Raw genomic sequence first — 110,968 nt, forward strand, 5'->3', positions numbered from 1 at the left:
CATTAGCTCTACGGTTTGCTTTCTCCAAACAACTATCCCTAACCAACTCAGTCCAATTATTGATCAACTTTGCTGCATGATGATTGCAGATGCGCCCAGGCCAATGTGTACCATTGGGAGATTCCTTGAGTGAAAATAAATAGATAAATCAAAGTCACCACTACTATGGCCTATTAATGCTCTAAAAACTGGTATATTTGATATTTGAAAGTTGAAACGATATAGGTAAATATTTGGACAAAAAAATGACACAATATTGATTATACTAGTATTCACATAGCAAATATGTGGCTCAATTATTGTTCTTGTAAAAAACGTAGTTCTACTTCTGAAATTTATATACTCTGGCAATACCCAAAGATTGAAAACAACTTTATATCCTGGCAGAGTGTTCGAATTCTGGGATTGGTTTGTGTAGGGAGGTTATAGCTTGTTTACGTGTTGGGTGGGTATTTTATATGTATCCCTAAATTGTATTTGATGGGTACCCCTTGTATCCATATCCTCTTTCTTTAATGAATATTCTCTCTTTTTTGCTGAAAAAAAAAAGAGAGTATTCGGTTCCTATTATTCAGTTTTTCATTTCAAAAAATATAAGATCCCAAAAATGACAGCAAAAAAGGGTGACGTTTGAACAGTAATCCAACCAAATTTGTGTTTATATTTTAATGTATGTGAGGATATTAACTGCTTAACTACCTTCATAAATCACAACTATTGACTTATTGCCACTTCTTATTAAGGTGACGAGTTTTAACAGTAATCCAATCAAATTTACACACAAATTAAGGGTGCTTGAGTTAAAACCTTCTTCAAGTGGATCCGTTACAGAAACAGATTTCTTTTATCAGCTTATAGAAACAGATATTGAAGTTAACATAGTGGTCTTCCCATAATATTAGCTCAAAGATTTCGATTCACAGCTCTAAATTTAAAAATTTAGAAGCAGGGGCTTACAGCATTGATAATTTGGTATGAATGGATTTAAAGGAATAACTCCATTCATGACTAACGCCTAAGGGTAATTTAACCTAGTGGATCTATAAGCATCATCATTATTGGTGTCATATGCGGAAAAGAATACCGAACAATGCAGGAATCCCAAGCATTACATACGCGTAAAGCTTAGAGCATGTTTGTATAGGAGTTCAATTTAACGCAACCAACGTTCACGCAAAAGTTTCAGTATACCTGCGTTGCCGATTTTGCTTTGTAAAGCATGTTTGTCTCGTTGAACGTGGATACAACGAGTACCCAAACACAATCTTAATCAAGAAATGATGTAAAAGGGATGCACTTTTTTTTTTTAAATGATGTTTTATAGAAAACTAAACAACAGCCAAAGAGGCTAGAGCTAAAAGGTTACACAAACATTACATGAGACTAAAAATGTCATTTTAGAAGAATCAATTCTTCTTAAAGAGCTTAAACTAAACTTTTAGGTGAATGCTAATGAATGATTTCATTACATTTCTAACACTTTTCTTTCCCTGGTTTGTTACCAAATTTTCTACTCTCAAACACATTATCAATACAACAAAGGCACTCAAACTTGTGGGGATGCAATTGCCAATGAGTGGATGTTGTCAGATTACTCAAATTGCATAATTTGAGTTAGTTTGCTTGTGGGGTTCCTATATGGGGCTATAGTTGTGTCTTGTGACTCTTAAATCTTAATCATGTTACCCCTTCTTCTTGGTTACAAAACAACGGACAATTCAAGAGAAAGGAATGGTTAAGTCATCCATTCAATTTTCTTGTCTCTATGTTACGGCTCTTTTATCATTTCCTTTTCTACATTCAATCATTTCTTCAACAGTTTGGGCCACGGTGGTCCACAACTTCTCGACCACCTCCGTTTATGTGACATTGGGCCTCCAGAGTACCAACTACGTAAAAGGTTGTCTCCTAGCTAATATATATAAATCTCATTTGAAAGACTTCACTCAAAAACCAGTAATTTCTAAAAGAAGTAATATTTCTCTAAATCAAATAGCACACCACAATGGACAGACCAAAACTTTAAAAACTATCCGAAAAAATTTATTAAAAAAAAGGATAAATTACACTTATGCTCCTCCTATAATTCATGATTCATAATTTTGTTCTTTCTTTTTTTTTCTCTTGCAATTTTAGTTTCCACGTTTTTGAAACTTCATCATTTTAGTCCAATCTTCAATTTGACATATGTTAGGTTTAATTTAATGGGTCAGTATTTTGATGATTAATTCAAACAATTATTATTTGATATCACTGTCAATGATGTAATCATTTGATAATAATTACACCCGATAACGTTATTATTTATTAGTTATGTTAATGTTTTTGTAACGGAGTTAAACCATAAAGACTAAAAATAAATAAAAAAATCAAATTTATAAAGATAAAAAATAAAACAAAAAAAAAATAAAAAAAACTTATAAGAACTAATGAAAACATCATATTTAATTAGTAAAAAAAAATGTATCTAACCCTTTTGAATTCAAACAGAGTAAATGTTTTTTTTTACTCTATCTTCTAATCATGGGATGTGGTATATGGTAAGATGATTATTTTCAGTAATAATTAGTTTTTTTAGATAACTTTAAAATTAATTATATGATTTTTAATTGATTAATAGTATAACTTTTTACACTGATAATATAATATTTTAAAAATAAATTCAATTTTTATTTTGAGAAGGCATGAAAATTAAACTCATGAACGTATTACCTTCATATACAAAAAGAAATATATAACTGTTTCCTTGTTTGTTAAGGGTTTTTTTCTTAGCCGATATAGAAATGCATTTACATTATTAATTGTCGAATTGTGTGTTCATAAATTATTAAAAAGATAACATTGCAAACAATTAATACAATTAAAATCATTTTAATATCATAGTGTTTTTTGTCGAATTTCCGATCGTTAAATTAAAATCAAATCCTCATGTTCATGTAACGTCCATTATTTAACAGGCACTTGACGATGGAAACAATAAACATGTTCATTAAAAACTCTAAAACTTATCTGAAAAACTGATTCGGAGTGTTATACCGCGTGGGTCCGCGTTTAATGGAAACGACATTGAAACGTATTTCAATCGCTAAAGCTTATACCAACTATTAAGGGATATGTCACTGCACAATCCTCTATTGCCTAAACTAATTCAAAAAAAAAACTCTAAGCTTCTTTATTTATTCTATAAATAAAATCAACGGAAAAATACTTGCATAAATTCAGATAATTGTGAGTGTTGTAACCCTTGTTCAATTTCACAGATAAAAAAGATGGTTCACAACTTAAATTAATTAAAACTACATTAAAGTTAAAGTTACTTCAATAATTTATATTAATACACGTCGGAAGAATGTTCAAGAATAAAATTGTATGCATATTTTTATTTGAATTTAATTGACATATACTGTTTTGGTTTAATAAGTATATATTATTATTAGTGTCAAAATGTAATCTTAATTAGTATTTTAGTGTAAACAATGCACAGAATAAATATTCATTTATATAATTAAAAATTTGTAATAAATAAATATTTTAAATATATAAATTATATTTTAGATTATGATAAACAATTAATATTTTAAAAATAATATTCATGTTATAAAATATTATATTTAACTATATATATTTTTTATAAAGATATTAAGAAAATTCTTTAAAATACTCTTTATGAATAATAACCCTTAAAATACCTTAATTTGAAATAATTATTCTAATTTATATTGAGAAGATATTTTTTAAAGCTGCTATTATAAAATTTAACATGCTTATCATGTGACGGTTGTGATTGACTTTATTTATTCTTATCATTTTTAATAGTATTTAATAAAAAATATCTTTTAAGTTTGGCTTTATACTAGTACTTTTTTAAGTAAAAAAATAATACTGATAAAAAGGGACCTCACTCTGTTTAGCTGGCTATGGCTTTCTATAGTGCTATGAGAAATTAAATATAACAAAAATAAAATAGTAGCCGTTAGGAAAAGAAAGGAAACGTCAAAGACAGTATCTCCTTTCTTTCTATTCTCTCTCCGACCCCACCTCCTCGTGCCATGTGCTGCCAACCAAACACAATTCAATGTTTGGAAATTTACTAATATAAAATCCTAATTGTTTTATTTTAATTTTTTTATAGTTTTTACCATATACTAATGTCATATTACAAAAGGTAAAATCACAAAATTAATTACGAAATATTCACCGTATTACACAAAGTAATTGTAATTTGTAGCAATATTCATTCACCTTATTATTTTCATGAAATCTCCAAGTTTGCTTTTCTTTTCTGTTCAAAGCACTCCAATTTTCTTCTTGCAATTAATTTAATAATTATTTTTCGTTTTCTGTCACTTTCATTCTTTTTTCTCGCAGGATTTATATACAGTAAACGGTCGACATGGTGTGTATCAGTGTATGGCTAGGCACACAAATCTTACCTCACATGACTAAGACATGCATGCTGCTACAAATTTATAAATCCTCAACGGACCCTTTGAAAAGAAAGGCCATAAAGTTCGTAACTTTTGCTCATTGCTGACTTTCTGGCTTCTGGGTTTTCTCCCTTTGGTCGGTTGAACTAACAGTGGCATTATCATCATCACAATTAGGTTCAAAAACCACCACTCTGTGTGTTTTTTTCCTTGTGTTTCTCTCCCATGTGTCTCCTTCTTTGCTGAGAATTGTTGTGGCAGACAAGGTAATGTACCCCAATGGAGTGGATCTGTTGTATAATGATAGTCAAGGACTTTTTTTTTGCATTTTTTTTATTTGCTATGGTACCAAATGCTAAATTTTGTTTAATTGTCTGTGTTTTCTGTTGATGACTGGAAGATCAAAACATGTCATGAAGTCTGGGCTTAAATTTTTGGTTTTGCTGTGAGAATGGGATTTCAGATTCTGAATCGGTTTTGCCTTAGAGAAAAACATGTCCTTTTTTTATCTATGAAAATTGAAGACAGTGTCAGTGTCAGGGAGAAAAACATGTCCTTTGGATGCTGCATTTTAGAAGCGGATTATGGTTTGACCACTGAGAGATAATAGGAAAAGGGCTAATTAGTACTTCCTTCTTTACTTGATTATGACTTCACTTTGTGAGAAATTTTGGGAGGAAGATAAAAGAAAACTCAGTTTGACTATGACTTTTCAGCCTCTCCCCCTTCACAATTTTATTTTTAATTATTATTGTTACTGTTTTTGTTTATATGATCACAAGAAAAACAGTTTTTCATCAGTTCTCAATTTCAAATCAGACGTTAAACCTTCAATCCTTCATGTCATTATCTGCTTTGTCTTCTACCTCTATCACTGCTGCAAAATAAGGTTGTACTTTTAAATTCAAAGCTTATAAAGAAAGGGTATTGATTTTGACATTATGCTTATTTGTGTATTTTGCAGGGAGTAGCTTCTTCTTTCTAAGTTGACATATGCACATGGCTTCTCTTGGGGATATAGGACTTGCAGCAGCAATAAACATCCTTAGTGCATTTGCCTTCTTACTGGCTTTTGCCATACTTCGAATTCAACCTATAAACGATAGGGTGTATTTTCCAAAATGGTATTTGAAGGGTTTAAGGAGCAGTCCATTGCAAGCAGGGATATTTGTGAGCAAGTTTGTCAATTTGGACTTCAAGTCATATATAAGGTTCTTGAGCTGGATGCCTGCAGCATTGCAAATGCCAGAACCTGAACTAATTGACCATGCAGGCTTGGACTCTGCTGTGTACTTGAGGATCTACTTACTTGGGTATGCTCTGATCAATAATCCTTTGTGCAATATGTGGATGTCTATTTAATATTAAGTTTATTTTGTTTGAGTCATTTAAATTTAACCCCACAGTTAGATAAACATTAATTTGAAAAGTCATTGATGTCCATGAATAATGTCTTTTGCATCACAAGAGAATTACAGAGTTTACATTGAGAAATCACTGTTATTGGCTATGAAGCAGGATGGGACACCCTCCATCCCTACGGGTGAAAATCTTCCCTATACCCAATATATGATTTAATCTAGCCTGGTAACCAAAAATATTTGCCATGAGTGTTTTTTTCCTTCACTCTAAATTGTTCCAACATGAGTTTGTTTTTCAGAATTGTTCCATTGTTAGCTCCAAGGTTACTAATGTCTTCGATCTTTTACCAACTGGCATCCTGTTATTGAACTGCAGGCTGAAAATATTTGTCCCAATTGCAGTCCTAGCATTTTCTGTTATGGTTCCTGTCAATTGGACAAATAGCACCTTGGAGCGTTCAAATTTGACTTATAGTCAGATAGATAAGCTTTCTATTTCAAATATTCCAACCGGATCAAATAGGTATGCAAACTTTTCAACCGGTAGGATTGTTTTCGCTGTTTACATATTCTTCATTTAATATGAACTTTCTAATGTTATATGTTTTTCTTTATTTAAAAGAAATACATATTAGTATTAGTATGTTATATACATTCATCCTTTTGTACCTTTTGATGAGTGTGTGAATTAGCATTTACATCTCTAAGATATTCCATGCAAATCTTCTAAATCAATTTTGAACAAATTAATACCTCCTTAGTCACTGGCTTTACAGAACCTTACTCCCTTCCTGAAGTAACTGCCATTTTTTTTCATACACAAGGATGTTTATCTTCCAATACTTGTTGCATGCATTGCAGATTCTGGACTCATTTGGTAATGGCATATGCTTTTACCTTCTGGACATGCTATATCTTGAAAAGGGAGTATCAGATAGTTGCAACAATGAGATTGCATTTTCTTGCATCAGAACGACGCCGTCCTGACCAATTTACAGTAAGATCAAGTTTTATCACTGACAAATACTATATGTTCATAATCTTAGTACCACAGCTTCTGTAATAAGGATTTATATCCTAAGATTAGTAAAGCCCACATATCTCCTACAATCTAACATCAAAAGGTCTATCCTTCTTTCAAGTAACCATCCAATTGCACCTTCCTACCTTTAAAAATATAGAGGAAAAACTTTTGACAATAAACTTTATCTTGTGTTTCCCCATGCTTGCTCCTTCATGCAATTTACATTTGTGCAGGTACTTGTTAGAAATGTACCACCTGATCCTGATGAATCGGTCAGTGAGCTAGTGGAACATTTCTTTTTGGTCAATCATCCAGATCACTATCTCACTCAGCAGGTCTGATCCTTTCTGGTTACAAGTACACATGCCTAATTCTGTTTCTCTGTTTCAGAGCTTGTAATATGGTTTTGTAATTTGAGTGTATCAAAATATTAATATTTACCAGTTATAACTTCATATTCATTGTTACTGTGTTCAAATGGACAGTTATGACCTAATCTAAGGAGCAAACAAAAAGATATTTCTAAGATAGGTCTGGTACTACTATAAGTTTGGTTGCAGATGTGTTGTTTTCCAATAAGTTGGGGTAAATTTTAGTGTAAGATAGTTTTCGTAGTATATTTGACAAACTTCCTCTCCTCTACTATTGGGCAGAAAGTTTCAGGTGAAACTTATGTCTACTTTTTTCTTTGTAGCATGACCAAGTCAAATAGTCAATGGCCAAGATTTGTGTTGAAATGGATTTAGCTAGGACAGACCTTGAACTCAATAGGATGATCTCATTATCAAACAGAACACCATGCCAATTAGCTTCATTTGATTTTGTTGATATTTAATGGTACTAGGATATCAAGATCAACCCGTTTTAACCCTTCAATCACATATCATAAATTCTAGTAGGCTGTTTATTGTGTTTTATCCTACCACGTACTTTTGTTTTTTTCCTTACTTTTAAAGGTATTTCTGCAGGTTGTTTACAATGCAAAGAAACTTTCTAGTCTTGTTTCAAAGAAGAAGAAAAGGCAGAATTGGCTTGACTACTATGAACTTAAATATTCTAGAAATCAATCCACAAGGCCATCTAAAAAGGTATACTATTTTCAATAATCTGGTTCCTATGAATTCTGACTTCTGAATTATCTTCCATTTTTTTTAATCTTCAGCATAAGCTCTTGCCATTTTTCCAAAGGTATTCCATTTCTTCTTTTTTTTTCCTTCACTAAGTATTCCATTATCTTCCATGGGGTTTGCAGACTGGTTTTCTTGGCCTTTGTGGTAATAGAGTCGATGCAATTGATTTTTATACTGATGAAATCAAGAGACTATCAGAAGAAGTAAGCAACACTTTTCTATGCTTGTTTTACACATTTTTTAAATATTGGAATGGTTTAAATATATTCTCAAGTTGTAAATGTAATCTTGAGAAATAAAAAGTAATTTATTAAAAAAATTGAAAGAGATGTGAGCTAATTATCGTGCTTTAACATTGCATGCATACTTAAGCTAAAATGTTTTTCTTCTTACACCTGAAACAGAATAAGAGATCTTTCTTATCGGTAGTGTTTACATACTTACTTAAAATGGTTTTCTTGCATCTGTAACTCTTAAAATGTGGGTTTGGGCTTAACTCAGTCTCAAAAGTTAGCTCATAAGGTGAGGGTTGTCCACCACTTATATATTTTATCTTGACACTATGTCTAGCCGATGTGGGACTTGAGTTTTTTTCCAAGATACCCCTCATGCCCAACACTTTTGTATAGCATACTAGTGAATAGTGATAAGGCCAAAATAGTATATATAAGTTGGGGACAATCATAACCTTACAAGCCAGTTTTATGAGATTAAATTAGACTCATAGCTCACATTATGAGAATAACAATATAAGAGGTGTTTTCAATCAATATGACAGAATTTATGTCCTCGTTTTTGAAATTTGAATCTTTTCATTATACACATCCAAATTAATTTTCTGATACATATGTTTCTTACATCATTTTACTAGAAGAGATTATCGAATTGTTCATTAAATTTGTTTTTATAAGAAAATGATTGAATTTGATGTTTCTCTACACTTTCAGATAGAATTGGAGAAACATAAGGTGATGAAGAATTCTAAATATACAATGCCAGCTGCTTTTGTTTCCTTCCGAACTCGTTGGGGTGCAGCTGTTTGTGCACAGACTCAACAATCTAGAAATCCAACCGTATGGTTGACTGAATGGGCTCCAGAACCTCGTGATGTGTATTGGGATAACATGGCAATACCATATGTTTCACTAACAATAAGGAAGCTTATAATTGCTGTAGCTTTCTTCTTTTTGACATTCTTTTTCATGATTCCCATAGCATTCGTACAGTCACTGGCTAACATTGAAGGCATTGAAAAAGCAGCACCTTTCCTAAAATCTTTTATTGAAATGTAAGTGTTATTTATTTATTTATTTATTTTTCAATGTCATCTTTTTCTTTTTTGCATTAATACATATTTCTGTCCATTGGTTGACTTTGTATATAAAATTATTGAATAATATGGAAACCATTAACTACTTTTATGGTAGCAACCTAGTATTGATTACAACCCAGAATATGTTGTTGAGTTCCTATGTCTTGCACCACTGACAAGAGTGATGAAATGCAAAATGTTACAGATAACCCTGTGTAGCTTTGATACCGTAAAGGTGTATGTGGTAGAAACTAATCTTATGCTTCTCTTTTATTCCAGGCAATTCATAAAATCCTTTATACAAGGTTTCCTTCCTGGGATTGCTTTGAAGATATTTCTCATATTTCTGCCAGCAATATTGATGATAATGTCCAAGTTCGAAGGGTTTATAAGCACGTCTGCTCTAGAAAGGAGAGCAGCCACAAGATATTACATCTTCCAGTTCATTAATGTATTTCTTGGGAGCATAATTACTGGGACTGCATTCCAACAGCTAGATAAATTTATCCATCAGTCAGCAAATGAGTAAGAAAGTCCTCCTAGTCTAGTATATGCACTACTATCTATTACAATTATTAAGCATCTGTAAGTATAGAAGACATTACAAATTTTAAGAAATGCATTTTGCATTTAATTTTCATGTATGTTAGCAATTAATTTTGATTAATTTATATCTTGAATTAATTAATTAATGTTCACTCATTCTGGTCAATACAGTTAGTTAGGTAATTGTAAAACAATCATAGAACATATCTTTTCCATTTTTATCTCATGAAAAATGAGTTAAAAATAAGATTATATGAAATGGAACATGTGCAAGGTTATGTTTGTCTAAAATGTCTGAGGATAGAACAACATTAACTCAACTGGTTGAATTTCTGGTGGTCTCTTCATTTGTAAGTAGTGTTATCTTGTGGCAACTTGCCTCTTCTGACGATAAAGTTTTATAGTCTTGAGGGTTATAGATGTCACAAATAGCTTTCAATAACCTAAAGTAAACATATGCCATGTATGCAGAATTCCAAAAACAATTGGTGTCTCAATTCCAATGAAGGCAACTTTCTTCATAACTTACATAATGGTGGATGGGTGGGCTGGATGTGCTGGTGAGATTTTAAGGTTGAAGCCATTGATATTTTATCACTTGAAAAACTTCTTCTTAGTGAAGACTGAAAAGGACCGTGAAGAAGCAATGGATCCAGGGACATTTGGTTTCAATACAGGCGAACCTCAAATACAACTGTATTTCTTACTTGGCCTTGTGTATGCTGTAGTCACACCATTTCTACTTCCATACATCATAGTGTTCTTTGGCTTGGCATATGTCGTCTACCGTCATCAGGTAAAAGTTAGCTCATGAAAGGTCTTCTGTTTCAATGCAATTTAATCTTTGTTTTTACAAACTGACCATAGACACGAGAAATTTTAAGGATGAATATTTACTATGTATTATTCAATCTTCAACAATTGAATATTTTGTTATGTAGCATAATGCCTGAAATCTAAATGGCAGATTATTAATGTCTACAACCAAGAGTATGAGAGTGCTGCAGCATTCTGGCCTGATGTCCATGGACGTATTATATTTGCGTTAGTGATCTCACAGCTGCTGTTAATGGGGTTATTGAGTACAAAAGAAGCTGCTAACTCAACTCCATTGCTCATTACTCTCCCAATTCTGACAATATCATTCCATCTGTATTGCAAGGGACGATATGAACCTGCTTTCGTTAAGCATCCATTACAGGTTAGTCTTGATGTTGCAACTGGCGTACAGTTTTTGTACTTTTTCAGCGATTGCCAAAGCAAATCAAATACACAAAAAAGCAATGCTTTTAGGGACACCCTTTGTTTTGAACTTGCATTTTTTATCCTTTTCTTGGTCATGGTATCTAAGTTCCGTCATTCCTTTACCAAATTTGAGCTAATTCTCTTCCCTCTTCTCCTTGTGCTGGAAACTTCAGGAAGCAATGATGAAGGACACATTGGAGCGTGCAAGAGAGCCAAACTTCAATTTGAAAGAGTTCCTTCAGAATGCATATATCCATCCGGTGTTTAAGGGTGATGATGACAGTGACAGTGATGTAATGAGCGAAAACTGGGAGGAGCAAGAACCTGTACTTGTACAAACAAAGCGCCAGTCCCGGAAAAACACACCATTGCCTAGCAAACATAGCGGTTCATTATCATCTTGAATGCCACTTCTTATGAGCATAAAACTAGAGCAATAGATAGTTTGAAGTTCACTATTGGTGGCACTGCTGCATGATATACCCAAACTCTACTCTCTTTTTTTTCTGTATATAAATCAGAATCTAGATAATCTTTCAATGAAGTATATAACAGAAGTATGCAGGTCAAATTTTGACAGTCTGATCCGTGAAACAAGTTTTCTAGCATAGTGCAGTTTGAGATCTGATGGTTGATAATGTTTTAACTAAATATTACTTTTAAAAAATTAATGTAAAATTTAATAGTAAACGTCCATTTTCCTTGACATTATAGGAATCGGACACGTTAATCTCTGATTTTATAATATTTTCATTTTAATTAACTTTTTACATCCTTCAGGTCGGAAAAAGTTATTGGCTTTACAAAATACTTACTTTAATTCTCGACTTTATAATATTTTCATTTTAATTTCCGGTCACTTGGTTGAACCAACCTTCGTTAAGTCCAGAAGTGGATGGATTAAAAACCAGTGGACCACATGCTTTTCATCCTTCTTTCTTTCTTTCTTTCACTTCTAAAATCAGAGCAAACGCTGAAAATAATCTATTTCAAGGACAGGTAAAAAAGGATCCTCATCCCATTATTTGTATTTTGTTGTATCATTTTATTTGTCTCATGGTAAGATACACTTTTTGAAGCACGTTCGTGCGAACACTAAAAAATCTTCAAACAAAATTTGGTGGTTGTAGGGTAGATATTATGCAAATCATCCCGCACTTCAAATTAGACGTGCGAATAACCAAATTCAATGAATGGTTTTTAGTACATGTCATTGCCAAATAATTAAAACAACCAAATTCAATAAATGTTCAATACATATCATTGTCTTGTCAAGTGTGTTTCTGTAAATCATTTCAGTAACTTATAACTAGCTTATAATTTAGTTTGTCTAAAAATAATAACTTATTTGTCGTACTATTTATTTAATTTTGAAAAGTTAGAGTAAATCAGATTTAGTTAAGTTAAATTAAAATTCTTTAAAATGAATAAAAAGAAATAAGAATGAATAAAAATAAATAAATTTCTTTAAAACCATCTGCGGTATTGATTTGTAAGAATTTGCTGTAAGATTGAAATTTAGTGTGAATATCTACTAATAGTCCAAACATGTCATTAATACTCTAACTCTTCTTTTTCAATTTGTAAATAAAGGAACTTATATAAACCACAATTCACTCATTTAAGAGCATTTCCCGCGTTCCTAATAGTCAAGGTTTCTTAAAGTCAAGGAAATGTGCTTAACTTGATTTATAGTTGGAACAAATCACCTAGTCTTGCTTATCCAAGCACGCTTCGTTGCTTAAAAACTTTTTTAATAATAAAAAAAATCAAATTTTCAAGCTTACAATCAACAGATAAAGGAGGGAAGTTAATAGAAAAACACCAAACCAATTCTAGAACAGAATCAAACACAATTAAACCAAGACCCAAAAATTTAAAAGAAAAAAATACAATCAAATTTAGAACTCACAACTATAAACTCTGAACAAATAAAGGTTTATGGTAGCAAGTTCTAAATTTAATTACATTTTTTAAATAATTTTGACTATTTTGTTCGAAGGAGTTGAGCAAATAAAATCAGTTTTGAAAACAGAAATCAAACACACTTGTTTTCTGCGCTTATGTGATATCGAACTCAAGTGCTTCTAGTTGAAAAGAGTAGTTCAAACCAAAAAACCATCATACTTGTAGTTATTAGTTAGCTCTTAAGTTATTTTTTTGCCAAACATAGCTAAAAATGGTAGTTAAAAAAATGAGTAATTGCAATTATAAGAAACATTTTAAAAAACGTATGAGTATTAAAAAAAAACAATACATGTACTAACAATGTAATTTTTTTTAACGTTGTCACCTAATCACAAGTAATCATCTATAATAAGTTTATAAACTTTTAAAAGTCATTCCGAAAATAACTTCTGATTGGTTGAGAATGTAAAAAAAAATTACACTAACAATAAATACAGATTAAACTCCCAAAAAAATTAGAAGACTAAAACCAAAATAACAACTTCTAAAATAAAATATTAGTTATTTAAGAGTTGTAGCGTAAAGGCTCCTTTAAAACTAAAAGTTTTTTCTTGATTCCATACTGACTAATTCAAGATATGGAGAAAGAATCTAAGGTGTACAACTTATTTTTTAAAACTATTCCAGGTAGTTTTTTTTTTTAAGTAGATACTTTTCCCTCTTTTTCTTTTATGAAAAATACATTGCTTAATTCTTTTAAGAGTGTTTTTTTTTTTTCTAAATGTGTTTGACTTAACTTCTCTTTTTAAGGAGAAGAAAAACATTTTAAAAAAAGATCAAACACTACCTCAATCAAATTAACATGACTAAAAACATATTTTATCCCTTTTCTTTCTTGATATGATTAGTACACATTTATATGATATCTCCGCAACGAAAATTTAACATAAGATCAAAATTTGACTGATTTTATGCAAAAGCAATTGGCCAATACCTCAAAGGGCCGCAGATTAACGTGATTAAAATGATTCACAGAAAAAAGACACTATGGACAATAAAATTGTTACAAGACCTTACATATTTCAGAACAGATGGTTTTTAGATATAACACGAATTTCACAGCTCATAGCCGACGGGAATAGCCAGAACCTCCACATTTCTTGCAGAATATCAATCCTATAAAGTGGAAACAGAAAGAACCATATAAAGGCCTTAAGTAAGCCATTCATTCATGAACGTGGGGGGAGAAAGAGTATTGATTTTCAGTCACACGCCAACAGTAAACAAATTCTTATAGGTGGTAAATAAAAGAAAGCATATCCAAAATGACTCAAGGAAAAGAATGCAAAATAAAGGCAATCATAATAATTTTTTATGCACATGATAACAGAAATTGATACCTGAACCCTTGCATACTTTACAGTTAATTAACCCCATTTCTTGCTTCATCTTGCCATCGTTGCAAAATACACATTTTGTGCCACCTGCTTGTCAGCAATGTTATTCAAAATAGTAACTTCTGTCAACAACTACTTCATATACAATGTAAAACACAGGTCAATTTAAGAAAGGCAGACTTGCAGAAATCCCATTGGTGAAGGAACAAAGAGGGTCACAAGAATAATAAAAGCATTGAGAGGGGAAATGGCAGTAAAAAGTAGAATTATCATTCATAGCCATCACCACAAATAGGTACTAGACTTTCTTTCTCGTCCAAATGACCTATTGCCATACAATTTATCTCCATTTACAGGGTGATATAATTATTGAAGGGAGAAAGCATAGGTGGAAAGGGGTAAAGAGAGCAATCTTAATCCAAAAACAATTGGTTGAAGCTTTATATTCTATATCATACATTGTAGTGGTAGAAACACAATAAAACCTGTCATCGAGCCAAAATTTGAACATCGCATGCTATCCACACACTTATACAGGTGGCCTTGACACTGCATCATCTCATGCAAGGTTTTCTTCTTTTAATTTCAGCAGAAAACAAACAGAATTCACAAAGCACTTGCTACAGATCACAACCCTTATGGGAATACAAATTCAGGCATGTTGTTGCTGGGAATATTGTTTGAAACTTGAACCAATTGCCCCTAATGTCTGCTTGGTTGAATAGGTGGAAAATAGGAGAAGATTTTAACATGAAAAACACGACACATTTGATTGATATGACAAAAACATGAAGAGGAGGGAAATTGTTTTTATTTTCCACCCTCTCACTATCCACGTGCTCAATCAAGCAGACCTCAAGCATCAAATCAAGCCAGTGTTTATACACATGAATAGTGATATCCTCGCTCCTAATATTTTAAAATGTTCATCGTATTCTTGGCATAAAGCCTTAATAATTTCCACAAATCAACATAAAAGCATAGTACATCAATTTTTAAGCTCAAATGAAGAAAGATAATTACCGTTGCCACCACAGCGCTCACAAGGCACCGGATCACCCTGCAAAACCCCATCACTCGTTACCAAACAGAAGAATCAACATTTGACCCAGAATATTATGTTAGAAAGTACCATACACTTCCGTAAGCAAAAGTGGATGCAATTATGCATGTGAATCCTATAGCACATTTCTGAATGAGGTAAACTGGTTGTTGCATTCACCATCAGTCCACCACCACCACCCCTCAAAAAAATTGTTTTTTTATTTTTATTGTATCAAACCAACAAAAAAAAATCAAAGGATAATTATAAACATTCACTTAAATTTTCTTATTCCAATCATTTTTCTTCCTATCTCTCTATACCTTTCCCTACAGTTTCCATTACATTATTTGTCACTTCTATCCCTTTGTGTCTCTACTTTTATTTATTCTTTTAATTCATTAAATGGGGTGATTGTTCACAATTTTCCAAAATCAAAACTGAAGCAGCTGAGAGTAAGCACTCAGCAGAAGTAACAATCTTTAAGACCAAGATACACTATTTAATTGAAGGAAATAATTAGAAAAACTGGACCCACAATATGACTAAAAAGAACACATTACCGAAAGCATTCATAACTAAATACATAAATGCACGTGGTTCTTATAGTAATACAGTAAGTGTTACATAAAATCTATCAAAGAAGAAGGAAATAAAAAACATATTTTTATGAAAAGTAAGAGAAGCCCAGAAGTGAAGGAACAGAAATGAAGAACCTTAAGGCCAAGGAAGAGAGAAAGAGCAATGGCGGCCAAAACACTGACAGTGACGATAAGTGTTTGCGTGTCGAAATAGAAAGTGGTGGCGACGCCGTTAAAGAGCAAAATGGGGTCGATGATCGTCAACAGCCTCGGCTTGATGGTGGCTTTGCGTCGTAGTTTGGAAGGGAATTGGGGAAGAGAGCGAGAACGTGTGGAAGAGCATGGACAAAGATGAACAGAGCCTTTAGAAGAAGGAGTGAGAGAAGAAGATAGAGGATGAAGGGTGTAGTAAGGAAAAGTGGCCATTGATAAAAAGCAAAGCAAACAATATTATTAATAATATTAGTATGTGGAGCTAAGCTATTCCCCGCGATTTTTTCACCAGTTACTCTTCAAACACGTCACATCATCGTCCCACCAAACACTTGCATCAATTAACATGGAATGGATTGTTCTAATTCCAGCTTAAAAACACATTTCTGATTCAAATCTTGAATACAATATATTAAATATTTAAAAGAAATTTTTTATCAAGTATATAATGATTTTATCGGACTCAAATATTATTTTATTATTAAGTATAATTATTTTTTTAAAAAAATACATGATTTAAAAGAAGGAAAAGAAAATATGTCACATCAGACATCACAAAAGCTTCAGCACTTGTTCCTTTTTCTTTTCCTTCGCTTAGTTCAGTTAATTTTATTTTTTTTAGTTGATTTTGATTTTGTAGAGATTTGTTTCTTCCTAAAGAATGCTGCTTACATATATGTTGAACAAGGATTCTCTCAATCTGTGCAGTTTCTAATGTTTTATTATGGATATGAAGCTAGGAGCTCACTCAAAACAAATATTCAAACTCGATTCCTTCTTATTTTGGCTTCTATTTTCCTTAAAATTTTCTGTCTGAAAAGAATTTATTGCACCAAATTACATGCGAAAACTAATTATCTTGATTTTCGCCACATTTCTCAATCTATTTGTTTTAGTTTACCTTAGTTATTCTGTTTCTTTTTAAGTGTCTTTTTTTTATGTTTGAAAGGGATAAAGGTAAGGAGAAGGGAAATAGAGAGGTAAGAAAAACATAACCATGTCTTTTCATTTGTTTCCTCGGAGAGAAAGTGAAAGGAAAATGAAAATGAAAAGAAAGTTGATTTCTATAAACAAAATTCAAAATTTTCATTCCTTCTTCTTTTTCTTCAATTTTAAATTTTAAACTTTTCTCTCATTCACTTTCTTGTCTTTCAAAAAAATATAGGGGTAAGGTTATTATACACAAATGAAAAAATACAATAAAGTTTCTTGTTTCTTTATAAAACATTTTAAAAGTTTTCTTTTATATCCTTTTTTATTTCAAAATAAATGCATTTTAGGTTGAAAATAAGTATGTAATTAAAAAAATAGTAATTAAAATTATTTTAAGCTTTGAAAACGAAAAATAAATAGAAATAAAAGTTTTCTATAAAAAAAAAACCAACACTTAAGAAGAAAACAAGAAAAAAGAACAATTTTTAGTTGTGTATTGCAAAGTCACACTCCCTACTTCCATTTATAACACAAAGGAAACAAGTTTTTTTCGTGTATTATAAAATATAAACAACGTAAACATGTTTCCTTCAAGGATATTTTTGCAAGATAAAAATAGGGTTTGAGAATAAAGAAAAGGTATGTGAGAATAATACTTACCTAAACTCTAATAGAACATTACCTTTTTATTCGTAGTCTTGGGCCAAAGGCCCAAACATACAATAAGGGATTTCTTATTTCCACTCCCACTCACTACTATCTCACTCCCCTTTGTAGTGTTGTTTCCCAAGATACTCTCAAAATTAATCTTGTGATTTTATACTCCCCTTTTTTTACCTCTTCAACCACCAACTTCACTCCTCCGCCTTCGCACTAACTTTGAGTCTTAGACCACCACCTCCGACCCCTGTTAGGATGCCATACAACGCAACAACATCACCTTGGGACTCGTTACTCGACAACTTTCCCTTTGTATAGCACAGAGGATTGGAATTCAAAAGTGTGCAAGAGAGAGATGCACGAGAGAAATCTGGGGTAGCTTTAATCTTGGCTATTGTGGTTTTAACCATATGTTGTATGCTTATTCTTGTGGGCTAAGCTCTTTTGGTCAGCTTTCTCACACCTTGTGATTAAGTGTGACTTTTCTAATAAAAATTTTATTGGCAGTTAAAGAAAAAGGTTTAGTATAGGATTAGAATTTAATTTTGTGGCTAGAGGCTGACACAACAGTGGAAGAGATCGCAAAAGAATTATATAAGGGAGTGCAAAAACACTTGTTGAAGAATCCAAAAGAAAGAATCATATATGAGGAGTGCAAAATCACCTATGAACATTAGTTTCCAGGGTACTATGGGAAAAAAATTATAAGAAAATTAAAAGGGAGAGTGTATTAGTAACGGGGGAGTGAAAAGAGAAACTCCATACAATAAAATATAATGGGCTTTTTTAAAAAACATAATTACCCAGCCTCCTCCTCCACCACTAAAACTGTTTCAAGATCAATAATGATAACTATAAGTTTGTGATTATTATATAAAATTTATTCAAGAAACATTAAAAAGTAGAAAAACTATCTTATGTTATAAAACAGTTTTATATTATCATCTAATTACAAATCATTATATATATATATATATATATATATATATATAACAATAAGTTTATTAATTTTTATAATATTTGTTAAAAGTGATCTCAAGGATAATGTATAATTTACTACCTATATAAAAAAAAAAAAAATAGACTTTAAAAAGGAATATGGTAATAGTTTTACTGGTAATGTAAATGTTACTATCAAAGGATGATGAGTTGTAATCCACACGTAGGTGTGGCTAATAGTGCTACGTGGGTGTATGTAAGGAGATGATTAATGAAGTAGGGGAATGGATAGGAAGGAAGGGCCGTTGCTGATTAAATGCGTCAAAGAAAAGCCAGGGCAGCATATAAATTGTACTGCTAAGAGCAATAAGTGTTTGTGCCATGCAATTCTCTAGGATGAGTCTGTCTAGTCTCTATAAGCATTTTCTGGCACCTCATCTGCTACTAGTAATAAATAATGCATTAATAAAGTGAAACTCTAATTCTAACAGGAGAAAAATGCCAAAAACACCTAATAAACGATATATATGTTTTCTCCAATTATAATTGCACACACACCATCTACCAAAATTTCAAAACACTGCATGGCAAAGACTGCTGCATTGAAGCCAGCACGAGTCCTCTTGTTGGCTTTTTAAGACACCCACCTGGCAATTGTGCTCAAATTCTCGGTGAAGACAAATAACCAATTTTTCCATTAAAGGGGAGCTCCTGACTAGTAAGAATTTGATCGTGAACATGCTTATAGTCTGGATGCATTCCTTGAAGAACCAGCATTACGTACACATTATCTAGTTTCTTCTTCATTTCTTTTAAAGTGTCAGCCTCTAGATATATTTTCATCTCCTCAACGACAGATTGGGCCTTAGAAACATAAGAAATCATGTCATGGTCAGATTGTTCAAGAGCGACCAGTTTTTGTGCCTTCTTCCAAAAGGAATGAAAGGTTTTGAAAGCCCTGAAACTTGCTAGGATGTCAGACTCAACAGATTGCCATAACAAAGCACAGAGTTGATAATCAAGCTTTTTCCACTGATCACTTTTTTTTTCTGAAACTCCATCCAATGGTTTCTCCAAATGATCATAGTAAATAATTTTTGCTATTTAGTTTCTCTGAAGTGATGGTTGGTATCTCATAAGTAGAGAAAGAAGAACCTTCTAATTTCTGACCATCTCCTAATGTCATTTTCTATAATGGAAAAAAAAAAAAAAAACGACTTGTAACGTTGAGCAAGCAACAAAGTCTCTACGGCATTCAGAACACAACCAAATCTAGGACGAAAAGTTATACTGTTAAGAGAGCCAGAATACACAAAAAACACACAACAAGCATATCAAATATCAGTTTTAAAAGAGATAAGAAGTTAAACTTGATGTTAGCTGAAAGTATAAGATGATATACAATTTTGAAAATAAAATATATACATTTGAAATTAGTTTTTTATATAAATCATTAACTTGATATATAAATTTAAAAAAGCATAAAAGAGTATAATGCTAGGAGAGTGAGGTTGATCACTTTATGAGAGTGAATGAAGAGTATTCAAATTTCAAATATAAGTAAGTAAATACGAGGGAGAGTAGGAACAATGAAAGCCTAGGAAAGCAAAAAGACGGGGGTACATTTGATTTGTATAAATTTAAGGGATAGGACAGCACAATATTTGTTTTACATTTGATTTTAGTAAGACTTACGGGACAACACAACAAAAATGTAAAATCTTACTCACTGGTACAACTTCAATCTTGTTACTAGTCTAGTACAACTTTTTTAGACAAATACAAGAGATATAAAAGAAAAAAATACTCATTATCTTTTTTCTTTCTCATTCTTATCTTATCTTGCATGGACGCTTATCATCTTTTTCGATTTAAGGATTTTTATATGGTTACTAATATAAAAAGTGCACAGCTTTTCTTTTATAAAAGAAAAATAAATTTTGGTTTTACGTTGTTAGCCTGTTACTAATGTAACAAGTACATATTATAAGATATTTATGATATATATATATATATATATATATATATATATATATATATATATATCATAATAATAATATAATAATATTAATTGTATTAAAATAATTAATGATAAAAAATATATAATAATAAATTTGACATTATTTTACTTATGTTATTCATTTTTAACCAAATAATACACGGCAGAAAAAGTTATTATGCAACTTAAATGATTATTCTATGTTATTCTTTTTGTATTGCACATTAATAGTTATCAAAGGCACCCTTAGACTCTTAGAAAATGAACACGTACAATAGAAGGAGATATAAGGGGGAATGAATAATTAAGGCCTTAAGGGAGAAGAAAAGATTTAAAAGGTCACAAATTCAATCTCCTTCACTGGAAACTAACATTTGCTGCTGATACAAAAAATATAAAATAGAAACTGATGCTCTTTAAAAGTATTTAATGTCAAAGTTGCGAAAGCATGAGAAAATGTTGTACAGACGGTGGGAGTACACAAAAATGCCCGCAGTCTCAAGAATGGCCACAGCCTCCGAATGATATCCTTACTGCTGCTCTAGGATATAATTTGATGCACGCAAGTTAGGCTTTTCTCGTTTTGTTTCTTTATATCCCTTGTTAGCATTTAACCCATGCTATACACGAACATAAGCTTAATTATAAATTCACAAATATTTGTATTTTATTTCAAATATTTATAAAATTATTTAAATTTTGCATTTCTAAGCCCAACAAAGATGTAAGTATGAAACGAAGGAATGGGCAGAACTGGCTAACCCAAACAAATACCAATGCCTTAATTTTATTTTCCTCTAAAATTAAGTGAGACGGCGTTGGTAACAGCCAACAAGGTGAGGCGAAGAAACAGAAAAAACTCAAAAAAAAAAAAAAAAAGCCAAATGAAATGGAGCAAATGGTGCGGCAGGAAACTATATTTTTATGCTAAAGGGTTATACCGAGGCTAGCGAGTCTCTTTTACAACATTACATTAACTCTGCTACACCATTTTGCAGCCCATCACTTAAATTAACACTACTGAGTGAACAAAATCTGGAAGCAATCAAGATGAACAAAAAAAAAAAAAAGTCAACCAACTATACCCTGTATACACTCACTAATCCAAAAATCTTATGTACTGGTACAGTACAGTGATGATGATCAATGACCCCAACTTGAACAACTTCCACACAAAGTTGGAAGTAGTAAAGCTCAACGGGCTGTGGTCGGCAGACAGTGTTGAGATCCGTTGACAGAAAGAATTACATACCACAATTCTAATATAAAACCTGCAGAAACCACCTGGATTGCTGATCTCACTAATTGTGGCCTATACGGAGTAGCCTTTCGCTATTTTCCCTGTTTTTACAAAAGCCCATAGATGTAGCAGAATATGGCAAATTCATCCCACGCAAGACGATAACTCATCAATACCAGTTTCCTTAATTATAAATCTTTACTGGCTTCTCGAAAGTATGGCGATTCTGAAACAAAACGCATGTAATTTGGAATGGTGTAATAAAACAAGTTCTCTCAACCTCAAAATTAAAACCCAGTATTACCAGAATAGTGGACAACCATAAAACAATTAAAAGACCAAAATGTACTTGATAAAAATCAGCTATTGCAGGCAAAGTTACAAACCTGGTTAACAGCATATGATCTTTTAGGAGCATTATCAGTATGCTCCAAACCAAGATATTGCTCCCAAGCACCATAAACATCTCTCCTCTATCACAAGATACAATGCAAGCATAAATTCAGACATATAAAAATGATGCTAAATATCAATTGAATTATCACAAAAAAAAAAGGAATCCAAGTATAAATGAATGTACCTGAAAACGACTGGACACAATGTCAGAATCCTGAAGGTATTCAGGACGCCCTAATGAAAAAAAGGCAAATTTCCACTGGCCAAACAAGAAAAATAATAAATAAAAAAATTAGATAAATTAACATCAAATTTACCAACTAACATTTATAAACAATGAAACTTCCATCATTCAAAGCAAAATTGCTCAGAAAAGAAGCATAATATACCCATAGAACACACGAATAGGAAATACCTTGACAAACTCATCATCAGGGACTTGAAGTTTCTTCTGTATTCTTACTTTAATTTCAGCCAAAGTCTCCCCTTCATGTATGACCAAGAAAAAGGGTTCCCCAAAGTTCTGAATTTGCTATCATATCAAATCAAATGGGAAAAAAAAAGTGACAAAAAGGTTGGCATACAATTAACGTCAGAATTAATTATCAAAGGCATCAAAATATTAACAACTCCAGTAAGCAAAATGAACCATTTAAAAATTATATACCATTTGGTTCTGAGCTGTGTCTTTAGTGAAATGATACACATGGATTAGACGATCATGAGGACCCAGATTTTTCTCTTCTTCTGGAATCTGCAATACCAACAGAAAAGTGACTCATTTATTTTGATACATAAACTGAATAAATGAATCTATATTGAGTATTTAGAAAAATCCACTCATCCAATCATTTCAATAAATAAAAACAGGAAGAATTCGGGAACTAAAAGCCATCTCCCTTCCCGGCCTACTCAAAAACAGATTTAGACTACTACCTCCTCTGCACGTAATGTCCAGTATTGATCATTTATACTTTCAATCTTTTCATTGGGAGGGAAGACCTGCACAAGCAGAGAGGCAGGACAAAATGAACATATTTGAATAAGAAAAATGGACTAATGTCCTAAAGTTAATTGCAATTTCAGTGGCACAAACAATTGGAGGATCACGAGTCAATGCTAAATTTAGTATATTGAATTCTGATTACTAAATAATTTTGGTCAGAAAAAATAATCAAGAGTATTAATAAATTAGGGAGCAGTTAAAATAGAGCTAACACAACACCTTGTATATCTTGTGATAGAAAACTTCAAGCAACCTAAGCTCGGCTTCAGGATCAGACAATTCCACCTGTAATAAATGAGAGCACAAGACATATTTCAAAAATTAAGGTGAAAAAGCATAAACTGAGGAAAAGACATGTTGACAACATTATATTAAAAATTTATTACTTCAATAACTAAATGAAGTACTGAACAAAACCGACAAACATGGCTTCATGTATCTTTTGTTTTAAATGCAAAGGAAGCCATGAGTTCACGTTGGTTGTAATTGTGATTTCAGTTAAGAGTAAGTGTACAATTTAGATGTTGATGAACTAAATAATACTCATGCACAATGACCTTTGTTTTCAGATCATTAAGGACATCCCCCACAGTGCTCTGCTTTGGGAGTCTGATGGTATGAATAACCACCTGAATAAACAAATAAAAAACTGTTATGGAAAATACTCTAGATAAAAAACCAAAACAAAATCAGATTACTATATACTCACTTCATCCTTGGTAGCATGGTGAAATGCAACTTTCAGAGTTTTCAATCCTTGTAGTTCTGGCAGAGGGATGTCAAGTACTTCATAGTACAATATATCCGAAGTCTGACATGCATGAAAGGAATAGGATGCTTTGTTTTTAAATAAGAAACAAGATTGAAAGATTGGACAATAAGTCAATAATTACCTGATTGTAGTGAACCAGCATATCAGACAAATGTTCCACACCACGATACTTAATAGGTTGGGGTTTTGGTTGTTGAGAGTAGCAATTGTGAGGGGTAAGCCTAATTATGGATGGATCATCCAAACCAAGTTGTTGAGCCACTTTCTCCACCACATCATCATATGTATAGAGCCTTGACCTAGAAATTCATATACGGAGTATAAGATGAGGATGCAAATCTAAGCATAATAATATATAAATACTTACATGTCCTCTCAAGAAAAATACTGCAATATATTAAATCTAACGATTTGCTCCAATAAATTACACAATGCTTACATCTCCAGGCAGAAGTCATCTTCCTTTGGTTTTTCTAGAGATCGAAAGTGAACAACCTAAAATACATAAATTAGACAGAAGAATTAGCAGATACCTTACAGTAAAAACATAATGAAACTTGCACAGTATATTGGTTACACACATACAGATATGTGCAGGCATGGACAAAAGGGAAAGAGGAGGAAGGGGCAGAATAACATGACTAAATAAACGGGTAGTCTCATTTAGGCATATCAATCCATACAAAATGCCTTCAATTGAACCCCACAAAGAAAAATACCTGGCGATTGTGCACATATTCAAGGTATGAAGGCACATCTGGATAGCGGACGTGTTCATTGTCTATAGCAGGAGCTTTCTGAAAGCATATAATATCTCCATCTTCTAACTGCAAATTTAGAAAAACAAATCAATAAACCAACAAAAGATGCAGTAACTTAAAGTGCATCAATGGTGTTTATAATTTACCTGGCTTGCTCGAAATGTTACTTTCTTATCAATAGGTTCACACATAACATTTGGCTCAAACTTAATTTCCTGCACAATAATAGTAGGCACAGTAAATTCACAAATGCCACACGATTCAAGTCATTCATTGAGATAAGAACCTAAAGATGAAAAAAATAAAAATAAAAAAAGGTCCTTCTTTAGAGGTAAGACTCATGCAGAATAGATCTTTTTTCTTGGAACATAATGCACTTTATTTGTCATCAATCATCAGTAAATTTAATTATTAAACAAATGAGACCAAGAATGCTAAATCCAAGCCAAATATCTCATTAAGCATATTGTGTTGAGATCATACAAGGATGAACTACAGTCTCAATTTTCAAGGCATTTTGCAACTCATTAAATATTAAACAAGAGAACACAAACCTCGTATAGTCCAATCTCTTCATCAGGATCATAACCAGCCATTTTATTTAACCTGGTTAAAATTTCTGATGGCTTACCAGTAGCCTTCACAAAGAGCCTTCCAACATAACTGCCACAATAGGGAAAATACATCTTATGTCAACAAAGGTTCACCTTTTACCACATCCACATGTTAAAATAAAAACATTACTCAGTACCGTAGCTCCTCTTTTTCAGTATCATATAACTTGAAGAAAAGTAATATATCATCCTTTGTCTTGTCAGGCGGTGCAATGGGACGTAAATCCTAAATAACAATGTAGTTTGTCAAAAGGACAGAATTTGGATATGAATGATTCATGCTATGAAAATGGTATACAACTTCCATAAATAAAAATGTTACCAGCCCAAGCTCCACTTCCAAAAACAATTTTAATTCTGCATTGTGAACTTTGTTGGATACCTCTCTCAATTGTCCAACCTGCAATGCAAATCAGATTGAGAAAAAACATATATATATATATATATATATATATATATAAAACTTCAGATCATATAGAAAGAGACATGCCACAAAATTAAATACCAAACGCAAGAAGATATAAATCACAGAAAAGTTAGCACAACCAGCAGCATAAAAACCAAACCACGGGGATCCCCAAAAATTAGTATGAAAAAAACTTTGTACTGGTTGCTTTCTTATTCATTTTAAGGAAATAAATAACAACTACCAAACAAATGGCAGACTTGAAATAATAAAAGCAAAGCCAACACGGGGAATAAACTGTTGTTCCAGCCCACGAAATCGAATATAAAATAAGCAACCGGCCAGGACAATTATGAAATTGGCAGGTTGATTAAGACATGAAGCATAGAACAGATTAAACATACAACATGTGTGGGGTAAACAAGCAATGAATATAAAGCTTGAAGGGGAGTATATGAGAAAAATAATATAGAAAAGCTTCAATCAAGCTAAAGAATTTACAGATTGTGCTTCTTCCATGTGTGTCAATGGTCGATTTGGACGATACGTATGGTTTTGCCGCTTTGCCCATAGCCAAAAGCGCTGGAATTGAACTGGTATTCCAAACTCTTTAGCCACCTCGTCCTATGTATCCCACAGATGAGCCAGCAATCAGATTTAAAAAATCAAACTTGTGAAAATAGAATGTCTTTTGAGCAATCATCTAAGAACAATGGATACTTCTAAATAGTAGTTGTATCATGTCATAGCTGTTAGATATCTTTCCATGCCAAACACTTCATAAATACTCGTACAATTTTAGATGCATTTATCTATTTTTACATTTATTTAAAAAAATATGCAAATTAAATTAAAATAGAATAACAATTAGATAGATTTTAACATTTTATTATGTCAACAATAACTAATCATTATTAAAACATGAATTCATTTTTTTGATTTAAGACATTTATTTCATGTTAAAATTAGATTGATTTGATACATTATATTATAACTGTGTTAAGTGCCATAATTTTTCAAATTTGTTGTGTCCCCGTGTCTGTGTCAATCATATTTGTGTCTCATGTCACTTTTGAGTCCTTTCTTTGAAAAAATTATACTAAAAATATCAATGCCAAGAAACTTGATGATTTCTATCCTGTTTTGAATTTTTTCCAGGCAGCAGCATTTATAATAGTCTTCCGTCAATGCATAATTTTACAATATCTGTCTCTTAAATGAGTCATTAACAAATAAGACATTTTGTCAGAAAATTAGTTTGTCCTGTATTCCAATATTTTCAACGAAAAAACAACAGCTTAACAAGAGAGATTTACTACAGAGACCAAATCAAATCAAATAAGAAACAAATAGTATATGCCAGGTCAAAACACATCTAGCAGGAGAGCTGAAAGTGTGATTAATGATGAATTGATGATACCTTAAAAAGGTTAAAAGATGTCTGTTTTTGGACACGGAAACTCCTCACTTTGTCATGGTCTACAAGATCAAAATATATATCCTTTCCAATCTGCTCTGCAAGGTCTTCATCTCGTGCCACCTAAGAAGTATCATATCACATGTTAACAGTTTAGGATTACACAACCCAAAGTATGTAAAGACAAACAGTAGCCAATTCCAGGATAGCAAGTTAAGAACTAGCCAACTAGGAACCTTTATAATAGTGTAAAGGTGAGCCTCTGCTTTTTCTTTCTTTTTGTGCTCTTTTTCTTCTTGTTCTTTCTTCAACCTCTCCTGCATTAATCCATTGTAGAAATTCAGTTCAAATTTCCCAAATAGTACAATGGAAATTTAAAAGACAACAGCTAAGTGAGCTTGGTTTGATTTTGGCTTGAGATAAAACTAAGGAACTTCTCGAGAGAAAAAACCAACCATGAGGTTTGAATGTAGAACCCAATGCAAACTATCCAAACCAACCAACCACATTAATGAGGCATCAAATAATTTTGGAAATATGATCTATTTGATAAGAACTTCAATTACAATGATGAGTTTTGGAAAAAACCGCTCACCAAAATGTTAATAAATAGTGTAAAAGTAGGTGTAACTTACACTGGGGTAAGTTGATCCCTTGGGTGTGTGTGTGTGTGTAAATAGATAGATAACAAAGATAAAAAAAAATTAGTTGAGAACAGTCATCAAGTATCTGAACAGAGCATGCTTATCTTAAAATAAATTAGCCATCTGCATTTATTTAGCAAATTAAATTTAAATGCAGAAGACAAACATGTACGTAAGAATAGTCACTTACCCTTAAATGTTCAGCAATGTCTTTTTCATCCACATTGCATATTACTTTGTCCTTGTCAGCTTCACGTATATACACCAGCATATAAGCATTTGAATATTTGGTGAATTTAAAAGGAGTGTTGTTAAATCCAGGATTTGTCTGCGGTAACTGTTAAAATACAAGTGGTTAAATAACCAACAAGCAAATGTTCAAATATAGGGATCAAATGCCACAGCCAATTGCAAAAAAACAATTACCTCTTCCTCGCCACCATATTGCTCCTCTAATGCCCGTTTAGTGTCTTCTTTAGTCACCCTCTCATCATCAAATTTATACCTAATAGTCATATGCATTCAATCAAAGCATGCAGTGAAGTGCTCAGTAAAGCAGCAAGAAATGCAATTCAAAATAACAAAAGAAGGTGAAGGGACTCTCAGAAAGTTGCATGTTATATTCAAGTTCATTGATAACCATTATTAGTAATGTAGATTACCAATCGAATAAAAAGTGTCAAACAAACAGATTCAGCATTTCAATTGTTTACCACTGCAACTGCCTCATTTAAATTATAAGATATGGCATACTCTCTTGCAACTAATAATGGTAACCATTATTAGTAATGTAGATTACCAATCAAATAAAAAGTGTCAAACAAACAGATTCAGCATTTCAATTGTTTACCCACTGCAACTGCCTCATTTAAATTATAAGATACGGCATACTCTCTTGCAACTAATAATGGTATCATTTGCAAACTACCAATTATGAATATGATTTTCCAGTTGAAGTTTAGTTCAATGTTATCATTTACAAAGTATTTTCCTTATCTATGTCATTTTTACCATGTATGTTTTATTATTTTATCTGTAATAAGACTCTGTTTTATCTCTGCAATAAAGAACTCTTTTTTTTACTTTCATTTATTGTGGTCCTGACTTTCATTTTTTTACTTTGATTTGTCAAGCTTTAGGGTGTGAGCTAGTTATAAAATACTAGCCACATTTATAAAATATAAGCTAACATTCCTAAATGTTTATAAATTAATATATAGTTATCAACAATCCCCAAAATTGTAGTTATCATATATCTTGTGCAGTATTTATTTTAACTCATAACAACAGAGTATCTATAGATCACCCTTAAAAGTCAGTATTTGTCACATTATCCTATATGTGTAACATATAGATTATATAGGTTAATGAGTAAATGGAAAATTACCCATATAAATTATGAATATGAATTTTCAGTTTTAAGTTTAGTTCAATGTTTCATTTACAAGATATTTTCCTAATCTATGCATATTTATCATGTGTATCTTTTGCGTATAATTCTGTGCCTTTTGGTCGAAAATCTTATGACCCATGTTTTGATCCTTCAGTTTACGATCTTATGTAAGATCTCAATTTTGACAACATTGGCTATAGCTATTTATTCAAGTTTTCTAAAAACTCCAAGCGCAACAAAGCATTCGATGAATGCAGCAAAATGAACATTTAATAGTAATGCGCCCCCTAGTAGTCATCATCACACATGCAAAAAAGCATGTAGCTCATATGGCACTGAAAAATTCAGGCCTGAAAGCTCTAGTATACATACCACTGCTCAGATAGAGTTGGCCTGATAAAAGCATAATAATGTCCACCATGCACACCACCACTGTGAACCAAAACGCTGTGGAAAAAAAATAATCGGTCAAATAATGCACATCACAGATAAAAATATGCATTCACATAAAAACAAATAATTGCACACTAATGGACATCATCAGCCCTGAGAAAGAAAAATTACAAAATTCGATGAAATTTATTGATTATTATTTTTAAAGGGTAACTTTTAAACTTTAACATTAACAATCCAAGTTTACTGTCCCAAGTTGATTCAAAGATGCAATCCTCCACTTGATTTGGAAAACTCATAAGGCCTATGAGATGGCTCTCCCAAAGATAAATTGTTTTCTTCTTTCGATTCTCTATCCTCACATCATTTTCTCCTTATTCTAATTTATCTTCTTTTTCTTTCTATAGGTTTTAGAAGTCATGTAACATGGATTGTACAAGACTAAGTAAATGGGTAAAAATATCACAACATATATACCTAAAGTGGCTTCTAAAAAAATCCAAACAAAATTAGGCATCATGCACCAAATCACAATCACCAAATAAAATATCATGAAACAAGAACTCCTAAAGAAGTCATGAAAAGAGAGATCAATAGAAGAGCAGCCCAAATAAAAAATCATACAGTCTGCAACAAATACAGATGCCACTACCACTACATTACCTATGAAGTGTGTAAAGATTGCGGACATTCCTATCAGCGTCAGGTGATAAATATTTTCCATTCTCACGATCAAGGTCAAGTTGCAAGGGAAACTCATAACGGTCATTAATCTACATGGAAGAAGAAGAAGAAAAAAAAAATTAAACTTCAATATATAGAAAAGAGAGTTTAACCATTCCATCAAAAGAGAAGAAGAACCCATGGACTGAAAAATAAAACTAAGTAATGCCTGTGATCCCTCTAGCAGAAAATATTCCTTCAAGTGATTGTTTCAAATGACATACATAAATTTTAAATACATGCACACACAAACAAACAAACCAAAAGATTTCCCACCCAGACCCACAGCAAAGATAAGCAAAATAAAAAATCATTTAAAAATAAATATTAAGAAAAATCCCTGCAGAAATCCTTCATGATTTTCAATATCACAAGGCACTATTGTACAACACAATTCGTGCCGAATCACTTTCTTACATGAAGTAACAGTACTGTAAACGAATACATACCACAAATAAAGAAGGATATCACTGTAGATTGTCAAAAATAAGTAATTAATTTAATCAATACAATCTTCAATGGCATTAATAGTGAGCTAGAGTAAACTGACTGAAACAAAACCATATTACTCTGACTGAAGTCTGAATAATAACTTCATCATATCCCAGCAAATAAAGTAACTAGAGAAGAAAATATAATATAGAGCAATGAGTCTATTTGACTACCAACCTTGACCATAGTATCCCGCATAAAGTCATATTCAAATCTTTTCAGTTGAAGCTGAAGAACAGGAGGGAAATCAATGAACAGGACACCCTTCTTAGCATCCTGAAAAAATGAAAAATCATCAGTTTATACGTGGAACTATATTAAAAAATGTATAGATATTGCATTCTGACAGTAACTATAAGAAGCTTAAAAGATTCAGAACTTGACAACTGCAAACAAAATGATTTTTGTACACCCAATATAAGAACTAAAAGATTCAGAACTTTTACAAATTACTTATTACAAGTAGATTCCAAAATAAACAATTGCAACCAACCTGCAAACCATATTGTTCCGCATGATATTTGTTATCCCCTTCAAGACGTTCAACTTCAACATACTTGTCAAAGGAAGCATAAACATCAGGACAGCCTTTCACATCAAGCTGAAGGTCTGCAAGCATATGCAAAACTAAATTAGAATCAAGTGGCAAGGTACAATTAAGCATATAGGTTCAGTGTGTACATGAAAGTACCATAAAATGACTCCTTTCTAGTTGATTTATAGTCCACATTGATGCATTCGATATAGTTCATATGATGCCCTTCAAATAACTTCTGTATAGTTCCCTCAACAACAGTTCCCTAAAGACAAAATTAACATAATCATCATGAATTTGAGACAGTATTCCACAAAAATGTTTGTGTACAAAACATCCAAAGATCATCCTTTACCTTCATCTTATCTTCAAGTTTTTCACAGAGGACTCTGTTCAGTTCTTGAACATCATGCTGCATGAAAGAATCATATGTATCCCATCCGAAAGATTTAGTGAGCTCCTTTGTTGCAACACTGGTGTCACTATACTGGAGCTTGTAGAATAAACTTTGCAAAGCCAAAGGGATGCTTCCCGACGGCATGTCATTCTCTGTTGTTGGCATATGGTATACAGCCTGAAATATGACATCCAGGACCCAAATCCAAACTTCCTCATCACTATCCAGTAAAAAAATAAAACTTCAGAAGGAAAACAACAATAAGAGAAACAATGCCTGACCTTTCGAAAATAAGGAATATGGTACAAAGTTTGAAGTAGAGAATTCATATAACATGTAGCTCCCTGGTTCTTAAGTCCAACATAGCCAGTCTCCTTTTTTGAATCATAGGTCCAGTAATCAACAATTCTACGAACAAGAACCTCAGCTTCAACTACAAGAGTATCATTCACAAGATACCCTCTACTAGGATCATACAATTCACCAAGTGGCATGAAAGACGTGAAACCCCAATCACTTTCCCGCGCATTGAATTGGTGCTGTGTGTCTACATAGTGTAAAATGAAGTTATGACAAAGCACATGGCTATGCCCAAAAATTATGAGCATTTTCATTTTATTCCCCTGTTACTTCTGTTTCATGGTAAATGCTAATGAGTGCCCTTAGCTTAGGGCACTTGTTAGGAATTCAAAAATTACAATGTATTAAATAAAAGGTAAAACACTTTAACCTCTCAATACATGACATGCATTAAATTAATAATAGTTTCTATTTTTTTATTACTTAACAAGAGCCCTTAGGGCATTCATTAGTGAGATCATTGTTTTATTTAACATGTTAATTCGTACAGTTCATTTAAGATAAGTAATATAACTATATCCAGCTTTAGATCCAATGTTACAAGGAAAATAATATTCAAGAATTAAATGTTCTTAAATTAATTGCAGCAAAAATCTCACAACTTTCTTTACTCTTACTTCAAGCAATGATCTTTTCTACGTACATACATCATTTTGCAACAATTGTAAGGAACAAACTTAATAGACTACCTTTTCTCACAGAGTATTTATTATGGATTTGATTAACGACTGCCAAGCTAAACTGTGCATATCTACTCCAGCCATAGGGCAAACTAGCTGAATCTGCAACATCCAAATACATGGACAAATAGTCCACGTTGTTCCCTTTTGGGAAAATGAGTACTCGCCTGCCCAATAAAAAAACAAGGTTCAGAAGAGATCATTAAAAATAAGCACATCATTAATCAACTCAGACAGAGTAAAAGCATGATACCATTTATAACCACCAACAACAAATATTTCTGAATAGAGCTTCTTTGTATTCATCCTAGAAAAGTTTTCAATTTTCCATGTGAACCTTGATGTCGAAGGATCCTCGACAGGCTGACTCTCCACAGTGTTGGCAGCATCAGGTTGAGCCACAACTAACGAATCATCAAAATAAATGAAAAAGAACAACTAAGTACCATGCCTTAAATCAGCTGAAAACCAGGGGAGAAAACAATAAATGAACTAGACCCCCTACTCACTTGCAAGGAAAGAGAGAGAAAAACAACGATAGGATCAATAAATTAAAGACGTTGAAAATACACAACCTCCCCAAAAAAATGCAAACTAACAAGAAACCACTTTTTGTCAGGAAAACCCAGAACTCCAATACCAATTTGTCACTCGGTTATTCCCTCTCTGCCTCTCTGGCAATCAAACAATGCATGAAGTGGCTCCCTGAACTATTAAGAACTATTTAAATCGATCATATAAAAGCCAATAAACAGAGTAACAGAAAAAAGCGGGGTTGCTCCACAGATCAAAAGAGTGAGAAAGCAACAAGTACCTTCCATAGGTTGGTGATTATTCTCAGCCAAATCCGTGTGCGGGACAAGCATCTCCTCGTCCTCCTGCTGCTGCTGCAAAAAAACCAAAACAAAAAAGTCATCACTATCACCCTACTTCGGATCCACCGAAGAACCCACCCCAATCAAATCCCCCGAAATCCGAGCACGAAATGCATCGTAATTAAAGCAAATTCCACTCTCGCAGATCAAAACCACAACCCCTAACACGAAACCCCCATCCACTCCGAGGCAACCCAACCATCCCCACCCAAAACGACAATCAAATTAACACCATTCGCCGAAACAGCAAAAAGGAACGAAAATCATGCAAGCAAGTAAAAGAAAGCGAAAAACGACGAGCGAAATTGAAAACGCGGGAGTGATTGGAAGCGCGGGGGGAGTTGCAGAGTGAGGAGGGTAAAGGAACGTACGTCAATGGGAGCAGGAGTCATCACAGTCATGGCGATTGCGAAAATTGACCTCGCGCGGCGTTGCTTGTGGAGGAGCAATGGAAGAGAGAGATAAAGAGGAGAGAGAAAGGGGGAAGAGAGCACTGTAAGAAAACGAGATCACCAGAAGCTATTGCTGTCTTGCTATTGCTCGAGACGAGAGGGAGAAATGTCTTCGGTTTTTATTTGGGGCTTTGGGCAATTTCGGTATTTCCACCGCTCATTTTCTTGGACGAATTTTTCTATAATATCATGGTCAGAAATGTTGAATTAAAATAAAAAAAAAAAAAACCGTTGTTGGTAAATTTCTTTACTTAGATAAAAACAAAATAAGAAAATTTTTGCATGATTTAAATTTCTTTAAAAAACCAATTGAAAAAGGATAAGGACTACATAAATGTTGTATATTTATTCTGATCCTAATATGCAATAAATCCTAATTAGTTGTGTATTTTAATTTTTCATGATTTAAATTTCTTTACTTAGATAAAAAAAATATGAAAACTTTCCAAATGTAAAAAGTCAATTGCAGAAGAATAAGGACTACATGAATGTTGAAATTTTCTTATAATTATAATATGCAATAAATCCTAATTAGTTGTGTATTAGATTTTTTCCATTATTTAAATTTATCTATTTGGATAAATATAAAATATATTGAAAAGTTTCCAAAATTAAAAATTCCATTGAAACATACAGAGACTACAGGAATATTGAAAAAATTATTTATAATTTACCATATTTGATTATAAAATATCACATCATATATAGTAAAATTACAAATATATATATATATATATATATATATATATATATATATATATATATTATTTAAGTGTAATTTGTATTTCTATAATTTATTCTTTTTTTCATTTCAGTCACAATAAAAAAATTCTCTGAAATTTTTAATTTTTTATATAATTCTTATAATTAAAATTATTAATGACGACTATATGACTAAATGTCATATCAACAAATCATCATATTAAAAGAAAAAATATATATATATAATATCACAGTAACATATCACCAGAGACAATTAGACAAAAAATAAAAATAAATATAATTTACATAAATTGAAAACAAAATAATGACACATTTACATGACTATAAAAAAATTAAATGTTAATATAAAATAAATTTTAGATACACATTTTTGGAATTACAGAAGCTTTTCTTTGTTTGTTTTTTTATAAGTTCATTTTTAATGTATGATCTCCCTTGTTTTAAGGTGTAACTTATTCTAAAAGATGTTATATTTTTATTTCAATGATTATACCAAGGTTTGAAATATGAATATATTTTTTATGCATATTATTTCAAACCTCCCACCAATAGGTCATGTAGCCCAACCTTAGTGGTTCCAAAAGGTGTTACATAAACATAAATCATACTATGTTTACAAAATCACAATGTTGAGTCATAATTATATCCATAAAGAAATTTTGTTTTGAAAGTTTGGCCTAATTTAAAAGTCCATTCAATAATGGTGATATAATAATTTGTTGTTTCTCTAATTTTTCACTATTGAGCTAATCCATGGTGTTATTCTTAAATTCTTATTACACTACCATCCACCACTATCATAAAAAATCATAGCACCAAGACAATAATACCCTTCATTGAACCACGTATAGGTGAAATAAGTGTGAGTTGTTTAAAAAATTCAAGGCAAAAAACTAATATTATTTATCATGAGTTACTTTTAAGGCTTTGTTTACTACTTAAGTTATTAGATAATCTATCAAGGATTTCACTTTCAAATAATAAGTTACAAAAGTATACTTTCATGTTAGTCTGGCATTCAAATAGATCAAGTCTTATTTGAAACTTAAATATTTTTTGTCCCTATAAATATGACTTCTTTTTTTTTTAGCTTCAATAGATTATATATTTTTCTATTTATAGTCCTTATAAACTATTATTTTGTAATCCTTGTAAATTATATTATTTTTGTTTTTAGTCCTTCTAATTTTTTTAGTCAAAACATAATAAGAACTCAAAGGGAAAAAAAAAAACAAAATCCAATAACCTTTTTAAAAAATCCTACGGACTAAGAAAACAAGTAATTATAGGGGAAAAAGTATATTTAACCTTATATATAAAGAGAGAAATGAGAAACGCTTTGCACCTCGGTATATTTTTTATAAAATAGAAATTAAATGAAAGAGAGAATAAAGTTTTAAGAAATTAGGAGATAGCACTTTTGCAAACAATTAAAAGGATATAATGATTAAAAAAAGTAGAAACTAAAGGAAATTATCTAAAACAAATGTTTTCTTTATATAATGGAATATATATATATATATATAAAAATTAATATGTGTACATATATAAATTAAAATAATTATCTTAAATGAAAGAACGTGTAAAAAAATCATTCTAAAGTGTTTTTTAATGAAAATAATTTTAGGAATTGTTAGTAGCTATCACTTTCATTAATCAAAAAGACATGTGTCTTAACTTAATCTTATATATTGATTATTTTATATTATTTTTCATTTTTCATTTCTTTTAAATCATTCTTCTTTATCAATAAGTTATTGATCTTAATAAAATTAGGCTCTATAAATTCTTTGATCAAGTTTTCACATTGAAATCTTGTAGACTAAAAAACATGATTAGAAAAAAAATTTCATTAAAAGTGAGCAACAAGTCTCATAATAAAGATAAATCATTAATGAGTGAATACTTTATGACAACTCAACTAACTTTTTTCTTTTATCCTTATTTCTGTATTTGATATTTTTTTAATTGATTATATTTAAAAAGATTATTATTGTTTCCATATTAAATTTAATGTAAAAAATAATAAATAATTATAAATAATTTTGTATCACAATGTAAATTATTTATCATAAATATAAAGTAAAATACATAATACCTTTTTAATCAAATTGTACGGCTTTCGAATCCTAATTTTGAGTATGAAATAAAAAGTTGGAAAGAAAATAGTCACATTCCTTATGTTCATAGTCTCTGGTGTTAATCACCACAATAACACATACTTCCTATAAATAACATACTAATAAAAAAAATTGTTTTAAATATCTCTTTATCATGATTTTAATTTGTATATAATTTATATATTAAAAATATTTATTCTTTTATTGCACTGATTAAAATACTAGTTTTATTTATATTAAACAAGTATTAAATAAAATTTGTAAGAAACTTTATATCTTTTAACCAGATTTTATTAGCAGAAAATGGTCCATCTGAGTATTTTATATATTAAAAAAATTAAGTGTCTACTTTCTAAAATTTATGACTAACAAACTATTAATAGTATTAACTTTTTTTCTCTAACTTAACTGTTTTTAGTTCAGCAGGGAACTTCTTTTTTAATTTTGCTTCTTATGATGTCGTCACTTTTTATAATGCTTGCGATGACGTTTTGGCATTTCTTTGGTGTTGCACATTTGCACTGGCTGCTAGGTCTTCTTTTACCTCCTTTACTTTTAATTTAAAGTGTAATTGCCTCCATAAGATGTCTATGTACACTGTTTCACAGTCGTCTGCACCCTGTTGATTAAACATTAAAGCCAAAATTTGTGCTAAACAGGCTATTGAGCATTTTTTCTGTAGAAAATATTTTAATTTCTTACAATGTGTTCACAAACATCCAGTCATAATTATTTGTCAAACTTTAGTTTAGCTGATAAATTTACTACATAATAGTTGAACACTTCAATTACTAACTTTGTGTTTATCCATTCTGTTGGCAACCTTTGAAACAATGTTTATTCCATAGCTTTCAATTAACTCCTCTATTTGAGTACGTTGAGACGTATACCAAAGTAAAAATAAACACACTCTAATGTAAAAAATATTAATATAAAAATATTCTGTAAGAAAATGGAATTAAATTATAGTTTAAAATTATTTATTATTATTATACAAAATTTTACAGATTTGGATAAAGGATGAGTGTTGTTTTAGATTTTCCCTAATTAATATAAAACTTGTCAATATACTAAAAAGTAGCGTGTTTTATATCTTGAGTTAGAGTTGTTTTTTTTTTTTGGAAAAATGTAAATTATATTAAACCTAAAATGATACAAAAATAAACGGGACATACCCCGCATTTAGAGAAAATCAAAAGTCTCCCTAATACAAGAAGTCATATATCAAGATGTTAAAACAAATATAAATGCAAGAGGTGCGCTTGTCTATACATAAGAAACTTAGTCTTGCTAATAACCTCTATTACAGAAAATTGATAATCTTAAAAAATCAGCTTGTTTCTAGACAGTCAGATGTACTAGACTGTAATTGCTATAGTCAGACAACGAAATTTTCCTTAAACACCTGATGTGGATCTGTCCCTAATTAAAGAGTCACTAATACGCTGCAAATAAGTGAAACGCCTGCATAAAGGAACCAAATCACGAATATGAGCCAAACCTTGGAGAGATTTTCGGTAAGAATATCGGTGTTTAGGTGTAGGGTTAAATGCTTAAAGGTCTTTTTAGACAAATATTAGTAAAAAAGAAAACTAGTTATATATGGTGAGATGGTGGGTATCATAATTTGAAGGAGGATTATAATTGTGTGACTCGGTCACATAACCGGCTTTGTTAGATAATAAGGAGCTAGGCACTACAAGATTTGGTGTAGTTATTATTGTAGAAAGAAAGCAATCACATAAGCGGATGTAAGTTAACTTGTGAACTCGGTCAACCAAACCCAAACATGTTGTGGTGGTTTGGTTTGGATGTTCATATCAAATAAATTTCCTTTTATTCAATCTGACCGATTTGATTTGGGTTTTGGGTTCTTAAGTTTCAAACCAAGGGAACCAAAATTATTGTTTCAAAAATATTAAAAAAACTTAAGAACTAAAATTTTTACAAGCATAAATTCGATCATTTGAATAAAAAATTATTTGATTCTCCACTAATTTTTTTAAATATTTTTGAAACAATAATTTGAATTATGAGAATCAAATAGTGCAAACCACCTTCCAAGCATAAATTCGATCATTTGAGATTTTACAACTAAAATTTTTAGCCGGTTTCCTTGAACCCAAATTTAATAACAATAAGTTTGTTCGGTAAGATAAAAGTTTTTTTTCTCTTAAAAATCAGAGATTAAAAAATTATTGTTTCAAAAATATTAAAAAAACTTATTTAGTGGAGAATCAAATAATTTTTTATGTTGTGAAAATAAAAAAACAGAAAGAAGAAGCAAATAAAAGACCATGCCTGATAAACAAGGTTCCTAGAGCATTTAAATAGCGAAAGGATTTGAGAGAAAGAATAGATAAATTAAGTTTTTTATCGTTAAGGACTATGGTTGAGTTTCTTGATAGATGTGAATGAAAATTAAAAAAACATTTAATAGAAAAAACATTAAAATTGTAGTAGTTAAGCATATTAGGCCTCGGTATATTTAAATAATGAAGTTATATTTTGCATTAATCTTGTTTATTTTATTACTCTTGTCTTTTAAATTCAAATTCTTTTTTCTTTTTTATCTCTATTGTAATTCATTATCTCTTGCTTGCAAATTAGGTATTTACCAATGCAAATACAAATAAAATTCACATGAATTCAATATTTGAACTTCCATTTTAAACTTTATTACTTGTGACAAATTATCGACAGTTAACCATACCCTCAGTAGTCCATCTATCATACCAAGACGAGAAGTTTCCTTTACCCAATTGAAACATGAACAAGCTCCTCAATCTCTTTTACAATAGAAGCCTAAGTGCAAGATGACCCTCGAAAACTCTCTTTAATGAGAAATGGAGTTGTCGTGCAAGTATTTTGTCTTTATTAACTTGACCAAGGCTTGGAGGGTATGTGAAGGATCACATGTTTCCCCATTAAAGCGATGTTAACCTCCTTAGTTTGTCTCGCACCAAGGCCCCCTATTGTTCTTTGTCTACAAGATGGTCTTCCAATTAACTCAATGATTAGATGATGAACCCAAATGAACTTTCTCGTTGCATCATCAAGGATATCACAGATATCTTGAGGTAAGCAAATGTTTTGCATAATATAAGTGAAGATAGAGTTGAAGACAGATTTACAAAAGGTGACTCTACCCGCTCTAATGAGTAGTTTTTCTTTCATCTTACTAAATGAGAGCTCATTTTATCAAGCACAAATATAAAATGATTATTTTTTATCCTCTATGTGATTAGGAGAAAACCCAAATATTTGTCAATATTGGCAGTATCCTAAAAACCAAGAATAGAGACAGATTTATGAATTTGTCTTCGAGATATGTTTTTTAACACAAGAAAACTGAGATTTTTGGACATTAATTTTGAGGCCTAAAGATATCAAAAGCATTTTTAACCACTCGAACTTTTGACCTTTTTATTTAGATGGTGAACGTAACTTATGTGAACCTTTTTTTATATGTAGAAATCATTTCCTCTTCCTTGTATACTTGGAAGTCTGAAGTGTGAACTTCCGAAACAACGCCATGGCGTTTCCGAAACCCCGTCAGAGCCATCACCTCTCTTTCCTCTCTCCGCCACTCCTCCGCCGCTTCTGCTCCCTCCCTCCGCCGTCACCTCGCGACGAAAGCGACGCCGAACTGATCTCGAAGCTCCTCCTGCAGCACCACAACCCCTTCCACGCCACCGAGTCTCCCCTCCAGCTCCACGGCATCACCCTCACCCCCACCCTCCTCTTCCACACCCTCCTCCGCCTCAAAAACCACTCCAAAATCGCCCTCTCCCTCTTCCACTACGCCAAAACCCTCCCCAACCCCCCTCTCTCCCACTCCTCCTTCACCCTCCTCATCGACACCATGGCTAAGGTTCGCCAATTCGACGTCGCGTGGCAACTCATCGTCGAAATGGACCAACGCCACCACCTCACCCCAACCCCTTCCACTTTCCTAACCCTAATTCGCCGCCTCATCTGCGCCGGCCTCACGCGCCAAGCCGTACGCGCCTTCCACGACATCGACGCCTTCTCAGAAACCAAAACGACACCCCAAGACTTCTGCGTTTTGCTCGACACGCTCTGCAAGTACGGCCACGTCAGACTCGCCGTCGAGGTTTTCAACAAAAACAAACACACTTTCCCCCCCACCGTGAAAATGTACACCGTTTTGATCTACGGCTGGTGCAAAATAGGGAGGATCAAAACGGCACAGTCGTTTTTAAACGAAATGATTGATAAAGGAATTGAGCCTAATGTTGTTACTTATAACGTTTTGTTGAATGGAGTTTGTAGGAAGGTGAGTTTGCATCCTGAGGAGAGGTTTGAGAGGACTATAAGGAATGCAGAGGAGGTGTTTGATCAAATGCGTGAGAGCGGGATTGAGCCTGATGTCACTAGCTTTTCGATCTTGCTTCATGTTTATAGCCGCGCGCACAAGCCGCAGCTTGTGCTGGATAAGCTGAGCTTGATGAAGGAGAAAGGGATATGTCCCAATGTGGTGATGTACACCTCGGTTATCAAGTGTCTTGCCTCGTGCGGGTGGCTTGAGGATGCTGAGAGGTTGCTTGGTGAGATGGTGAGGGATGGGGTGAGTCCGTGTGCCGCGACTTATAATTGCTTCTTCAAGGAGTTTAGAGGGAGGAAGGATGGGGAGAGTGCTTTGAGAATGTTTAAGAGGATGAAGGAGGATGGATTGTGCATGCCGAGTTCGCATACGTATGTGATTTTGATAAGGATGTTTTTGAGGTTGGACATGATCAAGGTTGTGAAGGAGATATGGCAGGATATGAAAGAGACAGGGGCGGGGCCGGATTTGGATTTGTATACGGTTTTGATACATGGGTTGTGTGAGAGGCAGAGATGGAGGGAGGCTTGCCATTATTTTGTTGAGATGATAGAGAATGGGTTTCTTCCTCTGAAAGGTACCTTTGAGTCACTTTACAGGGGGCTGATTCAGGCTGATATGTTGAGAACTTGGAGGAGGTTGAAGAAGAAGCTTGATGAGGAATCAATCACGTTTGGTTCAGAGTTTCAGAATTATCAATTGAAGCCCTACAGGAGATAAGCTACATTATTACGCATAAGGTCTGCTATAAGCTATTTCAAAACTACAAGATTCCAGAAAGAGGATGACTAAGTGGGATATATTGGTCTGCACCTCATGATATGGGTAAAGCTTGTGAAAAGAAAAAAGGCTCTTATGGAAGAAAGTGGCATTACAAGTTACAATTCCACAGAATGACAGAAATCAAAACATGGTGGTTGGATGACAGAGCATCCCAGAGAATTCTCTTCTTTGAAGTCCAAAAGGAACAAACGGAGGTCTCTGGTAACAGTAACACCCATCAATTGAAATTTGAAAGTACTAAAATTCATTCTTTTACTAGTGGAAGTTATACTACAAGTTCTAAGACGAGGAAGGTTCACAATGGAACCCCCTAATTCAGGAGGATCAGCCAAGGGCCAAGGCTTTTCATCATAGGTTCACAGCATCTAGATTTGACAACTCTGGTAGGGATGGATTGGGGAAGTTACTTACAAATGGTGGTAGCTTTCTTGATTATACTCTATTTGTAAACCAATAAAATCACTTCATTTTGAAATTCTTAAATTTATTTTCTTTTATTCTTTCTATACATTGTAGTGACAAATCTGTCAGCAATATCGATCTTTGAATTTGGTGGGGAAGGGGGGAGGGGGATGGAACTGCACCCTGAACTGCTCTCCACCATGTATGTAAAGTTGGGTTCATGAGTTATGGTCTATGAACTCACCTGTTTAACCCGCAACTCATGACTCCTGTTCCTTACTCCTTAGGTACAAGCTATGAGAGAGCACAACAAAACCAATAATTTTGTTTCTTTATTGTTTAGATGAATAACACAGATTAAAGCATAAATAAAAATCAGTAAAGGAAGGGAATATCTTTTTTATTTGTTAAACGGAACAAGTGAGTCATATCTACGTGCATACATGAATGTTAATAAAATTAATTTTGAATATTTTTTTTGTTAAAATTGATTTTAAAATAATGAGACTTATGTTTTGATGTTTTTATTATAAAAAAAAGTTAAGAGTAAACTCAAGTATAATTTCTTTTATCAAACACAAAAAGTAATTTAAAGTTGCTTTAACTAAAAATTAATTTTAGATCCATAACTAATCATAGACTTTTCTCATAACATGTAAAAATTTATCTAATATTAATTTTAAATTCAAAATCAATTGTCTACCTGCATCTTTAGCCCTTCAATTTGGAATCATTCTTTGAATTCTGTTTTTTCATTTCATTTTTTAGTCATTAAATATTCAATTCACAATTCGAGATGAAATGGAAAAACTTTGTTTTATAATCTCTATTGAAATGTACCGTCGTAGCGGGACAATTTTAGATATAAAGTATTAGTTATTTTATATAATGTATATGGATATGATTAAAATGTAGGTAAATAAACAAATGTCTCTACACTCAAATTAAGATACTTTTTCATTTACCATAATATGATGACTTTCTTGGTGTATAAATCAAATAGATTGAAAAATATGAATTTTAAAATTAAAGAGATTGAATTCAATGTTTTTACTCAAATTTTTTTAGGCTTAATTGTGGTTTTTTATCCCAACTTTTCAACTTTTGACAAATTTTAACCTAATAAAATAATTTGATGTATTTTATCCCTAACTTTTATGAAACTTGTAAATTTTTCTTTCGCCAATTTACTCTTAACATAATTGCATTTTTACCTTCAACTTTTATATTTTTTGGCAAATTTTACACCCAATTTTTTATTTTTAGCAAATTTTACCCCTTACTTTTTATTTCCTTGGCATATTTTACTTCTAACTTTTGTGCTTATTAATGGATAAATGATAAGGGGCAAAATTTGTAAGTTTCTTATAAGTTGAGGGTAAAATGCACCAAATTAATTTGTTGGGAGTAAAATTGGTCAAAACTGAAAAAGTTTGAGGCATAAAGTACAATTAAACATTTTTTAAAAGTTACAATTGTTTTAATGAAATATGTTATCACTTCTATATCAATATATGTAAAGTCAATATATTATATATGATAGATATTAATTAATATCTTTTTGATTTAAATTCTCTTTTGATTCCTATAATTTTAAAATGGTACAATTTTGATTCTTTATTAATCTGCTGTAATCTTTTTTATTATAATTGCTGACATGACATTCATGTAATGATGTGGTATGGACATGTTAACATGATAAATGACCTAATAATTTAACATATATGTCAATGTGACATTAATAATGTATAAACATTATAGTAATGGTCATAATTTTGATCATTGATGTTATTTTAACATAATCATATCATTCATAACGCTAATATGTTAATGTCATATTATCACCAATAATTTTTGTTAAAAAATTGACAATAAGAGATAAATTCAGGGAAGAAAAAAATTTGTTAAATTTTATAAACATTGAGGACTAAATATACAATAAATTTTTTAAGGATCAAAATTACACCAACATAAGAATGAAAAGTAAATGTAAGCCTATTTTTTCAATCATAAATATTTTCTAACGTGACAAATCTGTTCAAGAATATTTACATGGTTATTCTACTCTGCTCAACAATATTGCCTTGCTCATTAACAAATGATGAGATACAACTAAACATAAATTTATAAGCAGTCTTATATAAATCTAAAAATTAATTTCACACACGTATATGGCTTTTCCCTTCTGTTTTCAACCGAGATTGATTGTGATGAGATGATGTTTCTGGTTTTGGACCGAGGGTAGTTCTTACAATATTCCTTTCTAGGGCTATACTATTATACCTAATGCTTCTCGAAGTCAAAAGGATTGTTACCATCCCTCTTGGCCCATTGGCAGCAATTTTCATAGATCCATGTCAATAGCAGTCACCAGTCACCACACACACATGATGTCACAATACCTGATTTTGGCCATCAATTAGTCCTTCAACAGTTTAACCTATCAATTATTCTTGCTTCTTTCTATTTGAACTTCAAATTTTTTTTTTCATGAAAGTCTCTTCAAGTTGGATATCACGAAAATGAGAAAACCTTTATTTTCTCTTCAAGTTGGATAATTGCACCCATCTATTTTTCACTATAAAATCTAGCATCCTCAAAGATTGAATTCAAAGCACCACTCTCATCTCAAAAGCAATAGGTAAGAAAAAAACTATCATCATTCATCACAATAATACCTCACTAGATTTAAAAAGCACAAATCTCACATCACACCACATTCAAACAGACACTAAATCCACATCATATCATATGTTTGCATCCCCTTTTTTTTTATCCCCTCCCTTTTAACTTCTCATGTACAGTTCTCCCATGTCCCAAATTTTTCACCCACAGAAACTTCTCTGACCAAAAAACAACACAACCCACAACAATTTCAAAATAACACATACCCAAAAAGAAAAAAACAGTCTTTATTACTCTCTTCTGTTATTGCAGTCATGCCTTTCTTCTTTCACAGTTCCAATATTCATTCTTCCCTCCCAAGCTTTTGATTATTCCACCACTTTACCTAACAACAAAACCCTAGATTTTCTCTTTCCAATCACTTAATTCTCCGAGTTCTTCACCCAAAAGGCAAAAGATACTCAAAATTCCCCCTTTTTATTTTTCCTTTCAATCATATCCCCTTCTCAATTCTCTGATTATCTGATTTATTCAACTGCTTCTGGCGTTTCCCCTTTGCATAAACCCCAACTTTCACGTGGGTCTCTGAAAAAATCTCACCTTTTCCTCTCTGATCACGAATGGGTATGGCCTAGTTCTACTCACATTTTTTTTTTCAAATAAAAGGAACCTTTTATTTTTTCTGAATGAGTTGGTTTTTTTTTTGGGCAGTTTGTTGTTGTTGTTGTTTATTGGGTTGAGATTTGAGAAGCATTTTTCTTTGTTGCAAAACAGTTTGCAGTTACAACAACAATGTCAGATGACATGCTCATTCATTTCTCATCCAACTCTTCCAACCAATCAGATCAGTCTCTGCCTACAAAGATTGCTAAGTTGGAAGCTCGAATGGTTGGTAAGGGTTCCTCCACCGCTGCTCAGCAATCAGGTTGGTCCTCTGCGTCTGTTCCTTCTGCTGGGAAATTTGGCGGAGCTGCTGAAAATTTGGCTGAACCATCCACTTCCAGTGATTCTGATGATGATGTGAGTTTTATTATCCCTATTTAGTGCAATGTGTGTGGGAATTTGACTGCATTTGTGAGGACTATTGTTGTTATGGTTTTAGCTTATTTGCTTAAGGTTTAAATATCGGTCACGGTCGCCGTTGCATTGGACAAATGCGGCTGATGCTGTCCCAATTGGAGGGTCGCGCTGCGGTCGTGGACAGTTAAAAAACCTTGATTTTGCAGCGCGAACCGTTTTTTAAAACCAATGCTTTTGTTGCCAGGGATTGTCAATGTTAATATAGAAGCTTCTCTTGTTTGATTTGTTTGTTTTGGTGGTTGATTGGTTGTGTATTTACCTATGGTTTAGGATATGATAAATGTGGGTGATACGTTTTGTGTTCTCTGCTGCTGTTTTTATGATGGTGACTTGACATGAAGATTATCAGTGTTGTGTGTTTATTAATGATCCTGAAAATCGGTAGATGTACGGAAATAAATTCCTATGATAACTTGACTGATTAGATTGTTGGTATCTTCGTATTTCTGTTCCAGAATGGTGGGAAATTCTTAATACAAGCCAACACTCAGAAACGCCAAAAACTTCAAGAAGATGGCAGCGCAAGTGTTTTTGAATGTGTTGAGGTTGGTTTTCGTGACTCCACATATACTCTTTGCTATAGTTATAGAATAGCTTCATCTCATGTTGAAATTTTAAAAAACAGCTACTCACTGGATGGGTTGCTTTTTTTTAAAGGTCTTGTTCTTATCATCTTCTCTTTCCAGTATTTTGATGACTTTATTGACCACTTGTAGGAAGTGTACTTTTTGTCTCAGAAATTGGTCGTCTAGTTGTTTCCAACTTAAAATATTTTACATATCAGGTTGTTACCGATGGAAGGCAAACTAGTTTGGAGGCTGTGGAGACGAAAAATAATATTGATGTGAATAGAAAGAAACATGGCCGTGGAAGAGGGAGTTCTGGTTCAGGTAGAGGCCGTGGTTCCAGAGTTACTGATCAGACCAAAACACCAATTTCTCCACCAACTGTTTTGGCTTCAAATGGTCACATTGAGAATGTATACCATAAAGTATGCTCCTTCCTATGAAATGTTGGAATTGTAATTTGTCAATTGTCCCTATCAGTTTTTTTTTCTAAACTGGTCTTTTCAATTGTGACTATATATCTGTAGTCTATACATGATTGCTGCATAGTTGCACAACTGTGTCTTCTTTAACTGTTTTTTAATGGAGACCTGAAATTTAAACTTCTTGGCTTAAAGAATTAACAGCTGGAAGGACTGATTGTGTCATCCGTAGTCTGTAGCTGATAGGAAATTTGATTGCATTGGTCTTGGTGCCCCCTTTTGCTGCTTGGTTTTTTTTTGAATGCTTACTCAATATCAGTGTAATGTCTTTTAATTTTTTAAATCATTCTCTGTATTCTCTGATTAGCAAGGTTTATTTGACCTTTTTGTCTGGTTGCATCTTTTAGCTCTTGGTTATGCAAATTGGAACCTTTCCTGATTCCTATGAATAGAATATTCATAAGTTTAAGAACGTTATATTGCTTGAGCAATTAAGTTTACAGATTGAACATTTATGCCGTACTCCTCTCCCTATAGAGCTCATATTTATTTGCAGGATGGTAGACTCAGTGATCAGTTTCATAGTGATAATTCTGCTTCATTAGAGGTACAGATTTTACCTAATTCCACTTGTAAATTTTATGGTCATTAAAATAATATGTGGCTTTGTATGAAAATAATTAGAAGTTTGATATGACTTATTTCATTTCTACCTCCCTCCAACAGATCCTAATGACATTGTTGACACTTTAACTATTTATTGTTTTATTGCAGTATCAGAACCTTGTAATTTTTCTATTTTTTTTCATCTCTATCTTCAATTAGGAGGACGTTGCATCTTTACAAGCAAAAGTTGTTGCATTGGAGGAGGAATTGCGCAAATCAAAGCAAGAGACCGCTGATTATCAAAATCTTTATCGACAGTTAGAAAAGGTATATGTATAATATAATCAAATACTAAACTCACAATTGTTTATCAGAAGCATGTTTTCTGAATCTTGATTTTGGCATATGCAGGAACTGAAGGAGCTGAATGATCATGAACAGAAAATGAAGCCTAAGGTGTGATTATTCTCAGCTTTTGATTACTCGGTAGTTATAATTAGAGTTTCCATGTTGAATCTATCAGAATATTTCATTCCTAATTATGTACATGTTATTTAAAATATAGAGTACTGGCTGTCATCGTGGTGCATGCAACAGAGTGCATACACTGAATCTTAGTTTGTTTGAATTCTATATGCAAAAACGAACTAGAAATCTTAGAAGCTCCTTGTTGATACAAGCATGCTGGTGCCAGGGTCCCACTCTTCTAAAGTAAGCTTCTTATTTTAGAGAGTAAAGTAAGCAATATCAGTCGTTGATAGTACATGCACATGCATGTGTTGGAATATTAAAGTATTAAACGTTGATTTTCTCATTCTCATCAACGATTGATGTTTCTTACTTTACCTTTACTCACTTTAGAAGAGCCCTCTGCTACCACTCCCTCCCCTCCCCCAACTAAATAGTTAATGAGCATTCTTTGTACCATGCATCAATTAAGCAGCAGCGTATTAACATTTGATCCTTCTGTTTTGTAGAGAATGAAAATAATATCTGACTTGCTGATATCCGTTTCAAAGGCTGAGAGACAAGAAGCAAGGTTGAAAGTACGGCAAGACTCATTGAGACTTGGAAATGTTGGTGTAATCAGGTATGCATGGATCATTTTAAGAAATTACATAATTATCAATCTCAGATAGCACAGAGTACCCCAAAACCACTCTAGCAGGATAACAGATAGTGGGATGACTTATATTGTGAAATTTTAGTTACAAGTTCAATAACTTATATATGGACTTATATAAATTACCCAAAATTAGAGACATTCATATGCTTGCAATAAAGAACAGAGAACTGAGATAAAATCATGAAAGACCCATGTGATAGTGTTTACTGCAAGAAAATGAAAGGGAAAAAAATCTTTAAGAGAGAGCAGTGAGAGAGTGAACTGAACAGAAACAACATAACAGAGCAAGGCTGGAAACACCAAGAAGGTGCACCTGAGAGAGTGCCAAAGAATAGTGGGTCATGTTCCAGAGACACAAGGACACAATTGTTTTAGAATAGGGTTTCAATTTTGAACCCCAAATAAGGGTAGCAAAATCATGAAATTGTCCCCCCCAAATAAACCTTAAAAGATGCAGTATTGTGGGGATACACAATGGCTTTCAACCATTAATCAAAGTTGCGCCCACTAATTCTGTGAATAGCCGCAAATGCGGTTGTAATTCTCACTGCTCCACATGTGACAGTGATCTGCGACACCAAGGGCTTCAACGGAACGGCCAATAGCTGCAATGCAATGCAACTGTGCTATAGCACACAATTGAAAACTCTGAGAAATTATATTTAATATCATATTTTTTTAATTTCTTATTAGTTCAATTATGAATTGTAGAGCTGGAACTGTCATATCCGAGACCTGGGAAGATGGTCAAGCTTTAAAGGATCTGAATGCCCAGCTTGTATGTCCCATTTCCTTTCTCCTCCTTCATGAATTTTTTCTTTTTAATTTTTGTACTGGAGATTGTTATTGATTGGGATCAATTTATCAGATTCAACTAGGATTTATTGTGAGATTTGTTCTTATTTAGGAATTATTATAACAGACAATTTTTAGGATTCTGATTCTTTCCTTATTTAATGTGATGAATATCACCCGAATTGGTTGTTTCTGATTGAACATTTCATAGTTCAATACAATTAAACTGTCATTATCTGAAGACATTTTCATGTTTTATTTGTGCAGTGAAGTATCATGCTTTTTACTAACCTTCTTAGATTATAAAATATAAATATTATTAAACCTGAACCTTTTTGCTTCAGTTGGACAGATGACTGAATACAATTATAGCACAGGGTATATAATGTCAATGTTACCATAACTTCTGTCTGTTAGTTTTTGTCAATTGAAACCTTGCCTATGTTGATAGTTTGCATAGTGATACCATGAATTCCTTTTCCTCACCATTCTTTGTTTTTCCCCAGAAACAACTAATAGAAACAAAGGAGGCAATCGAGCGGCAGCGCAAGTTATTGAAGAAAAAACAATCTGGTAAATTCTGTTTCCTTTTTTCTTTTAGCACTTATCACCTAAAATTGGGGAAGAAGGGTTGATGGGACCAAATTTGGGACTGTCCTTTTCACTTCTCCATCGCCCTCTTATACCAGTCATCTGTATGAACATTCCATCCATCTTGCTAAATTTCTACATTAAGTACTTTGTATATATTGACTTTCAATAGCTTTACTAGATATGCACAAATCGTGACCGACCATAGTCCATATGCTCCTTAAGATTGCCTAATGGATATCTGGATACTATCAATATCTGTTTCACGCTATCGGATACTGCTAGACTGTCTTGTAATATATTACTCTGCTCCATGTGTTAATAATGTGTGTTTTGTTTTTTGTTTGGGCCTTCTCTCTGGTTGAAGATAAGGGTGATGGAACAGCAGATGCAGAGGCTGGATTACCAGAAGATATTCTAATTCATGATGAGATCTACAAATCTCGATTAGCTAGCCTTAAAAGAGTAAGTTAATATTTCTGCTGGTCCGATTGTTTCTTTCCTCTTTATGTTTCTAATAGCAGGAAAATGTTCAGGAAGAAGAAAATATTTTGCGGGAGAGAGAACGATATGAAATAGAGAAGGGGAGGTTAATTCGTGAAATGAAACGTATACGAGATGAAGATGGTTCGCGGTTTAACAACTTTCAGATTCTAAATCATCGCTATGCCCTTCTTAACCTTCTTGGAAAAGGAGGATTCAGTGAGGTGTACAAGGTCAGATCAGAACCATCAAAAAGTATAATAATAATCATCTGATCATATTGATATTATTTTAGCAAGAGAAATGCCAACAACACACTCTAACACACTTTTATAAACTATTTATTGTTGGCTGAAAATTATTAGAACTCACAAAATTGTGGATCAATATTTAACATATTCCCGCTAATGATTTTAAAGTTTGCAATAAATTTTAACTAATAAATTAATAATAGAAAGTGTATTGCTAGCACTCCTCTTTTAGCAAATATTATACAAGGTTTTGAGAAACTAAAACCAGAATCTAGGAAATTACTTGGCCTATATTGGCAATTGTAAATAAATACCTTTTTGCTGTGATTTGAAGTAAGAAATTTCCTGCAGGCTTTTGACTTGGTTGAGCATAGATATGTTGCATGCAAGCTTCATGGTTTAAATGCTCAATGGAGTGAAGAGAAGAAGCAAAGCTACATACGCCATGCAATTCGGGAGTATAATATTCACAAGACTCTTGTACATCGTCACATTGTTCGTTTATGGGACATTTTTGAGATTGATCAAAACACATTTTGCACCGTTCTAGAGTATTGTAGTGGTATGCACTGTTGTTGATTCACTTGATTGTTTTATGAAGCTCATTATTTTGATTTGTTTTTACAGACTCTAAATGTTGCTTTGAAGTTTTAACCTGAATGACTTCACTGTTTTCATTTGATTTCCTGTTTTTCCTACCCCTTTGCCCTTTGACGCTCCTTTATTCTTCCAGGGAAAGATCTTGATGCTGTCCTCAAGGCAACACCTATATTACCCGAGAGGGAGGCTAAGGTCATCATAGTTCAAATTTTTCAAGGCCTTATTTACATGAATAAAAGAGCACAGAAGATTATCCATTATGATTTGAAGCCTGGAAATGTTCTGTTTGATGAGCTTGGTGTTGCCAAAGTGACTGATTTTGGTCTTAGTAAGATAGTGGAGGATGATGTGGGATCCCAGGGCATGGAACTTACATCCCAGGGAGCTGGAACATACTGGTAAGTGGTGAAAATCTTTGTTGGAATCCAAAATTTGAAGTGGTCCAAGTTTGTATGTTTAAAGCTTAACTCTCCTCAATCTGACTTAACCTTTGAAGCTCCTATTAATGTTTCCTTGAGATTCCCATATTTACTTTCGTAAAATCTCCTATGCATTCTTCTTTTCTTTTTCTATTTGCAGGTATTTACCTCCTGAATGCTTTGAGCTCAGCAAGACACCTCTTATATCATCAAAGGTCAATAATTTTCTAAGTTGTAAATACATGGATAAATTTTATGTTTATTTTATTATTGTTATTATTCTCACTCTCAATCACTTTGGTCAAAGGATATTTCACTTTGACGCAAGTGTCACAATGGTTTGGATTGCAAATAACTAACCCTTGGATCATCACCTTAACATATTTTTTTTTGTCATTTGGCTCTTGTATTTTCTAACACTTTGTGGAAAACAGGTTGATGTCTGGTCTGCTGGAATTTTGTATTATCAAATCCTCTTTGGCCGACGTCCTTTTGGGCATGACCAAACACAAGAGAGAATACTTCGTGAAGACACAATTATTAAGGCACGCAAGGTTGAATTTCCTTCTAGACCTACCATTTCTAATGAGGCAAAGGTGAGTTGCACCCTTTTCTGATAATTGCTGCTCATGACTGATTGTTCTTTGGCCTTATCTGTATTTATTTTTGGGTGTTATTAATGAATGCCCCAAGTGCATTGATTGAGGAACCAATAAATGATTTTTTTTTTGGAAATCACAATGAGGTGAACTAGAAATCATGGTTCGTGTATTAATATGTTTTAATAAAAACTTTCCACTTTTGATTTCTTAATCAGTGCACTTGCCTTTATTTTATTCTAATTTTCAGTGATGTACACAACTATTCTTCTTGTAAGGTTATATTATGGTAATTTCCAAAAGAGAACTATCCAACTTTATTTCATCTGCAAGTGTAGAAAGGTGGTTGTTTCCATTAAAGACCTCAAATATATACATGCTTATATCTGGTTTACAGTTTCTATGTTTAGCTGTAGAAAGAAAATAGTACCTACTATCTACAATACTGTCAAACCTGACAATTGTCTGTGCTGTATCTACAATTTTTTTGGTCAGGATTTTATTCGACGGTGTCTAACATATAACCAGGCTGAGAGACCAGATGTATTAACCATTGCTCAAGACCCATATCTCACTTTCTCAAAAAAGTAATGGCATTCATTTACATGGCTTCATTATCCAGACTCCACTTAGAAAGAATGGAGGATCTCATCTTCTAACTTCAGTTACTGAATCTGTTAAATTTTGTATAGGTTGTAAAGATTTTGTAATCTTGTCAATGAGGCAGAGAGGGGGGTTTCCCCATTCTGAAAGAGAGTCTAGTTATTTTCATGCATCATCTTTTGGTTCCAAGTATGGGGGAGCAAATGGCATGTGGATTTGATTTGACCTCAAAAAGGGTCAGTAAGTATAGGTACTCACTCGCAAGTGAGAAAGCTTGTGTTATTTTTTCAATACTCTTGCTCCTAAATATAGGATTTTAATGCATTTTGATTGGCTACTTTATCTTCTTTTTTTCCCACCAAGCTATTAAGTTGTGGAGGGAGAGCTATTTTATTTTAAGGATGTTTTAAAGGTTTCTCTTACATTTGGCTACCGGAATCGTATATGGTGTGTTACATACTAACCAAAAGAAAACTAATCAATATGTGGGGGGCATCATGAAGAGTTAGATAGCTTTTTTTAGGATGATATGATTTTTGAGTTACTAAAACAAAATATAAAAATATATTATGATTGAAATTAGTTAGTGGAGCTGGGAGCACGTGTGGAGAAACACGATTTCATGCCAATGTTGGGCTCAAACGTTGCCGTTAAGGATGATGTGGAAGGCTGCCTTCAACCGGTGTTGGCAAGGCACGTGGAGGGGTTGATGGAAGGGAAGGAGGTGAAGTGGTGGGTGGAGGAGAGTGAACGGTTGAAAAGGTTTGTTGATGAGAAGAATCTGGTTGAAAGGAGGTTAAACTGTTAAAGGAGTTTGAGTCTACAATGAAGTATTTATAAGAGGATGGTGTCTGAAATAGGTCTTCATAAGTATATATAGGTAATACAAAAACATTCCAGAATATCTGTTCTGAAATAAGATATAGAATACGTTTTCAAAGAATAGATTTTCAGGTTACCTGTATACTTCTAGAATAGGTAATTCAAAAACCTATTCTAGAATACCAATTCCATAATACAATTTTCATATTCCAAAACAGGTTTTGGGATTACCTATAACTTTCCAAAATAATCATTCCATAATTAGGAAGGATAATTGGAAAATTTAAAAACATTTGGGGTGCAAGAAGCAAAAAATGGAGTGCAGGAAACAATTAGCCGAATTTTCGGCCCAGTACAAATCGCGCTAAATATCACAATTAAAAATAGTTGTCCCATTAAGACCTAACAGAAATTAGAATGGAAGTTGTCTGTGTTATGAATTCCTTGAAATAACATTGAGCGGCAGTTGGATCCATTTAATATCTTAATTTCAATAAATTTCTCAATAAACTCTTATAAAAATAAAATAAATCAAAGTATAGTATAAAAAGGGTGTTTCATAATTAAAGAATAAATAATAATATAGATGTAAGATTGATTTGATGGTAAAAAAAAGGAGGAAAAAGATAATAAATTTGAATCGTCCAATAATAAAAATTAACCAACTAATATTTATTAATAAAAATAAATAAATACATATACTAATTCTATAAAAGTTTTTCTACCGTCATTAAATGAAAAATATCATCTACAGTATGTTTATTAATTTGGCTTGATTATTTCCTGTTCTCTAATTTTTTTTAAAATTCTATTTAATCCTCTTATTATTTAAAGGTTCAAATATGTTTAGTATTATTAAAAATAGTTCATTTAAGTCCTTTTTTTTAAAAAAAATCAATTAGGTCCTTAACAGAATCGATTTGGTCCCATTTTTCTTTAACTTGCTCCAACTTTTTTTAAAAATAAGACCACCAAACATATATGTTTATGTTGACAAATATTTATGCATTTAATGTTGCCCCAAGTTTACTGCAAGATATGCAGTCGAATGACAATTTTAATTGTTAACAACTATTAAATTAGCAAATAATTTCATAGATATGAAAAACGCTATGATAATCAATTGTATTTTATTTATTTATTTGAGTCTTTGTTCAAGTATTCCCAAAGACATAACTATGAAAATAATCCCTCAAGTCAGGGTAGTAATTAGGTAAACTCCCCTCTGCGATGACTTATGATTCAAAACATTACCATTGCAAGTAAAATTCATTTAGATCATAATCATAAATATCAGAAGCAATTTTGTGACCAACGGCTATTTGGGTATCCATAGTTAAGTAAAAATACGATCGCCAGCAAAATAGAAACAGTATAAAATTCAACATGCAACTAATCTAGATACACTTTCCCCTCCCATGTCAGCATGGATCAAAAGTAAAACTTGCTTTTCTCTCCACTCAACAGAAGCAGTAAAGTCAAGAAGCTCTCTAAAAATTCCTATTTGTAACTGTATATATAAAAAAGATCCACCTAACTGCCTGTTTCTGTTGGCATTTTCCGTCTCTGTGACCTCTTTCTTTTCCTACTTCTCTTCACTGAGTTGTCTCCATCTGTTTCCTGCATAAGAGCAAAACAATTAATGAAGATCTAACAAATCTCTAGGAAATAGTTTATTTTCAGAGGATTGTAAAATTAATTTAAAATATATAACACCGAGGCTGAAGCATTCTAAACATGCTAATGCAATTTAGAATTTAATCGCAGAATCACAACGAACAGTTAAATAGGAACTATACTTGCATCGATATCTAAATTGTTTTATGGAGTTCCAAAACAACTAATAATGTTCTGGCACATCATTAGATTACAATGTACAAAACATTACACTGGCAGTGGATTAAATTCAAACTCAAAAGTTTTCTTGTTTTATGCATGTATGGTCATCAAACGGTCAGTTGTAAGTTACATGATCAATAGAAAAAAATAGCATGAAGTATATAGTTCACATGTGTATATTAGAAACATCTAGAATATTAGCATTTTGTATTTAAAAAATACATTATATAGCCAAGAAGCTGTAATCTGAACTTCAGGATTAATCAAGATTCAAGTGTAAAAAAAAACTAGGTAAAATGAGTCAAAGTATGGTTTTAATCTGAATGGTTGTGATACCAACACGAATCAAACTCATTTAATGATTTCACAATTATGATGGAAACTTTACCCAGATGGTGAATCAAAATTAAATCCAAAGTTTACAAGCCAGGTAGGAGTTATACATGCTCCAATTGAAAAAACATATAAATTTTGCTAACCCTACCTTCAAAGGACCAATATTTTGTTTTTCACTTTTCTTCTTCTTGCATGAAAGTGGGTTCGGGCCCTGCAAAGTTAAAAAGCAGTATTATACTAAAGGGAAATCATAAGCTGCTAAGAGTAATACAGCTTTACTCAAGTTAACTAAAACTTATGTCAAATTTAAGTGCACTTGTAAATTAACTAGGCCATCTTTCTACACAAAATGCATCCAAAACTGCACACGCACATATTACAAAGAAATTAATTGTTTGCATAAACGTTTCAAGTCTATATAAACAATTAACCACTGAATATGGTAACCAAACTCAAGCTAGGAAACAGATACAGCACAAGGGTAAATTATAACCTTAGCTCTTTTTCTCTTGAACTGAGGTTTATCCTTGATTTCCATATGATTCCTTGCAGTAATACCCTTCTTTACTGCCTGCACATTTATGGTCTGATCTTCTGAATCGTCATTTTCCATTATTTGAGAAATGGAATGGTTAGCTTCCTCACCAGTCAATCTATTCATTACCCTATCCTTAAATATCTGGTACTCCTTCTGAGTCATATGCAATCGTCCTTCTTCAGAAGTTTTGACATATTGCCGCTGAAATGCAGATGGAGATTCAAGGAAAAGAGCATTTCTAAGACCAAATATGAGAGGCACACCAGGTACCTGCAACAAGCAGATTAAGAAGAATAAATGTAGGTCTAAGTGTACAATTCTACACATCTTGCATCGCTAAAGCACTTCAAATTTTGACATAAATAACCAGAAGTTTTCATTTTTTTTTCTTTAATGGGAAAAGCACCATACTCAATCAGAAACAAAAGAAGTGCACAAATAACACATATGAAGGTAGTTCTTTAATGGCACAAATAGAAACCCTGGCTGAATACTGAAACACAACCATTTAAAATTCATAATGTAACAAACCAGAAATGAAAGAATCATTGGATAGACATCAAGACAGGAAGATGTTAAAGAATTTTGTACTCAACCACTCTAACAAGAAATAACTACTAGAAATGCTCTACACTTCTATCAAGGCATAATCAACCATGAGACAAGAAGCTGGATGGATTGTTCATTGAAAGCTAGCAGATGACTCAATCAGTAACACCAAGTTGGAAGATACTTCACACATTTAGGCAAGGTGATGCAACCACAATGGGTTGAATAGGATTAGAAATGGGAAGATGATAGAACTGGATCAGAATATAGAAGGTGTTTATTGACAGAAAATCTCTATCAATGGATCTGTATCAAATAGAATGAAAGATATGAAACGAGAGTATGAAGATAAAAAGATAATGCAGATGCACTAAACAAGGTACTGTCTCCTTGTTTCCCCACAATTCAACCATAGCAACTGTTTTCAAAAATTGTTTTTAGTTTTGGGTCTAACCAGAAGTTCCATATTCAAAATGCTAGATTGGACAAGACATAAATTCTCCAAGATTGTTATTTAACTGCCAATTAAATACCAAGCTCATGAGTTACATCAATCAGTAACCCATCTTCCACAGATAGCAACATTAAATTAATGCTCAATTCAAATCCACCACATCTCACTAACCAAGGTTTTCAGATAAATGTCTTTGCTCAGTTAATGAGTTTCAACAAGCTTTAGGTGTTATAACAGAATGAAAAGATACGAGTAACAACTGTCTTTCAGAGTATCAATATAAATATATTTTTCAATATTGAAAATAAGTTCGCCACCAAGAACCTAACATAAAGACAAATGTATTCTAAGTCCGACAGGTAGAAATGATTCTTTCAAGGTGGATATCATTAAAAAATATAGCTCATCAATTAAACAAATTTTACCACAGTTACAAAGAAAATATTAAAAAGAAAAACATATCTAACCATTGGAATCAACATTAAAAATATATAATATTTTATAAACGTAACAAACCTCTTGCAACTTTTTCCGCAGGTCAGTGTCCTGACTAGCAACAAAGAAATGCTCAGAGTTTTTTCCTCCAACAACCTCCATGATGCAAGCATCTGCACTCTTACATTTTTCATGCTCACATCTGCAAATTGGAGTAAAATCAAAGTAATGGCCAGTTCCACAGCAATACCAGCGCTCAAATATCTCAAAACCCAAATAAACAAACAAGAAACAACAATGATCCTGACTAGTAGTCCACTTAAAGACTATCAGATGCTGATTATTAGGACTAAAGATACAACATTGCTTCAAATTAGGGAGCCTTTTAACATAACATTTCACTCAGAATCATAAAAAATAACATTAACCAGTAGTCATGTATGACCAGTTCAGTCCAAATTTCAAATATACAAAAATACACAATGATCAAAGAGGTACCAAACTATCAAAAATAACAAGCTAAGTACTCTGATTCTGGTTATTTGATTTGGCATTGCCTATCGTACATATACATATCATTGAAACTAAAAAAAAAAGTTAAGGAAATAATTAATTTAACACCATACGTGCTCCAGCTGTAAGGTGAATTACCTTGCAACTATAAGTTTATGAGCTGCCTCCAGAGCCTCAGAATACGAGCTACCGAGTCGATTCAACTCAGCTAGAACACATCTGCATAATCTCCATCCAAACCCCAAATTAACAACGAAAAAAAAAGGATCCAAATCGAAACAAATACAAATTTATAGATCCTACCAACGAGGTTGAGTTGAGCTAAGAAAAAAATGTTAATAAATCTACTTTAAACATAGAGAGGGGGAAAAAAAGAACCTTGTTGTGTAGAGCTTGACCGTAGCACTGAGAACATTGCCAATGGCCGTGTCAGCAGGGGTTATTCGATTCACAAGAAGGTGATGCACGAATGTGCCATCACATAGAACCTTGAAAGGCTTCCGAAAACCGAAGCAAGCAGTGTAAAACGTCAAAATCTTCCTATGCCTCTTCTGCTTTTTCACCTTCATCTGCAACAATGCATAACAACACAATCTCAGGAATTAGCTCGGAAATTTAATCGGCATTATTAGACCATTCAAATTTTGCATATACGCCAATCATAAACTGGTTTCAGTCAGAACCATAACCACAATTTTTGGTAAAATAAACTTTTTTCACATGATCGAGGATGGAGTAAGGTGGAAGAGAATATAAAATGAGTTTGGCATATACTTTTTTCCGTCGACCACAGAGTCACGGCGTAGCAGCTTTAGGTTAGGGTTGTGTGTTGGGGGGACGAAGCTATGCCGCCAGTACGAGGATGCGTAAGATAACACGTATTATTCAATTAGAATTTTAAAAGATTTTTTTTTATAAAATAATCTTTTGATATTTGATTATAATTTTTTAAATTATATAAATAGATTCTGTGATATTTCTTAAAAAATAGGATTTTTTAAGAAATTAATAAAATTTGATAAAATTTAACTAAACTATTGTTAGGTATTTAAAAATATATAAATTTTATCTAATTTTTTTTAAAAAAATACTCTATTGTCATCCAAAACCTTACTATTTTCTTAGACTCTTTTTTTTTCTTTTTTTTTTTGACCATCTAGACTTTCCTATTTCACATTTCACTTAACTTCTTATCTTCTCCTTATTAAAAGACAATTTAATTTCTTATCTTCTCTTTATTAAAAGACAATATAAAATTTCTCAAAATATATTTTAAAGAATTGATTTAAAAAAAATCAGCATTTGAATAGAGAATTTTAAATAAAAAAAATAATTTATCAGATAATTTTATTTTTTATCTAAATATAAAATTTTAAAAATAAAAGAACTTTAATTAAATTATTTGAAATTCTTACTCTAAAGAAATTCACAACTAGTAGTAATTGAAATTAGCGTAGCAAGGCTTTATAGTGTATATAAGTATGTTGGAAGAGCTCATGCTTGTCATGATTGGTTGTTGATGAGTATTGGTGTTCCAATTTGTGGTGTTGGGCTTTGTTGTTTCGATGACCATGGCTGTTGAGGGCGGGGTTTGGCATTTTGTGGGCAAATTTTTTAAATTAGGTTACTTTTAGAAACTAATTCTTAAAAAGGGACTGTTTTGAAATTTTTTTCAGGGGGTCTGTTTTTGAAGGGGACTCACCAGTGGGGTTGGCGAGTTGGACACGTGGCGGCGCCTGGTGGACTTGCCAGTGGAGTTGGCGAGTTGCTGTCCACGTGGCGGGTCCCACCACTCGTACTGACGAAATGTTTTTTTACGAATTTTTTTTTTTAACTTCAAACGGGTATAACTTTTGATAGGAATGTCCGTTTGAGGCCCATAATATGTCAAAATGCTCGAAATTGAATGAAGAATCCCTTGGCAAATTCCCGAAGGGGATTTGATCAACTCATTTTCCCAAAAAATGAATTTAAGATTCAACCACCCATTTTTTTAATCTTAAATCCTATTTTTGAGCTAACGACCCTTTCCCGTCGCCATGTATAACATTAATAGTATCAACATCAACTTTAATGATGAATTATACCGTTAAGTGTGTTAGGTCTGCTACCATGCCCAAGTTATTTTAGGTCGTGTAATATGTGATTGAAAATATAGATGAACTCAATGTAAGGCCTGGGTCAATGTTGCTAATTATCCACTTGTTTTGTTTTTTCATTTAAATAATAACACATACCTAGATTTAACAAACAAAAAATGTATATTTTGTTTGCTCTTATGAAGAAAAAAAAAAAGCAAAGAGAAAAACATTGTGTTGTCGAGTTTCATTTTCGATTGGCTTGTGGCGTTTTTTGGTGACTGATGTGAACCCAGTTCCTAATGTTTAGTCTCCAATGTTTTAATTCTGCGTCAACTTTTTTTATAGCTTTGCGTATGTAACAAAAAAACAACTCATCCCCACTACCACCACAATACTCTTCTGCTAAAAAAGAAAACCACCATAACAATGTGCAAACAAAAAAGAAGAAATAGAGAGAAAAAAAAGACATAAAAAAGAAAACATTAGTCATCATCGAAAAACTCCATGAAACACCGCCAATGACCCTTTCCCGTCGCCATGTACAACATTGACCTATTCTTTGTCTCTCCCTTTTCTTCGTTTCCTATCACTGGTTTGCGCCACCACTAGTGAAACCACTGTGACCAAATCTATGACCGTTGCTGGAAAATCTTTTGATTTAAAAATGGTGCCCTTCTTGCCTATTATGACTTCTCTAGTTATCGAACACCACCATGGAGGGCAATGAGCGTGGTTGGCGATGATAAAAAAGGTCATGGGTGTGATGGGGTGAAAGTTTTGGTGGCAATGGGTCAATGCAGAGGAGGAGAGTGCCGATGAAAGGGTTGCGTTGAAGGAAATATGAAAATTACAAAGAAATTGATGAAAGAGAGAAAGAGAGTTTTGCCATAAAAAATTATCAGTCTAAAAAAATCATTATCCCATATTTTGTTTACATGGTACAACCACAACATCTTCACCCCTTGACTATTTATTGTTATAAGAGTTTGAAAAAACTTGTGCACGGAACGAAACTTAATAAACTGGTGGACATTAAAACTTTAAGTGGCTATTCCACTACAACTACTATAACAAGTAAAATACTTTCATTACAACATAAAATATTTTATCTTAGAAATCTTACATAGACAACATTTTTCATAATCTTTGCTTCTGGTGAAAAAGAAAGAAAAAAAACCATGTTTAAATCGATAGATAATGATCGAAATTTTTTATTTTGTTTTGAAATTTGTAGAATTTTTTCCCCTAATGTCTAGCGCAAAATCCAACATGTTAGGTAGAAAAAAAAAGAAAAAAACAGAAAAATCTTTTTCTCAAAATTTGCCGCGTTTATTGTATTGTTTTTTTTTGCATTCCCTCCACGTCCGCTCGAACCAAGTGGTATTAAAATCCACCCCCGTAGCGCACGGCTTATCCTACGCACCCCGAAACCCATTAAACAAACAACAGAAAGCTCCAACTTCAACTCTGTGCTGCTCCTTTGTCACTGAACTTTCTCCGAGGTACTCTCTTTCACTCTCTGTAATTTTTTCACATGTTTCTGCTTCACTTTCATCTTCGCTCTGCAATTTCTCTTTTCCCTCTCAGTGTTTTTGAAATTCGTTTGAAACCCTAACACTGTCTACGAGATTGGTTTTACTTGGATTTCCTGTGCTCCTACTTGATTTCTCCTGCTGAAAACGCGAATACACTTTCATACCCCGATTTTGACCTAGAACTAGAATTTTCATAGCTAGTGTTTTTTCTGATTTGAAAGTCAAATTGCCTTGTTTATTAGACTATCATCGAAACTGCTTAGGGGATTCTGGCCTTTTCATTTCCGACTTTGCAATAGCCAAAGTAGCTTCCTCTGAACATCCTCAATTTATTTTATTTTTGAATTCTATTGTGATAGCACCTTGCCTTCTGTTTTACAAGTACACTATTGCTGTGACTTGAGAAAGCATGTACAATACTCTGTTGAGTTTCTAACGTGTTCATGCTTATGGAATGTTTTTTTATTTGCTCTTATAGGTACGGTTATGATACTTTCAACATGTACATCAAGCAGGTATTGCACTTTGGAGTGTTTTTTTATTTATTTTAAATTTCATTTAATTAATTTAATTTTGTTAACTTCTGCTGTGTCCTAAATTATCAGATTTGGCTAGATTGAGTTTATGTATTATGATTCTTAAACACTTTCTCTCTTTTAAACACTATACTATGCTGTTATTTGGATTCTGGAGTTGGTTCTTTGCTGTTTTTTTTTTTAATGTATTTGTTTGTGTTTGCTTTTAGGTTGTGATTGAAGGTTTTAAGAGTTATCGAGAGCAAATTGCTACAGAGCCTTTCAGTTCTAAAGTTAATTGTGTTGGTAATAATTTTACTGAAAAGCTTTTAGATGCTTTCGTCTATTGATTCTGGAAAATCCTTTGAAATGCTTGCATGACGTGGGCATTTCATTCATGACATGTTACAATGGCAGCTAAATAAAATATGAAATTGAGGCAATATAGAATAAGTTATTTAGTTAAATTTTATTTGAATTCAGATATATTTGCATAGACTACATACATATATTAGCGTGTATGAAACCCTAATACCAACAAAATTTGTAAATTAATTTTTTGTTGCAAATATGTATATAAATATCATAGTGCTTCATATAAGAGAGAAACTGTTTTCTGTGTTATGATCTTAAAAACGATTTCATCACATATAATTGACAGCAGATACTTATTTATTCTTGAAAATCCTGCCATTTATCTCCTACCATAACACCAATTAACTGCAATATCTACATTCTACATTTCCATAGAGTTGTACCCTACTTATCCTTGCGAAGCATTTAAATAACTATATAGGTCTAGCATCTGAACTATGTAGGAAATGATTGCTAGTCTAGTAAAGATTAATGGATAACTAAGAAAGTGCTTCATTAAGATTGTGCCATTGTGGTTCTGAGTAAACCATATTTATTAATTCTATTGAATATTGTTATTCAAAATCCAAATGAAAGACTTTGCCTTGGAACTCGGAAGTCACCTTTTCAGTTCTATTAATATCCATAAAAAGAAGAGTTAAGGAGACACAAAGAAGAATTTTATTCCGAAACTGAAAACCATTGTATGATCTTGTCCTACTTGATTGCTATGCTGATAGGTTTGTTCTCACATCAAGCTAAAGGCTGCATAGTTTTTTTTTTGGAAGAAGTGCATTCTTTACTCCTTACATTATCTTCATTTTCATTACTTCCTTTTTCCTTGATATCACTCTAATACATTCTTCCTTTTTCTTTAATTACATTTCATTTAAATGTTAAGTTGTCTCTAAAGATGAATTTCGATCTTTTTTTTCAAATGATGAATGCATCTGAATTGTATTTGTTTGTAACTTTAATGATATCTTTTCAATTTTTTTTTTTGCAGTTGGTGCTAATGGATCTGGGAAGACAAACTTTTTCCATGGTAAGAAGTCACCATTTTTTCTTCGTATACTACTTAATTTACTGACTACCATTTAGTTTTCAGAAGTAACTGAAATCAAATCTCTGACCTTCAATTGGTACACCTTTTTCTTTTGTAGCCATCCGTTTTGTGTTAAGTGATCTCTTTCAAAACCTACGCGGTGAAGATAGGCAGGCACTTCTCCATGTATGACACAGTTCATCCATTTATTTATACTTCTTGTTCTCACCTATAACTAATCAATTATAGAATTTGAATATGCTTAAATAAATTATTCTCTGCACAGGAAGGAGCTGGACACCAGGTTTTATCTGCGTTCGTGGAGATTGTGTTTGATAATTCAGACAATCGTATCCCGGTAATATGTTGAGGATGATAATTTTTCTTCTATTCACTATTCACTGATATTAAAATGAAATGCTATTTATCTTTTTTTGTTCATAAAGTGTATCCTAAATGGTGACAAAAATGGGACTTTATTTGGAACTTGATTCTCAGTGAAAGGATAGATTGTCTAAAAGCTGTTATAGTGCATATGCACATGTATTGGATTCTAGAAAATAGTCACCTTTTCTGCTATTTTAATCTATTTTACCTTTTTGACTGGTGGAGGGTTGGATATTTATCCAGATTTGAGTCTGTAGGCAAAGAAAAGAATATAATAACAAATAAATTTTATATTTAACTGAATGAAGACTTAATATCTAGATTTGTATAAAGTTTTATCCTCTTTTCACTCTACGCCATTGTTAACTTATTTGTTCTCTATGTTGGATAAACTTCTTTTCATTCCATTTTTGAAAGTCTTTGGCATTGAGATTCTGATGGTGCACATTTTCTGCTAGCTGAGAAGTAATTTGATTGATGATGAGTTGCTTTGCATTGTTTTGATTTCACTGAACTTCTACAATACAATTTCAATTTTAATAACTTTTTTATGCCAAAAGAAAAATCTTGCTATTGATACTTGTTGATGTAATAATTGCATTTATTCAGAATTGATTTCTTTGTACTTTCTTTATTAAAAGTGCTTTATGTTTGAAAATCACTTATCCATGAAATTCTCAACTATGCACTATCTTAGCATCTATCTGTGTTGATGAGTAGGTTGACAAGGAGGAAGTGCGCTTGCGCCGGACTATAGGTTTCAAAAAGGATGAGTATTTTCTAGATGGAAAGCACATAACGTGAGTTGAATAAAATTACATGTTAGATCATATACTTTGCATTTATTTTTCACTTCAGAGAAAAATGTCGTATTTTATTGTATCTGTTTGGTTGTATGAGTATTTTCCTGGATCCTAAAGATCATCTACGATTTGCAGAAAAACTGAAGTGATGAATTTGCTGGAGAGTGCTGGGTTCTCCCGATCAAATCCTTATTATGTTGTACAACAAGGAAAGGTATTGGCTGATGGTGACAGTGCTTGAGCTTGGTTTGGGATTTATTATTGTATTTATAAACTTTGAAATTTCTAAACCTGTTCCATTTTTTCTATTGCATAGATAGCATCACTAACCTTGATGAAAGACTCTGAACGACTGGACTTGCTGAAGGAAATAGGTGGTACTAGAGTTTATGAGGAGAGGCGTCGCGAAAGTTTGAAAATAATGCATGAAACTGGCAAGTTTATGATTTATCTAGTCTTTCCTATTTATTTATTATTAATTTAAGTCCATTATTTGTAATCTACATATAATACTAAAGTTCTTCTACTAGAATTACCTCATGACACTTTCTTTTAATTTTTATTTTTTAAGTTCTTTTAATTTTTACATCACTTATTTTTTATTAACTTTATTTGTTTCTTGACCTTTTATATTTTCAACCTTTTACATTGTTTCTTTTATTATTGTTTTTAAAATTTCAAATAAATAACAATAAGAAACATGTTATTTTTAGTAAATATTACACACACAGACACACATATATTTATATCTTAAATCGAGAACAATAAAAATATACATAAACATAGTGTGTATTTGGTACTTTTTTTTTTTACTTAGCTATAAATTTATACTTACAAGTCCTAACAAAAATAATATTTGAAAAATATTTATTTAATTTAGTTTTTATAATTTTGTTAATAATACTTAAATTTTGTTTATATTTATAATATTAGCATTAGGCGAGTTCAAATTCTTGAAAGTTTCAATTAAAATATTTGAAAATTTATTTAACTATAGTTGATTTTTGTATATTTGATCAGTAATGCGTTTGAATTCTATTGATACTAGGCATATTATTATTAACAAACGAAACATCAATTTTTTTTAAATATATGTTATTTTAAATAGAGATCTTGCTTAATATAATATGAGATGTTTTTTTATATAATTTTCAATACATGATGAATTATTTTATTGAATGGAATAATATTTTTTTATTTATTGAAACAACTGAAAAGTAGCTAAGTTTAAGTTTTAGAAGTTAATTAAACTAATAGTTGCATTGGAACATATTCAAAATTAACCTACCATCAAAGTTTTAAAATGGTTATCATACTGTTTAAAAATATAGATCAGTCAAATGGATTGTAAAATAAAATTTTATTAATTTGTTTGAATTAACTTTATAATGAATTATTGACTTAATTTTAGTAAATTTCATTAATAATTCTTTGAATAATCACTGTATAAATGAATAAATATATATGTGTGTTTAATTTTTTTTAAGTACTATGCTTAATTTTAATGATATAATTATACTTTTAAATAATAGAATTCTATGAATTAAATATCAGATATATAAAATATTTGTATACATTATGAGTTAAAAAGTGCTATTAAATACTTCATCTTGATATGGATAGTGTTTATTTTAATAACAGTGAATAGTAAATAGAAGAAAAATGATTAAAATAAATATTTTCCTTAATTCAAATTCTAAAAGTTGTAAAAAATAAGTTTATGATTGGTTGAAAAAAGGAAACTTATTTTCCTTTGAATTCTTACTTTTAATTTTCTTTATATTAAATTGAAATTATAATAAGTTTTATTAGATTTAATACTCTTTTAAAGAAAATTAGTGTGAACTTCTAATAAGTTTCTCTCTCTCTCTCTCTCTCTCTCTCTCTCTCATTAGTAAGTATAAACAAACTTTATAAACTTGATTTTAATACTTTAACTTGATTTTAAAGATTGAAATATTAATTTTCTCCTTCTAATATTTGCTTGATATTAATTTAATCCTCTAAATATTTTTGCTATCAAGTCCATCTGATCAAGCATTAAAAACATTTGGATTTTTAATAATTAGATAAAATAACCATTTTTCTTTGTTATGTGGGAGACTTATTTGATGTTGTAAATTTTTTAATAATTAATTTAATATAAAGTTAATATTTAAGGTACTAAATAAATAGCTTAGTATTTTGTTATAAGTATTTTATAATAATCTATTTATTAAAGTTTACATTTTAAAACTCAACTTAATATTATCTTTATTAGTGAATGATTAATAATATGAAAATAAAATATTATATATTTTATAAATTCATGCATCACATTCTTGTGAAATCTAATGTTTATTATTCTTGTTATTAATGTTGTTATTGTCATGCATTTTCTGTTAAACAGGTAATAAAAGAAAGCAAATAATCCAAGTTGTACAGTATTTAGATGAAAGGTTGAAAGAACTAGATGAGGAGAAGGAGGAACTTAGAAAATATCAGCAGCTTGACAAGCAAAGAAAATCCTTGGAATATGCTATTTATAGCAAAGAAGTTCAAGATGCTCAGCAAAAACTTACAGAGGTTATATGTGATAAATGTTATCTCTTGTATAATTATTTGCATGATTTCCTAGTGTGTTTTATTCGTCACTTTGGGTTTGGTGTGTGGATAATATTGTGGGTGACCCATTTAATGGATTTAGGATAGGTTCTGAAATCATTTTAGAATGTGAGTTTGGGCCTAGCTCAATCCGAAAAGATAGCTCATGGGGTGAGGGTTGCCCTTCACTTATATATATATATTTTTTGATCAGCAAAAATAATATATTATATATATGGAATAGAGTACCAGTGGTACTGTATACAGTCAAGATAGCCATACAGATGGTTCCACAATCAGACATGCATATTCTGAGGGAGAACCATGGTATGGGTATAGATGCAATATGCATATTCTGTCCACTACTAATACAAAAAACCTTGTCTAATATTACTAGACCACTGATTAAAGTGGGTTGTAAAGCCTTTCTCTAAATTCCTCAGCCAAGTCCAAAGATTAAATACTGCATCTTCGAACAACTTGTTGGCATTGAAAGTTTCATTAGAGAACAATATGCTGTTCCTATGTTGAAACCTTCACTTATATATTTTAACTTGGCCTTATCTTTATCCAATGTGGGATTTGGGTTTTTCCCAACACCTCCCCTCATGCCCAACACTTTTGAGCTTGGTGTGTGGATAATATGGTGGGTGATCCTTTTGATGGATCTAGGATATGCTCTGATACCATCCTAGAATGCGGGTTTTCCCGATAGTACCTCACAAGTGTTTTCAATTAATATTTGGGAAAATGTGTTTTTAATCCTTATACTTTCATTTTTTCTTGTATTTAGTCCCTAAAGTTTCATATCTGTCCAATTTAGTTCCTATACTTTACTCAAAACGTGTTTTTAGTCCCTCCTCACGTATGATGTTGACATTGTTTATTATGTTACACATAGATTACACGGTGGCCATTATTTTTTATAAATGTGGAAATGCATTATTCCGGGTGGTATTTTGAATTAAAAAATTAATAGAAACTAAAGGTTTTATTTTTAAAGAGAATCAAAATAGGAAGAAACTTCACTCTTTCCTATTGCTTTCTTTGTGCACATGACTCTGCAAACTGCGAAGGGGGGCTCTCATCATTGTCTGAAAACTACATTCAATAAACAAACAAAATCAGAAATAGATGCAAGAACATATATTCAACACGAATTATTGAAGAATGAAGGTGGAAATCAAGATAGAGATGAAACCATTGAAAGTTAGGGTTTGGTGTGTTTGTGGGAGACATTTGATAATTTCATTTAAAAAATAATAATCAATTTTTTACATATTTTTAATAATTTAAAAAAAAGAAAAAAAAACACATTGTTTGCCTTTAACTCCTCTTTTCTTGCTATAAATGTGGATAAAAGGCCTGTCATATACTTGATGCAATTATTTGGAGTTTATAGTTGTGCACTTAATTTCTTTGTTGATCCTTATACATCAATCATAATATTGGATGTCAAATATATATTGTTCAGACACTTTTAATCCCACTGTTGTTATATATTGGGTTTCTGGTGCATATAGTTGAATGCTTGTCACCTTGTTTTAGATAGAAGATGCTCGGGCCAAGGTTTCTGACACATCAGCAAGGAAGTATAATGATGTTCTTGATGCACATGAGAAATCCAAAGATTTAGAGAATACATTAAAAGATGTAACGAAAGAACTTCAAAACTTTAACAAAGAGAAAGAGGTTATTGAAAAGCGACGAACAGTGGCATTAAAGAAGCACACAGAGCTTGAGCTTGATGTCAAAGACTTGCAAGAGAAGATCTCTGGAAATACCCGAGCCAAAGTACTAATTTGAAGAAGTCCTCTTATGAGCTATTTTGTTGGAATGGTTTTGTACATGGCTCATCTTTTACCTACATGCTTTCAGGAAGATGCTGCAAGACAACTGGAGATACTTGAGAAAGAAATTCAAGATTCAACTGCTGAACTGGGCAAAATTGTTCCTTTACATGAAGATCAAGTTCAGAAAGAAAAAGACATTGTCAAACGGTAGGTTATGAATGTACTTGTCTTTCAATATGCTTCAACAAGTGTACTGTATCTAACTCTCCCAGTTTATGTATTCAAACTTTCTGACATGGTGGTTATGTTTTTGAAATTTATTCTATTCATTTGTTGAGGATATTCAACAGATTCTAATTAGTATTTCTCCCACATAACTGAATTGTTAGAATAATGGAGCGTGAGAAGAAACTCAGTATACTTTATCAAAAACAAGGACGTGCAACCCAGTTTTCAAGTAAAGCTTCTCGTGATAAGTGGCTTCAAAAGGAGATTGATGATCTTGAACGAGTGCATTCTTCAAACAAGGGGCAGGCAAGTGTTCATTTATCTGTTGAGCTATTTGAGTTATGTCTTAAATACTCATTTTAACAGATTCATGGCTTGGAGATATCTGCTTTTCTTTAATCTTGTTTTCCATTGATTTTAAATGTGATATCAAAATAATCTTTCTACTCTGTTGTATATGCATTTTTTCATGTTTTCTGCCTACCAGATCAAGTGCATGTCTAACTGGGAGAAATAATCACTTACTTTTGTCAACTTCCTAAGGTAGATTTTGAAGAAAAAGGTGATTATTTCTGGGAAAATAATCATTCCTAAACATGCAGAGTGTTATTAGAAAATAGAATGGAAGAAGTACAATAACAGAGGATATGGTATCCCCATCGAAGAAACAAAATGTGTGATTGCCACTACAAACAATATTATCTATAAGCTTGCCATTCTTACTGCATATCCTACTAAGGAACTCAAAATATTCTTGTTGTCTGAAGTGCTGAGCACCATTATGAGAAGACAGTTTTTCTCACAGAATTGGCACATACTCTACTTTTATTCAAGTTGGATTACTTCTTTTTTATGCATTTGTTCATTAACTATGCTTCATTACTAATTGGCTTCCTTCCAAATACTCCAGCTCAATTTGGTCTTGCTGTTGATTTTTGGAAGCTGCTTGTAGAAGCTAAGGTTTATGCTCTAATGAATAAATGCTATAATGGTATCTCAAGAAAACTGAGAATGTTTTGGTGTTAATTGTTTTAATTTTTAAAAGCAAAAAGTGGAAGCCAGCTAACTCTGATTTTGAAGTCTACTCCTATGAAAAAAAAAATCTGCTCTAAAAGTACTACCAATTTTTAAAGAGTCTGTGACAACTTTACCTGACACTTGAAACTTTTTGCTTGTTCTTTGAATAAGGAGAAGCCTGTTACTACACAATCTCAGACTCAGCTGAATGGAACTTTTTATGCTGCTTATTTTAAAATGAACTGGGTTATATATACATATTTACATTTTACTTGAATCCCATATGTTCGTAAACCTTAACGGATATTAAGCCATATGGTACTCAACTTGTTAACATTGATATTTGAGTATTCTTAGTATATAGAATTTTCATGTGATCAGTGACTGTTGCCATGGGTTCCAATATTGCTTTTTATATTTGCAAATTGTTTATCTCTAATATGGTAACAAAAAAAAAATGCTAATCTCTATCTTTTGTATTCTCCTGTTTTATGAACAATGGTCTTTTGTACTATGCTCTCTTCCTTGTTTTTGATTGTTGTTTTGGTCTGCAGGAGCAAAAGCTTTTGGATGAAATTGATCGGCTTAAAGAAGAACTACAGGATTGTGATGAGAACATAAACAGACGTAAATCAGAAATTACTACTTTGGAATCTCTCATTGCTCAGTCACGTGAAGGGCTTAATCGTTACAAAGAAGAGAGAGACAAGTTACATGGGGAGAGAAAGTATGTAACTCCTCTTTTGTCTAGTTTTTTTTTCTTTTTTAAATTTCTATGTAGACTTTTTACTAGATGATAGAAGAAATGTTGTTACAGTGAAGAATGCATACACCCAAAGTATAGGATGAGGTGCCCTCCTTAGCAAAAGTAGAAAGGAGAAACATAGTAAACTGCAAAAGTATATTATTTATTACTTTTCATAGTCAAGAAAATATTTCTTATGAGTTTAAATTGTTACGTTATAGGTCCCTATGGGGCAAAGAGAATGAACTTACTGCTGAAATTGATAAGCTGAGAGCTGAAGTTGAGAAGGCTGAAAAGAGTCTTGATCATGCAATTCCTGGTGTGAGTAACCCCTCTTTCTAACATCTCCTTTTGTATATGCCATTAAATTGTCAAGAATCCTTAACATGGTGTACGTGTATCTGAATTGTGAAAAATATGTTGCTCAAAAATACTCACATGGTTTGAATAAATAGATGATAAAAGTGACAACTTGTGAGTCATGGGTCAACCCAGTCAGTCACTAGTCACAGGTTGTTGTTTTTGTCTATCACCATGTTTGACACTAATATGATGTTCAGGATGTGAGAAGAGGGTTGAATTCAGTTAGGAAGATCTGCAGGGAGTATAACATTTCTGGAGTTCATGGTCCAATTATTGAGTTGCTGAATTGTGATGAAAAGTTTTTCACTGCTGTTGAAGTTACTGCAGGAAACAGGTCATTTCTCACTGATATATGTATTTGATTCATCACATGTTGCATTGAGCATTTTCCTACATTGTTTTGGGGGAGGGGTAGGAGAATTTGGCACATCAGTTGTTTCAAAAACATATTTAAGCCTTTTTAGTATTTGTTCTTGGCCTGATTTCTATACTGGTTTTTTATTTTTGCACATTTGGCTTTAATGTTTTTATTTAACATCTTTTTTTTGAACAGCTTATTTCATGTGGTTGTTGAAAATGATGACAAGTCAACCCAGATAATTAGACATCTTAATTCACAGAAAGGTGGTCGAGTTACATTTATTCCACTTAACAGAGTAAAGGGTCCACGCATCACTTATCCACAGAGTTCGGATGTCATACCTCTTTTAAAGAAATTGAACTTTAAACATGACTATACTCCTGCATTCAGTCAGGTTAGCTTCTAAACAAATGCTATCTTTTATTTAACACGGGTACAACATCTCTAGGTGCTATTTGTGATAAAATAATTCTGAGGTTTTGGTCTATCAGATGTCAACTTAACATGAAAAATTGATGCATAATGGAGAAGCATGTTAATTTATAATAATCATGGTATTTAAGGATTATTATTTATTGTGTAGGGTTTATTTTATCATGTTTTTATGAAAAGTAAGTTTAACATTTTCTCTTATTTTAGAGATCTCCCCTACTCTTGAGAAACAAGAAAACCAATATTCATTGCATTTATGACTCGTGTAGTCATATTATGAAAAAGAGCCTCCTCTGTGTAAATTAGACACAGAATTCATATGTTTCTTCTTTTCTCTTTTCCTTAACAGTTTCTAAACTATCGTAACACAACACAAGCATCTAGTGGCCAGGCCTATATTACCTATGAACCTACTTCAGGTTGTTTGTGCTGATCCTGATTTTGGTTCAATTAGACTCGTCTCTTCCCCTGTGTTATAGATTCTCACTAGATAAATATCCTGTTGGGATATTTACTAGATTTATACACTCCACTATATAGGGATGGAAATTCGAAGGTATTACTGTTCAAAACATGGGGGGAGATCTGTGTAATGTTCAAATTCAAATATCGCGCAGGAGTTCACTAGAAAATTTTCAATGTAAACACAGTAATTGACATAGTAGTCTATAGTGGCCGGAGTGTCTGCTATTGCGGCAGAGCAACAGTGAGGTGTGATGCAGACCTCTTTTGCGTTGCATTTTCGAGTTGTGGTTGGAGTGGTTGTGATCGCGCTTCTGATTCTGAAGCCCAAGTGAAATATGCCTTGCTGGACACTCTGTGACCTCTCTTGTGCCTTCACCAGCCACCCACTCTTCCATTTGTGTTCTGTAACAGGGACGATTCATTTTCACACGGGTGGCATGAGCTAACAAAGAACATGGTTAGTGATGGGTTGGGTCTTAAGGGTTTAGGGTATTATTTTTTTCCTAATCTGTTAGGCCTTGGGCCTCTAGTCCAACATTTCTCTGCCATATATTTTCATTAGGGTGGGTTTTTAACTTGTTATCTGTGATCTATTATTTTGTTATAATATAATAAACTAAATAATAATAATAATAAAAATTGTAATACTATAAATAAAAGAACTTAATAAAGCATAACATATGATAATAACTTAAAAATTAAAGTAATAAAAAACATAATCAACTAACTAATAATAGTTATAAAACTAAATAAAACACAATATATATTATAATAAGCTAAATAATAATAATAAATTCTGAATAATATAATAATAAGAAATATATATTAAATAAGATGGAAATTAATAATGAGGAATCAACTATATGTAGAAAATGGAAATTTATAATTTTTTTTAATGTTTTAGTAAATAAGGTGTTTGTTGTTGATGTGATGGCGAATCTATTATGTCTGTCTTTTGTGCTTTGGTTTGTGCACAAGACATTTCAGTCGAACACCTTTATAGAATTTTTTTTGGAGATTCACTGAATGGGATTTTCTTAGAAGGTAATGTTGTTCTGCTTGTTTGTTTCAAGTTGGAATCTTAGATTTACAGTTGCATATGCTAATGTAGTAAAAATAATTAGGTGATAGTATATTATTAAATATTAATTATGTAGTTGCATTGGATGTCCCTTAACTTGTGATATTTCATAGGTCTTTGCTAGAACAGTTATCTGCAAGAATTTGGATGTGGCTTCAAGGGTTGCTCGTTCTGATGGTCTGGACTGCATAACACTGGATGGTTGGCCTAGTTTTTTTCATTGTCTGTCTACTTGATCTGGGCTGGTCTTGTGTTTTGCCCTGACAAATTGTTTGACTTATTACAGGTGATCAAGTAAGCAAGAAAGGTAGTATGACTGGAGGATTTTATGATCACAGACGATCAAGATTGAGGTTTATGAATATCATTAAGCAGAATGCAGACACTATTCATATTAGAGAGGAGGAATTGGAGAAAGTTAGATTTAATCTACAAGATATCCTTTATGTTAATAAATCAACATTCTTTTTTGTAGTTTTCATTTCTCTTAGGCGATAACTCATTATAAAATACATATAAAAAAATGAGAAAATAAAGGAAAGAAAATCCTGATGATCTGCTTGTTGGAAAAAATAGCTCCAAGAATGAGGATAAAGGAAACTTTAGATGTGTTCACTTTTTGTTATATTGCATATTTGATATTTCTCGAATGACTGCAACCTTACCACTGTAATTTTACTAGTGTGCTGGTTACTTTTTCTTGTTTCTTGGGGGCATATTCTTGTTGATGCCTTAAAAGAGTATTTTAATGGGTATAGGTGCATTGCTTCATAAAATTGTTTTATTAGAGATGTGTCAAGTTGAAGTTGAAGATAATAAGATGCTCTACCTAGGTTTTATCGATGACAAAACTTGTGTATTAGTGTTTTGATTGTTCCATAAACCTTTACTGAACTCCAATGGTTCTTTTGGACTCTATTATCTAGGGACTTCTTTATTATTTGTTCTTGCATTTTGTTTATTTATTGATGATGATTGGTTTTCCTTTGGATGATTTATTTGCTTCATCTTTTGCTAAAAGTCTTGTAAGAGCCTCAATTTGTTTTTGACCCGACAACACAAAATGTCATATATCTTTGTTTTTGTGAAAGATTTCTCTGATGCCTAAGCTATTCCTCCGATGGTTGTTTTCACTGAATTAGTCTTACAGATAGACCAAAAGATTAATGAAATTGTTGCTGAGCAGCAGAAGATTGATGCCAAATGTGCTCATGACAAATCTGTGATTGAACAGCTTAAGCAGGATATTGCTAATGCTAATAAGCAGAAGCTGTTGATTTCTAAAGCACTTACAAAAAAGGTGTTATTGGATTTCTCAATTATACTTAATTATCCCCAGGGAGCTGCTTTTGGTGGTAGTTGCTTGTGGAATTTTTCACTATTTGTTTTTACCTTTTTCCTTGATTGCTTGTAGGAGAAGTCTGTTGGGGATGTCCAGAATCAAATTGAACAGCTTAATGCTAGTATCGCTATGAAGAAAGCTGAGATGGGCACTGAGCTCATTGATCATTTAACACCAGAGGAGAAAAAGCTTTTGTCAGATTTGAACCCTGAAATCAAAGACCTTAAAGAGAAGCTTGTTGCTTGCAAGACTGATCGCATTGAGGTTATTCAATCAATTGTATTGGTGCTCACAATCTTCATGGAGTTAGTGTTCTTATTCTGGCTTAAAATTTTGCAGACTGAAGCACGGAGAGCAGAGCTGGATACCAATCTAACCACTAACCTTAGGAGAAGGAAACAAGAGCTGGAGGCTGTAATATCATCTGCAGATGCTGACTCTTTGGTTGCTGATGCTGAATCAAAGTGGCAGGAACTTAGTGATGCTAAAATATTGGTTGATGATGCAATAGGGCAGCTTAGAAGTGAGAACTTCAAATTTTCAATCAATCTAGTCTTTTATCTATATATTGAATATATTTCCTTGTTTGACCAAATATTCTTGCTCAGGTGTTACTGAAAGTATAAATGACCGAACACGACAAATTAAAAAGATCAAAGATGAATTGAATAAATTGAAGGTAATACCGACCTTATAAATTGATTGTTGGTTATATGTATTATTGCTTCCAACAATGGTGAAAGCTTTTTTGGCTGTAGTCATTGGAGGATGAGTATGAAAGGAAACTTCAAGAAGATGCAAAAGAGTTAGAGCAATTGCAGAGTAAAAAAAACACATATGCTGCTAAAGAAGAGGAATATGCCAAGAAAATAAGGGAACTGGGACCATTGACATCAGATGCTTTTGAGGCGTAAGTCTTTTCTTTTGCCATATTTTTCTTTTTATGTGTGTGCATTTGATGAATTATTTTAGAGAGATATTAAAAGAAAACTGAAAGATGCTATGAAAAAATCAAGAAATGACAGTTCAATTAAATGGAAAGCATTAAAGGACTCCATTTCTATTAGCAATATTTCATGTAAGGAAAAGTGACAATTTTCTTTCACAATCTATTGATATTGTCACCTTCTTAACTAAGCCTTGTGCTCTTGTCAAATATTCCAAACTTCTGCAATGATACATTTTCATTGAACACATTTGTTCTCACTCCATTGCCTTTAAATATGGCATGGCTAACTCCTACATCCATTCAGACAAAGCATGTATCCAAGCAAATGAACAGGAAATTAATCGTATCTCCAACAATTTTGGATTGTTTTGTTATTTTGCTGCTTCATTTTTTTAATTAATATTAGGTATTTAGTCTTTTTTTGGGAGGTAAACTTGATTACTGGGCCATGATATTTTTTATGATCTGCCAGATATGGTGCTATTGCAGTTTATAGTTCGCAGCATTGCAATTTATCATTTTCTCTGTACTTTGTTTGTAGCTAACTTTATTTAATTCCTTTTCTCTACTCATTGCAAATGACAGGTATAGACGAAGGAATATTAAAGATTTGCACAAAATGCTGCACAGGTGCAATGAGCAATTGCAGCAGTTCAGTCATGTAAACAAGAAAGCCCTTGACCAGTATATAAATTTTACAGAACAACGAGAAGAACTTCAGAAAAGACAGGCTGAACTTGATGCAGGAGATGAGGTACTTTGCAGGGATTTCCATTTGGAATGCCCTTTATAATTGTTTCCATTTGTTGAGGACTACACTGCCTAGCAACTGATCTTTCATGGCTACATTTGTTAGTTTTGCACTTTACTATCTAAATGGTTTGGTGCAACTGATCTGTCATGGCTCTGAATGTTTTTTTAGGTTAAATTACTCATTTGGTTCCTATAGTTTCATGATTCGTATCTTTTAGTCCCCATAGTTTAAAAGTAGTTTTTTTAGTTCCTATATTTTATATTTTAATTTTATTTTAGTCCCTATAGTTTAAAAGTAGTCTTTTTAGTCCTTATAGTTTGTATTTTAATTCTCTTTTAGTCCTTATAGTTTAAAAGTAATCTTTTTAGTTCTTATAATTTGTATTTTAATTACCTTTTAGTCCTTAAAAAAATATATTAAAATAATTAGCTACAAATTAGTTATAAATTCTCAACTATTTTTTTTATTACAAGTTATCTTGCGATAAATTAGTTACGAATTACTTGTTATTGTTTTTGTAGCTAATTGTAATTGATGATATTATTACTCATATTTTGATGGAAATGACTAAAAGGGAATTAAAATATAAAATATAGGTTCTAAAAATACCATTTTTAAATTATAGAGACTAAAAGGGAATTAAAATGCAAATTATAAGGACTAAAAAAACCACTTTTAAACTACAAGGACTAAAAGAGAATTAAAAGGTAAACTATAGGGACTAAAAAACCCACTTTAAAATTATAAGGACTAAAAGGTACAAATGATGAAATTATAAGGATCAAATGAGTAATTAAACCTTTTTTTTATGTGCCTCTTTAGTAGGTCTTGTTAACCAATCCTCTATATGTGGAATAACCTAGGAATGCTTATGTCTGATTTGGGTTCAAGCTTGATTTTGCAAGTCGGACTGATTCCAATGCAACTAATGTATCCTACATTGTCATCTTTTTTGACTTATTGTATTGAATAATTACAGAAAATTAAGGAGCTAATAACAGTGCTAGATCAACGGAAGGACGAGTCAATAGAGCGCACTTTCAAAGGTGTTGCTAGGCATTTTCGGGAAGTATTTTCCGAACTTGTGCTGGGGGGACATGGTCATCTGGTTATGATGAAAAAGAAGGTTTGTGATCATTCTTGACTTATTGTTAGGAGTCAATTGCAAGGTATGAGACTTGGAGTCTCACATTGGAAGTATGTGATTCTGGTGGGGTTTATAAGGCCTTGGGCTCTCCAACTACAATAGCTAGCTTTTGTGGTGGGCTTTTCCCTTGGTTCTTATCGTTTATCTATTCAGTTCTTTTTTTGAATTGGAAAAAACAATGTTTATAACTTGTTATCTTGGTTTCATGTTTTAAAATAGTTTTAAGTGGACATTATTTTTTTTATTGTTTTCATGCCTTATTGATTCCATTCTCTTGTTTCAATGTGGTGCTTCATTATTACTTTATTTCTTTGTATTTTTCTAAAAAGGTGTGAGGAATCTCCTGAAAGTTTTTTTAGTCATTGTAATTGATATGAAAGTGGTATTTCTGTATTGTATTTCTTTTCCCTCAGGATGGTGATCATGATGACGACGAAGATGAGGATGGTCCTCGTGAAGCAAATCCAGAGGGGAGAGTAGAAAAGTACATTGGAGTGAAAGTGAAGGCAAGTGTATTCTTTTTATGCCTTTATTTTTATTTTTAATTTTAATGTTAAGTTTCTGCCAGAATGCTTGAGGGTTTGTTAACCTCACCCGTTGGGATGAGTCTATTGTTGTTTGTATCAGAATGCTTGAAGGTTTGTTTTGTAAATTAAAAGAGGCGGATAATAGTGTGGGCTAGGATTTTTTTTCCTATTTGGAGATGTTTTTTTTCCCTTTCTTTCATTTCTGGTTTTTATTTAGACTTACATAATGCAACCAATCAAAAGCAAAACTTTATATCATCTAACAACACAAACTGCATTAAAATAGTGGTGTCAGCCACTGGTCCTTTACTGCAGTTGCCCCAGCATTGCTTCAAAAAATTGGTGATTTTTATTTCTACTATATAACAAGTACATCACATAGCATCTAAGCTCTGACATTTCTGGACATGTTTATTACTTTCAGGTCTCATTTACTGGACAAGGGGAGACACAGTCCATGAAGCAGTTGTCTGGGGGTCAAAAAACTGTTGTCGCCCTTACACTTATCTTTGCCATACAGCGATGTGATCCTGCTCCCTTTTATCTATTTGATGAGATCGATGCAGCGCTGGATCCACAGTACAGAACTGCTGTTGGAAGTATCCATTTTTATGCTTCGTACCATATTATGTCAAATGACTGGTCCTGTGCAATTCTTCCATCTCTATTTACTGCACATCTCATCTTCCATTAAATGAAATTTTATTGTGCATATTGGAGGTAGAGGTTTAGGTAGATGTTATGTATGGTGAGTCTTTAACCATTGAAAACATACCAACTATTATGTACCTATCACTTAATGACTCAACTCAAAGCTGTGTTTGGAATGGGATGGGATGGGGTGCAATGAAATGGAGTGGAATTAAATTATTGTTCAATTATTTGGATATTTTTATGATGAATTGGGAAAAAAGTGGTTCCGTCCCATACCACTCAAATTGGAAGGGAGGAAAAAGAAGGGGGGTATTGGGGACAGAATGGAATGCATTCCATTAGATTCCATTTCATTCTATCCTATCCTATCCTATCCAAACGATAAAACCTAATTAGATAAGGGTTTTTGCTTTAGGTTTTATGAACAATACCATCAGTTATATTTCATATCATGTCAATATAATATTTAGTCTCTATTCTCTCCGTTGTGGTGGTCCCAATTAGATAAGGCTTTTGCTATTGTGTTGTGTTTGTACGAGTTTTTGGTGATATTTAAATTTAAAAGTTAATTCATGCTTGTGATATTCTTACTGAATGGCATCTAGATTTCCTATTATACCATTGTCCCTTTGGAATTCTTAATCTTCCTTAGATATGATTCGTCGCTTGGCTGACATAGCAAACACTCAATTTATCACAACAACATTCCGCCCGGAGCTAGTGAAAGTTGCTGATAAGATATACGGAGTAACACATAAAAACAGGGTCAGCCGTGTTAATGTTGTGTCTAAGGAAGATGCACTGGAATTTATTGAGCATGACCAGACGCACAATGCTGAATAAGGTTAATGTTATAATTTTTATGATACTTATGGTTGTGATGATCTCTACTCGTATTTGGAGTTTTTCTTTCTCTTATTAAACTGACTTAGGCAAGTGCAGAGTTTTGCGGCTCTGAATAAAAATTAAATTATTATTGTTGCATGCTTTTCATTGAGAAATTACAAGATTTTTTCTGAGCATCAAAACTGTGTAACTTGTTTGGGCAATTGTTTAAATGACCCAATGATAATACGCTTTTTTCTAACGATATACTTGGTCAAATGGTTATATTTATATGTTTTGAAGTGGTGTTTTGTGTGTCGTCAGGTGCTTCTTACTCACATGGACTGAACTGAAATATTTCAATTCTGGGCACTCTTCGAAGATTGTAACATAGAGATTGCAGATTCAAGTTCATTCAAATTCTTCAACCTACTATTTGTCTGTTGTGTAGTGACTGTGTGATGCCAACCTAGGTCCTGGAGTAACCAAAAAGCTTGATCTGTTTACAAAGTTGAAAAATTATTTAGCCCCCTTCATTGTACAAGTTTACTCACTTTGTGTAGTGTTTTAGATTTGTTATTTTCCATTTTATACACCAAAAAGTATCATGGGGACTTTATCTCTTTAAATTAATCAATACAACTTGACTGAAATTAATTTAGGTTTAATATGGTTTTTTGACATAGAAGATTTTAGAAAAGGAAAAAGAAATCTTTCAGAAATTCTTATAAGTGCAGTCTAAAAAATGCTATTCATTTGCATCCTTAGTTAACCTGTACGTCATTAATAAATAATAAATAATTATTTTAATTTAATCAGTCAACGTAAAGACATTGGATATGCGTTGAAACTTTTCCAGGGCTAAGTAAATTATTAGTTAAATATCATCTAATTAGTTGAATTAATGTATTTCTAGAACATGCTTCACAATCTAGGCCAGTAAATATTTCTCTTAAAAACTTGTCATAAATCATAATCACGATAAATTAATCCTTTTTTTTAAGGGAACGATAAATTAATCCTAAATTCTTAATTTTTACAACTTTATATATTCATTTAAAGATAGTATTGCAAATTTTTAACTTGACCCATTGTTTTGTTTTAGTTTAATTTTCGTTTATATTTAGTTATGGAAATTGGAAACATTTTCGTCATGAGGGCAAGATAGCGCATCTAACTCCATATTAACAAAACCTAGTGATATATTTTTAAGTTATTCCTCTAAAAAAAAGTCTTTCCTCTTATTTTTTTTTTAATTTAGGTTTAGTTTTCTAAGTTTTTTTTTTCTTCTTTATTTTAATTCCTTAAATTATCTGTTAGATTAAATTAGTCATTTTCAATTTTTTCACCAACTGATGCGACGAGACGAATTTTTATCTAATGTGACATTTCTTACTGTTTATTACATGTTACTAATTTGCCTAAATTAGAGCTTGATTTAACATATTTTAAAGGACTATGAAACTTTTTAAATTTTGGAAAACAAATTGAAACAAAAATATAAAATAAAATAAGAGACCATTTAACCTTTTACAATAACAAGAACTTTTAGTAGTAGTCATAAAATTGAAAAGAAAAATTATGATCTTTTGTTGATAATATAAATTAGAGTAAAGAATGGAATATCACTTTTCCTTACTCAATTAAAATTCAGTATCTATATTTTCTCTCCTCAATTTTATTGAGTGTCACATACTATAACAGACAATTTTTCTCATTCTTCTTATTTTACATGACTATTTTATATAAATTTAATTTTAAACTATAAAAAATGAAAATTATTAATTTTTTCACTAAATTTTTTATTAATAAATTAGAAAGTTTTTAATTAATTAAAAAATAATTATCTCTCTATCAATTCTTTTGCTGTTTTTTTATTTTTTATATTTTAAATAGTACTAGTAGCCATTAATAGCTAACCCAACACAGTCTTCAGAAAAGCTAAGCCCAACAAAATACCACACCACACCAGTTAAGCGCCGCCGTCTAGCCGGAAGCACCGTATCTGTGGTGATCGCACGTTAAAATTCTCGAAATCTAAAACCCTTCGTTCTCTTCATTTCTTAGGTATGCATGGCACTATGGTCATACGCTGAATCTCGTCTCAATAATTATCTGCCCATGACACAGACTTCATTTTACGTGTTTGATAAAATGCCTGAGTTGTGTGAATCGTGTTTACGGTAGCTGGTTCTGTCTTTTTGGGTGCCCGGAACCAACCACTGTTACCCTTTGGATTCAAGTTTGGATTTTTTTGCATAGGGATCATTTGGGTCACTTCTTTTCCCTCCTTCTAATTTACCCAATTTTCTTATGTTAATTCAATAGGCTATAAGTTTTCATGCGTATTGGTATGCACATCATGTGAATATTTGTTTGCAGTGTATGGATTGTTTTCTAAAGGATTTTTATTTATTTTTTGCTGGGTTATTGGATAACGAGATATTTAGTAATCAGTTTTTACATTGTTTTTTCTTTTATAACTATTTTCAATAAATTATGCTTCCTTGATTGCTGTGCTTATTGTTGGAGGAGCCTGGCAGAGTGGCTTACATATATGGCTGATTTATTTATGTGTTGTTTTCTGAGTCTTGATTAGCCCTTTGAAGTTTGAACGGTGTGAAAACAGTAAGGAAGAAGCTGAAAATTGGTATAATCTGAGGTATCTAGAGCACTTTTTGTTATTTACTGACTGTCTATTAGTGATTCTTGATGATTACTGTTTATGTGGGAGTGAAGTAGTGAACATATGCTTTCTCATTATCTTCTTGCAATTTTTTGTATCTCTGCTTGGGGTTGGCGTGGTTAGAGCAATGTCTGATGAATGATAATAGGGGGTGAGGGTTTTCTTTTTTTACTTCATCCTTTGTTTGGGATTTGATGAAACTGTGTTTTGCAGAGTAGAAAGAACAAAGAGGAGAAAATGAACAAGGATAAGATCTTCAAGCTAGCGAAGGGGTTCAGGGGTAGAGCCAAGAATTGCATAAGGATAGCAAGGGAGAGGGTTGAGAAGGCCTTGCAATATTCCTACAGAGACCGCCGTAACAAAAAGAGGGACATGCGATCCCTTTGGATCCAAAGGATCAATGCTGGTACCCGCATTCATGGGGTATGTCTTCTAACTCCTTTTCTTCTCTCACTAATCCATAATCTCTTACAATTCAATGCTTGATCAAGAAATTCAATATGGCTATTGTTGTTTTCATCAAACTTTGATTGTTGACCAAGTGTGTCTAGTTTTTTGCCGAGTAAGAACCTAAAGTATGTTAATTAGAGAATAACTAGTTATTTCTTTTGTTTCTGCATGTTTAGGAATTTGTGCAATCAGAAAACCAATCATACTCTAAAATCTCGGTGATGCAATTGCTATGATTGTGAACCTTGTGGTAATTCTTATATACACATGTCTAACTTGAGCAATATTTCCACTTGAAAGCTCTGGAAGCAAAACCCATGCTTTATATATTTAAATTATTGCTCCTACAAATAAGGAGCATGAGAAATATATAGTCACACTGTAGTACCGTTCTGATGTAATCGCACAAAAAAAGATTCTTTGTTTTAGCATTGTCTGGAAACTCAGGACTGACTTCCCCAATCTTCAGTTGGGTTTACTTTTCTCCTCTTAAGGCTTCTTTTATTTGTGAAATAACTTTCAAAGAGTTCCCCCTTTCCCTAGTCATATTATGTATCCAGTATCCTCAATTGTGGAAGGTACTTTTGTTGCCTGTATTGCAAAAGTGATTGTAAGACCAAGCAACTTCTATTGTTCTGTTGTCACTGCTTTCAGTTAAAAGCTCTGTAGGATGTGAGCTTTAACTAATGGTAAATGGAGAAATGAATTTATATTCTTCATTAAGAAGCATAGGAGAATGTATGGGATGAGCAAACCAGTGATAATGAGTCTTTGAAGCAAAATAGCTGGCTTGGAAGCAAGATTGGATTCTTAGGTGAACATGTATGATGTATCTGGATTCAAGCTAACTATACTTCTTGTACTAAAATGACTGGACTGAATACATGGTGTGTGAGAGTGATACATTTTTAACCTCAAATGGATTGAATATTAGGTGAACCTGCCTCTGGAATCTGTAATTTTTCTCTCATTTATTTAACACCTCTATTGCTCCTTTTATTTTTGAGTTTATATTTTCATGGGCATATTCTTCTGCCATTTCATTTGTCAATCAATATATTTTTTTTTCCTTTTATTTGCCAGGTCAACTATGGGAACTTCATGCATGGGCTGATGAAGGAGAATATCCAACTTAACAGAAAGGTTCTGTCAGAGATATCTATGCACGAACCCTATAGCTTCAAGTCTTTGGTAGATATATCACGAAATGCATTTCCCGGAAACAAGAATGTGGTGATTCCTCCTAGAAAGGTGGCCTTTTAGAGCATGTGGCACTTTAGCAAACAGTTAGTGGTAGTTTATGTTCCAATCTTGAACTATCTTTTGATTTGGGTGTAGTACACTACACATTGCTATCAATTTCAATTGCTTGTTATTCACAAACTCGTGTACTTTTTAACTACATGATCCTACTCCTCCGCTACCCCTTTCAATTGCTTTGGTGTCGGAAACATTGTACAATAATAAACCTTGATCCCAACTACGATTGGTTTTATGGATCTGATTATTGGCTGCCATTAGCATCTATCAAAAATAAAGATTTTTTAATACATGTTAAAATTGGGAAGAACAGATGTCTGAGGTTAGCAATCATCACTATTACCACACCAATCAGAAAGCCAAGTTTATAAGATAAAATTGCCAAGGCTCCAGACTAAATTTTATCTTAAATAACATGCTTCTTTTCCAGTGCTAAATGGAGTTTCTCTAATGCATTCATTACAAAGATAAACGTGTTAACCATTCACTTTGCAAAAGACAATTGCGAGTCTCTTGTAGAAAAGGAACCGTGAGATCTTTGAGTAATCTCATAAATGGTTTTAATACTTGGTGGGGTTTGTAGATAACCCAAATCCAAATGGAAATAGAGGATCATAATATTTATCGCCAACATTCATTGGTAGCTGGTCAACTGTCTTGAACCATGTTCTTGCCAACTTGCCAGTGAATCCATAGTCACCAAAGAGAAGATCAGCTACACCTTGGCCTTCAGTCCCTGGAAGCCATGCAGCCACAAGTGCGTCTACTTTTGATAGATATGGCTGAATCACAACTGGTCGGCCGGTGATGAGAACTACCACACATTGTATAGACCCACATACATTGGTGATGGTGCTTGGACCAGGCTCTGGAATAGTCAGATTCAAACTATCACCAAATGTTGTTGCATAAGGGTGTTCACCTACAACGACTATGGCACAAGAGAAGTTGTTGGACTTGACAAAGTTGGAGTCGGGATTTTCATTGAAGACAACTTTAGTAGCAGGATCAATCGTTTGTTTTACAGCCTCAAGGATTGTTGTACCTGCATGGAAAATGGAATTTTTTTCTTCAATATTTTGTAACTTTCCTAGAAAAGAAACGTATGATCAAATATCTCAAGTTGCTGTGTATATGAGTGGTTTTATGTTAACCCATGTAGGTTTTAGTGTGTGATTAGTTTTCAGTTGGTGCATGCATGTTCCAAGGCATGTTCAAGCGAATACATGGACGTGGAGTCATTGGATTAAATGTTTGTTTCATGCTTTTGAACGGAAAACCAAATACACCTTTAAGACTGTTGAAAGTTGATGCTTTTTAACATGTAACACTAATTACTTATCCTGTAGAGTAGAGTTCAAGTAAGCTTATATACACACTCCTAAGTCACCCGGAAAGAGATTTCTAGTTTTCAGAGTAATTTTAAACACACCAAATTAAGCATGTTTGCTTACCAACAGTGAGATTATTGCCACCAAGCCCCTGCCAGGTAATTGTCCATCCTCCACATTGATAACCCAAATTGTCAGCATGACTTCCTGCCACCAGTATCTTTGCAGCTTTCTTGGGAAGGGGAAGCAGAGGTTTCTCAGCAGATTTACCATTCTTTAGCAACACAAGTGATTTCCTTACGGCTTCCCTTGCTATCTGTCTATGCTCCTGTTTAAGGGACAATAATTGATCAATAAAATAACTCTTTCCATTTGAAAGATATGGTTGACATTACATCCTTGAAAAAATGTACCTCACTACCAAGTTGATTCACTAGGCTTAGATCAGCAAGTGGATTCTCAAATAGGCCCATGACAAATTTTACTCTTAAGATTCTTTTAACAGCATCATCAATCCTACTTACTGGGATAATATTGTTCTTTACTTGATAAGTCAGGACATCAATGAATTCAGTGAAATTAAAGGGAACCATGATCTGTAAAATAATGTAAAGTCATAAACTCATAATAAATGAAAAGTCATTACGTTAAATTTTAGACACTAAAGTCATAATATTTCTTTCTTTCTTTTGTTACCATATCAATTCCAGCACCAACACCAACTTGAATAGAGTATGAATAGTTAGAATGAGGAGGAGAAGTAATCTTGTCAATGCCTAGCCAATCTGATATGACAAAACCCTGAAAGATGCCAAAAAGGGTACATCGCAAGCTGAATGTTTAATCATCTTCAATTTGATGGAAGACCATTCTTTTGATTCTAAAAATAGACTTAATTGACCAAAAAACCAAAATTTGGAAAACCAAAATCGCACATAATATAGATTTAAAGAACCAAAACTACACTTCAATTGCTTTATTAGAGAAGTAATCAAATAAGTTTTATTTATTACCCTGAACTTCAGTTTGTTCTTGAGGTAATTAGTGACAAGAAAATGATTAGCATGCATCTTTTGGCCATTCCAGCTAGAGTAGGAGACCATTACTGTTGAAACCCCCTTGACAATGGAGTCATAATACGGAGGCATGTGAATTCGAAGCAATTCACTATAACTGATCACAGTATTGTTCTCATTAATGCCCTTGGTTGTGCCACCATCTCCTACATAATGTTTAGCACAAGCCGCAACCTTGTTCCTGTGGTAAAGTAATTCAAATGTTGAAGGAATTGCATGCCTAAAAAATTAATTAGAATGCAGACTGTTCTTTACTTCATTGAAACAATATTCAAGTTTTAATAATGAAATACTTCATATAGAATAAAAAAGTAACAAATTCATACACACAAATTCCCGGAGAAACCCCCTCCAAAAGAAAAATATTAGTTAAAAAATTGTATAAATACAATACAATACAATACAATGCTTTTGCCTAAAAAACAGAAAAAGTAAGTTTAAAATAATTTATAAATGCAGTAAATCTTCTAATAATTATCAATTATAAAGAAGAGCAGCAACTGAGTGAATATTACCATCCAGCATATGTGCACGGAAGCATTTAAAAAGTCAAGATGACCAATTAATCTAATGATTCACACTGAACTCAATCTACTACCGAGAATCTTACTTTCCAGAAACATAGGGAACCCCCTTTCTTGAATTGCTACTGATGTCTCCTTGCAAACCAGGAATAATTTCAGTCATTGCTTGAGCAATCTTAGGGTCCTCGCTGTAACTTTCAAAGCAACGCCCCCATCTAGGATCTCTGCAGACCTGTGGAAAAATATGGCTATCAACAATATTTGGAGACTCGATCAATGTCAAATTTTATGTGATCTGAACAACAGAATAATTAGCACTGCTTAATTACCGCAATGCACGGAGCAAAAACATATTGAATTCCAGTAGCTCTAACTTCTAGGGCAGTTGCATCTCCAATCTTCTTTATCAGTACTGGATCCCTAACAGCCAGTATAAGATAAAAATGAAAAAATTATTCATTTTAAAGAGCAAAAAAGTCTCAAGTATCAAATTTGATTTCTCTCTCAATGAAGGATAATTAATTGAATGGTCTAGTGAAAATGTTAACATGTTGAAATATAGCTTTCAAGTGCAAATGACACCATTAGCGTTTGAAAAACCAAGGTCTTCAAATAACAGCCTTGTCACAGAAGAAAATGACCATGACCACTCATATATTGTACATGTTTACTTGCCTGGTAACTCCTAGCCCAACATTGTGAGGAAAGATGGTTGCCTTGTAGACATTATTGTTGCCATGAACTGCATCTATGCCATAAATCATTGGAATCCCGAGGCGCGTAGACAAAGATCCATTTTGGATTCCATTCACCATTTGGATCCAAGTCTCAGCAGATGCATTTGTGGCTGGAACACTCTCTCCCCCACTCAGCACACTCCCTGCCCATCAATCATCACATCACATATATTTCTAATATGTCACCTCCATAATAGCAAACACTATTATGCCCCTTATATTAAACAAATCATACACTTAGATGAGGCAAAGAAAACATTACTATTAAGCATAGTATAACTATAGTAGCATATAAGGCACTAGTATTTGGTTAGAGATTGGAAGAGAGCAATTACCAATGAAGTACTTCTTCATCACTTGTGGGGTGGCAACACTTCGTTCAATCTGCACCATTTGGCCTATCTTCTCCTCCAGGGTCATTCGCTTCAGCAAGTTCTTGATTCTAACATTCAGTGGCTGTTTCGGGTCTTTGTACTTCAAGTATTCTGCTTGTAAAACAGAAACAAGGCAGCAAAATAGAAGAACCAACACAAGGGGTGTTGTAGTTGTTCCCATTTGAACGCTTGAAGTTGAACCTGCATGCAGTGAGACATTTTCACAATAGCCATAACACGTGAATCCCATTAATTAACTGACATGCATAACAAGCCAGAGAAGAACATGTCAATCTAAAAACACATGAAAATGGAGCATAGTTAAAGGCATTAAGGAAGGCTACCACTATTCCAGACACTGAAGTAAAGAAGTTGAATGGAGAGTGAGATTATAAAGTGGGCTTGAGAGTGAGGTATGCTAATTTAAAAAAACTTATTTTGGTGGTCCAAAATTATTATTGTCCCTGCTCCTTAATAATCTTTAATTCTTTACATAATACTATAATAGTGTTATTATTATTTTTTTCATTGAAAAAAGTAGATATAATGTAAAAATTAATCAAGACTATAAACACATGGTAGTCCCAATCCCAAACTATCTAATAATTTCTGGCTAATGTATTGCCTAGTGCAGTCAGACTCAGAGTGGTGAGTGAAAGCAGCTGTCAGTGATTGGTCTCAGTACAATTACAGCCTGTGTTTCTCAACTACATTCTAATATATATGCATATGCAGACATTAGTTACGTGAATCACATAACTAGCTTTCAGTATTAACGTACTAACCATAAATAGTAAAGAAAGTTTAATCTTCCGGCAATTTATGTAAGAATTTTTACCCTATCAATTAATTATAAACTATGCTAGATATAACTTTTATAAAAATCAATAAATTTACTTGGATGACAGTTTACTTATAAAAATATCTGTATGCAGAGAGGATAATTACTCAAATATTGAAACAGATATTTACCCCCGCAAATTTATGTAGGTATAACGACTAGCTCCCAGCAATTACATGATAACTCAAAAGCTAATAAAACGAAAAACTTATTTTAATTTAATTAATACTAAAACGTACAATATCCAGATAACACATCACATGACACTTACAACTGAATAAACAAACTACGTGCCCCATGGCATTACAATACACATAAACCTAGACAACATCAGAGTAACTGGTATCACCTCAAACATTCATATGCAAGTATGTAATTCTATAAAGATAAACTACGAGTCCTAAACCTTGCCGGTGAACACTATACCTAACGTTTAAACAAACGAGCCCTAAACCTTGGTCCCAACTACGATTTATTTTATGTGTTGTTGTCATGAGAAATGTGGAATTATAGTGTTGCTGCTGGATTTAAATGGGGGATTTGTGTTCTTTGTGATTATTTATTATCTGTGTGTGGTTAATGCTATTAATTGCACGAAGAGGAGATTGTCTTGTTAGGAGGTCTTATTATCTATCACCCTTACGTGAGCAATTGAGGAAGGCCGGAAGCTCATGCAAATCTAGATATAATTCTAACCGAGGTAGAATAATAATTTTTACATGGGTTATGTATGTAGGCTCACACGTAGGTTTGGGTCTAGGCTCAGACCAAAATATAACACATTTAAATTTGACTTAAATATGTTAGAATGTTTTCTTTATAAATGATTCAATTTTATTTTAAGTTTTTTTTTAAATTTTTTTATGAGTTTTTGATATGTTAAAATTTTTGTTTTGAAAGCAATGATGCAACAATAACAGTTATGATGGTGTCCTCTATCACTGGCAACAAAGATTAAGAATAAAAGTTTTTATATATCAATGACTCAACACAGTGAAATTTTTTATTAGGGACTTTCAAATTAAATTCATGGCCAGCAGTACGTACATTTTCTCCCTTAGTTACTTTGGAAGACATTTCATATGTTGTAATTTTGATTGTATTAAATATTGTTGTCTGGGCCTACATCATGTTCGGAACAAGTTAAAAAATATAAAAAAAAAACTGTGGATTTTATTTAAAGTAAAAAACAATCACGACTGACTAAACTTATTTAATTTTTAAAAGTAGCAAATTTTAATCAATTAAAAAACTTGAAAACTAACATAACGCATAACTTAAATTTAAAAAACATTAATTTGCTTACAAATTTATTGTGTCCCTGCTAGATTGTAGGTTGAAAATGACCTGAAATGTGATTTAGAATCACAATCGTTCTTTATAGTCCCGATCAATATAATCATGTCAACAATCAAAAATATATTTATTAAATTAAATATATATTTAATAATTATCTAATAAAAATCAATTATATTATTCTTTAAGAGATCTTAATTAATTTATTTATCTATCACATAATTATTAGTCGAATTTATGGATAATATCATATTTTTAAACTACCTAATAATTTTTCCACAATGACATGTTTATATGTCTTCCCGCCATTGACAATTTTTATTTGCAAAGGTTGCTTTCTCTTTCACCGGGACAAGTCATCTCGAGATGCTTAGCTTAATAATTCATACAAATTCGAATTAATAGAAGAAGAGTATGTACGTGATATTTTATTATTTATTCATCTTAAAATTATACTACAAATTAAAAGAAATTGTCCTGATTTTTACATTAACAAAACATTTTTCATTTATCAAAACAAATTTAAAGCAGTTTGTCTTTCACTTTTTCCCCCTTTATTTTAAAAAACACTAGTCTATCACATCGTTTTACGAGACATCGGTGTGATGTATGCATGCGACATTATTTAAAGGTTCATTCTTTTTCTTGTAATTTAATATTTTTTTAATTTTCATTTTAATAAATTTTATTTATTTTATTTATTGTTTTTAAAGTATTTTAGATGATATTTTAAAAAGAAAAAAAATACTCTAAACAATAAAAAATGTTATCTAAAGGTCTTCAAAGACGAAAAAAATAATCTTACAAAGATTAAAAAAATATATAAAGATGAAAATAAAAAAAAATACTAAATTGCTGAAAAAAATATTTAAACCCTATAAAAAATATTATTAAATCTATCCCTCCTCCATTTCAACATACATGCCACCATTTTATTCAATTCTGTCTTATATACTTTTTCTCTATCTCTGCATTTTGCTTTTTCTTTGTTTTACACACGGTGCTTGGGAGCTATTCTAGTTCTAGTTCTAGTTTAAATAAAGATGGAGGAAATTCATTGTAAACACGTGTTTGTTACTTCTATTTGACACATTGCTTATTATATATCATGCATATGCGTCATCATATTCAAATTAATACGGATGAATTTTATCTTGCAGAAAAATTAGTCCTTACAAATTACAGTATGAAACTTTGTCGGCAGAGGTGTTTGTATTTAGAAATTTCTTATTGACGAAACGTTTTTTTAGAAATGATAAACTTTTTTCTTAAGAAAAATATATATTTTTTTAAAATAATCTTTTTATTATTAAGTGAAATGTATACCTCATTTAATAACTTATAGTCTTAACTTTCACTTTATTCAGTTAAACTCGCATACAATTTATTTAATAATTGTGTGAAAAAATATTAAAAAGAATTTACTGTCAACACAACTTCTTTATCATATCATCTTACGATATCAAGAGGTAAAATTAGAACGTAAATGTTGTGATGAAAAAAATAGTGAGAAAATGTGAATTATAAAAAAGTGATGTAAAAAATTGATATAGAGACTACTAGCGTTACCAAACTAAGTTTGTACTAAAAAAAATTATTTTAAAACAACATTTTAAGGGCTGAAATGCTCTGCAGTCATGAATTTTTAGTAGCACTTGTTAGTTACCTATATTCTCTACAGTTTAATTTAGAACTGCATAAGGTACAGTTTAATTAAAAAAATATAGTTGCACACTTCCTAATTTAATTTGGTTAACAAAAAATTCTTTTTTTTTGGTGAAATTAACAAAAAATTATCTTATAAAAATTGAATTGCTGCTACGAATGAATTCAGCCGCACCAAATAAAAACATATACCATTTTTTTTATACTGAGCAATTTCTTTTTCTTAAAACGGTTTGGTTAATATTTAAAGCGTGCTTATTTGGATGTTAGAGCATTCAAGCAAGAATGATGCACGACACTTTTAACTATTTTACTTGTGCATAACTAGAACAAAATTGTTCTTTTCCTTGCTGCAAAAACCACCCAGCTGAACTAGCTTGGGTTTCTTATTGTAAACATTAATTTTTTTTAAAAAATTCCACTAGCATGATCATTATGTGAAATAATATAAAAGAAAAACTCCACTTATTTATTTTACCAAAAGGACTGAAAAATGGATAGAATAAAACCATTCTTCTAACTTATTTAGGATAGTGATGAGCACCGTTATGTACTTCCCATTTTCCATTTCAAGTATCTTTCTACAATGTCCAGTCCACAGAGTTCCTTGACCACAGGCATGGTTGCAGGGACTCCCAACTGAAATGTTGAATCTTCTCCATCTTGGTTGCTCCATGAAAGAAGCTGTTTCCTTGCTTCTTTTACAGCTGCTCTTGTGGCACAGTGAATGGAAGCTGCTAGAAGTAATGGCGGCTCGCCAGAAGCTGCAGCAACAAATTTCAGTTTATTTTTTTTCATTTTAGATTTTCAAACTGGAATAAGTGATGTTTTCTCCATCTTATTAAAAGTCTAAAATAAAACATAGGCTGAAAAATTCCTACAAGTTACAATCACAATCTGTATTTTATTTTTCTTTCAAACTATTATGCAGATGAAACTGAATTGATTATTACATGTTCCATCAACTTCCAACCTTAGGTTTGATACCAAACTTTTTTTTTTTTTTAATTCCTTTTATAGAGGTTTTACATGCTTCCCGTATTCAAGCTACTACATTATTTAACTAGTTAGTTAACACCACAAAATATGTGGTTAACAAATAATTTCTGTCTTTATCCCTAGATTTTGGAATTGAACTGTTAGAATAAACCTATAATGAATCAATATCAATGAAAGAAAATGCACAAAACTTCCCGTTTCATGTACAAGTGATGTCCACTCAGGAGGAAAATAAATAAATAAGACCAATGAACAAACAGGTTTTTGATAACTCCTTGGCTCCTTGTTCATACCTTTTGAAGAGAGAACACGTTGCTGGTGGTGCCCACTGTTGAGGATTTGAACATTAAACTGTTTAGGTATAGTGTCTATCGTAGGGATTTTGTAGTTCCAAGTGCCATCTTGTAACACCAAACCATCAAGATTTGTTTCGTATTCTTCAAGCATGAAAAACCCTAACCCCTGGACAAAAGCTCCTTCAATCTGCAGGATACAATTATATTGTTAAGAAGCATAAATATTCATAGAGAAACAACTGAACAATAGTTCTAAGTAGTAAGAGACCATAGACATTCTAGGACCTCCAACTAATATCTTAGGCTTTTTGGTGGAGTTGGTTCTTAACAATAAATTTTTAGCTAACATAAGGAATTAAAGCCTCTCTAGTTCTTAACAAGAGATCAAGGCTCGTCAAGCTCTAATATCTTGGATTCTTGGCTCTTAACTAGATATATTGGACTCAGCCTATGTGGCAAACTGATCAGGATTTGATTATTGTCTTTTCCACTTTTAATGTTAAATTTATTTTTGGCATTGGGAATACTGTGCCAGTTCTTTCTCCTTTTTTCACTCCCGAGGATCTTGATGTGAGAAGTTGTGTTAATAAAAAACTATTTTTGGACCCAATTCTTGTGTTATTCTTTGGTTAGGGCTGAGCTTGCATAGCAAATGTGTAGTCAGCTTACCTGTCCTAAATCAACAGCAGGGTTTAGACTCTGTCCACAATCATAAATAATGTCTGTTTGCAAAAATCTGGTTTCTCCATTCAGAAGATCAATTTCCACCTGAGAAATAAATTCCATTATTTAGAATCAGTATAAGATAAGTAGGCTCAATTACTTCAGTAACATGGTTTTTGAGAAAATTTGACATTATCACTTAACATTCAAGAGAAGTTATTATTAATGAACTAGAGAAAATACCATTTTGATTTGAGATATGCATATGGAACAAAAAATAAAAACGACCTACCTCACTTACTGCAGCACCATAATTTAGGTAACTCATGGAGTTAACACTGGGTGCATAAAATGAAGATGCTAATAAGTTCACAGCTTGCATGTATGCCTGTATGTTAATAAATTGTCAGCAACATGGTGATTAAATATTAATGCTTGAGGGCTAGGAAAATAAGAAGAAATTCTCTACACTCAATTCCATTTCCACAGTAAACTCCCTGAATATTTTCCTAATTAAAAGGAGTTAATTATGATCCCATAAATTGTGAGAACGCTAAGTGCCAATTTGCCATCTTCCACGCTACAAACTATAAGACCTTAACAGGAAAAGCTTGAAGCAATACATCTCATGCACAATTACAAATACTAATAGTAATATACGTGCATCAGTGTGAATTGAAAAATGTAAGTTTGTAAACCTTTCAGAGGTCAGTAGTGAAATTCAATCAGAAATAGTCAGTTCATATGGATCATAAAGAGAGGAAACAGTTAAAATGCCACTTGCTTCATGTACTTCATGATTATGAAGAGAAGTGGTTTTATCTTCGGGGAACTTCTTCCCACAAACATGAAGATAACTCTTTGAGAGGAAAAACTATCAATGTTCAAAATTGAGCTTTTACTTTATTTATATATAGTAGCTACCTGATGAATAAGGGTCTCCCACTTGATAGAGCCCATTTCCTCCTGCAGCTTTTCCTTAAGAGGCTTTAGCCTCTCTACCAAGACATTACAGCAAAGCCTAACTGCTTCACAGCTTGACTCTGATGTAGTGCTCCCAGCAGTGAAGCCTCCTTGAATCAAGCTCACCGTATCAGATTGCACAACCCGTACTTTGTCCAAGAGACCTTCAGTTCCATCACATTGAATAACACCGAGAGCATATGCAGTCGTCTGTTTCACCTTTGTCCAAAGACCTTGACCCAATTCAATTCCTCCAACTTCAACAACGATAGACCCGTCAGAAAAAATGCTTACTTTACCAGGAGTTGGTCTTAGCATCAGTTGAATTACAACTGGTACCCGAGAGATTCCCCTTTTCTTCCAGGTGTTAACTCTGTTAAACTCTTGCACCAATTTATTTCTCTGGTCATAGTTTGCAGAAACAGCTAACTTACTCCATATTGAAGGCAATGTATACTCATAAGGTTCACCATGAGAATACTCATAGAATGACTGAAGACTTTTGTATGTGTGAAGATTAATGCTTCTGACAGAATCTACATCCATTGAAAGTGTAGCTGCAACATTTTCTATAATAGCTTCAGCAATAAATGATCCCTGCACCTCCCCAGGGCCCCTCATTGAAGATCTACTAGGATGGTTTGTTCTGCATACCTTTATATCAAAAGATAGTGCACCCCAGTCGTACTTTTTAAGTGCGCAAACTATATTATGTGGCATAATTGCACTTATATCCACATATATCCCTGCATTGACCAATATCTGAAGGTCTAGTGCAGTAATCTTACCATCATTCCTAAACCCAACACTGTAAGTTATCTTCATGGGATGCCTTCCTCCAGCCATTATCATATCTGTCCTTCGATTTAGATACATCCTAACTGAGCGCTGTAATTTCTGTGCTGCCAGTGCACATGATATGGCAACCTGAAAGATCCGATAGTTAGTACTATGCAATACATGCATAAATATATAATTATCATGTATAAGAGATACTGAGAGAGGAGAATTTGGAAGGCAGTGGGGGTAGTTAGTCCTATAAATAAGAGCGGAACGATTGTACAATCAGTTAGAAAATCTGTTATAGAACCTTGACCTTAGGCTTGGTGGAGGGAGATTTCCCTTGGTAAGGGAAATCTTTGTTTCATTTGATTCTTTGGTAAGGGAGATTTCCCTTGGTAAGGGAACGATTGTACTTCCTATTCGGTAATAGATAATTCATCACATCCTTCATTCTTTCTTTGTTTCATTTGATTCTTTGGTATAATTCAATAGGGAAGTAGCTAAGATTCCTTACAAGCAAGCTGTCTTTGGCCATGGGTTCAAATTTGGAAAACAACCTCTCCGATTACAGGGTAAGGCTTCATACAACTACCCTCCTCAGACTCCACTAAGTGGGAACCTCGTTCACTAAATCACCCTTTAGTCCCTGGTAGTGAATTTCCCTTGAGAATTGGGATTCTAGAGTTTCAATGGGGATTATCTCATGATTTATTCAAATTTCAAAGGAACTTTTTTTGTCGGAAGATCTTTTCACCTAATGTTTTTATATTTTTTTGTCTTGTTTCTTTTGCCTATCAGACAATTTTAGGTCCTCCAGCTCAGTATCGTTCCTCCATCTTAACAAATTAATTTTTGATCCAAGAAAAAAGAAAAATATAAAATAGCTTTGGGAACCCAATTTCTATTTCATTGTATTCAAAATACACATTACAAGGGAAAATGATTACTTGGATAAACAGTAAGCAGCAACATATGCTAAAGACAAGTGAAGGACATATATTGTCATGAACCATCCAAAAAGCTTAAGCTATCGGGTAAAAGTTGGTGGATAGTTTTATGCTATTATAAATCTCTAACACACCCACCAACCTTGTGCTGAAATTCAACTATTATTTTAGAAGAATGGAGGCAGCAAGGATCAAACTTAGACTACAAGGTTATATAGAGGCTTCAACATCATGCCACAAACTAAATATCCCAAAAGCTTAAGTTGTTGAGAATAATGGAATCGTTTTATACTTCTATAACATCTGTAACACATGTCGATAAAAACTAAAACCATATTGTCTAGATTGCTGAATATTATCTAGAAACAAAATCAGTGAAATGACAATAAAGGCCTTTTATTTTCAGATTATTAGTGTCTTCTCCAAACTACAGAAGTTTTGAAGGTTCATGTCAACACTCTACAATATTTATTAGTTAGTTGTAATGAAAAAAGAGATAGAGATAAAATAATAAATTAGAATTTTAAAAAATTAAGACATAAATAAATACTTACTGGCATGGCTTTTATAGCCTTTCCACCAAAACCGCCCCCAACCCTTCTTGTAATTACACGGACATTATTTTCAGGAATTCCTAGACATCTCGCTATAATAGAATGTGTAAACTCGGGGCATTGGCTGGAGGAATAAACTGTAATGCAATTGTCTTCATCTGGTACAGCAAGTGCAGTTTGTGTCTCCATATAAAAATAGTATTGAGACCCAAGTTTCATCTGTATTTCACATTAATCAACAATGAATATTTTGTTCAGCATAACCATTTAAACATTAATTAATCAGGAGCAAACATAAACGTTGCATCAGAAACCAAGGTGCACAAAGGTGTGAAATGAGAGGAAGAGGGGAAACAAAGGAGAGCAATAAATGTAATCTAATGTACCTCAGCAGAAAGAATCTTGTGATCTGCTTCAGCCATTCCTTTTGATATATCACCAACATGTTTTGGATAGAGAAAAGGAGGAACTTCAAAAAAGCTAGATCTTTCAACAGCATCTTCAACAGATAAAATAGGTGGTTCAAGATTTTCATTATCATAATCAACAACAGCTGAGTTTGCAGCCATATCTGCAAGTTTTTGAGTATCTGCAACCTAAAGAAGGTATTCAGTGACTAAAATGAAATAAAAAATAAGCTCATACATTGTTGGATCAAAAAGAGGGCTTTAAGAACACACCACGAATGCAAGGCGTTCACCAACACATCTGGTTATCTCTTCTGCAAATAGAGGTTCGATACCAAATATAGTCTTAGATCCAATGTTTTCCCCACCATTGGGAATGTCTTTACTTGAAATGATATCCCTCACTCCATCCAGTTGCAATTCAGGCGTTAGTTTTATACTCCTTACCCTTGCTAAAGGTTTTGCACTATGAATGTATGCTCCATGTAAGCAATTTGATGGTGATGGAATGTCATCCACAAACACAGCCTCACCTATATATGATTATTCATAAAAATGTACTTGTTACTGAACAGAAATTTAAACAATTAAACATGAGAAGTCATAATTGAAAGGCATCAAAAAAGGATAAAATAAATCTTTCACACATAAAAACTAGTCTCTGGCCTGGAAAGAAGACTTTTTAGCATAGTTAGAAGGAAACCAGAGACTGTAAGATGCAAAATATGGATACACAATTCATCTGAACCAAGAGCATGAGGAACAGGGTTTTTATGAACATAGTGGTTTTGACTTCTGCTATGTAGCAATTGATCATAAAATGCTACTGAATGAATATAAGACTTTTCCAAAGCAAGAGAACAGACAAAGGGAAAAAGGGGAAAGTTTTTAGAGAAGGAAAAACCATCATCATGTTTGCTTGCTACAAGCTTTTAGGGAGAAAGAGAGACATTTATGAACCTGATTAAGAGTTTGATGTCACTTACCCAATGGAAGTGAGTAATGATGGGTAGACCAATACACAAGTTTGCAAGCATTGTAGGATATAGAGAGGGTAAGATGTATACAACTTTACCACCATAAGAAGAGAGGCTGCTTCTGAGACTAGAAAATTTGACCACCAGGTCACAAGCTTACAACCTTATAACTGCACGAAGGTTTACTTTCTAATATGAAGAAATACCACCTTTTGTCATGTAAATATTTAAGTTTACTAAATTGAAATGTTGATAACAATGCAAAGAAAAGAGTAGTCAGTGACTCAATTCAAAAGTTGATGATACCAAACAAACCTGAAGCTTGTAGCGCAGCTCCAGATTTCATGATTGGCTCCCCAACAGGATGATACTCACAGCCTGCTTCAAGGACTTGCTTCCCAGATGATAGTAAAGTTGGAACATTGTCATGATGAACCTGCTTCTGATTCTCTTTTAATTCAAGATCCTTAACCAAAGGAAGATTAATATGTCCATTCAAATAACTATTTGTTATTACCGAAGTGTTGAAAAGTGGGTTTAAGAACTGAAAAATAAAACCAGCTGCCAAACTTGAACGGTAAGCAGTTTTTGAGGTATCATCTTTAGGTACAATAGTTTCTGTAACCAAGTTGACAGCATCGTGCAGAATGCTAACATTTAAAAGCTTTCCAGCTAAAAATTCCTCAACATTTTTTGCTCTGATTGCATGCTTAATTCCATAAGTACCAAAAGACAACCTACAAGTGTCTATCACAGTTCCACCAGAGTCCTTGCATGGAAACACCTTAGCCAGGAAAGCAGCATTTAAGTAGGGAAGGGCATTTCCAAGGGGTCGAGGAGCAGCTCGGTAAGTTTCAAAGAGGAATCTACTTTCTGGTTCTGAGGATTCACTTTTATTGAGTTCCAAACTAGGAATTTTAATGCTCAAAAGCACACTTTCAAAACCTAATGTTGGTCTTTCCAGAAATTCCTCTAATGCCAGCCATTCAAATTGTGTATCAGTCATTATGTGAACCATTGCATCTACAGCAAGAAGTATTACAGCAATATCTGATGGAAAATTATTCTTTTGTGCCATAACTAAATTGCCACCAACACTGGCCGTGTTTCGAATAAATCCTGAGGCAACTTTGCTCATATGGTCAGCAATCTTTTCAAGTATCATTACATAATCTGAGAGAAAGTCATTTCTGCTCTCTTCCTTCAGTGTTTGAATAGCTTTAGATATTGTCACTGCTGCTCCAATTTCAATCCCTGTTTGATCCTTTCTGATCTTTGAAAGCTCAGAAATTCCCCGTAAATCAATGTACTTATCATAACCTTCTTTATCTTTGTAATATCCCATACCTGTATTACTAACAACAATTTTTATCCGGGTACTATTGGCATGGTTTAATTTCAGTAAGTTCTGAAGCTCCGTTAGACTAATAGGTCTGTGCCAACTGTGTTTGTCAGAAGCCAAGAACACATCATGCTTGATCTCCTTCAAAAACATAGGAAATCTACTAATTGATTGAGTATGGTCATACTGAGGCAACCTACTAAGCTTTGAGTCCTGGCTGTCTCCTTTTCTCCAGAAAGAGTTGAGACCCAAATCCTCCATATCAACATCAGCTGAAAAGCTTTTGCAGACATCAGCAATTGCTCGATACCCTGTACAGCGACAAAGATTTCCTGCAATAGCCTTTTCAGCCTCAGTAACAGTTACTTTAGAGAACCCAGCTGGTGGTTTTGGAGAACTAGTTTTTTCAGCATTGACAAGTGTTCCATAGAGTGAGACACACATTCCAGGTGTACAAAAGCCACATTGAGTAGCATGGAATCCTGCAAATCTTTCATGAATTGGGTGGAATCCTTCTTTAGTATTGCCAATGCCTTCACTAGTCGTTATTGACCAGCCATGTATGCTGCAAAGTAGTGTGAGACAAGAGCTTGCTGTAAAATCCTCAACTTGGTCATGCACAGGATCATATTTGGAGATTAAAACTACGCAAGCACCACAACCACCTGAAACCAACCGTGTCAAAACATAAGTACCAAATTGAAAAGAAAATTAGGGCTACTATAAGCCAACATCTTCTCCTACTTCATGAGTCATGACGAGACAATAAAAAAATTAGAGCCCCCCCCCCCCCCCCCCAAATCTGTCCTTAAGAAGGTTCTTAATGAGAGAGAGAGTTTTATTTTCACATTTTCAGTCTTTTTTTTTTTTTTTTACATTGTCAACTAATTGGAAATCACTCTAGAAATTACTTTTGAAGTACTTGTAACAAAAGCCAACAATCTTAGCATACGTGACAATCTATAATTGAATGACAGTATAGAAGTTTGTCAGTGTATTCTAATTAAATTCACACGCACATATATGATAGGATCCAGTACAGTACAGGCTTATGATCAGAGTAATCCGTGAATTGCATGTAAGTCTTCCATTGTTTCCACTTCTTAAAACGCCAAGAAAAAGAGTATTGGACAATTTAAAGTGGCCCTTAAAAAATCATTCCATGACCATAAAAATCCATTCAGCATTTCATCAAGTTGTAAACATTAAGAATCACAGAAAGAAGGAAAAGATGAATCCCTACAGTAAACACCAAGCTTATTGAAATTGAAAAGCAAAACAAAAAATAAAAAATCCAGACTTCAAATAAGATACCCATGAAGGGGAAAACCTCCAAAAACTAATTTAACAATTAATCAAGCGAATCAATCAACTGCTTAACCACCAAAAGAGAGAGAAATGGTTGAATAAACACAAACACATGCATACCTTCACCACAACCGAGCTTGACACTCTTGAAACGAGTGCGAGTGCGTAAGAATTCGAGTAAAGTGGTTGAAGGGTCAACGTGGGAGAGGTCGAACCTCTCACCATTAACAGCAAAAACCAAACTTGTTGGTGTCTTCTTCAGTTCCATAGTTCAGAAACTGTTATGTTTATGTTTTGAGCAAGAGAACAGAACTTTACACTCTTATATAATGACGTGTGTGTGAGTCTGCACTCGCTAGTAATCATTGCTTACTACCAAAGACGTAGTCAACTGCTTGAGAGCGACGTGGGAACATTTGGTACGGTTCTGCGGCTGATTTTTTTTTTCTTGATATTTCTTGGTTAAATTACTCATTTTTTTTATTTTTTAATTTGATTAAATTATTCATTTATTCTTAATTTATTTTTATTTTTTTAATTTTTATATTTTAAAAGTGATCTTTTTAATCTTTATAATTTTTTTTAATTTTTATAATTTTAAAAATGATATTTTTAATCCTCATAATGATTCTTAATTTTTTAATCTCTATAATTTTTAAATTTTAATAAAATTAAAAAAATATAAACTATAAAGATTAGAAAGAACACTTTTAAATTATAAAGATTAAAAAAGAATTAAAATGTAAAGGATTAAAAATATTATTTTAAACTAAAAAAATAAAAAAATATGAAATTATAAAAATAAAATGAGTAATTTAATCTTAAATTAATAATGTTTTTTTATATTTCCATTAAAAAATAATAATTATTTTTGAATGTTTTATATCAATTAAAAAATAAAAAATATTAATTTTATAAAATTGATCTTATATTAATATTAACTTATTTATAAGTTTTATTATTCACTCATAATATTATAAAAAATATAAATAAAAGGTTACTTAGTATTAATTTTTTTGAGAGAAAATTATTAAAATACAACCATTATTTTAGGATAAATTTTATTCTTAGTTTAAAAAAAGCATTGTATTCGAACAGCGACAGTGTGAGTATCTGTCTACATGACGTGGGAACAATTGGTACCGTAATTAATTCCCATTCTACCGTCTCAATCAGTTAATACAATACATTACTTTCGTGATTCCTTTGCACGTTCTTCTTGCACCTTCTCACCTGGACCGAATTTTTTTTTTTTACTGAATAATAGTCACGAGTTTTTCAAGTTGGAAATTGGAATTATAAAATAAATGGTCAAATATATATATATATATATATATATATATATATATATATATATATATATATATATATATTTTTTTTTTTTTTATTTTTTTTTTCAAATTCATAATTTTATTCATTTTATTTTTTAATTGAAACATTTCACTCACAATTTTTAAAAAGTTCAAAATTTTAATCTCAAATTTTAGATTTTAATTTTCTTATTTTTTAATTAAGACATTTTATTTTTCATTTTTAAAAAATTTAGGATTTTAGTCTTCTATTTTATAATAGAAATATTTCTTCTTCCAATTTGAGAAAATTTACAATTTTAATTTTTATAGTTAATTTCAGATGTTGATCTATATATTTTGTAAATGTTGACTGATATGTATTATTTTTTTAGGGTGACACATGTCTATTTATTATTCACATGAAAAAAATTATTATTATTAAATTACTAACAAGCTTAATTCATTAAAAAAATTAAAAAATATATAGTAAGTATGAAATTGACAAAAAAGATTAAAATTACATATTTTTTAAAAGTGAAAAATAAAATATCTCAATTAAAAATTAAAGAGACTAAAATCATTAATTTTTTAAAATTAAGGGACAAAATGTCTCAATTAAAAATAAAAGGACTAACATCACAAATTTTAAAAAATAGGATACTAAAATATGTTAAATTCATTTTTCATCTCTGCACTTTAATGTATTTTTCATTTTCCTCCTTGCAATTTTTTTCTTCATTTTTGTCTTTGTAAAATGTATTTTTATGTTTTTCTTCCTTAAAATACTTTAAATATCATTTTTTTACAGTTAAAAGTATTATCTAAAATGTTTTAAGGGTGAAAGAAAAAAAAACACATTTTATAAAGATTAAAACATAAAAAAATTGTAAGGATGAAAATGAATAAAACACTAAATTACATGACGAAAAATGTACTTAAGTCCATAAAATAATAAAAAAAAAGTTTGATGGCTATGTACACTCCAATATACTTCCTTTTGTCTTGTTTATAAGAAGAAAAAAATACTTTATAATTATTAAAAAATTAATTAATTTCATTAAATTATGTCATTTTTAATTAAAAATAAATATTTTTTTTCTAAAATATCTTTCAATGGAACTTGATATCAACATATATATTTTTTTGGTTTCATTAAATGAAGAGTATTTTAGAAAGAATCTCATTAAATAAGACATAGTTAATTAAAATTTGTTTATATTTGAGATAAAAAAATAAGAGACTTTTGTTACTTATATTTAGTAGCAAAGGGAATAATATTTTTTACCTTCTTAATAGTAATAATTACTGTATTTTTTGTAACAAAAATATTAATAAGTATTAATATGATTTTTAAAATAATTACTATAAAAGTTAAAAAAGATATTTATGGATTATTTTTCTTATATAATTTGATATGATAATAAATTTATGGAATATTTTTATTATTATGGAAAATTTTATTTATTAATTATTAATCACTAATCATAATTATTAATTACTAATTTTAATTATTGATGAACATCTTATCCAAATTATAAATTTCATATAAATAAAATAAAAAACAACCATAGCTGTGCCAAAGAATTAATCAAGACTTACTAATTTTAATTAACATGAACAATACAAAAAAATATCATTAAATTAACATTAATTCATTCAATGTACATTTTTCTAGTGTTTTATGATATATAAGTTGAATTCCATTTTTAATCAGTGTGATGATAACACAAGTAATAATGTAGTATTTAATTTAATTTATTAATATCTTCAATTATTCTATATTTTTTTTATCAGCGATATAATATTTATATAAATATTCTATATATAATTTATTGAGGTAATTATAATAATACCCCTTTGATTTCTACGAATTGTGCCTGATATGCTCAGTTAGTGGTAGAGTCATTAAGGACGTCACAAACAAGGTGTGTAGAAGTAAAGTCAAATAATGGAGGGTATCCATCACAATTCGAAAAAAATAGAAGATAGAGTGTAATTTACTTGTTGAATAAAGATATGGAAGAAATCCATATCGTAAACGTGCTGTCCAAAATCACGATAAAACTCGAAAGCGGTCCATCTTGAATTGATCAATCACAAACCATCATTCATCTCCAATTTACAAACTCATTTGATAGCAAACAAAATTAGTTTGAGACGTGACATTGTCATTATCCTCAAAGACTTATCCACATGATACACAAGTCTCTCAAGATATAACATGTTCTTTCTGCGGTAATTTGAGACAACAGAACTAACTAATTTTTTAGTGAAACTAACCCAAGAATTTGCAGAAGTAAGGATATAAAAGGGACGAGACTCTGTAAAAACCTTCTCCAATGTATATTTATAATAATGAAGAAGTGTTTCGAAAAACACAAAAGACCAAATCAAAAGGTAAGGTGAGACCTAGTCTAAATGAGCAAGTCAATTTTTTTTTTTTTTAGGATAAGCACTAAATTAATTTAAAAATATTTTCTATATTTAATTACATGGAAATGTTAGCCTTATGAAATATCAAAAAAATATATAACAGTTTACACCACAAAATACATGGTTAGCAAGTATTTTCTTCTGTCTTTATCGTCCCTAGATTTTGTAATTGAATTGTTAGAATAAACCTATAAATGATTCAATGAAAGAGAATCACAAAACTTCCCTTTTCATATATAAGTGATGTGCATTCAGAGAAAATGAATAAACAAAAAAGACAAATACACAAACAGGTTTTTGGTAACTCCATGGTCATATCTTTTGAAGAAAGAACACGTTGCTAGTGGTACCCACTGTTGAGGATTTGAATTGTAAACCGTTTAGGTATAGTGTCTATTGTAGGGATTTTGTAATTCCAAACCATCAATATTTGTTTCGTATTCTTCAAGCATGAAAAACCCTAAACCCTGGACAAAAGCTCTATCAATCTGCAGGATACAATTATATTGTTAAGAAGGATAAACATTATTCATGGTGGAATAACTGAACCATAGTTTTACATTGTAACAGACCATAGACATTCTAGGACCTCCTACTAATATCTCAGACATTTTCGCTGAGTTGGTTCTTAACAAGATATTTTTAGCATAAGGAATTGAAGCCCCTTTGGTTGATAACAAGGCTTATCAAGCTCTGATATCTTGGTTCTTAACAAGATATCAGACTTAGAGCCCATTTGGCAAAGTGATCAGGAGTTGATTCTTGCCTTTTCCACTCGGAATATTAAATTTAAGAGTACGTACATTACACTAACTAACCTTGAGTTTTCGTGAAATTGCACACACTCCCTAGAGGCTACCTATCCATTTAGGATAGACTCTAATACCATGTTAGAAAGTGGGTTTGAGCTTTAACTAAACCTTCTGACTTACAAGGTGAGGATTGCTCTCCACTTATATAATTTATCTCGACATTATTTTATTTGATATGAGACTTCAACATGTCTCATTTTTCTCATGACTACTCGTCATGTGAGACTTTCAATACACCTTTCTATCTAGGTGTGATCACAAATAGAAACTTTCAATACACTACTTTATCCAGGTATAACCACAAATAGACAACATAAAGAGAAACTGATGGAATTAGAGTGTAATTTGCTCTAACTTTAAATTATAGCATAGGTAAAAATGTGTCAGTTCTTTGTCCTTTTTTTACCCTCAGAGTGCCTTGATGTTAGGGGATGTGTTAATAAAAAACTATTCTTGGGCCCAACTCTTGTATAGTTGTATTATTCCTTGGTTAGGGCTGAGATTGCATCGCAAATAAGTAGTCAGCTTACCTGTCCTAAATCCACAGCAGGGTTTAGACTCTGTCCACAATCATAAATAATATCTGTTTGCAGAAATCTGGTTTCTCCATTCAGAAGATCTATTTCGACCTGAGAAATAATTCCCATTGTTTAGCATGCCAATATAAGATAAGTCAGTTACTTCAGTAGCATGGCTTGTCTGAAAATAAGACATAAGCACTTAAGATTCAAGAAAAGTAACTACCAGTGCACTTAACATACCATTTTAATTTGAGATATGCATAGAAAACAAAAACTCAAACCAACTTACCTCACTTACTGCAGCACCATAGTTAAGGTAACTCGAGGAGTCATTACTGGGTACATAAAATGAAGATGCTGATAAGTTCACAGCTTGCATGTATGCCTGTATGTTAATAAATTGTCAGCGACATGGTAATTGAATATTTTCCTAATTAAAAAGGAGTTAATTATGATCCCATAAATTGTGAGAATGCCTAAGTGCCAATGTGCCATCTTCCATACCACGTACTACAATTACATATACTAATACTAATATACATGCATCATTGTAAACCTTTCAGTGGTAACGTCAGTAGTGAAATACAATCATAAAGAGAACTGGTTTTATCTTCAGGGAACTTCCTCCCACAATCATGAAGATAACTCTTTGAGAGGAAAATCTATCAATGTTCAAAATTTAGCTTTTACTTTATTTATAGTAGCTAGCTACCTGAAGAATAAGAGTCTCCCACTTGATAGAGTCCATTTCCTCCTGCAGCTTTTCCTTAAGAGGCTTTAGCCTCTTTACCAAGACATTACAGGAAAGCCTAACTGCTTCACAGCTTGACTCTGATGTAGTGCTCCCAGCAGTGAAGCCTCCTTGAATCAAGCTCACCGTATCAGATTGTACAACCCATATTTTGTCCAAGAGACCTTCAGTTCCATCACATTGAATAGCACCGAGAGCATACACGCAGCCATCTGTTTCACCTTTGTCCAAAGACCTTGACCCACTTCAATTCCTCCAGGAGTTGGTCTTAGAGTCAATTGAATCACAACAGGTGTTAATCCTGTTGAACTCTTGCACCATTTTGTTTCTCTGGTCATAGTTGGAAGAAACAGCTAACTTACTCCATATTGAAGGCAAGGTATACTCGTAAGGTTCGCCATGATAGTACTCAGAGAATGACTGAAGAAGACTTTTGTATGTGTGAAGATTAATGCTTCTGACAGAATCTACATCCATTGAAAGTGTAGCTGCAACATTTTCTATAATAGCTTCAGCAGTAAATGATCCCTGCACCTCCCCAGGGCCCCTCATTGAAGATCTACTAGGATGGTTTGTTCTTCATACCTTTATATCAAAAGATAGTGCACCCCAGTCATACTTTTTAAGTGCGCAAACTATATTATGTGGCATAATTGCACTTATATCCACATATATCCCTGCATTGAACAATATCTGAAGGTCTAGTGCAGTAATCTTACCATCATTCCTAATCCCAACACTGTAAGTTTTCTTCATGGGGTACCTTCCTCCGGCCATTATCATATCCGTCTTTCGATTTTGATACATCCTAACTGGGTGCTGTAATTTCTTTGCTGCCAGTGCACATGATGTGGCAACCTTCAAGATCCAATTGTTAGTATTATAGACACACATGCATACATAACATATATAACTTCTCTACTACTCAATCTTTTCTGCAATCTTACTGGATTGAGTAGAAAAAGGAAGAAGATAAAGCACATAATATTTTGAAGAAGGAAATAAAAAGACAGAAGTAAAAAAAATAAAAAAAATTCTAATTCCAGTCTTGCCGTTAACAATATATTATATCATGCAGCATATAATGGATATAGCCAAAAACTAAACTTGTTGGTGTCTTCTCCAGTTCCATAGTTCATGTTATTTCAGTTTTGAGCAACAGAAGATAACTTTGAATTCTCATAATTGATTAATGTGTTCGAGTCTGCGTTCAGTAATAATTCAACAAATATACTTTATTGATTCCTTGCTACTTTCTCACGCACCTTTCCACGCTTCTCTATGCACTTCTGCATGTTCATTGCTTATTAACTGCTACTCTTTTCGTCTCATAATAATCTTCTAGAATAAATAAATTTATTCTTTTTTAATTCTTAAATTTTTAAAAAAATGTTTCTCATAATTCTTTTATCAATTATACATTTACTTATTTTCTAATCTTTAATTAATTTACATATATGTTTACTGGGAAGTGTAAAGAAAAAAAAGAGTAAAATAAAAAATTCTATAACTATTTTATTAAATATTCCATTTTTTTTTATTATTGAAACGGGAGTACTCATCTTCACTATCTCAGTTTCATCACATCTTTTTTTTTATAATATTTTTTATATCCTTCTCCTGAGTCCCGACAAAAAAAAAAAACAGGTATAAGTTAATCATCTTTCTATTTTAGATGCATTGACCGTGCATGCACAAGCACTATCTTTGAAACCGGATCTCTTGGAATTGAATTTAAAGAGCAGATCATTGTTTCAACAACTTTTGTTCAAATCTTAAATATGTAATTGTATTAAATATTTGAATGAAAAATTTTATAACTTGTAATAATTTATTCGGCTAGAACATGAAAGTGCAACAAGTTTGTTTATTGGATTTGCATATTCTTTTACTATTAATTAGTAAGATGGTAAAGTTATTAGTTTAATTTAAAAAATCATATTAAAAGTAGTTTTTTTATAATACAGTTAAGTCATATACTACACATATTGAAAATATTTTAATTATTTTACTATGTTCTAGGGCTCTAGATTTTATATTTATCCTCCAGTTACACACAAATATATTAATAAATTTATTATTTATTTATTTATTTATTATTATACTTTTGGAGATAAAATTAGTTAATATAGTATACTGTATTTTCTAAAAAATAAGTACTCGTCTTCTTTAATTTCTTCTCTTACATCTACTGTTTCTTCTTTATTTCTTGTATTTTTTTAATTTTTTTTTATATTGGAAGAGATAGATTAGAGAAGGACAAAAGTTAACGAGAAAAGAGTGATTAGAACAGCAGGGCCCAGGGAAGATAAGAGAAGAAAGAACGGTGTTGACATCAACATTGAAAAGGTAACAATAATATGAATGAACGATAATGATTAAATATACTATCACATCAGTATAACCAAAGCACGTGATTTAACTGAAGTTAAATTATTCCAATTTAATATGAGATTTCGTATTAGAATCTTGATATGAATAATATAACGTTGTATTAAATATTTAAAGAAAACTTTTAATTATTTATAATAATTCTATTTTATTTAAATAAAATTACCTTTCATAAAATATACTATAATCTAATAAAAAGACTAGTTCTACCTCCGTTCCAACTTTCATGTTTAAAGTAATTTGAGTTATTATTTTTGGTTTATTAAATTTTATTTTATTTCTTCCTTCCGGTCATTTTTATAATTAAGAATTAATATTATTTTTTTAATAAAAAAAATTTAGAATAACTTTTTCATCAGTTTTTTTATACATAAAAATCTCTTAATTATGAGTTATTTTTCT

The 110,968-nt window shown here is 32.2% G+C and overlaps 11 protein-coding genes across 18 annotated transcripts; 5 read left to right on the top strand and 6 right to left on the bottom strand.

Moving 5' to 3' along the window:
* The first annotated feature begins 4,412 nt into the window (after positions 1–4,412).
* LOC100777908 (CSC1-like protein At3g21620) lies at positions 4,413–11,624 on the top strand. Its single transcript, XM_003519415.5, has 12 exons — positions 4,413–4,693; positions 5,392–5,740; positions 6,165–6,311; positions 6,650–6,785; positions 7,046–7,147; positions 7,781–7,900; positions 8,065–8,145; positions 8,890–9,230; positions 9,534–9,779; positions 10,272–10,596; positions 10,768–11,001; positions 11,219–11,624. The coding sequence occupies exons 2-12, from the start codon at positions 5,421–5,423 to the stop codon at positions 11,447–11,449; spliced, it is 2,283 nt and encodes a 760-aa protein (XP_003519463.1). The 5' UTR covers positions 4,413–4,693; positions 5,392–5,420; the 3' UTR covers positions 11,450–11,624.
* Positions 11,625–13,941: 2,317 nt separating this feature from the next.
* Positions 13,942–16,400, bottom strand: LOC100305836 (uncharacterized). The gene is given in 4 exon segments (NM_001250471.2): positions 13,942–14,129; positions 14,354–14,437; positions 15,374–15,410; positions 16,109–16,400. Coding segments are annotated over 4 exon segments (465 nt in total). The 5' UTR covers position 16,400; the 3' UTR covers positions 13,942–14,076.
* Positions 16,401–21,619: 5,219 nt separating this feature from the next.
* On the bottom strand, positions 21,620–34,376 carry LOC100778442 (ubiquitin C-terminal hydrolase 12). Of its 2 annotated transcripts, none has more exons than XM_006575526.3 (32): positions 34,193–34,376; positions 33,761–33,830; positions 33,200–33,350; positions 32,956–33,113; positions 32,188–32,453; positions 31,865–32,083; positions 31,666–31,774; positions 31,468–31,583; positions 31,152–31,250; positions 30,423–30,532; positions 29,739–29,813; positions 28,400–28,478; positions 28,164–28,310; positions 27,566–27,646; positions 27,333–27,452; positions 26,414–26,536; positions 25,829–25,906; positions 25,644–25,732; positions 25,447–25,555; positions 25,039–25,107; positions 24,851–24,958; positions 24,571–24,626; positions 24,253–24,430; positions 24,069–24,170; positions 23,917–23,988; positions 23,579–23,644; positions 23,290–23,355; positions 23,021–23,107; positions 22,769–22,885; positions 22,538–22,612; positions 22,344–22,430; positions 21,620–22,183 (listed from the first exon to the last, which is right to left on the bottom strand). In XM_006575526.3, the coding sequence occupies exons 1-32, from the start codon at positions 34,220–34,222 to the stop codon at positions 22,142–22,144; spliced, it is 3,354 nt and encodes a 1,117-aa protein (XP_006575589.1). In that variant the 5' UTR covers positions 34,223–34,376; the 3' UTR covers positions 21,620–22,141. The 2 variants fall into 2 exon arrangements, with proteins under 2 accessions (XP_006575589.1, XP_003519464.1); XM_003519416.5 differs by having other exon boundaries at positions 33,761–33,833.
* Positions 34,377–40,573: 6,197 nt separating this feature from the next.
* Positions 40,574–42,744, top strand: LOC100804639 (pentatricopeptide repeat-containing protein At2g13420, mitochondrial). The gene has a single exon (XM_003518408.5). The coding sequence runs from the start codon at positions 40,652–40,654 to the stop codon at positions 42,182–42,184; it is 1,533 nt and encodes a 510-aa protein (XP_003518456.1). The 5' UTR covers positions 40,574–40,651; the 3' UTR covers positions 42,185–42,744.
* A 2,375-nt stretch (positions 42,745–45,119) lies between these two features.
* Positions 45,120–53,739, top strand: LOC100805168 (serine/threonine-protein kinase TOUSLED). 3 transcript variants are annotated; one of them, XM_006575528.4, is made up of 18 exons: positions 45,120–45,290; positions 46,049–46,294; positions 46,810–46,899; positions 47,139–47,345; positions 47,899–47,949; positions 48,168–48,275; positions 48,360–48,404; positions 48,926–49,038; positions 49,786–49,852; positions 50,376–50,442; positions 50,828–50,925; positions 50,997–51,176; positions 51,546–51,756; positions 51,928–52,192; positions 52,374–52,428; positions 52,648–52,809; positions 53,308–53,399; positions 53,505–53,739. In XM_006575528.4, the coding sequence occupies exons 2-18, from the start codon at positions 46,067–46,069 to the stop codon at positions 53,509–53,511; spliced, it is 2,046 nt and encodes a 681-aa protein (XP_006575591.1). In that variant the 5' UTR covers positions 45,120–45,290; positions 46,049–46,066; the 3' UTR covers positions 53,512–53,739. The 3 variants fall into 3 exon arrangements, with proteins under 3 accessions (XP_006575591.1, XP_003518457.1, XP_006575590.1); XM_006575527.4 differs by lacking the exon at positions 45,120–45,290 and adding an exon at positions 45,323–45,898; XM_003518409.5 differs by having other exon boundaries at positions 45,289–45,898; positions 53,308–53,739.
* Positions 53,740–55,573: 1,834 nt separating this feature from the next.
* On the bottom strand, positions 55,574–59,819 carry LOC100778980 (rRNA-processing protein UTP23 homolog). The gene is made up of 7 exons (XM_003519417.4): positions 59,676–59,819; positions 59,280–59,470; positions 59,040–59,120; positions 58,470–58,590; positions 56,906–57,220; positions 56,561–56,623; positions 55,574–55,857 (listed from the first exon to the last, which is right to left on the bottom strand). Exons 2-7 carry the CDS (start codon positions 59,468–59,470, stop codon positions 55,771–55,773), a joined length of 858 nt encoding a protein of 285 aa, XP_003519465.1. The 5' UTR covers positions 59,676–59,819; the 3' UTR covers positions 55,574–55,770.
* A 2,554-nt stretch (positions 59,820–62,373) lies between these two features.
* On the top strand, positions 62,374–81,540 carry LOC100779503 (structural maintenance of chromosomes protein 3). Its single transcript, XM_003519418.4, has 30 exons — positions 62,374–62,484; positions 62,996–63,032; positions 63,263–63,338; positions 64,393–64,431; positions 64,550–64,617; positions 64,718–64,789; positions 65,539–65,618; positions 65,757–65,835; positions 65,938–66,055; positions 68,011–68,186; positions 69,753–69,998; positions 70,083–70,204; positions 70,387–70,531; positions 71,797–71,969; positions 72,209–72,308; positions 72,548–72,684; positions 72,904–73,105; positions 74,803–74,890; positions 74,976–75,125; positions 75,838–75,989; positions 76,104–76,295; positions 76,371–76,554; positions 76,640–76,710; positions 76,790–76,941; positions 77,566–77,734; positions 78,714–78,860; positions 79,295–79,387; positions 79,833–80,007; positions 80,715–80,906; positions 81,212–81,540. Exons 2-29 carry the CDS (start codon positions 63,018–63,020, stop codon positions 80,903–80,905), a joined length of 3,612 nt encoding a protein of 1,203 aa, XP_003519466.3. The 5' UTR covers positions 62,374–62,484; positions 62,996–63,017; the 3' UTR covers position 80,906; positions 81,212–81,540.
* Positions 81,541–82,809: 1,269 nt separating this feature from the next.
* Positions 82,810–85,541, top strand: LOC100527387 (ribosomal protein L20). Of its 4 annotated transcripts, none has more exons than XM_006574302.4 (4): positions 82,810–82,954; positions 83,487–83,549; positions 83,787–83,996; positions 85,107–85,406. In XM_006574302.4, the coding sequence occupies exons 3-4, from the start codon at positions 83,811–83,813 to the stop codon at positions 85,284–85,286; spliced, it is 366 nt and encodes a 121-aa protein (XP_006574365.1). In that variant the 5' UTR covers positions 82,810–82,954; positions 83,487–83,549; positions 83,787–83,810; the 3' UTR covers positions 85,287–85,406. The 4 variants fall into 4 exon arrangements, with proteins under 4 accessions (XP_006574365.1, XP_040861808.1, NP_001235366.2 ...); XM_041005874.1 differs by having other exon boundaries at positions 83,792–83,996; NM_001248437.3 differs by lacking the exon at positions 83,487–83,549 and having other exon boundaries at positions 82,825–82,954; positions 85,107–85,541.
* Positions 85,542–85,601: 60 nt separating this feature from the next.
* Positions 85,602–89,860, bottom strand: LOC100780572 (beta-glucosidase BoGH3B). Of its 2 annotated transcripts, XM_003519420.4 has the most exons (10): positions 89,670–89,860; positions 89,287–89,526; positions 88,890–89,094; positions 88,544–88,634; positions 88,301–88,446; positions 87,628–87,871; positions 87,311–87,415; positions 87,028–87,210; positions 86,738–86,942; positions 85,602–86,328 (listed from the first exon to the last, which is right to left on the bottom strand). In XM_003519420.4, exons 2-10 carry the CDS (start codon positions 89,504–89,506, stop codon positions 85,844–85,846), a joined length of 1,884 nt encoding a protein of 627 aa, XP_003519468.1. In that variant the 5' UTR covers positions 89,507–89,526; positions 89,670–89,860; the 3' UTR covers positions 85,602–85,843. The 2 variants fall into 2 exon arrangements, with proteins under 2 accessions (XP_003519468.1, XP_014625681.1); XM_014770195.2 differs by lacking the exon at positions 89,670–89,860 and having other exon boundaries at positions 89,287–89,663.
* A 3,715-nt stretch (positions 89,861–93,575) lies between these two features.
* On the bottom strand, positions 93,576–102,851 carry LOC100781113 (abscisic-aldehyde oxidase). The gene is made up of 10 exons (XM_003519421.5): positions 102,487–102,851; positions 100,032–101,723; positions 99,013–99,272; positions 98,719–98,928; positions 98,333–98,551; positions 96,010–96,975; positions 95,378–95,473; positions 95,092–95,190; positions 94,420–94,609; positions 93,576–93,891 (listed from the first exon to the last, which is right to left on the bottom strand). Exons 1-10 carry the CDS (start codon positions 102,632–102,634, stop codon positions 93,674–93,676), a joined length of 4,098 nt encoding a protein of 1,365 aa, XP_003519469.1. The 5' UTR covers positions 102,635–102,851; the 3' UTR covers positions 93,576–93,673.
* A 4,212-nt stretch (positions 102,852–107,063) lies between these two features.
* LOC102659418 (indole-3-acetaldehyde oxidase) lies at positions 107,064–109,455 on the bottom strand. Its single transcript, XM_026126582.2, has 3 exons — positions 108,137–109,455; positions 107,714–107,809; positions 107,064–107,532 (listed from the first exon to the last, which is right to left on the bottom strand). The coding sequence occupies exons 1-3, from the start codon at positions 108,170–108,172 to the stop codon at positions 107,425–107,427; spliced, it is 240 nt and encodes a 79-aa protein (XP_025982367.2). The 5' UTR covers positions 108,173–109,455; the 3' UTR covers positions 107,064–107,424.
* Positions 109,456–110,968: the final 1,513 nt, after the last annotated feature.

Source organism: Glycine max, chromosome 2 (assembly GCF_000004515.6).
Source record: "Glycine max cultivar Williams 82 chromosome 2, Glycine_max_v4.0, whole genome shotgun sequence".
In the NCBI taxonomy this organism is placed as follows: Eukaryota; Viridiplantae; Streptophyta; class Magnoliopsida; order Fabales; family Fabaceae; genus Glycine; species Glycine max.

Excerpts from the sequence above, each read along its gene's own strand:
- LOC100777908 (XM_003519415.5), top strand. The coding sequence starts at position 5,421 with ATGCACATGGCTTCTCTTGGGGATATAGGACTTGCAGCAGCAATAAAC. Across the intron at positions 7,901-8,064 it reads CCACAAGGCCATCTAAAAAG|ACTGGTTTTCTTGGCCTTTG; the intron begins GTATACTATTTT and ends TGGGGTTTGCAG. Across the intron at positions 10,597-10,767 it reads ATGTCGTCTACCGTCATCAG|ATTATTAATGTCTACAACCA; the intron begins GTAAAAGTTAGC and ends TCTAAATGGCAG.
- LOC100778442 (XM_003519416.5), bottom strand. The coding sequence starts at position 34,222 with ATGACTGTGATGACTCCTGCTCCCATTGAC. Across the intron at positions 31,584-31,665 it reads TAGAAAGGAGTCATTTTATG|ACCTTCAGCTTGATGTGAAA; the intron begins GTACTTTCATGT and ends ATATGCTTGCAG. Across the intron at positions 23,645-23,916 it reads TTAATGATCTGAAAACAAAG|GTGGAATTGTCTGATCCTGA; the intron begins GTCATTGTGCAT and ends CATTTATTACAG.
- LOC100804639 (XM_003518408.5), top strand. The coding sequence starts at position 40,652 with ATGGCGTTTCCGAAACCCCGTCAGAGCCATCACCTCTCTTTCCTCTCT.
- LOC100805168 (XM_006575528.4), top strand. The coding sequence starts at position 46,067 with ATGTCAGATGACATGCTCATTCATTTCTCATCCAACTCTTCCAACCAA. Across the intron at positions 51,757-51,927 it reads CGTTCTAGAGTATTGTAGTG|GGAAAGATCTTGATGCTGTC; the intron begins GTATGCACTGTT and ends TTATTCTTCCAG. Across the intron at positions 52,810-53,307 it reads CCATTTCTAATGAGGCAAAG|GATTTTATTCGACGGTGTCT; the intron begins GTGAGTTGCACC and ends TTTTTTGGTCAG.
- LOC100778980 (XM_003519417.4), bottom strand. The coding sequence starts at position 59,470 with ATGAAGGTGAAAAAGCAGAAGAGGCATAGGAAGATTTTGACGTTTTAC. Across the intron at positions 57,221-58,469 it reads TGCGGAAAAAGTTGCAAGAG|GTACCTGGTGTGCCTCTCAT; the intron begins GTTTGTTACGTT and ends TGCTTGTTGCAG. Across the intron at positions 55,858-56,560 it reads AAAATATTGGTCCTTTGAAG|GAAACAGATGGAGACAACTC; the intron begins GTAGGGTTAGCA and ends GCTCTTATGCAG.
- LOC100779503 (XM_003519418.4), top strand. Across the intron at positions 68,187-69,752 it reads CTCAGCAAAAACTTACAGAG|ATAGAAGATGCTCGGGCCAA; the intron begins GTTATATGTGAT and ends ACCTTGTTTTAG. Across the intron at positions 75,990-76,103 it reads CTAAAGCACTTACAAAAAAG|GAGAAGTCTGTTGGGGATGT; the intron begins GTGTTATTGGAT and ends GATTGCTTGTAG.
- LOC100527387 (XM_006574302.4), top strand. The coding sequence starts at position 83,811 with ATGAACAAGGATAAGATCTTCAAGCTAGCGAAGGGGTTCAGGGGTAGA. Across the intron at positions 83,997-85,106 it reads CTGGTACCCGCATTCATGGG|GTCAACTATGGGAACTTCAT; the intron begins GTATGTCTTCTA and ends TTTATTTGCCAG.
- LOC100780572 (XM_014770195.2), bottom strand. The coding sequence starts at position 89,575 with ATGGGATTCACGTGTTATGGCTATTGTGAAAATGTCTCACTGCATGCA. Across the intron at positions 88,447-88,543 it reads TTTTTGCTCCGTGCATTGCG|GTCTGCAGAGATCCTAGATG; the intron begins GTAATTAAGCAG and ends ATTTTTCCACAG. Across the intron at positions 87,211-87,310 it reads TTGGTGCTGGAATTGATATG|ATCATGGTTCCCTTTAATTT; the intron begins GTAACAAAAGAA and ends ATTATTTTACAG.
- LOC100781113 (XM_003519421.5), bottom strand. The coding sequence starts at position 102,634 with ATGGAACTGAAGAAGACACCAACAAGTTTGGTTTTTGCTGTTAATGGT. Across the intron at positions 95,474-96,009 it reads GGGAGACCCTTATTCATCAG|GCATACATGCAAGCTGTGAA; the intron begins GTAGCTACTATA and ends ATTAACATACAG. Across the intron at positions 93,892-94,419 it reads ACGTGTTCTCTCTTCAAAAG|CTTCTGGCGAGCCGCCATTA; the intron begins GTATGAACAAGG and ends TTGTTGCTGCAG.
- LOC102659418 (XM_026126582.2), bottom strand. The coding sequence starts at position 108,172 with ATGGACTCTATCAAGTGGGAGACTCTTATTCTTCAG. Across the intron at positions 107,810-108,136 it reads GGGAGACTCTTATTCTTCAG|GCATACATGCAAGCTGTGAA; the intron begins GTAGCTAGCTAC and ends ATTAACATACAG. Across the intron at positions 107,533-107,713 it reads ATGGTGCTGCAGTAAGTGAG|GTCGAAATAGATCTTCTGAA; the intron begins GTAAGTTGGTTT and ends ATTATTTCTCAG.